The 144,179-nt window shown below is 33.1% G+C and overlaps 6 protein-coding genes and 1 long non-coding RNA gene across 10 annotated transcripts; 4 read left to right on the forward strand and 3 right to left on the reverse strand.

Annotated features, from left to right (window-relative positions):
- Window positions 1–8,407: 8,407 nt before the first annotated feature.
- On the forward strand, window positions 8,408–10,163 carry LOC105791981 (BOI-related E3 ubiquitin-protein ligase 1). Its single transcript, XM_012620324.2, has 3 exons — window positions 8,408–8,760; window positions 8,842–9,280; window positions 9,376–10,163. The coding sequence occupies exons 1-3, from the start codon at window positions 8,714–8,716 to the stop codon at window positions 9,898–9,900; spliced, it is 1,011 nt and encodes a 336-aa protein (XP_012475778.1). The 5' UTR covers window positions 8,408–8,713; the 3' UTR covers window positions 9,901–10,163.
- Window positions 10,164–24,903: 14,740 nt separating this feature from the next.
- LOC105791982 (uncharacterized) lies at window positions 24,904–25,502 on the forward strand. The gene is made up of 3 exons (XR_001133158.2): window positions 24,904–25,047; window positions 25,127–25,185; window positions 25,303–25,502. It is a non-coding gene; the product is annotated as an uncharacterized LOC105791982 (long non-coding RNA).
- Window positions 25,503–41,189: 15,687 nt separating this feature from the next.
- On the forward strand, window positions 41,190–42,288 carry LOC105791983 (FCS-Like Zinc finger 2). The gene is made up of 2 exons (XM_012620325.2): window positions 41,190–41,693; window positions 41,783–42,288. Exons 1-2 carry the CDS (start codon window positions 41,362–41,364, stop codon window positions 41,967–41,969), a joined length of 519 nt encoding a protein of 172 aa, XP_012475779.1. The 5' UTR covers window positions 41,190–41,361; the 3' UTR covers window positions 41,970–42,288.
- Window positions 42,289–52,079: 9,791 nt separating this feature from the next.
- Window positions 52,080–53,861, reverse strand: LOC128043067 (protein ALP1-like). Its single transcript, XM_052634874.1, has 4 exons — window positions 53,530–53,861; window positions 53,215–53,438; window positions 52,393–52,447; window positions 52,080–52,264 (listed from the first exon to the last, which is right to left on the reverse strand). The coding sequence occupies exons 1-4, from the start codon at window positions 53,654–53,656 to the stop codon at window positions 52,080–52,082; spliced, it is 591 nt and encodes a 196-aa protein (XP_052490834.1). The 5' UTR covers window positions 53,657–53,861.
- Window positions 53,862–66,876: 13,015 nt separating this feature from the next.
- On the forward strand, window positions 66,877–102,244 carry LOC105791984 (uncharacterized). Of its 4 annotated transcripts, XM_012620327.2 has the most exons (65): window positions 66,877–67,015; window positions 67,153–67,301; window positions 68,018–68,121; window positions 68,673–68,807; window positions 68,917–68,967; window positions 69,409–69,503; window positions 69,591–69,708; window positions 70,305–70,406; window positions 70,512–70,700; window positions 70,784–70,944; window positions 71,197–71,367; window positions 72,062–72,154; window positions 72,249–72,570; window positions 72,695–72,799; window positions 72,884–72,979; window positions 78,255–78,322; window positions 78,881–79,001; window positions 79,086–79,292; window positions 79,379–79,582; window positions 79,782–79,891; window positions 80,512–80,608; window positions 80,749–80,847; window positions 81,378–81,533; window positions 81,614–81,688; window positions 81,771–82,244; window positions 82,346–82,693; window positions 82,863–82,994; window positions 83,274–83,387; window positions 83,465–83,649; window positions 83,779–83,887; window positions 84,414–84,557; window positions 84,675–84,965; window positions 85,159–85,797; window positions 85,894–86,085; window positions 87,064–87,167; window positions 87,595–87,884; window positions 87,987–88,071; window positions 88,156–88,494; window positions 88,664–89,014; window positions 89,100–89,589; window positions 89,827–89,990; window positions 90,664–90,826; window positions 91,000–91,269; window positions 91,949–92,143; window positions 92,249–92,291; window positions 92,826–92,944; window positions 93,072–93,584; window positions 94,216–94,989; window positions 95,112–95,185; window positions 95,284–95,629; window positions 95,715–95,813; window positions 95,891–96,046; window positions 96,353–96,534; window positions 96,637–97,131; window positions 97,541–97,718; window positions 97,804–97,940; window positions 98,952–99,078; window positions 99,210–99,431; window positions 99,509–99,868; window positions 100,229–100,387; window positions 100,476–100,757; window positions 100,827–101,042; window positions 101,132–101,184; window positions 101,486–101,594; window positions 101,748–102,244. In XM_012620327.2, exons 2-65 carry the CDS (start codon window positions 67,205–67,207, stop codon window positions 102,090–102,092), a joined length of 13,044 nt encoding a protein of 4,347 aa, XP_012475781.1. In that variant the 5' UTR covers window positions 66,877–67,015; window positions 67,153–67,204; the 3' UTR covers window positions 102,093–102,244. The 4 variants fall into 4 exon arrangements, with proteins under 4 accessions (XP_012475781.1, XP_052490540.1, XP_012475780.1 ...); XM_012620326.2 differs by lacking the exon at window positions 66,877–67,015 and having other exon boundaries at window positions 67,044–67,301; XM_012620328.2 differs by lacking the exons at window positions 66,877–67,015; window positions 67,153–67,301; window positions 68,018–68,121 and having other exon boundaries at window positions 68,690–68,817.
- Window positions 102,245–102,910: 666 nt separating this feature from the next.
- Window positions 102,911–105,786, reverse strand: LOC105791986 (probable serine/threonine-protein kinase PBL19). The gene is made up of 4 exons (XM_012620329.2): window positions 104,755–105,786; window positions 104,266–104,523; window positions 103,923–104,045; window positions 102,911–103,674 (listed from the first exon to the last, which is right to left on the reverse strand). The coding sequence occupies exons 1-4, from the start codon at window positions 105,106–105,108 to the stop codon at window positions 103,240–103,242; spliced, it is 1,170 nt and encodes a 389-aa protein (XP_012475783.1). The 5' UTR covers window positions 105,109–105,786; the 3' UTR covers window positions 102,911–103,239.
- A 26,498-nt stretch (window positions 105,787–132,284) lies between these two features.
- LOC105791988 (novel plant SNARE 11) lies at window positions 132,285–136,406 on the reverse strand. Its single transcript, XM_012620332.2, has 10 exons — window positions 135,727–136,406; window positions 135,413–135,505; window positions 134,997–135,090; window positions 134,867–134,904; window positions 134,398–134,489; window positions 133,648–133,727; window positions 133,342–133,398; window positions 133,130–133,222; window positions 132,964–133,038; window positions 132,285–132,752 (listed from the first exon to the last, which is right to left on the reverse strand). Exons 1-10 carry the CDS (start codon window positions 135,801–135,803, stop codon window positions 132,663–132,665), a joined length of 789 nt encoding a protein of 262 aa, XP_012475786.1. The 5' UTR covers window positions 135,804–136,406; the 3' UTR covers window positions 132,285–132,662.
- Window positions 136,407–144,179: the final 7,773 nt, after the last annotated feature.

Genomic DNA, 144,179 nt, shown 5'->3' on the forward strand with positions numbered 1-144,179 from the left:
TTTCTTTGAGCATGATCCGATCTCCCAACCACAAAACGAATCTATAAAACAAAGGTAAACTTACTTGAATCAATTTTCTCAGATGTCATTAGCTCGTCATTTCAGAAATACAGAGTATCGCTCATTCGAGCTAGTTTCCAGAACATTGACCATTTCGCAACACTGTTCACACAAGTTGACGAGAATCTGCAACGTATACAGAACCTCAGCCATCACTACGGTCTATTTATCAGAACAGAACATTCAATCGTTTCATTGTTTCTCAATGCTGGTCACACAAGCTATCGAAAATTTGCAACTTATGTAGGATTCTCAGCCATCGGAACGGTCTATCTCATCATTGTAACAACCTAATTTTCAGAGGTGTCAGAAACAGTGGTTTGAGACCGCTAAATCTGACGAGTAAGTTTGAAATTTTTATTTTTTATTATTTAATACTTAAGTGTGGTTTTAGAAAGATTTTTGAATTGGTGATTTGTGTTCAAAAATTATTTATTAGGTAAAGTGGTTTCGAAAACGAGGTATTGGGACCTTGATTTCATAAAGCGAGTTGTAAATATTTTTATAAAAGTGTCATTGAGTTAGTATTAAAGTTTAGTTAAAAAATTTTAACATTTTGAAAGGACTAAATTGAAAAAGGTGCAAAACTTGCTAATTAAAGAAGTAGTGATTAAATAGTTTAAGTGGTAAATAATGAAAAACCAAAAAGGCAATTAAACACTTATTAGAAGGTTGAGACGAGGAGAAAAATCTTGAAATTTGAAGACTTAGGGGCAAAATGGTCGTTTGGGAATTAAGGTAAAAATTAAAACAAAGACTAAATTAAAAATCTAGACATTTCTTCATCAATCTTCAGCCAAAAACAACCATAGGAGAGCTTCTAAAGCTAGTTTTTCATATTTTTACATCATGTGAGTTCAATTCTTGCTTTTTTTCTTGAAATTTTTGTATTTTTAAGCCTTTTACAATTAGGCCAAACTATCTATTTCATTAGTTTCTTATTCTATGGGTAATTTTGAAAGTTACCATTGATGAGTGGTGGATGTTTATGATGAATTAACATGGATTTAGAACTTTAATTTTATTATATGATGATTTTATCAAGTGATTTCAATAGAAATTGATTTTAGGACCAATATGCAATAAAGGTTTCTTCAGCCCAAAACGACTTTAGTAAGTTAGCATTCGCTAACATACATCAAACTGTCTCCATGATCGTTCTGTTCATTTGTTGTACAACGCTGTTTTATTGTGAAATATGACGAACTATCAAGTGTCTTACGATTCCTTTTGACTTGCATAGTTTATTAAAATCATCATAACAGAATTCTAAGACATTCTCTTTGCAGAGGTGTTTTATTTATTATCTCGTCTATTTTTTAATCATAGTTTTCCAAGACTTAAATGCAGAAAACACATCGCTTTTCTACTTTAGGAAAAATGCCCAAACCTTTTTGAAAAAATCATCAAGTGTTAGCATATAATTAGCTCCACCTCTCGAAGGCACTCTAGATGACCCCCACAGATCAAAATGAATATATTCAAACGTTCTCTTCGTGTTATAGATTCTTCTGGTGAATCGAACTATCTTTTGCTTCCCAAAAATGCAGTGCTCACAAAACTTCAGTTTGTAAATTCCTTGCCCACCAAAAAGTTCTCTTTTGCTAAATTCTGCCATGTCATTCTCACTCATATGTGCCTAGGTGCATATGCCAAAGTCTAGTAACATCACCATTTGACAAAAAAGAGGAAGCAACAGCTGCATCACCAGTAACAGTAGAACCATGCAAAACATATAACTTGCTAGTCTTTTTCTACCCTTTCATCACAATAAGGAAACCTTTAGAAATCTTCAAAACCCCATTTTTAGCTGTGTATTTGTACCCTTTTGAATCAAGAGTACTTAACAAAATTAAATTTATCTTCAATTCTGGAACATGTTGCACGTCACTAAGTGTTTTGACAACTCCATCAAACATCTTAACTTTAATCGTTTCAACACCTACGATTTTACACGAAGTATTATTTCCTATAAAAAACACTGTTAGACACTATTCCGTAAGTTGTAAACTAATCCTGATTGAAGCTTATGTGGAAGGTACAGCCTGAATTAAAGATTCACTCCTCGCTCACTTTAGAATTGTTAACAGAAGTGACTAGAAGTTCACCATCACTGTAGTCTTCTACAACATCAGCTTCACCAGATTTTTCTGGTTGTTTTCCCTTTTGATTCACAGCCTTCCTTTTGATATTGTTCTGTAGCTTATAGCACTCAGGTTTAATGTGTCATTTCTTCTTGCAGAAATTACAAGTTTTACCTCTATTTGAAGACTTCGATCTAACATTAAATTTACTGTAAGGATTTTGTTCTTGTGTCCTTTCACGAACATTATCAGCATTCCGATCTTGTCTCCCACGAACAATGAGAACCTCTCCCTAAGAGTCAGGTTTAACCACAAGATGCTTCATCTTATCAAACGAGGTCAAAGAATCATAAACCTCATCAACTGTGAGAGACTTGCAACTATATAAAATCATGTATCTAAAGGTTGAATAAGATGGGGCAATGAACAAAGTAGAATCAACCCTAGATCTTCCTTATCATACTAAACCTCCATGGCTTCCAAGTTTGAGAGAATTTTTGTAAACATTGTTAAGTGTTTGTACACAGATAAACCTTCCTCTAAACGATGAGCATAAAAACACTATTTCATATGCAGCTTGCTGGTTAGAGTTTTCGATATACATATTTGTTTCGGCCTCTTTCATAATACAGCGACAATATTCTCTTTCATCACATCCTGCAAATATTTAGATAACTGTAGATGTAACTGTGTTAACGTCTTTCGATCTTTACGTCTCTTCTCTTTCTCTATCAATGTCGAAGGCATCTTATCTATCCCTAGCAGGGCATTCTCTAGATCCATTCGCGCAAGAACTGTCTGCATCTTAATCTATTACAACGTGAATCTAGTATTGCGATCCAACAGCGGAATTTCATACTTCAAAGACGTCATTACCGTGATCGAGATAAGTTACCCAGAAAGCTCTGATACCAATTTGAAAAAATAGAATGTTGATAATGACAATATATCGCAAAGAAAAGAGAAAAAAATAAAGAACACACAGATTTTACGTAGAAACCCTTTCAGGAAAAAACCACAGACAGAGGAAAAGATAATTCACTATGTTGAATTCGAATGAATACAAGATGAGTAGACTATGTCTATTTATAGTCTTGTAAAATCATATTCTAATAGGAGTATAGTAAGATTTAAACACCTTATTCTAATAGAATATATAGTAAGATTGAAACACCTTATTCTAATCAATATCAAATAGATGAAGTTTAATAAGGTTTAAAACCTTATTCTAAAATAAAATAAAAAAGTGTAGTTCTATATGGATTTTACTTTTATTTTATTTTACCACTGTATTTTATTTTAATAAGGATTCGAGTCACTCAATTCTGATAGTATCAAATTGACCAATCTATATCTATTAATAAAAGCCCAATGCATAAGATTAGTTTTTTTTTTAATTATGGCATTGTAGAATTTGTAAAAGGGAAATTTCTTTTAAGACAACAAAGTGGGGTTGCCCTAGAGTTGTCTTAGACTTCGATTATATTTTTATTATAAATGAGTTTAATAGTCGGACTCTGGACTTATCTTTTTCTGATCGCATTGTTGAGAAAGTCTTGGTCCTAAGTAAGTTGTTAGTCTCTATTCACTTTAGTTTTACCCGCTGTTCAACCAATCATGTTGCTCATGCTCTGGCACATTGGTTGATGGATGAGAATCACACTTTGGAGTTTGGTTTGGATTATTCGGATTTTATCCATCGGTTGGTGTTGGATAGCATTATTTGATTAATGCATTTTTGTCCTTTATGGCTCGTTTCCTTCAAACAAAAAAACACAAAGCATTATCTTAAAAAAAATTAAGGTTATGCCAATGAGGTCTTGGCTTTGTTGAGAAAGGTGGAGGCCTTATGTTTTAAGCACCTAGGTTTAAGATCCATAATGTGCAATTATACGCGTAGGTCTCTAAATACTATCATGTGAAGTTGTTATGTGTGGGATTTTGTGCAGTTAGTCCAATTTGTTGGCTTTAGTCTAGATTCTACTAGTTCTTAGTTTGTTTGTGCCATAATAGTTTGATTCTACTTTGTGATTACTTAAATAGTTCATGTTGTAATAGTTTATTACTTATGGTTATTCGAACATGTATTTGTACTTGTATTTTGCTTATATTGTACTTTCAATACTTTCAAAAAAATATTAAGGTTACTTTAGAAAAAAAAAACTAAAATTTAGTTAATTTACCTATCAAGTTTTAAGATTAAAAGAGTATTTAATAAAATTAAAATAATCTTACTTTTATATATACTTTACAATTATTTCTATATCGTATTAATATCCTGTTTGAATTCATTTTCATTTTTGTCATAATGATTCAATTTTAAAAATATTTCTACTTTTTTATATTTTGTGTTCATGTGATATATTGATGTATCATATTACATTTATGTTATTTTATTGAGCGGTTTTACATTTTTTAAATTAACTTTTTATATAAAGTCTTCTCTTCATATGGTGGCCAAAGGTTGTTCACCTATAGAATCCACTAAAGTTTAAACTTTTAAAGAATGAGTGATAGGCCTTTATTTTGGTAACATCCTTTATACGTATTGTGTGCATATGTGATGTGGTTATGTCCCTATCGTGGGTGCAGGAATAACTCATCTCTTCTCTCTTTTGAAGGTTTTTTTTTCTCTCTTAAGATGCCCATATATTAACCGACCTTTTTTCGGTCTTTGAATTTGGTATCTGAAAGCCACAAGAATATTGATTAAATTTTGAGTCAAGTTGGTAGGGCAAATGCAAAAGGGCAAGCAGCCCTGCCTCCCCCCTCCCCAATTGGAAAGTTACATTTCAACCCCATTAAAAAATCATTAAACTATAAATTTAGATATGGTAAAATTACACTTTGATCCTCCATAATGAAAAAGTTATTTAGTCCTTTAAAAAATGATGAAATCATAAATTATTACATGATAAAATTATATTATAATTCAATTTCGACCCTTCCTATAAATCCACCCCTAAAAGTCAGATTGTATCTCATTTCAAAGACATGATCAAATTTTTTTTTCCATTCACAAATCTTTATCTCAAAATTTTATTAAAAAAGATCAAATTTATTATCTCTTAATGCAACAATCATCGGTAATTAAACATCAATTCAAAGAATTCATAGAATATTTTGCTATTTGGAGTTTAATTTTTCAACTTTAGAATTTTTAGAAACATGGAACTTAATAATTGGTCACCTCATATTTGGATATCTAAAAAGAAAAACAATACCAACCATTGTTTAGACTTAATCTAGAAGCCCAACACTTTGATATCATAATATTTTTTTTAGAAAAAGAAGAGAAACTTTTTATTTTATTTGATTCTCATTTCAAGTCTTAAACCAAAACCCAACCATTTTTTTCCCTCAAAGATGCAAAAGAAAGTTAATCCATATTTTGCCCCCATCAACTTAAAATAAAACAAAGAGGGCACATGCATCACTTAAATTCAGCCCTTCATATGAGAAAGAGAGAGGGAATAGATTTTTAGGGAAGAATATGGAAGCAGCAGCATCTGTTTTTTGTTTTTAACTAATTTAATGATAAAGACAAAAAGGATCCAAACAAACATATGGGACTACAAACAATCCTACATTAAATGCACATAATTAATTTACTTTTACCTATATATATTCAGTAAAATTAATGTTATGTTTATCATTTTCCATTTAAAATTGTGAGGGATATCCAATGGATATTTTAATAATTTAGCAAATGACACAATTGAACAAAATCATTATATTAACATAGATGCTTGATTCTTAATTGGGATAATGTGGTTGGATTATAATTTTGGTCTATGTTTACTTTATGTTTTACATTATCTCTTCTCTTTATAAAAAAAAAAAAAAACTAGCCTTGCTAGCCATATTAGAAATAAGTACATCCCAAAGAAAAAGAAATTTGCTCATCTTTAGCGTCCAAAGAAAAGGTAACACATGGTATTGATTCCCTTCACTTGTTATTTAGGGTTTGGTCCCCCAACAAAGAAATACCATGATAGGATGGAAAAACCGAATCTAAACTCTACAAATTAATTTCTTGAGATCTTTCTTCTTACATTAGCATGCACCTTTTACCATTACTATTGAAACATATATTACCTTTTAAAATATTGATGTAATATCAATCAGATTTTATTGTTGAAACTGTTAATTTAACCATTAAATGGCATGTCAAAGCTTATCTGGCATAATTTGAAATGAAAATTTTCAAGAAAAGTAGAATGTCGCCGCTTAATTTTTAAAAGTTAAAACTAAAAATAAAGTAAGATTGAGAAGAAAAAAAAGAGAGTGAAAGATAAAGGCTTTTATAAAAGTTTCAGTCCATTTAAAAAAAATTAATGTTAAACTATATCACATAAGATTTGATATATTATTTAATGATTAAATTAACAATTTTAGTGATAGAAGGGTTTTATTAATGTAACCTTGATAGTTGCACAGCTCTTAAAAATTCATAATCTTTTTGAAAATTGCCTCTATTTCTTTCGACTATTTAAAAACTTAGTTGTTAGTAAATTTAATATAAAATAAATCATTGAAACCCATTAACTTTTTTTTTTATGAATTACAATAACAGGGAAAAGCTCGAACATAAAACGCGACTAACACAAATTGAACCCAAATCACACTTGGGACAACAAACACCATTGACCATCAAACCATCACATGAGATTTTAAAATTCATTAACTAAAATTTAATATAAAATATAATTAAATTGTTTGATAAATATAAAAATTTTAATTTATGAAATTTTTTATTTTACATTTTTATCTTTATTTTAAATATAAAGTATTTAGAGGATAATGTAATATTAAAAGAAATAAAATACAGATACAGATATTTTATATTAAGTGATAAATAACTTTTATTTATTTATCAGTTTTGAAATATTTTATAAAAAAAATTATCGGGGAATTTTTATTAAATCATTCAAATATTAATTTTCGGTTGATTTACTTCTTTTCAACAAATTATCAAACCATGCTTAACTTAATAAATACTTAACATGAATTAATGAATTAATTGTGGTTTATATTAATGTATTAAAATTGCACAGTAAAAATATTTTATTTAATTAAACCCCTCGCTACTATGTTTTATTTTTTTTTGTCAAAATCCTTGTGTTTTCCTATTGAATTTTTCTTCCACATTTTCCCCCTTACAAACCTTACAAGTCAAATTGTAAAAAAGAATAGATGCCATGGCCAAAGTATACTTTCAAGGCTCATAAATTATAACACCCATCCACCACCTCCTTCCTACTGCCAATTTGTCATAAATATTTATTCCTATACCTCTCTCCCTTTTTGCTCCATTATTTTCTTCATTTTTATAATTACTTGTTACCTCATCACCCATAATGAGTGTCAAACCTATACAATTTAGCTTGATTTTAGGTGTCAATTCATGACCAAAAAGATTTACACTTATTTGGTAGTTCATATAATGCCCATGCTCAATTATGTGATATTATACCATACATTGCATATTATATATTGAATGCTATAATTGTTGTGACAACTACGTGTAAGGTTAGCTTCAAACCCCCCCCCCCGGGGTTTTGCATGCTTTGATTAATGTTGGTGAAGTGATTTAGCAGATTAGGTGGGTTTTTAGCAGTTAGGATTTTAAGAGAGGGGGTTTGTGGGGTGGCAGTGATTTTGGTGTGAAGAAAGCAATAAGTAGAGTGGGTAAACTGTTAGGAAAGTGGTGTTGAGATTTAATTAAGGATTAGTTCATGAAAAAAGAAAAACAATATTTTTATTAAATGTTACAAAATAAACTTATTAATTTTTATGTTAAATGGATGGATTAGCATTAAAGAAATAAAGAGGAAACAGGTGAAGAAGAGTTGGCAATGGCATGAGTTGAACCCAATACCTCTCGGAATTGATGTCTCACATTTATCTCATCAAAACTCAAATGATATGATACTCACCGCTGGATTTATCGTATTTTTCAAAAAAAAAAATAGATATTAGATTTTTTAATAAAAGGTATATGGTAAACTGATTTGAAGTATTAATCTATACAAATAGATATAATTTGTTATTTGTTTAAGATCCAAAAGTATTCCAGGTTAAGAAGTTTCCTTGAATTAATTATTGGTGTCCTGAATATACTGTTATTATCGATGATTTATTTGGATTAATCCAGTTTTAAATTTGGATGAAAAGACCCAAATCATTTAAATTTGTGAAAGAAAATAAATCAGAATGTTTTAGAAAAATGAACTTCCTTATTTAAGGAATTACTTAACTGTGTTGGAGTTAGAATTAGGAGGAGTTATTGAGGAGGGTGTGATAACAAACACGAGACAGTCTCGTCCCACCCTGAAGAAAAGCCAATCCCACGCCAAGAGAAGAACCAAAACCAACAAATACAAAGCCAATTAAAAGACTCTCTCTACGACTCATTCTTCCCCCATATCTTTCTCTACCCCCTGTTTTCAATCTCTATATCTATACAAGCATGATTTGCTTTTTTATTGTTTTACACCCCATTTCAGTCTGTTGATCAACTTCTCCTTCACCCACCCTGCATCCCTTTTTATTTTTATTGCTTTCCAATGGCTGTTCAAGCTCAGTATCCTTCCAATGTGCTCTTCTTAAACAGGTTGGTCTTTGCTTCTTTGCCCCTCTCTCCCCTTTCTCTCTCTCTCTCTCTGCCTGTTTAATCATATTTGGTTTATTCCAGAGGTGGACAAGAGGAGCATGAATTTTCGTTGCAGCAACAAGCGGGAGGAGTTTTTCTTAATCAACCCCATATGTTATTCAACAATGGCACCAACAATAATATTAATCCAAGGAAAAGAGCAAGGGAAGTTACGGCAGGGGCGGCAATAACTACGCCCATGAATTCATATTCTTTGCAAATGCAACCGCCTCAGCTGATAGAGCTTTCCCAACTCCACCAACCGAATGTGGTTTCCACCGGCCTCCGATTATCTTTCGGCGGCGACCAACAACAATATCAGAATCAGAATCTTCAAAACCAACAACAACAACACCAACACCAACAACGGCAACAGAATCTTGTTCCCAGCTCCACTCTTTTTTTGTCCGTGGTATCCGATGAATTGGCTACCCAAATCAAACGCCAGAGAGAAGAATTGGACCAATTTCTTCAAGCCCAGGTACCGGTTTTCTCTTTCTTCATGTGGGTTATCGTCGATTTTTTTTGTTTGTTTGTTTGTTTGAAAAATGTAACGAGTTGGTATTTTTATTTTAGGGAAAGGAATTACGGCGAACGTTAGCGGAGAAAAGGAATAGGCACTACCATGCGCTGTTGGCGGCAGCGGAGGAATCCGTGGCGAGGAGGTTAAGAGAGAAAGAAGCGGAAGTGGAGAAAGCGAAGCGGCGGAACGCCGAGTTGGAGGCACGCGCAGCGCAACTAAGCGTAGAGGTTCAGGTCTGGCAAGCGAAAGCCAGGGCACAGGAGGCAACAGCGACTTCGTTACAAGCACAGCTCCAACAGGCTATGATTGGCTGTGGGGCTGCTGCGGTGACACAAGATAGTAGGAGAGGGGAGGAAGGGATAGAAGGACAGGCGGAGGACGCCGAGTCGGCTTACGTGGACCCTGAACGGATGGTTTCTTCGGGACCATCTTGCAAGGCGTGTCGGACACGCGTCGCCTCGGTGGTGCTGCTTCCGTGTCGGCATCTTTGCCTTTGTACAGAGTGTGACCGAGTGGCGCAAGCCTGCCCGCTTTGCCTCGCCGTTCGGAATTCTAGCGTTGAGGTTTTCCTTTCTTGAAAAAAAAAACAAAAATCACAATCAAAATAACCTTTGAGTACAATAAAAAATTTACATTTCTAAAAAATTTCTTTTGGGGGTCTGATGTTATTAGTTTTTTTACCAATGACCCAGAAATTTTACTTTTATTTTTCCTTTTACTTGGTTCCCAATGTACATGGCCACTTGGGTAGTGGCATTGTCTCTCTCCATCTTGTCTTCTTTTTAATTTATTTTTTAAAAACTTTAAATGAAATATATAAATTCTTTGATTACGGTTTTAATGTTTGAGATTCATTGTTATTAAATATGTTAATAATGTCGATTTACTTAATTGTTTTGACATGGTAAGTAGAAACAATGCAATTTGCTTTGCCACAAAGCTCTCACAACTCTCAACTCAATGTGAGACAAATATGCAAAATTGCAAATGTGGTCCTTTTAAAAACTTCGTCTCGTGTTTAGGTTTTTAGTTGTTGTAACTTCTTCTCAAAAATCCAGATTCGAGTTAGATCAATCCTTCAATTCGTCTACAAAACTCGAAATAGGTAACTTACCAGCAACTTTTGGCTTACACTTAAAATAAGCTTGTATGAGATGCAAAATAAAGAAGTTGTTTTAGGCTTTTAATGGGTGCAAAAACATGAATTGACAAATTGCCTAAGAATATGAGATTTAATCAAAAGAATGGCAACAGTTTTCGTGTTGGAAACTCTAAAAAACTTTCTGCTTTATTTTGGTCAGTTTTAGGCTAAGTTGGGGGCTCTAACATTTCTCTTCTGTCAATTGCAGCTATTCTTTCTTTTTCTTTGGTTTTATTTTTTTAAAATGGAACTTCTTAAAGCCAGATCAATAAATAATAAAACCCAAATGAGGTTTTATATGGTTCAAATCTGAAGCACCATCATATGATCCAAGTTGTGCAGAGATGCGCAATGTCTCCATTATAGACATCAACCACCACTATAATGGGTTCTTTTTTCTTTTTAATTATTGCCTTTTGGAGGCAAATCCCCCAAAAACATGTTTCCACATATTTCAAAAGACCATATAAGCATATATGAAACACCCAATACGAAAAGGTGTTTTGGTGCTTCAAGTTGAAGCCATTGCATATGCCACTGTTGGGTTTGGTCCCATAAGTTACTACTGAAGATGCTGAGACATTGCCTTTGGTCCCATAAAGGTATTGATCATATGTATATATGATCATTGGGAAGTTTGATTGTTATACAGGAGATGTAGGGTGCAATATCTAATCCAATAATTCAGCAAAAAAAGCTGAATCCCTGGTTGAATATATGACAAGATATGAGAAAATCACTTATAACAACAAAGAGATCAGAGATAGATCTAGTAGGCTACATAAATAAATATGGTAACAGCACATCATCAATATTTCCATTTCATTGGGTCAGTTTTATTTTTGCGACAAAATCCCATGGGATTGTACACATCTCTTTTCTTTGTATAACTCAATTATTCAATGTATATATACTATATACTCAATTTCTAATATGATAAATGGAGGAATTCCTCCCTTTTTTGCATTTGAAATTCTTTGTAATCTGCTCAACTTATAGTAGAAGCAAACTTTTGCATTTACGCCAAGCTGCTATACATATATATTACAATTTACAAATGGGTTACTTATATTGGGGCTGATTTTTTTTTTCAAGTTAAGCTTTGAATTAGCCAATTGTTCTCACATTTGGGTTGAATTTTTTTTTGTTCGAGTTAAGTCCTGAACTAGATAATTGTTCTTATATTGGGGCTTAAACTTTTTTTTATCCAAGTTAGGTCCTGAACTTTACAAATGCTCCCACATTGGGACTTGAATTTTTTCATGCAAGTTAGTCTTTGAAAACCCTAAAGATGAGGCTTCGATATGAGAACAATTACCAAATTTAAGCCCCAATATGAAAACAATTGCCGAATTCAAAAACTAACTTGGAAAAAAAATATTTAGGCCCAATGTGAGAAAATTACCTAATTCAGATCTAATTTTAATAAAAAAAATTCAAACAAAAAATCAAATTCAAACCCAAAAGTGATTTAACACTTTACAAATTCACGATGCAAATTGAATCTTGGAATTCAGCTAAAAAAGTTTCCTTGGGATCCAAGAGATAGATAGAGGCATTAAAATTGGCATCAAACATAGTTATGAATTCAAGCCTTTAGCTTTCAAGTTTCAATGTACATCTGTATTAAATGCAAATTCTGACACACAGAGAAGGATGAATTTATATAGGTGAAATTATGAGGGGGGTTAATTTTTATATCTAGAAGGTAAACCTAAGGTTTGAATATAATAAGGTGTATTTGATGTAAGATTGGATCAAAGGCAAGCATATAAAATTACAAGTAGAATTGTTTTTATGCAACTTTAACAGTGTTGCTAAACTTGCAGGTAAGCTAAGAATCTGATAGTGATCACATGACATGTCCATCACATTGCATTGTCCAATGCACACAGTTGGTTCATATCATAGCTCTCTCCCACATTGACAAACTCAAAATCAAAGCGACTGTAATATCATTTTTAACTGCGTTAAGTAGATAGTGACAAGGAGGTGGACAATACAGTATATAAAAGATTTCACAACAGTAGTGCCCCATGTTCTCGTGAATTGCTCTCTCCTATCCCATGCCTTGTTTGAAAAATAAATAGATGAGCCGACAGATGGTCTTATAAATGGTAATGTGAGTAAGTCATGGAAACACCACACCTCTGTTAAATGATAAAGATGAAAATGTTGAAGTGGAAGACAGACAATGTTGTCCTCCTCCATTGTTATTATTTCCTTATCAAAAAATGTTTGTGCATGACACCATTTGTCTGAAACTTCTTGTCATATGGCATAAACCACACTCATCTCTGTAATGGATGCCTACATCATACATAACTTCTTTTAATAACCTTGTTTTCATTGTAAATCTGCATTAAAAAAACACATGAAAAGCTTAATTAAGAACAACAATACAAGCTGTCTTTGCCAAGTAGCACAAGAGATAATGGTGAGAGAAAAAAGCATTGTAAAGGGGGGCCCTTGATATGATGCAGGAATATGATGTATGGGGGGGGGGGGGAGGGTTGACAAAACAAAGACATGAAAGGTCGAAGCTGGTGCATATATTTAGGTACTCTGTATTGCTAACATGCATGCCATTCAGTACAGATTTTGGACTTTCTCTTCAATTTTGTTAGGTGTGGGAAACCGAAACCCACCATTTCATTTTCCCCTGCCATCACACTTGTCAATCCATAATAATAATAACACCAACCATAGTGTGGTGGCAATTGACAGGTTTCTTTTTCTTCTTCAAACAATATTAGCTAAAGTGATAAAAACATAACAGTATTTGTAATTTTGTGTTTTCTTTTCTGTTTCATTTTCTGGTTATGAAGAAGAAGACCTTTGAGATTTGAGCCTGACATCATCAGTGGCTAAGTTACAAAAGGAACTGTAAAGGCTATAAAGGCCCTGATAATCTCATAGGTTCATAGGCATAGCTAAACCCCAAGTTAGAAAAGCTGGGTTTTTTTTTTTTTTTGCGAGGGACTAGGATGAGATTAAAAACATCATCCGACATGTTAGTTAAAGTGGTCAGTTTTTGCATCTCACAAATTAATAAAGGATCAATTTGCAAAAAAAGGAAAAAATTTGTTTAAAAAGGTTTTGATTAAATGATCAAATGTGTTATCCGTGAAGAAAGCATGAATTGTATATTATAAGATTGTTGATATCATTAATTCCATGTCCAACGTTTGAGTTTCAGTGGGTCATGCATGTCAAATGAATGAGTTGGAAGAACCCAACGAAAATGGCCAAGTTCATTAGGGTTCTTCACGGACCATTGGCCATAAGGAATCAATATCTTCTTTATTGTGGGTTCAAGGCATGAATATATATATGATCATAGCTTTGGTACAAGATCAATGTTTTAAGGAATTTTCATCTTCTTTTTTTTCCCTGCTTTTTTGTCAAGATTGAAATGGAATAAATGCATATATTAAAAGAAGCAAAAGCCAAAAAAAAAAAAAGTAAGACGTGGTGAAGCTGCTGTTATCCTTTTTTTTTTTACCCACAGAAAAAGCATTATGAAATGAAATTTGGACAAGAAAAAAGAAGGAAGCAATTATTAAAATGGCTTTTCTACATATTCAGAACTTGTTCTTCAAGCTTGTTCTACCTAGAGAGAATATGAAAATGATGCAAAAAGAAACCATTTATGCTTTTGATTTATTCCAATTAAGCCTTGCAGTGAAAGATATAAAATCATTAAAACTTGAGGGCTAGTTTGACATAAGAAACTACTAATTGAGAGTGTTTAAGTAAATTTGTGAATACCAGAAATGTTGAGTGATAGTTTGGCTTGGATTACAGGTCAAGCAATTTGTGTGGTACTTTTTTCTGATTTTGGTGCAATGCAATGGACTGATGATGATATTGTGTTCGGTATGAATGAAGAAGCAATACGTTTTTGGGTGGTTTGAAGCATTAAAAGTAGGGAACAACCAACAACATCAAACACTGAAAGTTGGGTCATCTATTCCTCCGTATATCACAAGGCCCTAGGAAGGCATCTCTCCCTTTCCCAAATGGTCAAATGCTTCCAGACTGGGATGGAGACCCACCTATGCGCTTTTAATAATTTTAGTCAAATTTATTTTTTAAACTTAAATATTCTTTTTACATTTATAATATTCGAATGCAAAATTGTATTATAGAATATTAGATTTTTTTATCTTTCACTCCAATGATTTAAAATAAAAATTTATTCCCCATTTTCCATTTTCACCACCATGATCACCAATATTTCACTTCAATTAAACTTCAGGCTCTATTTATATTAGAACTCGGATTGCATTTCTTTCATCTATTCAAAAAATAAATAAAATAATTTTTTTTATGTTAGATCAAAGAGTAAATTGATCTTTCCATGAAAAATTTCATTTATTTCTACCATTAAGTGACGACATGCCTAACGAAGCAAGTAGTTAGTATCATGTGGCATACCATGTATACCTCATTCTAACGTGACATCTAGCCATATTAGTAAATATTTAAAAAAATCCGAAAATTTCTAAAAAATGTGTTTTTAGTAATTATTTGAAAAACTATATCCAAGATTATAGGTACTTACGTGCTGTTGTCTACTTGCTCCGTCAATCACATTATCACTTAACGATAGAAATTGATGGAGCCTTTAACAAAAGGATTAATTTACTCTTTAATCTTAATAAAATTTTTTTATTTTTTTAATTAGAGGGCAAATGGAATCTAAATCATAATAAATTTTCATGTAAATGCAGCAGTCAATATGGGAAAGTTTTTTAAGACAGATTGAAAGGCATTGCAAGAGCCCAGTGTTGTGTTTGGGACCAATAGAGTGGCTTTTTGGTGGGTTTAAGGCTCATGAAATGGGTTGAATGAATCTAAGAGGTTTTGGGCTGCTCTTGATTTTTACGGTTTTGAGCTTTAAATCAGCCTACCACAAACACAAGCCTATTTCTTTTTTATTTATTTTTTAATCCAACCAAAGTTTTATTTCTTCCCTCTTTGTTGCGGCCCATGTACCAAAGTCCAAACAATAACTCTAACTCCAACATTTTAAAATATTCTTTTTTTAGAATACTATTGGACAAGGAATTTGAAAAAAATTAATTTTATTTTTCAAAATTACTTATTTTACTAAAAATAATGAAGAACTTTAAAATTTATAATAATTTCAAGAGAATATTTGAATAGTTCAATAATTTTTTTGTTGTTTTTAATTTCACCGATTTTTCAAAATTACGCTTTGCAATTAGTTGTTAGAATCAATAGGTCTTCAAATCATTTATTTGAAAAAATTGAAACATTTCTTATTGAATGATCATAATATTTCTCTCTCAAAGGTAGCAACAAATAGGCACCATAGAGCATTATCTTTCAACAAGTCGTGAGTTGCAGTGTCCACCTGCAGAGATGTGTGAAAGATGAATTGCTTACCACGCCAACGAAACAATTAGAAACACCACAATCAGTTAGCACTCATTATATCTTGTTTCGCCTCCATCGCCTCGACAACCACCATCGAAACTTCCTCGACCCAAAGCGATTCACGTTGTCGATAAGGCCATCTTTTGCTATCAAGTGCATCACTTTATTTATCGTTCTAGACACATGCACAAGCTTAACAACCCTAAAATTGGAAAGCATAGCTTTTATATTTGAAATAAAGGCTCTAATCCTTAAGTTGTCCTCCTTATTGCTTTTCTCTTCATTAATCACCCTAAGAGCATCTTTTCCGAGGGTTACTGACTGGAATCCTATATCCATACCAAATCGAGCATCTTGGAGACAAGCAATCACTTCTCTTATAAATGGATCAAGTATATAACAGTTCATTTGCACACAAGCCCCCAAAACCATACGCTCACAGTTTCTGATCACTACCCCACTACAAAATATTTTCTCGTTCATTTGGTAGGTTGTGTCAAAGTTAATCTTTACAAACGAAGCCTCTAGTGGACACAATTGTTCAAATAGATCCACCTTCTAAATTGGTAATTTTCGACCCCCTTCATCCAATTCCTTCAAATAGGAGAATATCACCATAGATATTTCCTATACTAATTGTAGTACACCATCGTGAATAATTCTATTCCTCACTCCTAGGCTGGCCATAAGCCACATATAAACACCCTACACTTACTAATTGACAATGTGGTAATTAAATAATAGAGTCATTGTTTAAAATCTATACTTTCATATTTTGTGGGCCAAGAAATACCCAGAATACTCCACAGATTCTAAACACACACAACCGCGAAACACATGGGCTAAAATTTCTCCATGATTACGATTTCTAGGGCATAGGACAGAATTTATAATGTGTTAGTTATATAAATTGGTAAAAGTAGGAAGAAAGTTGTTATAGGCTCTCCATATTTCCATAAATTGGTTCATCTTCATCAACTCCATTAATAGTTAAGTTCTCCTTCAAATTAACCAACAACACACAATACCAACTTCGAACAATATAATCGCATGACAGTTTACCACGCCATACCAATTTATCTAACTAAGAAGATCGTGACAATGGAATGCACATAATTCTGTCAACATCCACCTCCTCAAACTGTTCCATAAGCAAAGACAAATTCCAACATGGTGAGGTAGAATTGATCAACTCTAAAACTATTGAACCAGTTGCTCCAATTAAACTATTTATGTAACGACCCAAACTTTTGTGGTGTTAAAAATTACAATTTCGGGACCTCGTGTTCATAAATCGAGTCCGTAAATATTAATATATATTTACATGTATAATATATTCTTATATTGAAATGTGGATAGTTAATTTACTCGAAATTGTGTTGAATTAAGGCACAGAGACTAAATTGTAAAATTCAATCACTATGGATTTTTAATTAGTAAATGACTTGGGAATTTATTGTAATTAACCAAAGGTCTAAAATAGCAATTAAACCATATTCAATTATGTATTAGTGGGAGGCATGATGTGTGTTAATTAAATTAAGAAATTAAATATTAATGTTAGTTAATTAAGATTAAAACACATTAATTTAAGTATAAATACTATTTATAATGGAAAGGAAGAGAAGATGTTGCCATCTTCATCTTCAATTCGTAGGTTTACCAAGTTTCGACCATAAATTTAGCTAAAGACGACACAAGACCATCGAGAGGGAAAGAAAATGTGATAGCCAACGACGAGTGACTCGAGTTTTGGTTTGTATCTCTATGATCAGATATCAATCTAATTATTATATATCCATAGAATTACGCATTCTATAAAGTTTAGGTGAGTTGTACATTATAATGGAATGTAATGAATCATATAGTGGAGTGTACATTATAACATGTTGTTCGGCATTGGTATTGAATGATCTTTTTATTAAGTGTTTTTAATTGATTTAAGCTATATTATAATGTTTGATTATAGAAATACCACTAAGTTTATCACTCATCATACGTTTTTCTTTTCTGTGTGTAGGTTAGGCTTCAAGCGAGACCCCAAACATCGTCTTCAACATCTAGATAGAATCCCAGACTCAACAATGTTAGTGAATCCCTTTTTGTTTTGTTAGTTGGCATGTACTTAGTGGAGTCACCTTAATATTTTGTTATGTTTGGAATTATTGAATTGTAATTAGTAAATGATTATAAACATACTATGTTGGTAATTAAAGTTTGGTATAATTTGATTATATGTGGTAATGTTGATGTATGTGAGTTGATAGATGATATGTTAGGTATATATATTGAGCTTGGTAAGAATTTAAGCATTGAGAAAATGCTTAGTTTGATTAAATGGTATTATTTGTTTAATTGATAGAAATAGGATATAAGTATGTTATTGAATGTATATCAATGTGTTTGAGATCCTAATTGAAATGGTACAAGGATGAATTGTTGATGCATAGTTAAAGGTGGCATGTTTTGATATTGGTTAGAATGCATATAAGGCATATGAATTGGTATAGTTTGATAATTGATTGGAATAAGGTAGGCACCAAATGCAGAATTAAAAATTTTTTTGTGAGATATCGGTTGCTTGGGAAGGGTATCGATACTTTAGTAATTTTTCTTTAATTTTTCAAAACATCAAACTGTAAAATGGTATCAATATAGAGGGTAACGTATTAATACTTCGTAGAGGGTATCGATACTTTATGAAAGATATCGATACCTTCGATATTTGTTCAATTTTTCTAAACTTTGAAGCTAAAATTGGTATCGATACCAAGTAGGGGTATCGATACTTGATCTAAAATTTTGAAAAGATTGCAATTTGGTCCTTTTTTAATCTCGGGTTAACTTTAGAGCGTGCGTAGGCTCGTATAAGTTCTGATAAAGGTTGTATATCATGTTTATGAATTGAAATGCGTATGTTTGCATGAATTGTGCTATAATTTAAATGTTTTGTATTCGTAGTTGCTCAGACAATAAATGTAACATCTTGTAACTCAAACCTAATGATCAAGTCAGGTATCGGGGTGTTACAGGTTACTCTATTAACTGTATAGGTTTATACTTCAGTTTAGCCAATGATGCACTTATGTGTCAGTGTATTTGTTTCAGTACATATGTGATGCATCTATGTGCCAGCATTATTGTTTCAGTTTATCCGATGATGCACTTACGTACCAATATAATTGTTCTGGTTTGTCCAATGATGCACATCGTGTGCCAAAATAAGTACTTTGGCTTGCCCGATGATGCACTATATGTGTCAGTATCTTTCCTTAAGTATATTTCCTTCAGTATATCCAATGATGCATTGCGGTGCCAGATTGAGACACAGATTGACTAATCTATATATTTGTCTTGAAATCCAAGTCATGTTAATAGGGAATATAATTTGGGAATTAGTTAATTGATATTTGAAAATGAATTTGACATTATGAAATTGTATTATAGATACATATTTGCGATATAAAATTATTGATAGCTTATGGAAGATCATGCGAACCGATTGAATGGGCCTAAGGGCCATTACGAAATGATAATGGTAGATTTGATTTCAATTAGGAGATGATGTACGGGCTTGATTGAATGTAATAGATTGAAAAGTAATGTGAATGTTAAGTATATTGGTATGATATGTTAATTAGTTGTTAGTTAAGGTAGTATGTTAGTTGGTTCTTTTAGCATAAATAATGTATCTTGTAGCATATGTACAGTGTTATATATATTGAAGAATGGCATGAGTTATATATGAGTTAGTTGGTATTGAATTGGAAATTAATTGTATGCATTTGATTCAAAATTTGTATTAAATTGATTTGAGTCATGCAAATACCACAGAACTTTATTTCTCAGCGTACGATTTTATTTTCCGTGTGCTAGTTAGGTTTGTGACGAGGTCGCGAGCATCAACTTCAGCATACAGACAAAGATCATTGACTCAACAACATTTGTATAGTTTCTTTTGTTAATTATACGATTTGTACCTAGGTTGAGCTGAAATTGGTATTTTGATTTGGTTATATGCTAAATATATGGAATTGGAAATGTTATAACTTATAATTAAGCATGTTTCGTGGTATGATAATATCTAATTGGTTTTATGTTTATATACATATGTTTATAAGCGTAAGCTAGTTATGTGAAGGACTTGAATGAATTGGTTGTATAATCAAAGGAAAATGTTAAAATGATGATATCATGTATGTATAAATGTTCTTCAAGCATAATGGAATCCTACTAGGTATGTTGATTTGGTAGAAAATTATGCGTGTAGGAAAATTTGAAATGTTTTATGTGTTTACAAACAGATACCAAAACTTATTCTTTTGAAAATAAAATGTCACGTTGTGATGTCAAACAGTGGTTGTCGCGACGAGACTTGATTACCATGTCACGGTGCGACATCAGACCTTAGTCGCTATAATGAGGCTAGACAGTATGTTGCGTCGCGACCGAAGAACTCCTTGACATTACAATGTCAACCCGAAGTCTTGAAATTATTACAATTTGGTCCTAATTTGACCTCGGGTTAGCAATAGAGCTTTCGTAAGCTCGTATAAGACCCAAAAATGAACACAAAATGTTTTATATACCTGTTTAACTTAAACTGGGATGTTTTATGTCATAAATTGAACTACAAATTAATCATAGTTGCTTCGACAACGAATGTGACACATTGTAACTCAAACCTAGCGATTGGATCAGGTATGGGGTGTTACAAATTTTAACTTTATAATCTCTTGTACCAAGCAACCAAGCATCATTCCAAATGTCACACCCTTGTCACGTCCTTAGGATGACACTGGTTTGAGTAATCTTGGAACGGTCTTGATGCATTGACTAAATCCTAACTCGTCTCTCTATCGAGTAGTTCTGCACCTCGAAACATTTGCCTTGGCTTATGTCTCAGCCGTTAGAACTGTGCATAATTCGATTAACCTGATTTTTTTGGTTAACTGACCGAGTTCGGTTAATCTGTCGGTGAACCGAAAAATTTAGTCAGGGGTCGGTTAAATTTTTTTGTTTTTTTAGTTAACTGTTAAATCGATTCGAAACCGGTCGGTTAATCCAAAAAAATTGGGTAAATCAAATTTTGCAAGGTAGGGCCTCAACTAGGTCAAATTAAACCCGGCCCAATTTTTTCTCAGGCTCAGCACCGAACTTTTTCTCTATTCTCAGCAGTAGCCTACTTTCACTTTCACTTTCATAGTTTCACTTAACACTTAACAGTTAACACTTTACCCCTAGCCCTAAATCCCTAATATTTTCAATCTCCGTCGAATCGGGAAATCGGAAAACCCACTATTTTTCACACCTTTTTGGCTTTTGCTGTCTATTTCTCTTCTGCCGGAGTCAGACCACCACACCAATACCCAGACCCAGGGACAGGTTTGTTTTCTTCTAATTTCCTTTTCGTTTTTTTCCAATTTCTTGAATGAGTCTTTATTGAATCTGTAGTTGACTAGTTCTTGAATGGCACCTTGGAATCTTAAAGACTTCTCACTGATAAACTTGCCTAATCTTCCTCAGTAAACTAAACTAATTAGGAAACCAAAGTAACTAACTTTGAGGCTAGTAATTTGGGAAACAAACAGAAAAGTAAAAGGATTGCCTAATTTTACCTTTAGAAGCTTTTTAGCATAATCATATACGCCATCAGGTCTAAAAAACAGATCTAACCATTTGTAAAATTTCAAAAAAAAAAATCCTAGAAAGTAGAAACAGATCTAAAAAACAACATTTAAAAAAATTCAAAATTCATCACAAGTTCTAACCATTTGTAAAATTTCCAGAGAAACAAACAGAAACAAAAAAATACTAACAAAATCGTGATTGACGACGCCTTGACGAAGACGAAGAAGAAGAACAAAAATTGGAGAATCGAAAGCTCCATGAATTTGACTCCATTCTCTCGAGAAAACAAAGCAACTTCTTCTTTTTTGATCAAAATATTTATGAATCTTTTTCATCTCTCTTCATTTTGAAAATCTTTTGATAAATTTATTGAAATGAAATGTATAAAAGCTTTATAAAATTATCAAAATTATTTTCAAGATTAAAAAAATAAAATTAAACCCTAAAAAGAAGGAAGAAACAATCGGGGAAAAAAGAATAACAGAGAGAGAGTCTCTCCACAGAATTTCTGCTATCTTTTATGAAACGAATTGTTTTTTTTAATCTTTTTTGCCTTTCTTTTATTTTATTTGCATACTTTTCCCTGTAATTTTAGCCAAATTGTGAAAATGCCACTACTTTTACAATCAGTTGGCTGTGATTGCGTTACTGTGATTGTGAAAATACCACTACTTAATTTAATTACTTCTTTAATTTTCTAATTATTAAAAGTTTTGAAATTAATATACAATAGAGTTATACAAAAAAATTATTTTAAGGTTATGGGAAAAACAAAAAAGGAAGTTAATTGAATTGTCACTAAAAAATATTCTTAGCATGGGTTATTTATAAATATATGATAATTTTCTTTCAAAGTATTAAATTATTACAATCGGACTATCGAGTAATTATTAAGTAAAATCAAATCATTATAGTACAAATAACTGATTACTAATATAATTCATTTTGGACTTAATCATTAACTTCATTTTAAAAACTTTATATCATTTGGACTTAATCATTTAAATAATTTTCTATTTTGAATTTCATTTAACATTTTTATTAAATTTAAATTTTATAATTTTTTAAAAGATTAAATTCAAGATGAACCTATAGAAATAAAAGTTATTCTAGATATAGAAAGTTCAAGCAAATATGGTATTGGGAATAACACTTCAAAAATTGCTTCAAATTTTGATAGATCACTTTACCAAAATTATTCCAACTAGTCATTGCAAAATCGGACATCCCAAATATTAATTTAATTGATTAAGTTGAATACCGAAGGAATCTATATATATAATGTTTGCACTTGTGTGTTAATTTAAGTTGAAATTAACACACATATTAATTAACATTGCAAAATCATTTCACTAAGGGTGCGATGCATGTGTTCCATAATGATCTAAATAATATTGCATCAATTTTATTAAGTTTCGGATTTTGTAAATAATATTGTCCTTGACCCCAAGTTTGTCGTATTATTTTAATTTATTATATACTTTTTTTCTTGCAGAATGTCAACTGAACCAACATCTATTGAGGGTAGTGTTACACATCCTACTTCGATAGATTCTGAAAATTCGGGAGTTGGAGCTTCAATCCAAACAAAGGGGACTACCGGGAAAAGAAAAGCCACTCTTCAAAGGTCAGAATTTTGGTCTCACTTCACTAAGATTATTAATAGTGAGGGTGCAAGTAAGGCTAAATGTAATTATTGTCAAAAGGATTTTTGTTGTGATATGAAAAAAATGGTACAGGGTTATTGAAATATCATATTGGTTCATGTAAGAAAAATCCTAGTAATGTTGTTGACACTAGTCAAGGACAACTAGTTTTACCTAGAAAGAGAGTTGAAGGGGGGAAGGAAATCTTTCAACTTGGAGATTTGATCAAGAAGCATGTAGTAAAGGATTAGCACAAATGATTGTGATTGATGAATTACCTTTCAAATTTGTTGAAAGTGAAGGTTTTAAGAAATTTATGTTTGTGGCATGTCCTAGGTTTCATATTCCTTCACGAACTACTATGACTAGAGATGTTTATCAATTGTATTTAGATAAAAGGGTCAAGATAAAATAACTTTTGAGAAGTTCTTGTTCTAAAGTTTGCTTCACTACTGACACATGGACTTCTTTGCAAAGAGTTAATTATTTGTGTATCACTGCTCACTTTATTGATAACGATTGTAAATTGAATAAAAAGATTTTAAACTTTTGTCTAATTTCTAGTCATAAGGGTGAGTCCATTGGGATGGTGATTGAGAAATGCTTGTTGAAATGGGGGATTGATAAGTTAGTTGCTGTTACTGTTGATAATGCAAGTTCAAATGATGTTGCTATTGGTTATTTGAGAAAGAAATTTAACCCTCGATGGGGTTTAGTTTAAAATGGTAAATATCTTCATATGAGATGCATGGCACACATTGTGAATTTGATTGTTATTGAAGGCTTAAAGGAAATGAATAAATCTGTTGAACTTGTTAGGGGGCTGTTAGATATGTGAGACAATCTTCAGCTAGAGTACAAAAGTTTAACGAGTGTGTTGTGGTGGAAAAGATAGAGTGCAAGAAGATGTTGTGTCTTGATGTTTGTACTAGGTGGAACTCGATCTACTTAATGTTAGACACTGCTCAGAACTTTGAGAGAGCTTTTGAGAGATTTGAGGAGCAAGATACAAACTTTAGGGCTGAACTTGAAAGGGGAGAGGGTTGGCCTAATGTGGATGATTGGGATAATGTTAGAAACTTGAGGGATTTCTTGAAACACTTTTATGAAGTCACTTTACGTATATCTGGCACTTCATATGTCACGTCCAATAATTTTTTTGATGAGATTTCTGAAATTGATATTCTTTTACGAGATGCTCAGTTAAATAGTAAAATTGATTTCAATGTTATGGCCATCAAGATGAAAGAGAAGTACGATAAGTATTGGGGTGATATTGATAGGATGAATTTGCTTATGTTTGTTGCTTGTGTTTTAGATCCTAGACAAAAACTAAAGTATCTTGAATTTGCACTTAGTGAAATGTCTAGTTTTAAAAAAGCTTGTGAAATGATGCAAAAATTGAATGAATCTTTGTATGAATTGTTTGATGAGTATAAGCTTCCATTTCATAGTACTTGTAGCCAATCAGTGTACCAACACATATTTCTTTCGGTGAACCACAACAAAAAATGAAAAGGCGAATACAAGCTTTGTATAAAAAGAGTGAGTTGGAAATTTGTGGTGAGGATAAAACATCTGAGTTGGATAAATATCTAGCTGAGGCTAATGAGGAATTTGTTGAAGATTTTGATATTTTGTTGTGGTGGAAAGTGAACAGCCCTAGATTTCCCACTCTTTCAAAAATTGCTAGAGATGTGTTAGCTATACTAGGTTTCTCTGTTTGCTTGAGTCTGCATTTAGCACTTAGGGACGTGTGCTTGATCAATATAGGAGTTCTTTAACTCCTAAAATTGTACAAGCTCTTGTGTGTACTCAAGATTGGATTCGAAAATCATCATCACAAGAAGACATAAAAAAGATTGAAGAACAAATCCAAGAGCTTGACAATATTGAAAATGGTATGTTTATTGTTTTATTTTAATAGTTTCAATTTTTTTACCATATCACTCCTACTTATTTAATTGATTCAATGTTTAGACATTTCTTGGAATGCATTAGAGCCTACCCTAGATTCATGAGCTTTCGTGAGTTGAAGGGTATGCTTACTATCTTATTCTTGTTAATTTATAATCTATTCGTTTGTTTATATTATTTGATTTTTTTAAATGTGTATATTTCTATTATATGCTAAATTTTTGCACATGTTTTTTTAGGTTTAATGCAAATGGAGATATTTTGGAGAGATGAAAGGGATATAAATAGAGAATATTAAAGACTTACATTTCAATTATGTGTTAATTTCAAGACTTATGTAATATTTTTAATTATGTAGTGATTCAAAGACTTATGTAATATTTTTAATTATGTAGTGATTCAAAGATTTATGTAATGTTTTTAATTATGTTGTGATTCAATTCGGGTAATGCGTGTAATTCGGGTAATTTTTAACCAAAAATAAACAAACAACACATAATTTTCGGTTAATTCTGTTAACCGACCTAATTAACCGAAAAAATTTCGGTTCGGTTAATTTTTTTAAAAAAATCGGTTCGGTTAACGGTTAAAACTTTTGAAAGGTCGGTTAATTCGGTTATAGCAATTTCGAGTCGATTAACCGAATGAACACCCCTATCCGCCGTCGCCTAACACAAATTGTATTTATCACTTGTACATCTCGATAGTAAGAGGTTACTGCTTTTACTTGCCCCCATTGTGACTTGCCTTGATCGAAATTCTCTTAATCCACACGAAAAGACTTTGGCACACTTACATTGAACACCAGGTTTACCTTGAGTATTGCCTCTAACTCTGGTTTGTAAGCCCCTCGGCTTACTCGCTTTAAAACTCTGAAAGGGCCCTTGTGTCTTTGCAAAGCCAACAATAAGTCAAAATTTAAAACACTAGATAAGTGTTTGAAATGTACGTTACTCATAACTTTTACTCGATCCGACTGCCCATGTACTTGAATGACAATCTACATGTACTTGAAATATTGACTAAAATGTTCAACTTTTAAATATGGTAATTTGAATAACAATCCACATGTATTTCATGCTATTTAAAAAAAATTATGAACTTTTTATCATTTTTTAACATTTAAAATTATTTGTTAACATGACATATAAGACAAATAGTGTCATGTCAACTTAATAGTACATGTGAACTGCCATAGGGGTTGCCACACCATCATTGAAAATATTAATGTTTAAGTCAGTATTTTCGTTAAAAAGAATGATTTTACTCTTTTTTGAAATTTTGAGAGTCAATTTTAGCTCAATAAAAGAATAAGAGCCAAATTAACAAAATATATAAACGTTAAGGACCAAATTTGACATTATGCCTTAAATCTATCAACTATGAGTTTTATTGTATTTTTCTATTTAAGAACAATCCCTTATTTTAATTTTAAAAAATGCATTAACAATAAAATCAAGGGCGAAATTAGGGGGGCTAGCAAGGGCCTTGGCTCCCCCTAAAATGAAAAATTTTCATTTAAGCCTTTTTAAAAATTTTACTACTAAAAATGATAAAATTACATTTTACTAATAAAAAATATTCTAATTTCGCCCCTAATAAAATATTATAATGAAAAAACAAAGGAATTAAAAAGAAAAGAAAAAGCTTGGGAGTTGGGATGCTTACTTTAATGGAAGTACAAAAACATAGAAAACAAAGAAAAGAATTTTCTTTTGTAATGTATTAAACTAAATTAAATACCCAAAAAAATGAAAAGAAAAAGGAAATTAAAATAAAAAAATAAAAAAGTGGTCTCACGTTCTAGGACTTGCCGGTGCTAGGGAGACACACGCGGGACCATTTAATTGTTCCACGCGGCTGAAATGTATATCGTTGTTGGATGCCTTGTGGTTTTAGCAAGAATCTGTTCACAGACCTTAACCTTATTAATCTTATTTAATAATCACACGTCTAGCTTTAATTTGTTATCACAATCACAGATTAATTTATATTTATTTAAATAATTACATATATAATAAATATAAAATGTTCAATAACTACCCAAAATATCTTTTTTATTTTAATTATTCGATCTAAGCTATCTTAGAATATTTATGTCTAACTAATTTCTAATATTACAAGCATTGTGCATGGTTTTATGCCTTTAATATTTTAATTAATTTTTAAATATTATATTTATAATTATAATAATCAGCATAAAATAATATCTCTTATTTTAATTATTAAATATATTAACTTTTCAATTCAAATATTATAATAAATTTTTTAAATAATTAAAGTATTTTAATATATTCAACATTCAATATAGTTTTACTTTAAGTAATTAATTATGTAAAGTAACCTCATTCAAAATAATAATTAATTAACGTAATTAACTTTAATATTAATAAAGTGATAATTAAGATGGTTAGAAGTCTATTCAAATAACAACTCTATTTTAAAATTAGAACAACTTTTTAATTAATAATTATTTTTACATGTGTTATTATCACAACTTCTATTAAATTATACTTTTTTTAGAAGTGAATTTAGTAATATGATAGAACAAAAAGAGTGCTCTCGTCAATTTAAAAGTTTTTCCAAACTCGTACTTGTATATATATTATAGATTGTTGTAAGACTTGTTACTAATTATGTTCATCTCTTTCTATAATAACTACTATTTATAATACTCAAGTTTGCTATTTTTTATTTTTATTCTTTTAATAGTAACAACCACACTATTTAATAATCAAGTTTGTTGGAGTTTTTTACATTGTAAACAACAAGAAAGTATAGAACAAACATTTTACACAATGAATTTTAGTTAAGATATTAATTCAATGAGAATATTTAAATTTGATGTAAAAATAGCTAATCTAAATTAATATTGTAAAAAGTTAAACAAAGATTGTAAATTTAAGTAAAACAATGATGTTGAATAAAACCAAATGTCATTTTAATGCGCTTGCTTCTTTACTTTTATTCTTTTAGGTGCACTTAGAACAGCCGATTATATGGAGATAAGGCCTACTCGATTATATTACTTTGTATTGAGATACAATTATTTTATAATGTTTTGTTCTTTATTAAATTTATGAATTATATTCATTTGGATAAAATTTTGAATATTTTTATCATTTTAAAAATTTTGATGAGTTGATTGAATTTTTTTAGAATTTATAAATACAAACACAATATAATTGCATTATAAAGTATAATAAAATTAGTACAAAGCAAAAAGTATGAATAATTAAAATATAATCGGACAAAATTCATTCATAACAACTCTATACAATAAGATTCAAGATAAATACTTAGTCAATTTTGAATCTAACTATTTAAAAATTAGGGAGAAGTCGGAAAAAAATTTAGAGGAGGTCGAGTTAAATTGCCTATGTATTTATAAATAATGTATTTATAAATATTTGTAAAAAATACAATGAAGTTTTGGTTGAAATAGTAAAGTTGAGACTTTAAGGATCATAGTATTCTAAATTCAAACCCCACTTTGTGAGGGGTTTTTTTTTTTTTTTTTTAGAAAACGAAACATTCCTGTTTGTGACATCAAGTTAATTAGGTAGTTTATTTGCATTTTTCAATTTGAATTGATATTCGATTAATTTGTAACATCAATTTAATTAGGTATTTTATTTAGGACTGTTATTTGGTGCACTGCCAGTGTAAAGAAAAGATCCACGAGAAGGGGTTAAATAATGAGAAGTGTCCCTTAAATTATATTTGAAATCTAAAAAAATAAATAAATTGACACTTTTAATCATCTTAACTCTGCTTGTGAAATTTTTATCTTTTCACTGATGGTGTCCGGGTTTGTAGCTATCGTTTCCAACAATATTGTCTCAAAGATTTGAACTTGCATCTCCCCTTAAGACTGTGATGTGTCATACCATTACACTAACACTTATTGAAATAATCCTTTTATCTATAGTATAAATGTCCACAATCTTTTATCTCTACAAATGAGATTAAAAAATTGGTGAAAGATCCAATTAATTACTTTCTTATCTATTAATATCTAATATATTAATTATAATTCAAATGTTGAAAATTCATTCATTAATTGTAAAAATTTAATTTGTGAATCTATATTTTATTTAAACCTTTGATTGAGTTGGTGTCACGAGTCAATTAGACTTCAACTTAGTTAGGGAAATTAGTAAAACATTCTTTCATATTTAAAGTAAGTTGTATTATTTAAGGGTACTTTAGTCCTTTTAAACTAAAAATAAAATAAAATACGGTTATGATCCGGTTTGAATCCACATTAATCGTATCAATAAAGCTGTAAATTTACCACTTAACCAAAGTTTTACTTAAAATTTTAAATATATTTTATTTTTATTGTGCACATTTTATTAACTCTATCAATTGTATATCTATACTTCTATTTAAACCCTTGCTGAGTTCATGTCACAAGTCAATCGACCACCAACTCAATTAGAAAAATTGCTAAAATGTCTTTTTTATTTAAAATAAGTTATATTTTTTTTTCAAGTTGGTATCACAAATTAACTCAACACTAACTTAGAATATTAATAACAACACCCAGTGGTGAAGCCTAGTAGAAGCTCAGGAGGCCATGGCCCCCCAAGGTTTAAATTTTTTACAATTTAGCCCTTTATAGAGATACTATGGCCCTCCCAAAAATATAAGTAGGCCCTCTAAGGTTTAAGATTTTTGCAATTTTTCCCTTTCACTACACCAGAACAGGTCTTTAGCGGCGTTTTTTAGGCCTTTAGCGGCGCTTTTTAACGCCACTAAAGGTATTTGCGGCGCTTGTGGAAGCGCCACAAAAAAGGCCGCTAACGAAAACATCGCAAACGTTTGCAGCGTTTACAAACAAAAACGCCGCTAAAGACCATGTTCTTTAGCGGCTCTTAGTAGCGGCGCTTAGAAAAAAACGCCGCTAAAGACCATGTTCTTTAGCGGCGCTTAGAAAAAACGCCGCTAAAGTCCATGTTCTTTAGCGACGCTTAATAAAAAACGCCGCTAAATACCATGTTCTTTAGCGGCACTTAATAATAAACGCCGCTAAAGAACATGATCTTTAACAGCGTTTTTAGCTAAGCGCCTCTAAAGAACAAGGTCTTTAGCGGCGTTTTTTATTAAGCGCCGCTAAAGAACATGGACTTTAGCGGCGTTTTTTCTAAGCGCCGCTAAAGAACATGGTCTTTAGCGGCGTTTTTTTCTAAGCGCCGATAAAGAACATGATCTTTAGCGGCGTTTTTATACAAAAACGCCACTATTTTTGGGATTTTTTTATATTAAATTTTTCATTTTTTCAGCCCTCCTGTAACAACAAATCATATGCAACCAGATCTAAACCAGCCAAAAACAATAAATTTATATAATATTTCAAATTAAATAAATAAAATAATATTAATATCAAAAAATAAAAGTGAATTCATATTATTTTTGCAAAAATGTAAAATGTTAAAATGATAAAAATTATTTATGTAATACACTATGACGGCGGAAGTTGCGACTGAAACATCTTTATCATAGTCTGAAGCTGCTGCTGGAGTTCGTCGTACTTTTTGCTCTGCTCTGCTTCTCTTGCTGCAGCCTCTGCTTCTCTCATTGCGATCATTTGCTTCCCTCATTGCCGCCTCTGTTTTAAGTTGTAGTGGAGTTCTTCATATTTCCTTTGAACCTCAACTGGGCCGCTTGCATCCGAGCCATCTGGTCTTTTAACCTCGAACTTGACTTGAGCTGACTCCCGAAGCCATGTATTCTCATGAATGGATCCAAAATATTGGGTTGGGCTAATAAATGATCCTTGAAATCGAACCCGACTATACCTTTCAGGATCCAAAACTTTAGTAATAATCCGGTTATCAATGTCTTCAAGATGAACAGAACTATCACTAGAAGCAATCGCTCAGACTCATTTTTTATCCTTTAGTTTTTCCTAATAAATAAATCACATAGTTAGGAACGCAATACATATTAAAAAACATATGCAACATAACAATAGTCGCATTACAAGCAATGAATTAAACCATGTGAAAATAAACACTATAAATAACTAAAACAAGTCAAATCGTATTAAGTAAACGTACCATTACTTCACCAGCTTTAGGAGTCATGGGAGATCCATCTTTCTTCCTATGTGTAATTTCAAAAAGTTGAAGGCGTCCAACTTTTTGACCGGACGACAGTTCCTACAGTATAGTAGTAAAAATATTATTTAATGAAAAATTATACATATTTGACAATATTAAGAAATTAAAGATACCTCCGCCTCAGCTACACATGCAAAACTTCTCGACCCGGCTGTGTGAGTGAATTTTTGTTTCTGCCTGCTGCTTTTTCCAACTTGTTCACGATCCTACGTTATGAAATTTTTAGTACGTAAATAGTAAATACTATAAACCAAAACAATTACAATAGTTTGGAAGTATGTCATACCTCGCCTTTCTTCGAATGCTAAAATCTAACCGCATCTTCCTATTGGTACCTCAACATACCCGGCAGGACATTTTGCAATTTCTCATCGAGGGTTGTTTTTGTCTTATAATAATTTTTCTTCAAAGTACTTTTATTGTCTCTCCATCTTTTTCCCAATGCCTTCTTTACATAAGCATCGGAGACCTCTAAAGCAAACCTCGCCTACAAAAAACACAAGTTAATAAAGTAAATATAAATGAAACTATTTCCCAAGCATTACAAATGACATTAACATTTTGTTACCTTAATATTATCGAGTGCTTGGTTTTTGTTGCTATCGGGCATTTGATGCCATGATCGTAGTTGATAGGCAACATATTCGCATTTCGTGCTAAAATGCCCATGTATCCTGCTAAAAGTCGAGCTTCTGATCCAACAGGCTGACCAAAACTGTTTTGTCCAACTTTGACACGCTCGACTAGATCTAACTCGTACAACTCTCTAAGTAACGTACGTCCTCGACCTCTACGCGTCCCACCATTTTCAGCTACAAATAGTATATTATAATATAAGAATTTGAAAAATGAATCAATTATAAGACAACACGCATGTAAATTAAATGTAAAATTACTTTGAACTTCTGTAGGATCCTCAGGTGTAATCGAAACATTCGAAGATCCAATTGCTGTCTGTTGTTCAGTACTATTTGTTTCTGTCTAGTTTGGATCATTTTGAATAATGCTTCCCCTTAGAAATTTTCTTCTAGGCATTTTATCTGCAATACACATAAAATAGTTGAAAACTTAATAACTAATTACAACAATAACAACACATATAAAATAGTTGAAATATATAATAAGACCAAGATTTAAATTATGATATATAATTAAACAATCGTGAAATCTTACTACATCATTATTCGTAAATATCTTCATCCGTATCCTGACGAACCCATTGAAATTGTGCACTAGTACTAGGGATATTATCGTTTAAGTTTTGTTCTGGAAAGGGCAAAGTTTATGATCTGTCGTCGATGTTATCTCTACTTCCACTGCCCATGTCAAACAAGTCTCTAGAGATGTTACGGAGTACAACGTACCAACCCTCACCAGTTGGATCTTTTGAGTAAAAAACTTGTTTGACTTGAGATGAGAATACATACGGCTCATCTATCAGTTGTTGTCCTGTGTGAATCAATCGGTCAAAGTTCACCATTGTAAAACCAAATTGATCTTGCTTAATTCCACGAGTTGTATTAACATCGACCTAATCACCTCAAAATAAGACAACTTTCCATTTGCCGTAGTAATCCAACTCAATTATGTTAGTAAGATGTACGAAATATTCCACATTTCCCTCGACAGGATTATTGTCCATAGCACTAGCATAACTTGTAATTGCAGAATTAACAACTATTCCACAATTTTGCGTTCTCCTCAACCTCTCGCGATATTTTGTATGAAATCTGAAACCGTTGATGAGGAACGCACTATATCTTTTAACCACTCGATTTGGACCTTGGGAGAGCCATTTAACTTCGTTGTTTATGTTCTTCCCACTCCAAACCTATTGAATGGAAAGTAAACTGAGTAATAAAAAATGTTATGAGAAAACATTATTATTTGTAAGCGGAAGCTCCAACTGCATACCGTTTGGCTTAACCATTCATAAAAAGATTCTGTAAACAACTTATTGATATCTCGATGTTGTGTTCTTCAGGAGCGCGAACGAGATCTCAATATTTTTTTATACTCACTATGTTAAAAAAATGTTCACTTTGTTAGAAGATAAACAATTTTCAGTTTGATAAATATTTATCAAATTTGTAGAACTTACTTCCGTAAAGGTTCCATTGATTCGTGGTGAAACAGAACATATCGATGTGCTTGTACCGAGGATAAATGATCTAATTCTGCAATTTCAACTTTGCCGATTGGTTCTCCAAAACTTTGGAACAAATAAGTGTCGGCTAAGTTATGGTCCGTGAGTCCAGCATTCCTATTTGGTCTGTTCAACCTTGTTTCAACATCTTCCAAATATCTTGAGCAGAAGGTCATACATTCCTCTGCCAAGTAGCCTTCAGCAATCGATCCTTCTGGATATCACTTTAAAAAGATGACCATTTGCTCATATTGATGTTATATTTCCTTAATTAATCATATCTACTTTATGATGATGTTAACGGTTTTACTTATGTGAGTATAGTATTTACTTTATTTTTATTAATCATGTGTTTTAGTTATGTCGATTTAATGTTTTGAAAAAAAAAATTTACGAGTTCAATTTTCAATAATTAATTTACTAATACCCATAATAATTGCTGTAGTTAAATTGAAATCAAAATTTTACTATATTTAATAAAAAAATAAACAATGATTTTTCAGACCAAGATTGAGGAAACAAAAATAAGCAGACATAATAGTGTAGTAGGAAGTTCCATTTTCATGTTATTTCCATTACAGTACATGAATATAACCGCGTTGAAAATAAAAAGCCAAAAAACAAATATTCCTTTCACAATCTTAAATAATCTCTCTCTCTCTCTTCGTCTTCAATTAACTAGTAACCACATCCCACACCCATTTCTCGATCCACTCTTTTCCCAGAGTCCTTTATTAAACTCTTCTTTTCCTTCTTCTTTATATAATTCAACGATTTTTTTTATTAAAACAGCTCACTTTTTCCACCCTAAAAAAAATATACATTTTTTTATTTTATTTTCTCTTTGTTTATCTCAGTGTTTGATTCTTGTTCACCGATTAAAAAAATATGTAGTGTTATTATTATTATTATTATTATTTTAACAATGGGATCTGGAAATGGGTTTTTTCCAACTGAAGAGTTCAATTTAGATTCTAAATGCTTAAGTGATCCTCAACAGCTTCCTGTTGGTCCTAAAATTGGTGAAGGTGCTAATGCTAAAGTATATGAAGGAAGTTTCAATGTTATCCAAAGTTCAACACATCAATATGCATAACAACCGATGTTATCATCATGTAAGGCATAAATATCCTATTTCCTACTGCCAATTACCGAAAAAATGATTCTCAAGTAAATTAAGAAAATAGAAAAGAGCAGTGTACTAAATAAAGAAAATAGAAAGAATAGCAAACCAGAAAGAGCAGTGTACCGGTTTGAAGGGTTACTATTGCTGCAAACTAACAACACCCAATTACTTCATGCATTGTTTGGGGACGGTCGCAAAACAAGACAACATCAATGTAAGGTTACAACCAAGCAGACGAGGCATAAAGTAAAAAAAAATTATAATTTTTCCCACACTAAAAATATAACTTACCGGTGGTTGCAGGAGCAGAGCGACGGTGACGGTGACGGTGACGGTGATGCAGTAGATGAGACGGTGATGGTGATGAAGCTGGTCGGGTTTGGGGGGATTAGGGGCTGAGGAAGCTAGGGATTTCGGCTAAACAATTGGGGGTAAGTGATGAAGAAGAATCGGGTTTTGCCTGGTTAAAAGGGTTGGAAAGGAAACGACGTCGTTTCCACAGATAAATGAACCCACTGATAGCGGCGTTTGTAAATAAGCGCCACAAAATGTCCACAGAAACGAAGTCGTTTCAGGAACAGACAGTCAAATTTGTGGCGCTAAAACACCACTCACAACATTGAAAAACGACGACGTTTTCAATGACTAAACTAACAAATTTGCGGCGTTTCTAAATAAGCGCCACTAAACAAACCCGAAAATGATGACGTTTCCCAAACAGTTATGACAAAAGTAACCCATTTGAGGCGTTTATTCCAACGCGCCACAAAATAAAATTACAAACGATGTCGTTCCTCAGCCAGTTAGTCAAATTTGTGGCGTTTAGGCATAAGCGCCACTCAATTAACAGTGACTAAACGACTAACTTTGCGGCGTTTAGACAAAAGCGCCACTAAATTAACCGTCCAAACGATGTCGTTTTCCAAAAAGCTAGGACAAGTTTCTGGCGTTTTGCCACAAAACGCCACTAAGAACATCAAAAAACGACGACGTATTCATGGCTAAATGAACCTATTTGCGGCGTTTATAACCTTTCGCCACTAAGTAACCACCGAAACGACATCGTTTGCAACGAAATATAAACGAAACGCAGTCGTTTTACTGATAATTAGGATAATTTTGCGGCGTTTTTTCGTAAAACGCCACTAAGAACATGGAAATTTTTAAAAAATTAAGTTAATTATATCAATATTTTTTATATTTTTATTTTTAATAAACATAAATATTTATGTATATATGTCATATTAAATAAAAATTTGATGTTAATTTTATCAATAACATGTGTTAACATTTTACAAGCTCAGATCAAATTAAACTTCATGTATACAATTGAACATTTAATCATTATTCATATACGCTTTTGGGATTTAACCCATTTTGGTATATATTTATATTTTTAAATTGATAATTTATATATATCTTTTTAGATTCAGAAAATATAAAAAACTTAAATTAAACCTAAACCCTAAATTAACCATAATTAATCCTAAACCATATTTTCAGGAATTCGTGTTGCTAATGTTAGTGTGTAGTACAAAACATATATTTTAACCTTAAATTATAAACTGCAAACCATTAACCACAAGCATCAACCCCTAAAACACTAATTAACCTCTTAACATGACTAAAGCGGGATAAAACCCAAACCGTAAACTCTAAACTTCTAAACCCTATAAACCCAAAACACTAAAACCTACATCGTAAACCCTAAACTCAAAACTCTAATATTCACAAAATAATAAACATTATATAATGATTAAACCTAAAACCCTAAACTATATACAATATTAAACTTTTTAACTTATAATAATCACTGAACCTTAATCACCAAACTCTCAAACCCTAAACCAAAAACACTAAAACTACATCGTAAACCATAAACCCTAAACTATAATTCAAAAAAATAAACATTATATAATATAATAAACTACATTATATAATAAACTACATATATAATAAACTAAATATATAATAAACTACATTATATAATAATCTAGCGGCGCTTCCCACAACGCGCCGCTAATAATATGTTTTAGCGGCGTTTTACCATAAGCGCAACAACTGCTAGTATACATCAAGACCAAAGCACTGCGTTTTGGTTAATATTTTGCGGCGCTTTACAATACGCGCCGCTAATACTATGCTTTAGCGGCGTTTTCAAATAAGCGCCACTAATCCTAATGTACCTCAACACCAAACTCTGCGTTTCGGTTAAGAAAGATTGCAGCGCTTTTCAGTACTCGCCGCTAATACTATACTTTAGCGGCGTTTTAGCATAAGTGCCACTAATGCTACTATACATCAAGACCAAAGCGCAGCGTTTTGGTTAATATTTTGCAGCGTTTTCCAAATAAGCGCCACTAATCCTAATATACCGCAAGACCAAACTTTGTGTTTTGGTTAATATTTTGTGACACTTTACAATACGCGCCGCTAATACTATGCTTTAGCGGCGTTTTCATATAAGCGCCACTAATCGTAATGTACCTCAACACTAAACTCTGCGTTTTGGTTAAGAAAGATTGCGACGCTTTTAAGTACTCGCCGCTAATACTATACTTTAGCGGCGTTTTAGCATAAGCGCCACTAATGTTACTATACATTAAGACCAATGGGCAGCGTTTTGGTTAATATTTTGCGGCGTTTTCCAATAAGCGCCACTAATCCTAATATACCTTAAGACCAAACTCTGCGTTTTGGTTAAGAAATATTGCGGCGCTTTCCCTACTCGCCGCTAATACTATGCTTTCGCGGCGTTTTTGTATAAGCGCCACTAATGCTAGTGTACCTTAAGACCAAACTCTGCGTTTTCGTTAAGATGTATTGCGGTGCTTGGTAGTAAACGCAGCTAAAGATGTTCTTTTACGGCGTTTATTCGGAAAACGCCACTGTATGTCCGACTTTTAGCGGCGTTTTATTAGAATCGCCGCTAATGCTACATCTTCAGCGGCGTTTTATGGTTTGCGCCGCTAATGCTCAATTTTTAGGGGCGTTTGTAATCCAAACGCCACAATAGGTGCCGCTAAAAGTCTGTTTTGGTGTAGTGTTTGTATATATACTATAACCCTCCCAAAAATATAAGTAGGCCTCTCCAAAATTTTTGTAGTATTAAAAATAATATTAAAAAAATTGAAAAATCTTCTTGAAGAAGCTAAATTATTCATGATATAACTTTTGAATGATATTTTTGTTAAATAATAATTTAATATTTTACTTAAAATAATAATTTATAAGTAATATAATAATATATATAAAAAGAAAAGAAACGATGAACATATTCTTTAGAAACGATGAACATATTCTTTCTTTTTCATATTCATGCCTAGCAGGAAAAGAAGAAAAAATTTCTTCATCATTTTCCTCCAAATTTTAAGTATAAGGTATATTTTTCTTCAAATTTTTTATAGATTTTGAATCTTTGAAGCTTGTTTTAAATATATGTACTAATAGTTTTTTATTTTATTTTATCAAGCGTATTAAAAGTTGCCATTAAAAGATATTGATGGAAGCTTATAAAATTAAGTGAAATGTGTATGTTTTTGTATGGAAAATGATTAAGAAACAATTTTTACTTGTTAGAAGTGTAAATATCTTTTTAATCTGCTCTTGAAATTAAAATTGTTAGCATACCAACAATAAATAATATTTTTCTAGAAAACACGTATCTAATTTTATGAATAAGAAATTAAAAGTTAAACTTATTAATATGTTTGAATAATTTGTTATCAATATTCGGTAATTTATATAATTAATCAAAATTTAAAAAGTTTAGGTCAAATTCAATTACAGATCACTGCATTATAAGTTTTTTTTATTGCTTTAGTTTCTATACAATAATTTAATTATTTGTAGTACTTTTACTTTTTGAAATGTGTTTTTTAATCTTTATATCTATTTTTTATTGATTATATCAAATAATTAAGATTTTTTTACAGTCGGATAAATAGTTTTTTTTTCTGTTTTAAATATGTAAAAATGTTAAAATGTATAGGTCACAAGTTTAAAACAAATAATTAATGTCAAATTGAGGGAACTAATGGATAATAAGTTGGTGTAAGAATGAAATTATGCGTTTACAAATATACTAATTAAACTTTAAATGATAAAATTATAATATAAAACTAATTAATCCAGTCGAAGATGCACAATAAAGAGATGTTCTATAAGTTTTAATTTTAAAAAGTAATTAATATTTTAAATTTACTTTTTTACTGACATAATTTATAGTATTAAAACTAAAATTACATTTTCAATTACAAATTTACAATAGCATAAGAAATTACCAAATCTTGAAGACGGAAAAAAAAGGAAACAAACATGCATGCATGCTCATAAAAAAAAAAAGGGGGGGGGGCATATCAGCATATGTACGTGGTGCGATCACAACCGTTACTGTTAGCATTCTCAAAGCGACAAACAACAACTTGGCGTAAGGGATCATTGCTTATGTCCCTCAATTTTCATTCATTCAATACTGCTCTGTGTAACTCTGTAACGTAATTAAGTTATTTATTTATTTATTTTTGTCGCGTTTTGAGACGCCACGTGCATGGAAAACAGTACACCTAAGTGGAGCGGTGATGACAAGCTCTACACCACACGTGTACATCTACAGAATCACGGGCAGGTAGTGGTTTTAGAGGCGGTCTGACCGTGATTTTTTTGGGCAGCATCTGTGATTGGAGAAACCAAAACCTCGGAACAAGTACCGAGGCTCGAGTAATGACCACGTCATCCATTCTTGTCCTCTCTCTTCACTCCTTCACAAAAAAAATTTTGGTGAATTTTTTATTGCATATTTTGACAAAAAATTGTTGAATTATATTTTCCGATTTAAGCATTAAAAAAGCAATTCTAAATTTGATTGGGATTTCATCAGCCAATAAGTTTAGTTTGATCACATGGTCTCAACTCTCTTTCAAGACATTTTCTTTAGGGCTAAGGTTTGCTCATAAGTCGTGACTTTGAGATTCTGTTTCTTGGTATGCTTATGTCCCCCCTTCCTCCACCAATCGGAGATTATTCATTATTTAATTATTCAAATAACATTTTTCCTCTAATTTTGATTTTTTTAAAAAAAATCCATTTGTGATGCTAATTATTCACAGTCACGGTTCCTTAATTCATACTAATTAAATAATATTTTTAAAAGTATAACTTTATAATGAGATTATTCATTATTTTTTAAAGTTTGTTATGTGTTTTTCTATTTTTTTATTTTACTATATTCTTATATGACATTTGTCAATCATTGATTCTATTTGTAGAGTTTAAAACTCCACTAAAATACTTCTTAAAAGGTTAAAATATTTTATAGGTCCTCGTACTTTTCACAAATTTAAAATTTAGTTTCTATACTTTTCATTTTCAAGAATTTAGTCTCTATACTTTTAAGTTTTTAAAATCCAAGTCTTATTGTTAACACTATTAGTTTTTTCTTAAATTAGGAAAAATATAAAAATTATATATATATTTGATCTAATGTGTAATTTTGTACACCAACTTTCTTTTGGTGTAATTATATACATAGAACTTTAATTTTAATTCAATTTTCACATTTCACTAACACTGTTATTTGTGTTGCACTATTTTTTGTTATCTTATTTGAAAATTGCTAATGCAACCTTTTATTAAACTAAAATACAAAAGAGTAAATTTAAACTATTTTCATATAAATTAAAAAATACATGTTTTTATGATTATGGAAGTGACAAAATAATTTAAACTTACGTGAAAATGATTAAAATTATTTCAAAAGAAAATTTAAATTAATGTGGAAATATTAAAATTTACTCATTCTTAATAAAGAAAATAATGTCTCATAGAAAACAATGTTAGTGTTATGTGAAATTAAAATTTTATATATATAAAATTACATCAAATCGGAATTTGTGTATAGTATTACAGATTAATAACAATGTAATTAAAAAATAAAATTTGTAATAAATTTAAATTTAATAATCTTAATAACATTAATAGTTAAATTTAAATCTGAATTTCAAAAAAAATTAAAATCCTAAAACTAAAGTTATAAAATTTAAATTTCTAATTTACTATGAATATAGGTGGTACTCGTGGTGGTGGTGGTTAAAGAACCCAAAAATGAGTTAAACTGGTGTTTGGAGAGGTCCACCCACAATGTCGACGAAATTGGGTTAAACCAAACCGTCGTTGTAGGAAAAGATTGTGGCAGGTGCGGTCGTTACGTTAACGCGCACTGTACGAGCGTGGAGCCTGCGTCAAATTTTTACGTTAGAATACGGAGGCGTAGCCGTGGGCCTCGTTCTTTTTATGATTTAGTCCCAAATACGGGACTTCCCTTCCTAATTTTGGCCCCCTTCTTCTTTCCTAAACCACGAAATTGCCATTTCTTTTCTTAATTAACAATTAAATATTCGATGTTATTAAAAAACTTGATTTACAAATAACTATTGTCTTTTATCTTTTAATAATTGGTCTTATCTTTTTATTTTAAAAAAAGGTATCAACATATTTTATTTTTTAACACAATAATGGAATTTGTTTTGCTAAGTTTAAATGTAATTTGCTATGGTCTATGTTTTAAATTAAATGTAATTTTCATTTATTTTACCAAATGGCATAATGGTATTTTAAGTGTAAATGAATGGCAAAAAACACCCCAAAGGGCACGCAACTAATAACTGGAAGTAATTTCGAAGTTAGGGACGCAGGTATTTTTAAGCCAATGGATTGAATTGCACGGATTCTTGAAAGCTGCTGTTGTTTGCAATCTTTTTCTCAACAAAGAACAAAGCTTTCCCCTCCCTATAAAAATTCTAAACCATCATTTATTCTTTCACCCACTCATCTGCTTCACCATCTTCTCTTTACTCCTTCACTTTAATTCCCACAAAAAAGACCAGACCTTTGCTCAAAAATGGAGTCTTCTGGCCCTTCAAGGAGGCCTTGTTTTATTGAAGAAGATGATGGTTTGGCTTCTCTTGTAGACATGGAAGCTGGATATTCAGGAACCCATTACCAAAGTTGTAACCAAAATGGGTTTTTTTCAAGGCCTCTTTTGTGTTACTCAAGGAGGAGTAGTTTGAGGAATTTGGCTTCTTCTTCTTCTTCTTCGGTTTTCTCTCCGAGGTTTACTAGGTTTTATGATGCCAGATTTGAAGATCATCATTATCATCAACCCCATTTCTTGGATGCTTGTTTCCTTTGCAAGAAGCCTCTTGGGGGTAACCGTGACATCTTTATGTATAGGTTTGTCCATATTTTATCAAGTGCCTTAAATCTTTTTTGATTGGGTTTTTGTTTTGGGTACTAATTTGTTGTATGTTGAAATGTTGCAGAGGGGACACACCGTTCTGTAGTGAAGAGTGCAGACAAGAACAAATAGATATGGATGAAGCTTTGGAAAAGAACAGAAACCTTTCTTCTTCAATGAAAGCTCTGAGAAAGAAGGAGCAAAGGAAATCTAATTCTCCAAACAAAGCTCAAGATTACCCTTTCTATACAGGCACTGTTGCTGCTGCTTAAAATCACTTCACAGTGGTTATAATCCAACATATCTACCATACATGAATAGTGACATGGAGATCCGTGGAGAGTAGGGCCATGATAAAAGAACCTGTTCTGATGGGGTTTTTTTTTTTTTTCTTTTTTGAAGGGTGTTTTTTTTTCTCCTTTTTTCCTTGAAAAAAAATCATATATATACTAGATTTTAACTGTGAATGTTATATATAGACTGGATCTACTCTATGATGTGGCTCTTTTTTCTTCTTCTTCTGTTTTTGTTAATTAGATCGACTTTGTTCTTTCTTTTTGAATCAATGAAGAATGATAAGAAGTTTTCTTAGACTATTTCTGTAGTAAATTTCTTTTTCTCATTTCAGTATCACTGATGTTGATTGTTAAGTGAGAATGACTGACATAAATGGTACTTGCTCAAAAAAGCTGTTTTCTTTTGCGTTGTAGGTTCAACAACTCTGTTTTGTTGTGTTGATTATAATTACATACCAAGTTTAATGGTAATAACACTTAAAGAGTGACAAGTAAAGTGGGGGAATTCGGAAATTTCTTTTAAAAAAAGGGAATAAAAAAAAGTGGTTATATTAGGTTCTGAGATGAGGAATTTGTGGGTATCTGCGATAACTTTTGGACCAGGGAAACAATGACTGTTTGCCATGTTAGGGTTCATCATCAATCCTCCACGCAACTGTCTTGTAGTATTTCACAAGCTTGTTGCATTGACACTGACAGAGTTAAATGGGACAAGAATTATTATTATTCTCTCCTCCTTTTAAATGACTACTTTTTTCTTGGAATATTAAAGAAGAGGGAACTGGTTTGGGATGCTTTCAAACGTCTAGATCCATAGCAGCAAAAGATAGTGTTAATAAGAAATAAAAGCCCAGAAACTGGACAAGATTATAGAACACACTTCTAACTGAGCTAAAAGGACTAATTCCTGTTTCAACTAAAAGGTGGTTGGTGCCGTTGTTTTCAATAATAATAAAAAAAGGCACATATTTTTGGTCATAATCATTTGTATTCCTGTTGTTTCTAACTCCAGAAAGGGGGTGTACGGAGTTTGAATCTATCAACGTATGTATTTTGTTACTGCCCTTTATTTATTTATTTTGAAATATAATTTTGAATTATAAGAGGAGAGTAAGTCTGATCATCAAGCCAGCACACGGGTTTTTATTGCAATTTATTATTCAATTACAGGAACATCTTTCGTTAATGGAATCACTATATTAATGAAATCAAAGTTTAAACTTTGTTTAAGCATGTTTTAACTGTATAATTCACAGTTTATTGTATCCTGCAAGGCTTTGGACCTCAAAGATAAGGGGTGTTGTTGGGTTGAACTTGGACCAACTAATAAAATGGATTCCAATGAGAAATTCAATTTGCTAGTTCATGGGCCTGGTATTGTTGGGCATAGGATGATATACTTTTATGCCACGCGTCTTTTTGCAGTTCAACAATAAGTACTCGTGGTTTCAAGGAAAAATAATTAGCTTTTGTTATATCAAATTTTGTCATTACTATGTTGTATATTAATTGAATTAATTCGATTAAAACTCACATTATAATTATATGAAATTTAAAAATTTATGTATATAATTGTGTATTATAGATTTTAAATTTAGACATTCAAGGCTCGATGTTTTCATATTTGTCAATGATATCACAATTCTATTAGGTACCCAATTGCTAGCTTAATTTGTTGACCATTTAACAGAAGCGAATAACACCTCCAATAGATTTTGCTTTAAAAAATCAATATCATCTAGGATATTAGCTATTCTCCATTTTCAATCCCTGAAATTTATGGCAGTCACCAATAACCTCCTTTTGAGTCTAACTCAACAATCAACTCTATCGCCAGCTTTAGACCCTCTTTGACAGCATAGGCTTCACTTCAGCTCGTAAGGCACCATGAACATGCACCTTTTTGCCCCCATCACCTAGCATTTTACCATTAACGTCCATGGAAATAATACCAAGAGCCTTTTCTTTTGTTGCTACTTTGAAAGCTCCATCGCAGTTCGTCTTGACAAAACCTTCTTGTAGGGCCCTGGACTAATCAGCAGAACAGGAAACATTGTAGTGAATTTTATTCGTAAATTGAAAAGAACCTAACACTTCATTCACAGCGAAGTTAAGTTCATCAACTGTACCCTTATTATCCACTTTCTTTTTTTTCAATGACACGTCGTATCTGCCTTTCCATATATACCAAACAGTAAATGGCACCCATACTTTATCCTCCACCAACAGTTCTTTACAAGACAACACCTTAAAAAACCATTTATCAAATTTGCAAATTTTATCCCTTTCAATTTTGAGACCATTGAAACCAACAAACCCAACCTCACGAGTCCATTCACAGCCAAAACACATATGCTCAATAGACTCCTCCTCTTGCTGACATATTGGGCATAAAGAAACAACTCTTCTTTTAAACAGATTTACAAATGTAGCAATTGAATCAGTACACAGCTTCCACAAAAAATGCTTGATTTTACTTGGAACCTTCAAACTCCAAAGAAGCTTCCAATGGTTTTTGTTGATTTGTCTAGAAGAGGAAGGCTTCGAAGCTCCACCTTAAAGGGAAGATTTCTTCAACTCAGAATATTAGATTTAACAGATTAAGTTCCTGTATTTACATATGGACATACAAGTGAATTCTTTCCCTTTGACTGACAAATTGCGACTTCTTTAACTGCACACCTTGCCTCATAAAAAATCCAGTTACCAATGGGCTCATCATCCCATACCCTTTCCTCTTTATTCATCCATTCCACAACTTTTTTCTGGAAAGTACGTGCCCGCAACAGCTACAAGTTTAAGAAGCTTACCATTTAGTTTAGGCACCCAGTGGTCACTCCAAATAGACACCTCAATCCCTTCCTTAACCTGCCAAAGTAGTCTATCTTTTAAAATATCTCAACCAACCAATAAACTGCTCAAAATCATGACGCTCTTGAACCCCTCACAACATCAATGAACTCAAACATGAGGAAAATATAAGGCCTTCAAAACCCTAGCCCACAAGGCATTTAGTTTTTGAACCAATCTTCAGAATTGTTTGGCCAGTAATGCAACGTTGAAAGCTTCAAGATCCTTGAATCCAAGTCCCACGGCCATTTTATCCATTGTTAAGATTCCCAACTCCTCAAATGCACCCTCCTTTCATCCTTTCTTTGCCCCCCACCAAAACCGAGCCGTAGCATTATTGAGATCAAAACAAAGTTTCTTTGGCCATTTATAACATGCTATACTATAGGTTGGGACAACACATGCAACTGCTTTCAAAATAACTTCCTTACCACCCATTGATAAGATTTGTTGTTTCCAACATTGCACCTTGTTCAACACCCTACCTTTAATTTTAGCCCAAAACTTCACATCTGATTTTACCCAATAACGAGGGAACACCCAAATATTAATCTGGACATCTCGCTTTAGGAATTCCCAACACAGCGACAATTTCAGCTCTTATTCTTAGGGGTGTTCAGTCGGTTAACCGACCCGAAATTCTTGTAACCGAATTAACCGACCTCTTAAATTTTTTAACCGTTAACCGAACCGAATTTTTAAAAAAAAAAATTAACCGAACCGAAATTTTTTTCGGTTAATAAGGTCGGTTAACCGAATTAACCGAAAAATATATGTTGATCATTTTTGGTTAAAAATTACCCGAATTACCCGAATTACCTGACTTACCCGAATTACCCGAATTACCCGAAAATGACCCAAATTACCCGAATTACCCGAAAATTACCTAAATTACCCGAATTACCCGAAAATTACCCAAATTACCCGAATTACCCGAATTAAATCACTACATAATTAAAAACATTACATAAATCTTTGAATCACTACATAATTAAAAATATTAAATAAGTCTTTGAATCACTACATAATTAAAAATATTACATAAGTCTTGAATTAACACATAATTGAAATGTATGTTTTAACATTCTCCATTTATATCCATTTCATCTTTCCAAAATATAGCCATTTCATCTCTCCAAAATATATCCATTTCATCTCTCCAAAATATCTCCATTTGCATTAAACCTAAAAAAAACATGAGCAAAAATTTAGCATATAATAAAAATATATGCATTTAAAAAAACACAAATAATATAAACAAACGAATAGATTATAAATTAACAAGAATAAGATAGTAGTAAGCATACCCTTCAACTCACGAAAGCTCATGAATCTAGGGTAGGCTCTAATGCATTCCAAGAAATGTCTAAACATTGAATCAATTAAATAAGTAAGAGTGATATGGTAAAAAAATTGAAACTATTAAAATAAAACAATAAACATACAATTTTCAATCTTGTCAAGCTCTTGGATTTGTTCTTTAATCTTGTTTATGTCTTCTTGTGATGATGATCTTCTAATCCAATCTTGAGTACACACAAGAGCTTGTACAATTTTAGGAGTTAAAGAACTCCTATATTGATCAAGCACACGTCCCCCGGTGCTAAATGCAGACTCTGAAGCAACCGTAGAAACCGGTATAGCTAGCACATCTCTGGCAATTTTTGAAAGAGTGAGAAATCTAGGGCTGTTCACTTTCCACCACAATAAAATATCAAAATCTTCAACAAATTCTTCATTAGCCTCAGCTAGATATTTATCTAACTCAGATGTTTTATCCTCACCACAAATTTCCAACTCGCGCTTTTTATACAAAGCTTGCATTCGTCTTTTCATTTTTTGTTGTGGTTCACCAATAGAAACATGTGTCGACACACTCGAACTCGATTGACTACAAGTACTATGAAGTGGAGGCTTATACTCATCAAACAATTCATACAAAGATTCCTTCAACTTTTGCATCATTTCACAAGCTTTTTCAGAACTAGACATTTCACTAAGTGCAAATTCAAGATACTTTAGTTTTTGTCTAGGATCTAAAACACAAGCAACAAACATAAGCAAATTCATCTTATCAATATCACCCCAATACTTATCATACTTCTCTTTCATCTTGATGGCCATAACATTGAAATCAATATTACTATTTAACCGAGCATCTCGTAAAAGAATATCAATTTCGAAAGCTCGTCAAAAAATTATTGGACGTGACATATGAAGTGCCGGATATACATAAAGTGACTTCATAAAAGTGTTCCAAGAAATCCTCAATTTTCTAACATTATCCCAATCATCCACACTAGGCCAACCTCTCCCTTTCAAGTTCAGCCTTAAAGTTTGTATCTTGCTCCTCAAATCTCTCAAAAGCTCTCTCAAAGTTCTGAGCAGTGTCTAACATTAAGTAGGTCGAGTTCCACCTAGTACAAACATCAAGACACAACATCTTCTTGCACTCTATCTTTTCCACCACAACACACTCCTTAAACTTTTGTAATCTAGCTGGAGATTGTCTCACATATCTAACAGCCCCCCTAACACGTTCAACAGATTTATTCATTTCCTTTAAGCCTTCAACAACAATCAAATTCACAATGTGTGCCATGCATCTCATATGAAGATATTTACCATTTTGAACTAAACCCCCTCGAGGGTTAAATTTCTTTCTCAAATAACCAATAGCAACATCATTTGAACTTGCATTATCAATAGTAACAGTAAACAACTTATCAATCCCCCAATTCAACAAGCATTTCTCAATCAGCATCCCAATGGACTCACCTTTATGACTAGAAATTGGACAAAAGTTTAAAATCTTTTTATTCAATTTCCAATCGTTATCAATAAAGTGAGCAGTGATACACAAATAATTAACTCTTTGCAAAGATGTCCATGTGTCAGTAGTCAAGCAAACTCTAGAACAAGAACTTCTCAAAAGTTGTTTTATCTTGACCCTTTCATCTAGATACAATTGATAAACATCCCTAGTCATAGTAGTTTGTGAAGGAATATGAAACCTAGGACATGCCACAAACATAAATTTCTTAAAACCTTCACTTTCAACAAACTTGAAAGGTAATTCATCAATCAGAATCATTTGTGCTAATCCTTTCCTACATGCTTCTTGATCAAATCTCCAAGTTGAAAGATTCGCTTCCCCCCCTTCAACTCCCTTTCTAGGTAAAACTAGTTGTCCTTGACTAGTGTCAACAACATTACTAGGATTTTTCTTACATGAACCAATATGATATTTCAATGACCCCGTACCATTTTTTTTCATATCACAACAAAATTCTTTTTCACAATAATTACATTTAGCCTTACTTGCACCCTCACTATTAATAAACTTAGTGAAGTGAGACCAAACTTCTGACCTTTGAGGAGGAGCTTTTCATTTCCCGGTAGTCCCCTTTGTTTGGATTGAAGCTCCAACTCCCGAATTTTCAGAATCTATCGAAGTAGGAGGTGTAACACTACCCTCAATAGATGTTGGTTCGGTTGACATTCTGCAAGATCAAGAGCAACATATACAAGTTTAGTTTAACCCATTACAAAATTAGGGTTTGGATGAATAATCAAAGTATAAAACATATACAAGTTTAGTTAAGCTATCAAAACACTAAAATTGTTAAATTTATGTTATGGTTTCTAGATATATGTTGTTCGGCGTTCGCATCTACCAAGATCATGGTGCTGACTGCTGAAATTTCCAAACTTTCAATGCAAGAGTTTGTAAGAGTTTATGGATAGTTAATATGATTTTAGGATAGTTAGTTTTTTTATAAAAAAAAATTATAATTAGAAACCTTACCTAAAATTATATAAAAAATTATAATTAGAAACCTTACCTAAAATTACAAACAGAGCAGTTTATATATACATTAATTACAATATATTCAATATGTTGTTGTCAGCTAACAGATATATCTCATATGCTAATCAACACCATATATAAAATTTTTATATAAATAAAAATCTCAGTTTAATTAGTCAATATATATGTGGAAAAGTTTGGTCAATTGTTGAAACTTGAAAGATGTCATTTGACACTGAAAGCCCATTGAAAGTTTGGTCACTGGAAAATTCTGTCTTGGTTTATATAAAAAAAAATAGAGGTATTTAAGAATGATTAGATTGTCTCCAGCTTTACACAAAGAAAATTGCACAAATCTAATTAATATATAAAATTTTCCATGTGATGATGTGTAGGATACCTTTTAAGTCAATGTGCATTAAACAAGCCAACAACACTACAACAGCCAACTGATCATTTTTTTCTTACATTAATTACAACATACATTAATTACAATATATTCAATAATTTAAATTTTAATATTTATTTATTTTAGGATCATGATTCATGACTATTAAAAAAATGAACTCATTAATGATCAAAGAAAATTATATTTAGTGGCTTTTTCAATGTCCTTGAAAAGGAATGGCTTTCTAAGCTAAGTAATTAAAAGTTTAAAACAATTAGCTATATTTATTGGGTTAGAAAAAAAATCTGAAGGAATCTAATTATTCTTTAAAGATTCGATTTTTAAAATGTTAAGCACTTAAAACAAATGTTGAAGCCTGAAGGTTTTGGATTAGAAAAAAAATGCAGACTCTGGAGGTTTAATGGACAGCAACATTTGGTTATTTGCAAGAAAGGGTCAAGGTTCGTGGAGTTTTGGATTTCATGTACGTTCCATTTTACTGTTTAGGGTTTTTTTTACATACTTGCTTGTAAATGATTAATTACAAATATATATACTTCATATGTACAAAAGAAGACATCAATCATGGATAGCATTGATTAACATGAAGTGAAGAGGTAAGAAGTTAGAAGAAAGCAAACCTGGTACTCGGCGACTCCGGCGACTCCCGATTCTTCTGTTGAGTGTCGACTAAGATTGAAAATGTAGATATCAGGTGTTGGGTGTTGGGTGTTAAGACTGAGACTGAGATTTAGGGCAGCTACCGGTGTTGGGACTGTGTTTGTGTGTGTGAGTCGTGATAGTGTGAGTGACAGAGGGAGAGTGAAAGTGAAAGTGAAATTCTAAAATTAGGGAGGGCTGGAGGGGTGTTGACTGTTGTGAAATTTGCTGCTGAGAAATGGACCAAATGGAATGGTAAACTAATGGTCCTAATGGGCAGCAGGCTTCTACCATTCTAGGGCCAGGGGTGTTGTGAAAATTGGGCTGAATTTTTGTTGGGCTGGGTTTAAATTGGGAGGGAGTAGGCCTAGGGTGTAAATTCGGTTTACCCGAACTTTTTCGGTTAACCGACCCATATCGAACCGATTTAACCATTAACCGAACAAACCAAAAAAACTTAACCGACCCCCGACCGAATTTTTCCGGTTAACCGACCGATTAACCGAACTCGGTCGGTTAACTGAAAAAATTCAGTTTTAACCGACTAATGCACACCCCTACTTATTCTTATATCCATATTTGAGCTAAAGACAATATTGGATTTGGCTCGATTGACTGATTGCCCCGAAGCCTTCCAAACTGTTCAAGTAAAAGCACAAGCTCTTGAGAGTTTCTCATCTAAGCCTTCAAGAAAAATAGGGAATCATCTGCCAAAAAAACGAAAGAAAGAAAGATGGGAAACCACTGGACATAGACTGTTAAGTTTGACACTACTTAGATGATGTGCTTGTGTTTCAACAATAATCATTCTAGACAGAACATCCATGACAAACAAAAATAAATAGGGCAAGACAGGGTCCCCTGCCTAATACCTTTACTTGGAACAATCTTACCTGACGGTTTATCATCTACACACTCCATCACCCAGCCGACCCATTTAACATCAAAACCCAATCTCAATATCACTTCCTCGGAAACCCCATTCCACCCTATCATATGCCTTATTCATGTCTACTTTTACAACACGTTTGGTTCGCTATATTGGAATAGAGGCGTAATGGAATAGAGGTGTAATAACAAATCAATTGTTTGGTTGAATGTAATGGAATAGAGGCGTAATAGTATTCTTGTGTTTGGTTAAATGGAATAGAGATGTAATAGCATAATGGAAAAAACTAAAATGACTAGAATACCCTTAGCATAAATTTGTTTGGGCAAATGATTATTGTTATTTAAATTTTAATAAGATTATTAATATCAATAATAAATAATTTAATCATATTTTAACATAATAATTATTAAATATATTATAATTAAAATGTATAATTTAATAAAATTCTTAATAATCAATATTCTTATATGAATTTACTCAAATCATAATATATGATACTATAAAATATAATTTAACATAATTATTATTAAATATATTTTAATTAAAAATATAATTTAATAAAATTCTTAATAATCAATATTCTTATATGAATTTACTAAAATCATAATATATGATACTATAAAATATAATTTGAAATAATTAATATTAAATATATTTTAATTAAAATATATGATTTAATAAAATTTAAAATGATTATAAATAATAAATTTTCTTATATGAATTTGTATAATTTAAAATATTTATTATTAAATATAATTTAATAATAATATATAATTTTATAAAATTCTTGATAATAAATTTTCTTATATGAATTTATATAATTTAAAATAATTAATATTAAATATAATTTAATAATGGTATATAATTTCATAAAATTCTTGATAATAATTTTTCTTATATGAATTTATATAATTTAAAATAATTAATATTAAATATAATTTAATAATGATATATAATTTCATAAAATTCTTAATAATAAATGTTCTTATATGAATATACTAAAATCATAATATAACTTATATTAAGAAAATGTTAGATGAAAATGAAATTTTACATCATAATCCATATGTTATATAGTTTTACAACATCAAAAAGTTTGAACATTGATTTTTAATGGTCAGAAAGAAACATTCTGACCCATTCCAATCGCGCAGCAGAAAGTAAACTAAAGAAAACTAGCATTTGAGTTGAATGATCTGGAATTTTACTCAAAGCTCGATACCGCTCATCGTCGGTTAAACCTTCAATTTCCCATAAGGCTGAATATAAATTTGTAGCTTTCTCTTGGATGATCTAGAATTCTTCTGACTTCTGCTGAACTACCACATCGAAGGCAATACTCCTACTGATTTAATCGCCAATGGCCCGCATATTTTCGGCCAATAAAGTGGCAGCCTCATCAAATGAAGAATACATATTATCACGAGCATCAGATTTCTTCTTTCTCTTGTTTGAAGACAAGGAACCCCCTTGGTCTCTACCTCGTCACGGCTCCGCAGCAGAAGCATCCATGTCATCCAAAGAGACGTCAGCTTCGCAGTCATAGAATGAGTTTCTTTCTTCATCCATACCTGTAGTAGGTACTCCCTCAGCATTTATTTCTTCAAGAACATCAGCAGCTGTTTGAGTATCTTTCTCAGTTGCTCGATCTCTTGCGTATATGTAGTAAGCTGGTCGTAGTAAGGGAAAGTACGATGTCTGAATTGAGCGACTTCTTTGTGACTCTAAAAAAATGAGGAAATCATATTAGTTATAAGTTTGGTAAAAATAAGATAATAAAGACTTGAAATAATCTTACCTTTAAATAGGAGTCCCAAACCGCATCTTGACAGAACAACGAAGCTTATGCTCGTCTAACCAAAACCGCTATTGTTTTGGCCATTAAGCATGTCATAGACGATTGACCACTCCTTTTAGTAACCTAATCCTCGATTCAATATTAGGTTTCGCCTTCAACATTGCATTTGGTAAAACCTTTTGTAGCATTCTTTCCAACTCGTTTAAATAACCGGCTTTGAACCCGGTATCAGCATTAAATATTCCAACATTGTGCAAGTCCACCATGCAGGAAACCAATGCTGCATCTTCTTCTGGAACCCATTTTCTTTTGGTTCCTCGAGAAGCTTGAGAAGAAGCATTTGATTCTGGAACACCTAACATAATTATCTTAAGAAAAAAATAACAAATTATATTAATTACTAGTAATATCATGAATCAAAAGGTGAACACTTTATAAAATTATAATTAAGTTCAATATCATGAATCAAAAGCTCAATACTAAATTTTAAATTATAACACATGCTGAATGAAAAGAAATTAAATTATAATTCAACAAATTTAGTACAATACAAAAATCAATTCAAACACCAAAAAAGTTTCACAAACCTAACTAATTTCTAGATGCTTCCCATTCATTGAACATTTGGTTGGCTAGTTCCATCCTCCAAGTAGCCCAAGCATCCGATGGATGAATATTTGCGATATTCGGCTCATCGTCATCCACCACATTACTAGGTAATCCTTCTCCCACCTCCGCTTCAATGGGATCAATACTCATATGGGTTCGAATAAAATTATGGAGCAAACAACATGCAATAATAATTCTATTGTGCACCCTTACAGGATAGAACAATGGACTCATAAGTATTCCCCATCTAAGTTTTAATAACCCAAAGCATCTTTCAATAACATTACGTGCTGAGGCATGTTTCATATTAAAAAACTCTTCCGGAGAACTTGGCTGATAACCCTGATGCCACTCGTTCAAATGATATCGTTGTCCTCTAAAAGGTGCAAGAAATCCCTCACAATTTGTGTATCCAGCATCAACTAGATAATAACAACCTATAAAATAATTTTTTTTAAAATGATTAATTCAGCACAAAAAGTTTGATCTTAATGAACAATATCAAAGTCCTCTAACTATCCACTTTACCATGAGGAACTTTTAGTCCATGTCTTCTACTAATGGCATCTCGAAGAACCCGTCCATCAGCAACTGAACCTTCCCAACCAGGAAGAACATAAACAAATTGCATATCAGGTGTACAAACACCAAGCATATTTGTTGCTATGTCACCTTTTCGCGTTCGATATCTAGGTTTATCAACTGTTGGAACCCTAATCTTGATGTGGGTTCCATCAAGAGCTCCTAAGCAATTCTATATCACATGATATAAAACCTTGAGTTAGAATACTAATTTAAATCTAAATCAACTAAATGTTGTACAAGCTATATATAAAACTCAGTCCAATACCTTAAACCATTTCCACCTTGTGTCAGAAGAATCGGCTGTAATTGGCTCCGGCTTTTTAAGTAACACATCTTGTAAGCGTATGACAGCATTTAAAACACTATGAAATGCTCTGCTAACAGTTTTCCCGGACCTTCTAAAGTGATGCTTGATAACTCGATTTTTTAGGTGATGGGAGATGATATGTAAAAACATTGCTACTTACTCATCAACAAGCATGTTTCTTGACGACTTCAATCCCCCTATCGATTCTAACATCTCACATAGTTTAAAAAGGCAATTCTATTCATCCTAACTTGTTCAATACATGTATCGTCACTAGCATATACAAGCCTTTTCACATAATCCCGTTTTACATAAAAATCTAAGGTATAGGACCTAATACTTGGTCTATAAGTATGTAGGCTAAGGCTGTCACCCATTCTAAATAAGAACCAAATCGCAATTCTACAGATTTCCAACCACATTGTCAATGCAATACCAATTCTTTTACGCCTCACACTTTGTGCAATTAAAGGCAGACGAGCCATTACTGCAACATATTAAAATTAGAACACACTATCAAAGAATTGAAGTTGCAATTACACAATATCAAATAAAAATAAACAGCACAAATTTAGAACACACGAAGCAAAAAAGTATCTATTAAATGATATCGTTGCAACTTTAATTTCATTTCTTTATCAATCACCCAAACAATAATGAAAGAAAATATATTTAAATTCATTTTAAATATATTAAAATTTAAAGGTATATGTATAATTGACCTAAAATTAATTGTTGGTTGAATGTTAGATTATAACTAAACTCATTATAATTTAAAATTATAAAGCATGTTCAAAGTTTGAACATTGATTAGTTTATTTATTGATGATTAGTTTAATTAAGGTGACCTAATTTTAAAACAAATAAAATAAAGAATGAGGATTTGGTTTACTAATGAAATTGAAGTTTTAAAACTTTTATAACATTTTAAATTTACATTTCATTTCGTATAAATATATTGATTAGTTTATTAAAGCATGTTCAAAGTTTGAACATTGATTAGTTTGAACATTTAAATTTAAATTTAAATTTAAATTTAATTTCGTATAATGAAATTGAAGGTTTAATAAAGCATGTTCAAAGTTTGATCATTGATTAGTTTATTTATTGATGATTAGTTTAATTAAGGTTTTCTAATTTTAAAACAAATAAAATGAAGAATGAGGATTTGGTTTAATAATGAAATTGAAGTTTTAAAACTTTTATAACATTTTAAATTTAAATTTCATTTTGTAAAAATATAATGCGGAAACCCGGATCTAGACACAAGAGAAACACAAATTAGAAATAAAACGAGAATAAATAAAATTAGTTAAATAATAATAAATAAAAGAAAGGATAGATTTGCCCTATGGAACCCTTGGTTAACTTGTAACCAAAAACGCCAATGATTGAGCAGCTCCCTACGAAACCTCTAGAGAAGAACCTCTAGAAACACCGATGAACGGGAAAGAAATTTGAATATTTGTAACTCCGAAATACCCTCGAAAGTAACAAACTCCAAACTAAATAGCAAGAGAAGAATCACTCTACTCTCAAAAATTTGCCTCACATAAATTTGGAAGAAAACAAATACTCTCTTTTTATTCCCTCCCCCAATGTGTAGAAAGCAAGCCTATTTATAGGCAAATTGCAAGAGTAATTGAATCCTAATAAAACTCTTTCAAGAGTAATTGAATCCTAATAAAACTCTTTAAAATTATCTAAGAAAATAAATAAATAATAACCTAAATAAAATTACTTAACTCATAAGTGATGTGTCCCAACCAATGAGAATTAAGTAAATAATAATAATAAGATACATAAAAGATTAATCCACCAATTTATGGGCTTTCACTATTCCAAGATTGGTCCAGTGAATTGCATTCCTGTATTTGTCAACGTCACGAATATGATGAATTAAATTTGTAGCAACAAAGTCTTGGACAAAAGCATTAATCTTTGATTTTAATTGTCGTACCTTGCTTCGAGTGATTGGACCACTAGGAAAAACAACCCCTTGAGTGTCACCTCCTTGGCTCGTATCATTCTCCCCCTCTTCAAGAAGATTCGTCCTCGAATCTGAACCTACATCAAATTCAAAAGGAGAAAGATCAGAAACATTGAAAGTAGCACTAACACTATACTCACCAGGAAGATCAATGCGATAAGCATTGTCATTTATTTTCTCGAGTACTTGGAATGGTCCATCTCCTCTTGCATCAAGTTTATTCTTTCTTTTAGAAGGAAATCATTCCTTCCTCATATGCACCCATACCTAATCTCCAGGTTCAAACAAGACTTGCTTTCGCCCTTTATTAGCTCGATGTGCATTGGACTCATTCTTTTTCTCAATGGCTTTACGAGCCTTTTCATGGATCTCTTTCACTAAATCAGCTTTCCTTTCACCATCTAAATTAGCAATCTCATTCAAAGGTAAAGGGAGCAAATCTAAAACAGTAAGTGGATTAAAGCCATATACAATCTCAAAAGGAGTAAAACCTGTGGAAGAATGAACAGAACGATTATAAGCAAACTAAACATAGGGTATCCGTTCTTCCCAAGATTTAACATTCTTACCTATTATGGCTCTAAGCAAAGATCCCAAAACTCGATTTACTACCTCGGTTTGATCATCAGTTTGAGGGTGGCATGTAGTAGAGTAAAGTAGTTTAGTACCTAACTTACCCCATAACACCTTCCAAAAACGACTAAGAAATTTTGCATCTCTATCGAAAACGACAGTCCTTGGGATTCCATGTAATTTCACAACTTCACGGAAAAATAGATCAGCAACATGGGTTGCATCATCAGTCTTATGGCATGGAATGAAATGAGCCATTTTAGAAAATCGATCCACAACCATAAAGATGCTATCTTGTCCACGCTTTGTCCTTGGTAAACCTATTATAAAATCCATTGAAATGTCAGTCCAATGTGAACTAGGAACAGGAAGAGGAGTATATAGACCATGAGGCATCACAGTGGATTTAGCTTGTTTACAAGTAATGCAAGTAGAGCAAATTTTCTCAACAAGTTTTCGCATGTTAGGCCAATAAAAATGCTCATGTAAACATCATAAGTCTTAGTGACTCCAAAATGACCCATAAGACCACCACTATAAGCCTCTCGAACCAACAATTCTCGCATTGAACACTTTGGTAAGCATAGTCTATTATTTCGAAAAAGATAGCCATCCTGCTTATAAAATTTATGAAATGCACCATGTTCACATGCGTCATAAATGCTTGCAAAATAAGAATCAGTGGCATATAAATCTTTGAGATACTTAAAACCTAATAACTTAGTATGCAAAGTACTAAGTAAAGTGTACCCCATTGATAGAGCATCAGCCACAATATTATCTTTACCTTTCTTATACCTTATAACATAAGGAAAAGATTCAATAAATTCAACCCACCTCGCATGTCGCTTGTTCAACTTACCTTGTCCCTTTAAGTGCTTAAGTGATTCATGGTTAGTGTGAATCACAAACTCCTTTGGTAAAAGGTAATGTTGCCAAACTTCTAATGCCCTTACCAAGGCATACAACTCTTTATCATAGGTTGAATAGTTCAAATGTGCTCCACCAAGTTTCTCATTAAAGTAGGCTAGTGGTTTACTATCTTACATGAGGACGGCACCTATACCTACACCAGAAGCATCACATTCAATCTCAAAGGTCTTTTCAAAATTAGGTAAAACAAGAATAGGAGCATTACACAATTTATCTTTAAGTTCATTAAATGCTAATTATTGCTTATCTGTCCAATGAAAAGATACATCCTTTTTAATAAGTGCAGTCAAAGGCGAAACAATTGTGGAAAAGTTACGAACAAACCTGCGGTAGAAACCGGCTAACCCAAGGAAAAACCTTACCTCAGAAATAGTTTTAGGGATAGGCCATTCTTTAATTGCCTTTACCTTCTCCTCATCCACATGGATTCCTATAGAACTTATCACAAAACCCCAAAAAAACAAGCTTATCCATACAAAATGTGCATTTTTCAATATTAGCGAAGAGTCGTTTATGCCTTAACACATCCAATACTAATTTAACATGCCCAACATGATCATTCAAAGTTTTGCTATAAATCAGTATGTCATCAAAATACACAACGACAAATTTTCCTAAAAAAGGTCTAAGTATGTGGTTCATTAATCTCATGAATGTGCTAGGAGCATTAGTTAAGCCAAATGGCATGACTAACCACTCATATAGGCCATACTTAGTCTTAAAAGCAGTTTTTCATTCATCACATTGTTTCATTCTTATTTGATGGTAACCACTTTTTAAGTCAATTTTAGAGAAAATGCATGCACCATTAAGCTCATCCAACATATCATCTAATCGAGGAATTGGATATCGATACTTTACCGTAATCTTGTTGACAACACGACAATCAACACACATTCTCTAAGAATCATCTTTTTTTGGGACGAGAAGTACAGGGACCGCACAAGGGCCTAGACTCTCACGAATCAACCCTTTCTCTAAGAGATCTTCAAATTGCCTTTGCAACTCCTTAGTTTCTTCAGGATTGCTTCGATAGACTGGTCTATTCAGAATACTCGAACTAGGCACAAAGTCAATTTGATGTTCAATCCCTCGTAAAGGAGGTAATCCTTTAGGCATTTCAGAAGGAAATACATCCTCAAAATCCTGCAAAAGATCAACAAAACAACTAGGCAAATGTATATTAGGGTTAGTCAAAACAAAGTTTTCCCTAAACCTAATAATTACAAATGTTTGTTTTGTACAAAGAGCAAATTTAATATCTCGAAACCTAGCGAATAAACTCACTCTCTCATCTCGTGGCTTGTGTGTGCAATCACTCACCAATGTTAGGCCTTTAAGTTGGCTTTTAACACTAAGGGCCTCTTTACTCTCAGCCTTTTTCAATGATTTTACCTCACTTCCCTTACCCATCTCACTAGCAAGTTTGAGTTGATCATTGTAGACTTCTTGAGGAGGAAATGGAGCCAAAGTAAACTTCTTTCCAATGAACACAAATGTATATTGGTTAAGGAAACCATCATGATTTACTTGTCGATCAAACTGCCATGGCCGTCCAAGTAATATGTGTCCAGCTTGCATTGGAACAACATCACATAAAACTTTATCAGAGTATCTACCAATGGAAAATGAAACTAAGCATTGTTTAGATACTTTTACCTCTCCACTATCATTCAGCCATTGCAAGCGGTATGGCCTTGGATGCTTCACACAAGGTAGGCCAAGTTTCTCAACAAGGGAAGAGCTCACCATATTGGTGCAACTTCCACTATCGATGATCAATGAACTAGGTTGTCCACCAATCAAACATCTCGTGTGGAAAATGTTATCTCTTTGTTCGCGCCCTTCCTCTTTAAACTGGACATTTAAAGCCCTTCGAGCAACAAGTGTTTTTTCACCATACTCCAAGTATTCTTCATACTCATCATGAGTATGCACATCATCAGCATCTTTTAAAGGAGGCATCTCATCTTCGTTATCAGACTCAAAATCAACCTCGCCATCTTCTCGAATCACTAATGACTTTTTATTAGGGCATTCTTGAGCATAGTGACCCCTTCCTTGGCATTTGATACAGGAATTATCTTTTGGCTGCTTAATGGCATTAGGAGAAGTTGAAGAAGAAGATGGAGCTCGATTAGTAGAAGTAGAACCTTTAAATGAATTAGGCATACCTTTATCTTTGGAGTAAGTTCTAGGCTCATTTGGCTTGAACTGTGCATCTCTCCATTCCACAATCTATCATCTTGTTTTTGCCAATTTCCTCTCCAAGCAGGATTAGAAACTGAACTAGCACCCCTCGGTGTCCCTTTCTTTCGTAATTTCTTTTCAATAGTGAGTGCGGTTTGAAGCATCTCTTCAACATCCATGTAGTGTTGTAACTCAACTCGATTTGCAATCTCAGGCTTTAGGCCGGCAAGGAATCTAGCCATAGTCACCTCATCCTCTTCAACAAGATTGACTCTAATCTGAATAGTCTCCATCTCTTTATAGTAGTCATCCACAGATCTATCTCCTTGAACAAGAAGCTGGAGTCTTTGATGGAGTTCTCGATAATAGTATGGTGGAACAAACCGTTTTCGCAAGATGCGCTTCATTTCAACCCAAGTAGTAACAGGTTGCTCTCTATAAATAATCCTGCTTTTACATAATTGATTCCACCATGTTAGCGCATAATCAATGAACTCAGCGACAGCGTATGTTACCTTTTTCTCATTAGAGTAATTGTAACAAGCAAAGACTGCTTCCATCTTTTCCCCCCAATCAAGGTAAGCATCAGGATCATTCTTCCCTGAGAAAGAAGGAAATTTTGGTTTGGGGGTGTCATTGTTTCGTTCCAACCTTTCTCTAGGTACATACTCAGACTCAAAGTCATCATCAAAAACATGGTCCTCCCTTCGTTTAAAAGTTCGATCTCGCGAATTTGATCGGCTTATAAAGGCTTCGTTCAACTTCTTGTAATTATCGGCAATGTATCTCTCTTGAGTAGTAAGTTTTATATCAAGATACTCCCTTTGCTTTTGTAACATCTGGGTCATGTGATGTTCGAATTGAGTTTGCAACTTTTTCATCTCTTTTTGTAACAACTCGACCAAAGGATCGTTCTCTCTTTTTTGCTCATCCTCTTCATTTTTACTAGTTTGGGATCTAGTGAGCGGCATGGTATCTGTGAAAGATTAAACAAATAGGAACAAGAAAGAAAAAATAATAACATCACTCGTTAGCTCTCAAAAGAATAACTCTTTGAATGATTCAAAACTTGTAAATATGTTTGGAGAAGGTTACTAATCAAGATCAAATAACGGAGGTGCAAACTTCAAAGAAACAATGAAGACCCTAACTGCTCTAAGAGGCCAATAAACTTGACGAGGCAATTTGTAATGGAGGCTACACGGATGAAGGAATTGTGCGTGCCTTTAATATCTGCTAACACAAGAAGAAACAAAGTGTTAGAAATCGTAAAAGAAACAAAAAATGTATACCTGCAATGATCCCTAACTCTAGAGTCAAAGAAAAGCTTTAATAAGAAGAACACTTAAGAAAACTCTACCCAATTTAAAAACAAAAAAAACAAAAATCGGAAATGTTTGGTGTCTTAAGATTTTCAAAAATTGAAGCTTTAATTATACTTGAGTCAAGAAAAGAAGAAGGAAAAGAAATTCAATTTTGGGAAAAATAAAATAAAAATAATAACAATAATAGGAAAAGAAGAAACCTACGTATGAAAGGTAGGCAACTTTTTTTTGCGTTTTTTTTGCGCTTTTTGCTTTTTTTTTGCGCGTTTTGCTTTTTCTTTTTTTAAAGAATAAGAGGAGAAAAAGAAAGAATCGACGAAACCAATGAGAAGTGTTTTTGGTATTTTGACTCGTTTCGAATATGATTTTAGCTTCAAAAATAACACCGAATGGCCTGAAACTGATACCAACTGATGCGGAAACCCAGATCTAGACACAAGAGAAACACAAATTAGAAATAAAACGAGAATAAATAAAATTAGTTAAATAATAAATAAAAGAAATGATAGATTTGCCCTATGGAACCCTTGGTTAACTTGTAACCAAAAACGCCAATGATTGAGCGGCTCCATATGAAACCCCTAGAGAAGAACCTCTAGAAACACCGATGAACGGGAAAGAAATTTGAATATTTGTAACTCCGAAATACCCTCAAAATTAACAAACTCCAAACTAAATAGCAAGAGAAGAATCACTCTACTCTCAAAAATTTGCCTCACACAAATTTGGAAGAAAACAAATACTCTCTTTTTATTCCCTCCCCCAATGTGTAGAAAGCAAGCCTATTTATAGACAAATTATAAGAGTAATTGAATCCTAATAAAACTCTTTCAAGAGTAATTGAATCCTAATAAAACTCTTTAAAATTATCTAAGAAAATAAATAAATAATAACCTAAATAAAATTACCTAACTCATAAATGATGTGTCCCAACCAATGAGAATTAAGTAAATAATAATAATAATAAGATACATAAAAGATTAATCCACCAATTTATGGGCTTTCACTATTCCAAGATTGGTCCAGTGAATTGCATTCCCGTATTTGTCAACGTCACGAACATGATGAATTAAATTTGTAGCAACAAAGTCTTGGACAAAAGCATTCATCTTTGATTTTAATTGTCGTACCTTGCTTCGAGTGATTGGACCACTAGGAAAAACAACCCCTTGAGTGTCACCTCCTTGGCTCGTATCAAAATATATATAACTTTTATCTCATTTACATGTACAAATAATTATTAAAAAGTAGTATTGTATTTGCAATTATGATTGGAAAAGATTGAAATGTAGTATTGTATTTACATGTACAAATAATTGTGATTTAAGCCCATTATTTGTAGGCATAATGCTCTTTAAGATTGATTCTGGGAAGTGGGCTGTCTTAAATCAAGTACCTAATCTCACACATTCTACTAGACCATCAACTTCCAATATTAACCAAACTACATCGTCTTCAACTATTACCAACTCGGCTAAGACCACTACTAGCACTAAGAACCCAAGTAAATAAGAAAGGGATGAAAGGAGAAAAAACAAACTGTGTAAGTGGTATTATGAGTCAGGGTTAATTAAAAGCAGGTACAAATTCACTAAAAAAGGGTAGACTATCTATCCAACCACTTTACCACCAGCACCGTCCATCTTTCTTCTTTTCATCAATTCATCTATCATCTGTTGTTATTTTTCTTTTGTATCAAATTTCATTTTCAAACTCATTTTATTATTATTTGAATAATATCAATTAAAGGTTGAACATAATTATATATTAGTATCAAATTTGTATGTACTCTTTATATGTACTCTTTCACTAATAAATTATATATCAAATTTGTATCAAAATTTTTTATGTACACTTTCACTAATAAATTATATATTAGTAAAAAGTTGGTGCACTTGGTACACCAATAATTGAGTAATTTTATAGTATAATGGTTTACATGGAAAATATATTATTCAAACTATAATTATTTATTTTGTAATTTTAAAATATCAAATAAAAACATATAACCTATTTTAAATTCAAAATGTTTTCAACTTTAGATTTGAATACATACTACTTTCTTTAAAAAAACACTTTTAATATTTATTTTAATAACCCGAAATGAAAAATATCAATTAGACATATACTTAAAAAATTTTAATTACAAATATTGATACCTAATTATTCAGTCTTCTAAATTGACTTAAATTTGAACATTATATAAGCATCGAAATTGAAATTTGATTGTTTTTACATAATTTAAAAACAAAGAGCTTATTAACTAAAAAAATCCTTGTAAAATAATTCAATAATTATTTGAGTCTTTAATAGAAAACAACATAATTAACCCTTAATCGAATATAAATAATAGCTCAAGTAACTCGTTTACAGCATTTGATTTCAAAATCTAAATCATAACAAAACTATATCCTACTATACTTGCAATTTCCAGTTTCATTTTCTACTCACTAACAAATCAAGAACAATTTCCAGCAGACTATCAAAACAATTTCCAGAACAAATCAAGAACAATATCAAAACAAATGCAACAATTTCCAGTTTCATTGAAAATAGCAGACAATTTCCATTGCAACAATATCAAAAAACTGTCTGAATTGAAAACAGCAGACAATTTCCATTGCTCACTGTATCAATACGAATATTTTAGCAGAGAAAATGAAAATCAATAGAGAATATCATCTCAAAACAGAAGGAAAATTAGAGTGAAACCACATGTAAATGAAGAAACAATCAAGAGATAGAAAAAATATATCTAACAACAACTATTCAAGCGGAGCAAATGATATCAATAGAGATGTCTCGCTCACGAAAATGATTCCTCAGTTCATATCAGAAATCTTGGACCTCATGGTACTAATAATTCTTACATACAAAGCATCCCTATTGCACTATATTCATCATTTCAGCAAAGCCAATAGATAGATCAAATTCCATTTAAGTTCTAACAAAGGAAATCATTGAAAATAGCACTTAACATGGAAGTAAAGATGAAATAAAGCAGGGGAAGTCTTTTTCTCACCAGAGGCAGCAAGAATAACCAAACAGGGTAATCTAGTAATAAGCTGTATTGAAACTATTTTTTTCATTATTTGTTTGGTTGTATTATTTGCTGTTATCTAGTTGGCATTTTTAAATCGGGAGGGTAATAAATCCAAACATGCAAAACGAGCAACAAAAGCTGAACTTAATTTTTTTCGGATAAACGTTGCTTGTTTTATTTACCAACAAAACCATACAAACATGCAATAACCATAACCATACAAACAAAAGCTGTAATGAGCAATACAAACATACAAACAAAACCATACAAAGGAAACAACAAAAGTCTACTGACCATACAAACATGCAATCGGGAAAACATACAAACAAAACCATGAATACCAATGGAAAACTAACCTGTAATGAGCAAATCAGGGACGACTGCGATGAAGAAGTGTTGGAACAAAGAACCTGTAATGAGAAAAGGGAAATCGATTAAGTGTTGAAACAAAACCATAACCAGCAAATAATGCAACCAAACAAATAATGAAAAAAAAATCATAACCAGCAAGAAACCCTATACCGATTTACCAAGAAACTAACACCATGAACTGAAACAATCGCAATCGTATTTATAAAAAAAATTGCAATAACACCCATTAATGCATGCAGAGAGGAAAGATGCCAAGATGAGAAATGATGACCGGCTGGAGATTACTCACTTGCCGCTTCAAAGCCTCCGGAGATCTGAGACCGTGGAGTCGGCGAAATACGCGAAGATGGAAGTCGGGATCGGCTGGAGCTTTGGTTCGCTGGCAGCTTCTGTCGATGCTGGGAGGGAGAGGGTGGGTGGAGATCGATTTCAGTGATGACTGCTTGGGAGAGGCTTGGGAGGGTAAAAGAGGACCGATTAGGTAATCCTTTCTTTTGGAAGGGATTTGCAAATCAGCGCTGCATAAGGGAAAATGGGGAATCCGTCCGCAGCGTAATAGGCCCGTATTAGGGCAATACAACCAACCAAACAGGGTAATCGGTGGGGCCACAGATTAGGGGTGTAATGGCTAATCCATTACACCCAACCAAACATGGTGTTAGTGTCATTTCACCCTTCTTCCCCTTCTTCTTAATCTTAAAATAATGAAAAATTTCTCGAGCCACCACTATATTATCATGTATCTATTTGTTACCCACAAAAGCACTTCGATTATATGTCACAAGTTCTCCCAGAAAAGATTTCATTCTATTCACCAGCACCTTCGTTATTATCTTATAAACAAAATTATACAAACTTATGGGTCTAAATTGCAAGATCGTTTTAGGGACTTATACTTTAGGAATGAGAACTATATCTCTACAGTTCATCTCTCTAAAAAGTATACCACTATGAAAAAAACCTACCTACTGCTTTAATTACATCTTCCTTTACAACCTCCCAAAATTTTTGAAAGGAAAAACCATTGAAACCATCAAGCCTAGGAGCCTTGTAAGCACCCAACTGAAAAACCGCAGCTCTTATCTCTTCCTCAGGAACTCCCTTAACCAGCTACTCATTCATATAAACAGAAAACACTTTAGACACATAATTTATCGTATTTCTCCACTCCCTAACACATTGGTTCGAAAAAGACTATGGTAAACCCCCTGAACTTTTTAATAATATCAAACTTCTCATCAAGCCAAACACTAGATTCATATTTAATACGTAACACTTTATTGAATTGCCTCAAATACATTGTTGTTTGATGAAAGAATTTGGTGTTCTTATCACCAAACTCTAGCCATTTAACTCTAGAATACTGGAACCAGTATTTCTCCTCTAGACTCCAAACCCTTTTCAATTCAATTTTCAGTTCATACTCCTCTGAACAATCTCAATTTTCTCCAACAAATAATCAATAACAACCCTATTATTCCCAACAAACACTCTTGCTCTACTGCATTAAATGACATTTACACCTTTTAAGTTTCTGCAACAGATAAAAGCATGAGGTTTCATAAAAAACTGATCCCAACCCTCTTTTATAATTTCCCCACATTCATCGAGCTCTGCCCACATCAATTCAAACTTGAATCTCCTTGGAGCCTGTCTATCTTTACGACTAGTAGTCAAAACGATTGGCGAGTGATCCGAACCTACAACACAAAGATCAAACACCAACGAGTCTGAGAATATATCCAGCCAATCTTTATTAACCAGAACTCGATCAAGCCTCTCTCTAATCACCTGCCCCTCTATAGAGTTGAACCAAGTATAAAATTGACCTTTAGCGGGCAAATCAATAAGAGAACGACCTTCAATAAAATTCTGAAAACTTCTTAAACACCTATCTACTTTTATTTTGTTCCCATTCATCTCTTCTAATTCTTTTACATCATTAAAATCCCTTATACACATCCAAGGGCCTACAACGGTTCTAGGTTTTCGTATCAAAATATCCCAAACAATCTAACATATCCGAGAGCTTTGTCCCTTACCCATATCACAAACCAAAGTATCAATAATGTTTATATTAGCACCCATTATTTGAACTTTAAGACCTTTCTACCATAAAGCTAACCCTTCACTAAGACCATTAAGACCCACATATTCTCCATAATTAAACTTCAGCTGAATCCTTAATTTATTTACTTAACGATTTTAAAAATAACAAAATTTAATTTAATAATCTTAATAAGATGAAACCTAAAATTGAAAAAGTAAGAAATACATAAATTAAAATATAAAAACTAATACTAAGTAATAACAACTCAAGATCTTTCGAACAAAAAAAAGGGCAAGCAAAAATATATCCATTACTTCGATGTAGATGAGTTAACGGCAAACGTTTAACAAAGCTTAGGTGTCAAAATTTGCAAGGCAAAACGGCTGCGCGCCACCGCCTTTCTTAAAATGGCACAAAAGTAATATTGGGGGAGAATAGTACCCTTTATTCCAATCAGCTGAGCTGTAAATACCATAACTTTCGCATCACATATTTCAGAAACCAATAATGACTTGCCACTGATTAAAAAAGTCAAAGTCAAATAAACAAGATCTACATGAAGGACTTACCCATGAACTGCTCTGTAACTGTAACGACTCTCCCTACTCTAGTCTGTTCCAGTCAGTCACTACCTTCCATTCAAAAGGTGCTGGCGTGTTCTTTGAGAAAAACCCATACCCTTTTTCCATTTTTTTTTGTATAACCGCTATTTATTCAAGTTTTCTTCCTTCTTCCCTCAAAATTTTACAATGTTTTACATTTTAGATTCCTTTTTATGAACAGTATCTCGTATAGTTCAGATTGAAGATTCCAATAAAGAAAAAGAACAGGGAAGATGTTGGAGGATCAAGTGGCGTACCTCTTGCAGAGGTATTTGGGGAACTATGTCAGAGGTCTCAATAAAGAAGCTCTTAAGATCAGTGTTTGGAAAGGTTTGTGTCTTTTTTCATCACTTCGTTTTTTTACCTGTTGGGTTATTGTGTCTATTATCGATAATGTTCATTAAGGGTTTTTTTTTCATGTTTATGCTTCTTCTATTGTTTCTTACGTCTAACTTGAACGTTTTATTCTGTCATGTGATTTAATCGTGAGTGAGTGTTTTCGAAATTGGTTTGTTTTGGACTAATTATTTATCTACTTTCTGTTTTGCTTAATCTTTTATTGCGGATGGAAATGTTGATAGAATCAAGACCATTTTGGTATTGGTTCGAAGTGATAAACATGCTATCTAAGACTGTTAATTAATTTTTATTGAAGTTATAGGCATGGGGTTATGAGCATGTTTGCCACCATGATTTTAAGAGTTCACTTCTGCTTGGATGTCTATTATCTACTAACGTGAGTTCCATTTGATAAAAATTATTCTCCACCCAAATGTTTAGAAGAGGCAAAAACCTGAAAAAACTTTAGGACAGTGAGGGAAATCTAAGAAAGAATTTGAAATACTCGACAAACAACATTAGATTGAGGTTGCTTAAGATATGATTGGGAGATACAAGAAGGTTTTAAAGTTGATTGGTGAAAGTGGTATGGACTATGATGTTCAAGACTTATCTTTCAAAGATTGTGCAATTTATTTGTATGTTAGTTCCCTTGGATTCTGTTGCTTTCTTGATATCTTCACTTAACTTTCTCAAATTTAAAACAGGTGATGTTGAGCTAACTAACATGCAACTGAAGCCTGAGGCACTTAATGCATTAAAGCTGCCAGTGAAGGTCAAGGCAGGATTTCTTGGATCAGTTAAACTTAAGGTTTGTGGTGTAGCTATTGTTGTCACAAATTCTTATTATTAGGCCAGGCTCTATGTTCTTAATTTTTTAGACTTGCTTGCAGCTGTTTGATGAAATATAAAATACAAAATAGAGGGAGCAAATTATAATCCTAGATCCATGAGTGTGAAATTTATGAGGTTCAGAAACTAATTCTGGTATGAAGTTATTGTTAAAGATGGTTGACACGATGTTGGTGGTACAGTGACTGTGTGGGAGTGGTGGCTGGGTGGTAATATGCTACGCCAGACATGTTGAGGATGGAGTTGAAGTGTAATATAATAAAACTTCTAGTGTTGCATGGCATTTTTTTGTTTTTTTTTTTTTGTTTTTGGGGGCCGGGGGGGTTATGTGAGGAAGTCTGAGTGGGGAGATGAGATTTGAACCTTGGAAGTTAATCCTCCGGCTCCCAAAGAGGGGGCAGCAACTCTAGCTTAAGTGGTTGGTGCCAGTTTTGACATCATGCATATTATAGTTCTTCAAAAGTTTGTTGCATTCTTGTAAAGTTCCTATGTTTTACATGCTGACTTCAGGTCCCATGGAGTAGGCTCGGCCAGGATCCAGTTTTGGTTTACTTGGATCAAATTTTTCTATTAGCTGAACCTGCAACTTTTGTTGAAGGGTGTAGTGAGGATGCTATCCAAGAAGCTAAGAAAAACCGAGTACGGGTAAGACCGGGTGAGCAGTGTGTTTGTTAATGTTAAACGTAGAAGAATAAGATGTGGTTGAATATTGAATTTATATATTTACTGATTTAATCTTTGTTGGTGATGATAGGAAATGGAAATGAAGCTGTTGGAGAGAATGCATCATTTGAAGTCTGAAATGGTATTTTGATGAGATTGTCTATATAGTACTTTTGAAAATTGAAATAGTGATTGTCATTAGCTGGTCATGTTTCTTCACATGGTTATATGCTTGAACATTTAGGCTTTTTACCTTTTAAACTTTATTTTACCTTACATAAACTTTCTCCTTTATGATCCATGCGCTTTTATGGCCCTGATAAGGTTCAGTGTTTACAAATATTTCCAACCGTTAGAACTTACAGGTGCTATGAGGTAGGGTAGACTAAAAGCTATGTTTTATCTTCTGTATGCAGAGCTCAACTGTATTCCGCTTCCTTTTCCTTGATTCTGCATTTAGCTTCTGAAATTTGCCAATATTTATTGTGCACGAGTCAAAAAGTATTGGTGTTTCGAATCTTTTCTTCAGACAACTTTATATTTGGTAGCTAATTATGATAAAAATCCACCTTTGTGTTTGAAGAATAAATCATGGTTGGGATCCCTTATCAGCACAATAATTGGTAACTTGAAGCTCTCAATATCAAATATTCACATCAGATATGAGGATCTTGAGAGGTAAAGTAAAGCCTAATGGTTAATGTTCTATGTTTTTAACAATTCATGTGGAACTTACTGGTGCTTTCTTGCTCCTTCCCATTTTAGCAATCCTGGCCACCCTTTTGCTGCTGGCCTTACGTTGGAGAAACTCTCAGCTGTAACAGTTGATGACAGCGGGAAGGAGACTTTTGTTACTGGTGGTGCACTGGATCGTATACAGAAGGTTTCTCTTTTAGTGAAATATCAAACTTTATTTTTTATTGTTTGAATCACTTTTGATGGAGAGAAGTTAATTGCACAAAGATCATCGTAAAAAGAGTTGTGCCAGATTGTCATCATGAATACATTCTTTATAATTATAGAATTAAATTTGTTTGTTGTTGGATTGCTTGTTGATGCTGCACAATTTTAGCAAAATATATTGTTCATTTACTGGTTCGTCAGATTTAAAATTCTTTACCAACAACAGAACTATGACTTGCTTGATCCTAGGCTTGGCATTTGCCATTTTTTTTATTATTAACTTTTTAGTGTGTTATTACCAGTTAAATTGGATGTTGGTTGGGTCCCCTATGCAACTGTTTGATTCCATTGTCCTAACTGTCATGGCTGTTAATTGCTTCTGGAAAAGGCATTGTTAGTCATCACAATTAGTATCATCTCACCACCATAAAAACTGGAGATGTTTTCTGCTCACTACTGCTTTTCTGAGACTTTCTTATGCTTTTAATTTCATGCTCCCTGATATTCCTTTCCTTCCCAGTATTCTAGCTATTATCTATGATGACCTTTTTGTGTTTTTATTCCCCCTGTTTATAGTCAGTTGAACTGGATCGACTTGCTTTGTATCTGGACTCTGATATATTACCGTGGCATATCGATAAGCTGTGGGAGGATTTACTTCCTTCTGAGTGGATTCAGGTAGGCCTCTGTCACTCTTTGAATTTAACCTGTTTGTCCATGTCTGTTCATTCACACTTTCCTTGGTTCTCAACCTAGATTCTCCTTGTTTCCGTTGAACTGCAGGTTTTCAGATTCGGTACAAAAGATGGCAGACCAGCTGATCATCCTATAGAAGAGCACGCTTACATCCTACAACCTGTAACTGGGAATGCAAAGTATTCGAAGCTTCGACAAAATGGATCTTCTGACAGTGGTGAACCTCTCCAAAAAGGAGCAGTGAGCTTGGATGATGTGACCCTTTGTTTGTCAAAGGTTTTCCTGAGTGTTTCTATCTTGGAAGTTCTTTATTCTTTGACTGTAGGTTTTTAATGGTTTTATTCTCCTCTTTCATGCAGGATGGATACAGGGATATTCTGAAATTGGCTGACAACTTCACTGCCTTCAATCAGAGGCTAAAATATGCCCATTACCGTCCAACTGTCTCTTTGAAGTCAGATCCAAGGTCTTGGTGGAAGTATGCTTATAAAGCTGTTTCTGATCAGATGAAGAAGGCTAGGTGAACAAGTTAACTCTGTTTCTTGGCATCTTAGTTTTATTCTATTGTTTTTGGCATAAAATCCTATAATGTGATTAACCTATTGCAAATACCTCTAATCTCTATCATCTTGGAAGTCTTCAAAATTAGTACTGTTTTACCAAAGATTAAACATATATTGACTTCTGGCTTTTGTCTGAACATGATTTCAGTTTGACAACTTTTATTTTGGTTCTGGTTTTGCTTTGTCTAAGAATGTGGTTATTCTGGCAGTGGGAAACTGTCGTGGGAGCAAGTTTTGAGATATACAAGGCTGCAGAAGAAATACATATCCCTATATGCATCCCTACTTAAATCTGATGTGAATCGTCCAGTAGTTGATGATTGTAAAGAAATTGAGGAGCTTGATCGTGGACTTGATATTGAACTTATACTGCAGTGGAGGTACTGTATTTTGTTTAAATATGTCACTATTAGTCACTGGTATGACTTTTAGCTTTGGTTTTGGTCATATACTTTGTTATAATCTCTGAAAATGAATAGATATGGTTAACTAATTTACAATATTTGGCTCATCCCCCCCCTCCTTTGGCAAGTGTACAATTTATTCCCTCAGAGTGGTTTGCTCTTGGATTTAACTGCCGCCTGAGTAGAGTGCTACTCATCTACAAGAACCAAGGATTTCCCGCATCAAATTTGACAATAGCATTTGCTTTTTAACTGCATACCAAGCTTAATCCTTCTACTATATTATTAATCTCCTTAGCTTTGTGTCTAAACCCTGATCATTTTCTTTCCCAAATTCTTTTTGTATCCAACTTTAGTCTAATATACCAAATGAGAATAGATGGAGTAACTCACTATAGCTAAGACTAACTGAGTGTTGGATGGTAGCACTTCATACTCTCTATCATGTATAGTTCCTATAATAAGAGAGATCGGAGAGTGGAGAAGTTAGAAATTTGTGGACACCATGTAGGCACATGCATGAGTAGTCTGGGCTTGTTTGCTACAGTATATTTCAGTCCACATACAGATGTGCATATTGATTATAAATTTTGAAAACTTCACTACATTTTTGGTTCAGTGAAGTGGTTTTCTCTGTTGATAACTTTGATTTTATTCTGGCATTGTGCAGAATGTTGGCACACAAGTTCGTGCAGCGGTCAATAGAATCAGAAAACTACTTGAAGCAGCAGAAAGGTAAAAAATCATGGTGGTCGTTGGGATGGTAAGTGCTTGTACAGAGAAATCTTCTTTCAATTTAACTAGTCTCGTCTTATGCTGTAGACTTTACAACTTCAGTGAATCATTTGCAATTCCAGGGCCAGTCAATCTCTTAAAGATGACAGTGAATCATTCAGTTTCAGTGAAGAGGACTGGGAGAAATTAAACAAAATTATAGGGTATAAGGAAGATGATGATCAGTCACTTATGATTAATGCAAAACCTGATATTCTTAAGACTTCTCTGGAAATTCACATGAAACGTAATGCTTCAAAGCTTCTAGATGGGGCCCGTACATGTCTTGCTGACTTATCATGTGAAGGCCTCAATTGCTCCATTAAGCTTTATCCAGAGACAAAAGTATTTGACGTGAATCTGGGATCATATCAATTATCATCTCCCAATGGTCTTCTTGCTGAGGTTTAATTTCTTGCCATTCTTCAGAATTGCATTTTTTATTGGTTACAATGTTCTTGTTGCTGATTGGTTACTTTTCTTTTCTCATAGTAGTGGACCAACCTTAATTTTATATTTGTTCTTGCAGAGTGCAACTACATCTGACTCTTTAGTTGGTGTCTTCTGCTACAAGCCATTTGATACCAAAGTAGACTGGAGCTTGGTTGCTAAAGCCTCTCCATGTTATGCGACTGTACGCCATTATACCCAACTCTTGACTACTAAATCCTTTGGATTATATGCTGATTTTTTTTTTTAATTCAATGTCTTTTGGCAGTATCTCAAGGAATCCATTGACGAAGTTATCAATTTTTTTGAAAGCAATATAGCTGTCAGTCAGACCATGGCAGTGGAAACTGCAACAGCAGTACAGGTTTTGTTATGCTTATGCTATCTTTTTAACTCTATTGAGGAGTACTTCCGTTAGCCCAAGTCACTTGAAATGGCCTTTCTTAATTTTGTATATGATGAAATTAGAGAATACTCTTATATATTGAGGAAAAACTCACTCAATCATGTAAGGGAAGAATATCTTTAAAAATTAGCTATAATCCCTAAAGATTAGCCATTCAATGCTGTCAAATAAATCAAAGATTCTCAACATTCCCCCTTAAGTTGGTGCATAGATGTCTCGCATGCTCAACTTGCAAAAAAGATTATGATAAGTCTTATAGCTAAGCCCTTTTGTAAAAACATCAACCAACTATTTTTCGGATGCTAGATAAGATAGACTTAAGACACCATTGGATACTTTTTCCTTGATAAAATGGCGATCTATTTTGATGTGCTTGGTCCTATCGTGCCGCACTGGATTTTGAGCTATGTTGATGGTTGCTTTGTTGTCACAGTACAAGCTTGATCCATTTTCGTTCAACAACTTTAGCTCTACCAATACCTTTCGCAGTCATAAAAGTTCAGAAACACCTTGAGCCATGACCCTATATTCAGTCTTTGCACTTGATCGAGCAACAACACTTTGTTTCTTGCTCCTTCAAGTGATTAAGTTTCCTTCAACAATAGTACAATAACCCATTGTAGACCTTCTGTCATCAAGAGAGTTGGCCCAATCTGCATTTGTAAATACTTCTAGTTTGAGATGACTATTTTTGGAGAGGAGAATACCTTATCCGGTGTAGACTTCAAATAACGCAAAATTCGCAATACTGCCTACATATGAGCTTTGCGATGATCATGCATAAACTGGCTTACCAAACTAACTGCATAGGTTATATCAGGTTGAGTATGAGTGAGATAAATCAATCGTCCAACGAGTCTTTGATATCTCCCTTTATCCACCATTTCACCAATCCTTGTAACTTGTGATTACTCTCAATAGGTGATTTTCTAGTTTGCAACCTAACATGTTAGTCTCTGCCAGAATGTCTAAGTCATACTTTCTTTGGGAAATAAATATTCCCTCTTTCGATTTGGCTACTTCTATTCCGAGGAAATATTGTAACTTTCTCAAGTCTTTGATTTCGAATTCCTGAGCCAATTGTTTCTTAAGCCGGGCCATTTCTTCCCTGTTGTCTCCTGTCATAATTATGTCATTAACATAAACTATAATGAGAGTAATCTTACCCTTGTGATGTTTTATAAAGGGGGTATGGTCAACATTACTCTGTCGATTGCCAAATGACACCATGGCTTACTAAATCTGTCAACTCAGGTTCTGGGAGATTGCTTTAGTATATACACCTTCCCTTGAGTATCTTTATCCTCGAAGCCTGGAGGAGCTTTTATATACACTTCTTCCAAATCTCCATGTAAGAAAACATTTTTTACATCAAACTGTTGTAAGTCCTAGTCGAGATTTGCTTCACATGATAAAAGGATCTTAATCGTGTTCAATTTAGCAACCGGAGAAAATATTTCTTGATAATCCACTCTATATATCTGAGTGAATCCTTGCGTTACTAATCTGACTTTGAGTCTTTCAATTGAACCATTAGCTTTATACTTGATACTAAACACCCGTTTGTAGCCAACCATTTTCTGCCCTTTAGGAGGATTAACTAGTTCCCACGTCTCATTTTTTTCTAAAGCCCTTATTTCTTCTATCGTAGCCTTCTTCCATCTTGGATCAGTGATAGCTCCTCTCCAATCCTGTGAAACAGGCATAAAGAATAAGGACAAAACAAAAAATCTATAGGATGAGGATAAGGAATCATAAGAGACAAAGTCAGAGATAGGATAAAAAATGCAAGTTCTAACACCTTTTCGTTGGGCTATTGGTAATTCTAAATCAGTAGCAAATTTAGGTAAAGAAGACTCACGTGGCAGTGAAGAGTTAGGGAACATAATAGATTGTATGATGGCATTTTCTTTCTTACCTTTGTATGTCCTTAAATCAGATCTATCCGACAGCCGTCCACTAGTCTTCTCTTGAATCGAAGTCTCTACTGGAACTAAATTTTCCCTCGGAAGAGTAACAGAGTAAGGTGTCATCTCTTCATTTTCAGTAATCTTCCCCTGAAAAGATGGTTGTGATAAGGAAAAGTAAGGTTTATCCTCACGATGTTACTTCCATACATAATACTTTCTAAATGATAGATGATAACATTTGTAACCCTTCTGTGTGGGAGAGTATCCGATGAAAACTCATTTGACTACTCGAGGATTTAGTTTGCTCCTATGTCGAAGAGGGACAAAGAAAACACAACCAAATACCTTCAGTGAAATCGGGTAATCTGTCTTGCCTTGTAAGATTTCTGTGGGACTTTTAAAATTAAGGATTCGAAGAGGCATCTGATTAATGAGATAAGCAGCAACCAAAATCACATCCCCCAGTAAGGCTTTGGGAGGTTCATAGTGAACATAAGTGATCTAGCAACCTCCAAACGATGTCGATTTTTCCTTTCGACAACAACATTTTAAGTACTTGTACTGAGACAACTGGCTTGATGTAGAATCCCATATGATTCTAAATAATCATTAAAGTTATACTCGATTCCATTATCAATTCGCAAAATCTTAACCTTAGCATCAAACTGGGTAGTAATCAATTTATGAAAAGAACGAAAACACGAGAAAACATCACTTTTGGACTTCAATAAAAAACCAATGTCATCCTAGTGCAACAGTCAATAAATGTAACAAATCAACGATTACCAAATAAAAAAGTAAGGCGAGTAGGGCCCAAAACATCAGAATGAATAATCTCAAAAGAAACAATACTTTTATTATTACGTAAAGGATACTTGTTTCTTGTATGCTTAGCAAACTCACATGCATCACAAATTAAAGAATCCAACTAAATTCTTGAAAACAAAGTAGGAAACATCTTGGCAAAAACATTAAATGATGGATGTCCTAACCACCTATACTACTGAATTATCTCTCGGTTGACATCTTTATCCTCTCTAAATAAGGCTTGAGACATATTGGATGATCGATTCAGAAGATATAAGCCATCACATAATCTATCACTGCCAATCGTCTTCCCTGTCTGGAGGTTCTGAAAGGCACAATAATCGGGAAAGAATTCAAGTTTACAATTTAAGGCTTTAGTGATAGTATTAATAGATAAAAGGTTAACCGAAAATTTAGGGATATGGAGGATAGAGGATAAAGTGTTACTGGGAGTACAAACAACAGAACTTGTTCCAGAGACGGAGGTAAGAGGCATAAGCTATTTGCACGCTATCTTTAGATGGACAAGTAGTATAGTTAAATAAGTTTTTGTTTGATTCTGCCATATGTTTATTCGCAGCGGAATCAATAATCCAAGATTCAAAAGTAGATGAAGCATTTAAAACAGAACTTAATTTCGCATGATTAGACTTAGCACTCGAGGTAGAGTCCAATTGAGACGAGATGTCAGAGATTTTGAATCTCGTCCGAGGTAAAACTCCCAGCAGAAGTGGACTTGTCCTTTGTTGTCACAGAGTCTAACAAATTTGCCTGGGACCGAGAATTACCCCCTTCGTTTTCCACCACGACCTTGAGCAGGGTGACCGTGTAACTTCCAGCACGAATCTTTAGTGTGCCGAGGCTTACCACAGTAGTCACATGTCAAGTGACCATTGTCAAACTTACCACCCGATGGACCATCTTGGTTAGCAATGAAGCCAGCTTTCTCAGTAGGTGGATTATAAAGCATAACAGCATGCCAACTCTCTTGTTGTATATAAGAGTATGCCTTATGGAGAAGGGAACAGAGTTTTTTGAAGAACTTGAATCCGAATCTGATCATACCCAGTATTCAACTCAACCAAAAAATCAAAAACTCGCCCTTTTTCCATCTTCTTCTGAAATTTCTGGGCATCACTGGTACAAGTTGCCTAAAAATCTTGATAATAAGTTCTTGCCACAAGCCACTTAATTTAGCAAAATATTGAGAAATTGTTAGCTCCCCTGTTTTGTACCATGAACTTTATTAAGAATCTCAAAAATTTGTGCACCATTCCCAGTACGAGAGTAGGTGAGAGCAGCAACATTCCAAATCTTTTCCACTGTATCAAGGATCAAATAAGTTTTGGAAATATGGGGTTGCATAAAGTTGATAAGCCATGCTGTAACAAGAGGCTTTGCTGAATCCCATTGACTAAAAGTTGAATCAATGAGTTCAGGTTTTGACGTGGTACCGGTGATGTATCCCTGCAATCCACGAGCCTTGATAAACAACAAGCAGAACCTTGACCAAGCAAGATCATTATGTTCATCAAGCTTCACAAGACTAATTTGCAATGATGGATTATCGGTTGGAATCATGAGCTTCTTGTCCTTCGCCATAATGCTAAAAAAAACAACTAATACCCCAAAAGATCTGCTTGAAGTTTTTTTAACAAAAAACACATCCTACACAAAAAAACTTGGCTGAAATACACCACCAATCAAAGGAGAATGACTGAAAGGGAGCAGAGAGCACTGCGACGGCGTCGGAAAAACATGGCAGCAGCAAGAGAAGGCCATGCACAGCGCGTGAAACAAAGAGGCAAAACCTTGTGACAGCGCATGAGGCCCATGCACGGGTCTTCTGGTCACCATACTCTTGAGGTTTCGCCAATGAGTGGATTCTGACTCCAAGGGTAGGGGCGGTGAGAGAGAAAATAAAGGCTAAGATGGAAAGTTCCAATTTAGTGTTTTTAGGGTTTTTGGAACAAAACTTTGAAAATCTGAAAAGAATTATCCCAAAAAGCGAATAAAAAATCTGATACCATGATGAAATTAGAGATGAATACTCTAATATATTGAGGAAAGCTCACTCAAAAACTATATATTTCTCAGAAATATGTACAGATATATATACATACATGAAGCATTGAATCATGTAAGGAAGAATATCTCTAATTAGAATCTCTAAAAATCAGCTATAATCCCTAAAGGTAGCTGTTCAATGCTGTCAAATAAATCAAAGATTCTCAACCGTATCCTTGGTGTATCATTGTGTCTACATATAAGAAACTAAACAACAAAGTTAGTGTCTTAGTGTGAGAGTATTTATTTTCTTAGGAATTTAGTAAGGTGACTAGATGTTCCTGTTTTGAAGAATTCTAAGGCACATTCTTTAAATAAATTTACTGTTGAAGCACCAACAGTAAGTAGCAAGTTTATCTTGTTTTTTATTCTCTCTTCCTTCAGACAGTTACTACTAACATATTGTCAGTGTTGATTGGTTTGCTAATCGTGTATTAACTGATTATTAGATGACAATTGATGGAGTCAGACGGTCTGCTCAGCAACAAGTGAACAAGGCTTTGAAGGACCATGCCAGGTTTGCTTCTTTAGAGTCAAAGTTGCACTAGTGACTGTATTTTTGGCAGTCTGGAAAGAATTATATATCTTGAACAATTGCCTTCTGGACTCGGTGTTTTAAAATTTATCTCTGCAGCTTCTTAATACTTGCAATGGATGGTTTTATGTATATAGCTACATAATTTATGTCTATTGATGTCAGAACCATAATTGCCTCATGAGACCTTGACCAGAGGCTAATAGTACATAACTGTGAATTTGGAAGCTTCATTTGTTGTCTTGTTCTGCTTTGCTTTACCGTGTATAAATATCATGGTTTGATCAATTCTTTTTATATTTCCATTGTCTTATTTCATTAGAATTCACTTTTCTAGATACGTAAGCTATAATCTTCAGGTGTTGCTCTTTGGGTTGTATAACCTTGACCATGTTTGGCTCTTGTGTAGTTCTTACATATCATGTCTTGTTAACTCCTTTTGATTCATGTGATCAAATATTCTGCACATTAACTTTGAGAGCAAAATTATTTGGATAAGCTGTTAAAATGCAAAAGCGTTTATCTTTTACCTATTTGTAGGTTTCTGCTAGACTTGGATATTGCAGCTCCTAAGATTACGATTCCAACTGAATTTCGACCCAACAGCAAGCATTCAACAAAACTTCTTCTTGATTTGGGAAATTTGATCATCCGTTCACAGGTTAGAGGATGAAGATAAGCCCCACCTTAATTAGTTAATAATTTGAGATGTGTAATTTATATGGTATTTGCTGAATATTTACAGGATGACTATACACGTGCATCTTCAGAGGTTCTTGATTTGTATTTGCAGTTTGATTTGGTTTTAAGTGATGTTTCTGCTTTTCTGGTTGATGGTGATTACCATTGGAGTCAAACGTTTCCAAAGAAGTCTGCAGGTTCTACCAATGTTGATGTTGTTAGTTTCTTGCCTGTTATTGAAAAATGTGGGGTAATCTTGAAACTTCAGCAGGTAAAGTTGTAGACAGTTTCCCTCGAAACATTGTTGTAAGATTGTTGTGTGTTCTTTAATTTGAAGTCAATTATTTTTTCACACAGATTCGCTTAGAGAACCCATCATACCCATCAACAAGACTTGCTGTGCAGTTACCATCATTAGGTTTCCACTTCTCTCCTGCACGGTACCATAGATTGATGCAAGTAATTAAAATCTTTCGGGAGGAGGACAAAGACAATCCAGATATCTTTCGTCCTTGGAATCAAGCTGACTTTGAGGGTTGGTTGTTTGTTCTTAGTAGGAAGGTCTCTCTCCTGTCTCTCTTGTACTTACATATACATATACACATACACATGCACATGCACATGCACATGCACATGCACGTGCACATAGACACATACACATACACATACACATACATATATTGTCAGTTTCTGGTCCGTTTTTATTCTATTGACCTTTCTTCCTACTCCTGCCCCCTCCCCTTCTATTTTTATTTTATAGGGTGTGGGAAACAGGGAAGCTGTTTGGCAACGGAGATACTTGTGCTTAGTAGGGCCTTTTCTGTATGTACTTGAAACTCCCGGTTCTAAGTCATACAAACAGTATGTCAGGTTAGTAGCCAACTTCTCCAAATTGATTTTCCAATGGCATGATCATCTTATATAGATAAATGTGTATGTTGAAGATTGTATGAAAAAGTCAACTAGCATGATCATAAAAGATAACCGGATATGTATTTTAGGATTTAGGAGATATGAATGAACAACATTACATCTAACATGCATCACCACTACTTTAAAATTTAGTAGAATTAGATCTCTTTTTGAAGTCTTAAAGCTGAGCCTGCTTTTTTAATCTAATTTTCAAAAATTATGTTTTTGGAACTTGTAGCTACTGTAAGAGATTGCTTCACTAATGACTATTACATAGTAAAATCTCTTTTTAGTAGATTATATTAGAAACCTACTGTGAGAATTGTGGAGCATGGACGAAACTCCACCTCTTGTAATCTTGTTGGGCAGATATGAATTTGATGAGGATGGATGTACTCAAATGTGGCTGGATACACCAAAAAAGTTGCATTTTTTGATGGCTAAAGTCATCAACGGCTTCTTGCTTGTTTAGAGTTACACCAGCTAGTCTACTTTATGATATAGTCTTCCTGATTTATGTGATCTTCTCACTTGTACTTCAGTTTCTAAGTTTATGTCCTGGTTTACTTGCCCTGTAGTTTGAGAGGAAAACAAGTGTATCTAGTTCCAACAGAGTTGGCTGGTGATATGGAATCTGTGCTGGCTGTTTGTGATGCTGCACGGTCAAATAGCAAGGTTGTAAGATCATTTCAGTTATTAAAACAGTATTAACCAAGGAATGTAGTGAGATAGTAACTTAAATTCTTTTCTTGTTCAAATGTGGAACCCCCCCCCCCCCCTGAATATTGCTTTATTTGTGTTATTTTTCTTACTAGGTGATGGAAGATGTGAATGCACTAATATTGCAGTGTGATGGTGATGATTCAAGGAAAGCATGGCAAAGCCGCCTGCAGGGAGCTATATATCATGCTTCGGTAGGTCTTCCTGGTTTAATCTATCAAAAAGAGAGCAAGGGAATAGTAGTAGAAGAAGAAGTGATAGGAAACTTAGCTACAAATTCTCTTAGTAACCTGAATCTTTATTAGATATTAACTCCAACAAGTCTAACAATACATTGAGATATAAACAGGCATACTCGTTAGTTGGAGTAGGATCCTAAAACATTACTATTTTGAGAAACACGATTCCTACAAAATAAATCTACCAAAATAGTTCTCAGGCACTTGAGTTGTGAAAATGGTAATTCTCCCTTTGGACATAAAAATAGCTGGACTTTGTATGATGAAGTCCTAAATGCTAGTAAGGAAATTAGAAATTTAGAAGTGATAAAGTTTCTTCTAGCACACTTGCATCACATTCTTGAGGATAATGCTCTATAAAATCAAGGGGCGTCATCAAGAAGGGCAAGAGCATATTACTTGTTACGAAGGAATTATTTTTCATGGTTCACATAATATTTCTGATGCAAAGAAAGGAATAATTCTAAATAATATTCTCTCTGCAGGCTTCTGCACCTATTACTAGTCTATCTGAAACTTCATCAGACTCGGAAACAGAACCTAATGACAAGCATGATACAGTTGATTTAGCGAAGATAGAAAGTGTTTTTATAACTGGAGTTCTTGATGAGTTGAAGATCAGCTTTAGTTATAACCATGAGGTAAGCCTGGACTATATTGCCATGAAATTCAACTAAAGTCGAACTGCTTAGGAATTGATTTATTTGCCTATCTTTTCTAGCATGAGCGGAGTTTCATTAAGGTGCTTCTTGCTGAAGAGTATCCACTATTTGAATTCCGAGCAATAGGTGGTCAGGTAAGGTTCACATTATCACGTTTATGTCAATTCATATTTCTATTTGTTTTGATCTTATAAATTTTTACCTTTGTCAACACAGGTTGAACTTTCAATAAAAGGGAATGATATGTTTATTGGCACTATGCTGAAATCACTGGAAATCGAAGATATGATTTGCTGCAGTACTGTGTCTAAGCCTTGCTACTTGGCAAGATCTTTTATACGAAGTGCAGATGCACATTCAGTATTGGATGATGCTTCCATTGTGTTGTCCCCAAGTGAAGGAGACGAAAAATTTTATGAAGCCCCTGAAAATTTGGTTGATTCTGTTGAGAGCACAACACCCACACCTCGTAAAGCATCTGAATTAGTTAGTTTGCAAGGATTTCTCTCATCAGGGAAAACCTCGTTACCGACTCAGAGTTTTAGTCGTGTTACTGGTTTACTCCCTGATGGCAAACTTCTTCCAAGAACAGAGGATATTGAACTAAGTGATACATTAAATAGTTTTGTAAAGGCACAAATAGTTATTTATGACCAGAACTCTCCCCTATACGACAATATTGACATGAAGGTAGGTTCTTCTCTGGGTTGGAAATAGACTTCAATCATCTTCTCCTCATCTATTGTCTTGTTCTTTTATATTTCATTGAAGTAATAACAGGCTATTTTCAGGTCACTGTGACTCTGGCTACTTTGTCTTTTTTCTGTCGTAGACCAACAATCCTTGCTATTATGGAATTTGCTAGTTCTATCACCATTGAGGAAGAAAGCTGTGAGTCTTTTAGTGATAGTTCTTCTGCAGCTGGTGTGAAACGCGATATTTCTAGTGAAGATCCTACTGACAATTTACAGTCAACTAGCATTGAGGAGCCTGTGGTCAAAGGTCTGCTAGGAAAAGGGAAATCCAGAATTATTTTCAATTTAACATTAAATATGGCTCATGCTCAGACTTTGTTGATGAATGAAAATGAAACCAAGTTTGCTACTTTGTCGCAAGAAAATCTGCGTACTGATATAAAGGTCTGCCTCAGTTGTTTCGCAGTTTTACCCAATCTTGCCTTAGTTTTAATGTTTTATTCCTTCCCTTTTCTCATCTCAACAACTGCATTTTTTCTATTTGAAACTCAGTTACCTGTTTTTGAATTTGATGTTTATTGTTCTAATATTAAAACTTCTCTTTTGTTTAAAGGTGTTCCCATCTTCTTTTAGTATCAATGCAGCATTGGGAAACTTGAGAATAAGTGATGACAGCCTCCCTAGCAACCATATGTATTTCTGGATCTGTGATATGAGAGATCCTGGAGGCACATCATTTGTTGAGGTATTTAACTTTGCCATCTTCTACTAACCGTACAAAGAAAAAATATTTCATCTGTTAGATTTGTGGATTTGTTGCACAAGTTGTTTCAAGATCATTTTCTTTTCGAGTGTAACTGGTTTTGTTTGGAGTTCTTCGTAACGACAGAACCCTAATGTGTGTACTTGTCTGAATTTGTGGATCTCTGTACTTTTCATATTTTACTCATTGGTATATTTGTCTGAATTTAGTTTATAATGTTTGTAAATTTTAACCATTGTTTTCTTTCTGGATGTTGTGAAGCTGGTTTTCACTTCATTCAGCATTGATGATGAAGATTACGAAGGTTTTGAATATAGCCTGTTTGGCCAACTTTCTGAAGTACGCATTGTTTACTTGAATCGCTTTGTGCAGGAGGTAACATAACTTTTAATTATTAGCAATTACTTAGTGCCATTTTAGTTATCTCATGTATTTCAAACTTGGTAATGTAGGTTATCAGTTACTTTATGGGTCTTGTTCCCAAGGATTCAAAAAGTGTAGTCAAATTGAAAGATCAAGGTACGAACTCGGAGAAGTGGTTCACGACTAGTGAAATTGAAGGGTCACCTGCCTTAAGGTTGGATCTTTCACTTAGGAAACCTATAATTCTGATGCCTCGCAAGACAGACAGCCTCGAGTATGTTGATACTGGAATATAGCTTTATTGAATTTTAATTTTTAGTTGGTTTTCTGCCCATGTGAGCTATCTTTATATTTTTCATTATCATGACATGCTAATATTAACTGTTTTCATTTTCCGTGACAGTTATTTGAAGCTTGATGTTGTTCATATTACGGTGCAGAATACCTTCCATTGGTTCTGTGGCAGTAAAAGTGACTTGAATGCTGTCCATTTTGAAATAATGACAATTATGGTGAGGATCATGACTAGATTGCCAACTGATAGGCCAGCTTAGTAGATGTAAGAAATTGAAGTAAAAGTGGCATGAATGTGTTTATGATTTCTCCCATCTATAACTTAGATATGGTGAATCCTTCTTTAAGCTATCATTTCTTTGAGGCTTTTGTTGGTACTTTATTTGACTTTCTTATACCATAAATGTTCAACACTTTCTTCAGAAGTAGTGTATTTTTGTACATATCATTGTATAAAAAGGAATAATCAATCAGATTTGATTCTCTGTTGTTAACGTTGAGTAATAATACAAATTCCACCATCTTTTTTCCAAGCATACCCTTCTAGCCAGGGAAAAAATTATTGAATAAGTTCAAGTTTGGCCTATGAATTTCATAAATAAGATGTTTCAAGTTGGACCAAGTAATTATTCCACATCAGATGGGACAAATTTGTTCTGATGAATAATATATTTCAACTCTGAACTTTTCTAACTTAAACTTTCACATGCATTTTCCTCAGTCATTTTCTCTAATGGGATGCAGGTTGAGGACATCAATTTAAATGTTGGTACTGAATCAGACTTAAGTGAAAGTATTATTAAGGACGTCAAAGGTGTTTCTATTGTCATCCGGAGGTCCCTTCGAGACTTAATGCATCAAATACCAAGTATTGAAGCTGACATCAAGGTAATGGACTATGTGTTCATTGATGTACTGGTACATCAAGCAAAATCCTCTGTGGTCTTGTTGCCTTTTTTATGAAGAGAAATGTTGAGTTAAATGTTTCTTTGACATGATTTTCAGATAGAGGAATTGAAAGCAGAGTTGTCAAACAGGGAGTATATGATTATTACTGAGTGTGCACTGTCTAATATATCTGAGACGCCACATATTGTACCACCAATAGGCAGCGACTTTGTAACATCATCAGAGGATGTTGTAGAAGATGTTATTCCTCAGAATACTGCAGATGTTGAGCGTAGAACTCCAAATGATGAAACTTCGACTGCCATGAAAGTTTCAGTTGTCATCAATCTTGTTGAAATGGGCTTATATGTTGGGGAGGAATGGTGTTCACCTCTGGCCACTGTGCAGGTAAATTTTCATTTTGTACATTTGTTTCAGATTCTGTAGTTCTATCATCTCATTTGTTCTTTTTGATGAATCTTTATGAGGTATCATGTCTTTCAAGATGAAAGAGACTGCCCGGCTTTTAAGTTAATTGTTCATGGTATAGTAAATCGCATGCATGTCCAGGTCCTTATTTCTTTTTCTCTTTGTTATGCAGGCAAGTGGCACCTGGCTTCTCTACATGTCTAATACTTTAGGTGAAGGTTTTCTGTCTGCAAGTCTTAAGGGTTTCACTGTGATTGATAATCGTGTGGGAACTAAGGAAGAGTTCAAGTTGGCAATAGCGATGCCGAAAAACCCTGTAGTTTCTGTTGCTAATACCAATGGCCAGCTCATATCTAATGCAAATGTTACAAAAGGGAATAATATCAAACCATTTCCTACGATGCTACTTCTTGATGCAAAATTTGGTCAATCGACAACATCTGTCTCAGTTTGTGTCCAGAAGCCTCAGTTGCTTGTAGCACTAGATTTTCTGCTGGCACTAGTTGAGTTTTTTGTTCCAACAGTTGGCACTATGCTGACAGATGAAGAAGATAAGAAGTCCTTGCATATTGTAGATGCTATTATATTAGATAAATCAACATACACACAGCCATTGGCTCAGTTCTCACTCTCTCCTGTGAAACCCTTAATTGCTGATGATGAAAAGTTTGATCACTTTATATATGATGGTAATGGTGGAATATTGCATTTAAAAGATAGGGAGGGAATTGATCTTTGTGCTCCTAGTAATGAGGCTATGATTTATGTGGGGAATGGGAAAAAGTTGCAATTCAAGAATGTTCTTATCAAGGTATAAGTTTTAATCACATCTTATTTTGTTGACCTAATGAACCAACATCTTCTCCGAGAATGGGCCCTGTTCATAGCTACGGTTATCTTGGTGCAGAATGGGCATTATTTAGATTCGTGTATTTCCCTGGGAACAAACAGTGGCTACTCTGCTTCAAAGGATGATCTGGTCTACTTTGAGGGAGGAGAGGAAGATCCGCAAGTGGATACTGCAAGGGAAATTGCTAATCAGCTTGCACCCCAAAATGCTATTGTTGACAGATCTGCAGAGTTTATAGTTGAATTTCAGGTTGGTTGGTTGTTTCGTTGTTGTTGTTATTTCGGACTTTCTTTTGAGTTTATTATTATTTTTCATAAAGTTAGCTAGTTATTGAGGTGTGCTTCAGTCAGTGATTTGCTGGGAAACTGAAAGGATATTTGCATCAAGAATTGTAACAAGTAGGACAGCAATTCGAATCCCATGTTTCTATATAAAAAAATTGGGTGGTAGAAAAGCCAATTGTGTTCACTTTAGTGGTAAGGATGAAGTGGGATTTGGATAGAGATCCTAGGTTTGAAGCATGATGCTCTCTCTTTTTCCCGAAAGAGGGCGTGGTAGAAATAATTTGTGATACTGTTCTTGACATATTTCAGGATGCTGTCTGCCAACATTTCAAGAGTTACCAAATCAAATTGTTACAATGTTGGAGCCCCTAGGCTTTGTGTATAGTTTAACGAATATGATAAATTTGAGCTCTATTTTTTTAATCTTTTGAGAGTATTGGTAATCAATTTGTATTCTTACAATAGATTTTGTATTACAATTTATATAAAGTACTTAACAGTTCTTTTTCCTTTTAAGAAATTTAAATTCTGACACATCTACACATCTACCGGCACACTATTTCTATTCATATTTATGAAAGTTTCTTCACTAACTCGTATATATAAGTTTCTGAAATTGAAAAAAATGGAAGTGGAGAAAACCAGTATACCTGATTACATTTATTGTTTGATAATGCTTTTTCTTCATTTTTACTTCTTGCTGACTGACTTAGATACGTTATTGGGTATGAATCTTTGTAAATGCTGTCTTGCTGTTTGTATACACTATGTAATTGATGGCAAGACTTCCATTAAAGTGTGATAATATGTTATTGTGCCCCATGCTCACATATGCTTAACATGTTTTATTCTAAATGTGACAAAATTAATATCTGCTATGGTTGATTGAAAGTGACATATTTACACTTAAATAGATCTCCATGAACAATTTGTCCTTTTGCAGGCAATTGGTCCAGAACTGACCTTTTACAATGCATCAAAAGATGTAGGAGAATCTTCAGTCTTGTCCAACAAGCTTTTGCATGCTCAGTTGGATGCTTTTGGAAGGTGGTTCTTTTTTTTTTTTTTTTTTTTTGCTATTTTCATCATCAATTACAAACCTCATGTCACTTGTTTCTCAATGCCGACTACTTTTTGATACTCATAGATTTGCTCATATTCTAAACTATAGTGCATATTCAATTTTCTTTTTTGTTATACCATCTTTTTCATGTAAATTATGTTAAATTCCTTATTTCTCAAAACTTTCAGTTTATGAAATTTGCAGTAGTATAATTTCATGATCAAATCATTCTTGTATGCTTGCAAGCACTTCTTAAAGTGGTCAGATGTCAAAATAGAACTTTTTTTTTTTTTGTTTCCTTCAATGTCAAATTGTAGAGCTAGAGACATGTGGCCTAGGAATGGGGCTTATACTTGCAATGAACTTTTGACGATATGACAGTTGATATTTGATGCTGGCATGTAACTGCAGGCTTGTTCTGAAAGGTGATAATGTTGAGATGACTGCAAATGCCCTTGGCTTGACAATGGAGAGTAATGGAGTCAGAATTTTGGAGCCTTTTGACACCACCATTAAGTATTCTAATGCTTCTGGAAAGACAAATATACATTTGTCTGTTTCAGACATATTCATGAATTTCTCATTCAGCATCCTTAGACTGTTTTTAGCAGTTGAAGAAGATATTTTGGCTTTTTTAAGGAGAACATCAAGGGAAATGACTGTCAATTGTTCTCAGTTTGACACAGTTGGAACAATTAGAAGTATGCCTGATTATTTTTCTCCTTTTTTAAATCCAATATTGTTGGAGATGAATTTGTTTGAAGTTTCACATGGTTGACTTATAGCCCTAGCATGCTTTACAGATCCCGACAGTGACCAGATATATTCCTTTTGGAGAGCCTGTGCACCAGTTGGTTTTGCAGTTCTTGGTGACTGTTTGACACCATTGTCAGTGAACTCTTTACTATATATTGGTTTGAAAGTTATTCTGCTTCTTCCTGTGCTTTGATGCTCATGGTCTTCACTTGACAGGGACAAACCACCTACAAAAGGAGTTCTTGCTGTAAATACCAACTACGTGCCAGTCAAGAGACCGGTGTCTTTTAAACGAATTTGGCCACCTTTAGATTCTGGAGGTATCTCTGATGAATGTGAAGTTAATTCCAAGACATCGTCAAATGGTGTGCTTGGTGAGGGGGAAAGCTGCTGTTCTGTTTGGTTCCCAGAACCTCCTGAAGGTTATGTTGCATTAGGTTGTGTGGTTTCCCCTGGAAAGTTGCGACCATCATCATCTTCTACTTTCTGCATCTTAGATTCTTTTGTTTCTCCTTGTTCCCTCAGGGACTGCATCACCACCAGTGCTACCAACCGGTATGTATAATCATAAAGCTCCATCCTATTATGACTTTGGTTGTCCGTGTATTCTTGTGGGAAAATGTTTTTATCCTTCATGAGTTGCTAGTACTGTTATGTTAACAAAGTTTCTAATGACATTATTTGCTTCCAAAATGCTACTTGTGAATTGTGGATATCCATCCAGTCTGGCATTTTGGCGCGTGGACAATTCTCTTGGTACCTTCCTGCCAGCAGAACCCACTACTTTGAGGTTACTAGCTAGAGCATATGAATTACGTTATGGAATTCTTAGGTCTCCTGAATTTCATCCGAAAGCATCTAGAAGTTCAGATATCGAAGCTTCAGTATCTGGTCGCGTCAGCAATCAACAGTCAAATCGTTCAACAGTTGCAAATTCTGGCCGGCGTTTTGAAGCTGTTGCTAGTTTTAGGTTGGTTTGGTGGAATAGAGGTTCAAGCTCAAGGAAGCAACTATCCATATGGCGTCCAGAGGTCCCCCAAGGAATGGTGTATTTTGGTGATATTGCTGTTCAAGGGTATGTGATATTTAATAAATGGATTTTTTGGACATATCTTGTTTTATTCATAGACATTGATGATCTTTAATTTTCTGTGGGCCAGGTATGAGCCTCCAAATGCATGTATTGTTTTGCATGATGCTGAAGATGAAGAGCTTTTCAAAGCACCTTCAGGCTTTCAGCCAGTTGGACAGATTAAGAAACAGAGAGGAATGGAGAATATTTCTTTTTGGTTGCCTCAAGCTCCTCCCGGTTATGTTTCTTTAGGTTGCATTGCATGTAAGGGCCCACCAAAGCAACAAGATATTTGCACATTAAGATGCATTCGGAGTGATATGGTAACTGGTGATCAGTTTCTGGAAGAAAGTGTTTGGGACACAACAGATGCCAAGTTTGGCACTGTACCATTTAGCATCTGGGTTGTTGCTAATGAGTTGGGGACTTTTTTTGTCCGTGGTGGATCCAGAAAACCCCCAAGGAGGTTTGCTTTAAAGCTGGCTGATCCATATTTACACAGTGGTTCAGATGATACTGTCATTGATGCAGAAATAACAACCTTTTCTGCAGCCCTTTTTGATGACTATGGTGGCCTGGTATGTAATTTTATCTGAGTTTCTTCTATGGTTCTTGGGCAGATCATTGTTTTCTGTGGTCTATGGTTTTTCTCTTCGTCTTTAGTTCTGAAATATTCTAGTCTAAAACTTTCAGTTTTCAGTAAAAAAGGCTCTCAAGTTGTAATTGGATTTATCTTTTACAACTAGGAACCTTTATGATACTGGGTAAATTTTCTTTGGTTTAATTCAAACAGCTTTATGCTTGACTTTTTGCAGATGGTGCCATTGTTTAATATATCATTGAGTGGAATTGCATTCAGTTTACGGGGAAGACCTAATTATTCAAATTCTACTGTTAGCTTCTCTTTAGCTGCGAGGTCATATAATGATAAATATGAATCATGGGAGCCGATTGTTGAGCCAATGGATGGGTTTTTAAGGTAATCATCATATGATGCATCGAATTAAATGTAAAACATTAGTTGGCACCCCTCAGCTGTTTGGCGTGTGTAGTTTATTTATCCCAGATAAAAAAAAAATAAGTGTAGTTTTTGGATACTGTGCTCTCTTGTGATGAATAGGATTCCAACTGATAGTCCATTCTAGATTTAAGAAAATTTTATGCTTTATTAATTTCCTTTAATTTGAGTTTTATAATTTCGTTTGTTTTGCTTCACTAAGTTTAATAGTTGCATAAGCTTGGTTTATAATGCTGGTTTTGATCAAACTGATTACCCCAGTGGTATGTAAACTTTATAGAATGGTGTTGTAGTTTTGGCAGTTGATATTTGTCTTAAGAGTTAAGTTTGAAGACTGAAAGCTTGATATTTAAGCACTTATATTTTTCTAAGAATTTTTTCTTGGTAATCAAAATTCTTAAATTTCACATTTATTGGATGAGTTTGTAAATTTTCTTACTTTCTTCCTCTTCCTATTCACAGAAGATGTATGGTCCTTTACCTTGCTATGTTGTTATGAAATAAATTATCCTTAGCTTCTTTTAGCTTTGTCTTAGATTTCATCTGCTCTTATACTACTTTTTGTCTTCCTTGTATTTCATTGATGTCTTTTTTGCATTGACTTTCCTGGCCCAAATTTTATGATAATTTCCAGGTATCAGTATGATCCTAGTTCCCCTGGTGCAGCTACTCAGTTACGTTTCACCTCCACGAGAGATCTCAACTTGAATATCTCTGTGTCTAATGCTAATATGATTATTCAAGCTTATGCAAGCTGGAATAATCTTAGTGCTATTCATCAATATTATAAACGACCAGTAAGTTTTTGGAATTGCTTGATATGTTCTGGTAGTACTATTTGTTAGTGTTTGGTGTCTATATGGTGCTGATATGAATTCTCTTTTTCTTATCTTTTATCATTTTCAGTTCGGAAAATTTCCTTTTTGTCTTGATTTTTGGTGTTGAAAAGTTTCTTCTCTATGTTAAACAGGAAGCATGTTTTCCAACCTCTGCAACAAGATCAATTGTTAATGTCCACCAAAAGAGAAGTTATTATATCATCCCACAAAACAAACTTGGTCAGGACATTTTTGTTAGAGCCACCGAGAGGAGAGGGTTCTCAGATATTATTAAAATGCCAGCTGGCAACATGAAGCCTATAAATGTTCCTGTATCAAAAAGCATGTTGGACTCTCACTTGAAAGGAGAGCTGTGCAGGAAAATTAGAACAATGGTGACAATCATTATAGCAGATGCAGTGGTATAGTCTTTTAATCTCTTTAACTATATTGATGGAGGATATCACTTTCTTTGTCCTTTATTACAAGCTTTGTGATTTATTTATGCATTAATGTAAAGATGAAAAATGTTTAGAGATAGATCAGCGTTTTAAGTGAAATTTCATTTACCTATTATTTTGGTTCACTTTGTTGAGTAAGTTACTGGCGTGCTTTTGCTATTTCACCAACTTCTTTTGACATAGATTACAGAGTCAAAATAATGAAGGTTAAACTGAAAGAAAATAAAAATATACTTAGTTGTTTTTGAACTTATTTTAAAAGCTACAAAGGATAAAACTGATTTTTTTTTTCTTAAGCTCTACATTTTGGGTTATCATGGCAATTTATGGATTTGTAGAGAATTGTAATGTTGCTATGGTAGCCAGTCTTATTTTGGTTATTCGATTATTACCTTTTTAAGGCCTTGTCTCACTTAGAAATTGATGGAAACCACAGTGTCAGTGTAAAAATAGTTTCCAAATTAGTTACTAAACTGATTACCTTCTTGGTTGGTTTTTTCCCCCTCTTCAGTAAAAGTAGGAAGGAAATTGAAGTTGCGTGTGAAATGATTTTAAGTTCACTTATTTATGCTCTGTTTGACTCTAATGTGACAAATAGTTTGATCATTTTCATGGTCTGTTGGAATGCTTTTGATGGAAGTTACCCAGAGTTGAAGGGTTGAGTTCTCATCAATATACTGTGGCTGTTCGCCTTTCTCCAAGCCATAGCCTTCCAAGTGAATCACTGCTTCATCAACAAAGTGCACGGACATGTGGACGTATCTCAAGTATCATGTCTTCTGATTCTGAATTAGTTGACTGGAGTGAAATGTTTTTCTTTATAGTTGACTCCCCTGTACGTAAGAAAAATATTCATATTTCTTTAATGAACCTTGTGCATTTTTATGCCCGCGTTTCCCTTTTTTGCATGGTCCATTACTATGATTTTGAATTTGCACAGGACTCCTATACATTGGAGCTAATTGTTGCTGACGTGGGAAAAGGTACTAGATATTCATGCCAATCTATTCATTTCACAAGCAATGATTTACCTCCTGCATGTGTATATAACATTCCAAGTCATTAAGCTGTTGAACGCAACTCTTAAATAATTTTAATGTTGTTGTATTGTTGAGAAAACTATCGGAAATGTGGTTTGGCTGATCAAGGATTCCAGAATAGTGGTATATTTAATATGTATTCCAACAATGTTGATATTATACTTCTGGATAAAATATAACCTGTTTTTCTTAACCCAAGGAAGGTAATTGTGATTTTGAATCAATGCCACAACTCAATTTGAAAACAAATCTAATTAATTTAAACCTAAGACCTAAGCAACTCTTGTCATAGCTCCTTGTAATAATCTACTCTAAAACAATAAATAGGAACAGAAAAGCCTCAACAGTAACATTAAATTTCTGCATATGGTATTGATAACTTTATTACCACATGAATTCACAAGGGTGTAACTCTAGGAAGCAGATAACATCCTAATTTGCATACGTTCATTACTGAATCCACAATTTCTTTTACAGGTGACACCATTGGATTTTTTTCAGCTCCTTTGAACCAGATAGCTGTGTACATCCCAGATGATTCCCTTGATTACGCCAATAGCTTAATGTGGAGGGACTTATTCTTGCCACCTTCTATGGTAAATGTGATCCTCTTATTTTAGAGCTAGTTGAGATAACTTTTATTTATTTTTAAATTGATTTTGTAAGTGGAAATATTTTAAGCATTTTAACTGCTGTGATTCCTGAATGGATTATTTCTTGCAGAATATTACTCAAGCAGATAGGAGCAGCAAGAAGTCAAGTGGGAAATTAAGATGTGCTGTAATTTTGCCTCCAAAATTTAATGTTGATGAGACAAATGAACCTTTTGTCGGTGGCAGAAAATCTGGATTTATTCAGATAAGTCCTAGCATGGAGGGACCTTGGACTACTGTGCAACTCAACTATGCAGCACCCACTGCTAGTTGGCACTTAGGCAATGATATTGTAGCTGGTGAAGTTAGTGTAAAGGATGGCAACAGATATGTAAATATTAGGTCACTGGTATCCGTGCATAATAACACAGATTTTACACTTGATTTATGTCTTGTATCAAAAGCTTCCAGTGAGACGGAGCAGCCTACTGATGTAAGAATGCCTGAAGGCAGTCAACTTGATGGTAGCAGAATTCAGACAGATGAGTTCTTTGAAACTGAAAAGTATGATCCAAATATTGGGTGGATTGGCTGCAATGTTCAACTGAATCAAGATCAGCCCTATGGTGGAGGCTCCCAGCAGGTAAGAAATATAAGTAATTTCTTAGCTGTAAGTAGCAGTAACTCATTTTGGACCATAATTAATTTTCTTTGCTGCCTTCTCTAAATTCACATGTTAATGTGCTCATTGTTTTAAAGTGAAGGTTTTGCATAAACAAACCTCTATTTATGCTAGTATTTTGTATTATGGGCATTATGCCTCCTTCATCCTTTTCCTAAAACTTATCTACACTGAACATATTGTCCATTGTATTACACCAGGAATCTATCTTTTAAAAAATGATCACTTCATTTTTATTCATTTAATTTTACTTGTCTTGCTTTTGTCTCTAATTCCACAAACATGAGATTCATTTCTTTCTGAACCCCTTCCACTTTATATAAATTGTGCATTGATCCTGGATAATATGGTTACTAATTGCAATGGATAAACTTGTATACTTCATGCCACAGTATGTAAATATGTTTTCTGTTCAACTTTTTGATACTTGTATCTTTGTATTTATATTGTTGCACTTCTTTCATAATTACATGCTTTAAAGCCCATTCTTCCTCTAGGGCCTTGAAAATGTATTTTGAAATTTTAGGAACTACTTGAAATACTCTAAAGATGAGGTCTGATTTGGTTTTTTTATTCCTCTACAATCATGTAGGCAGCTTTTGGAGTTGAATTACCTTCGGGTTGGGATTGGCTAGATGATTGGCATCTGGATACACCATCTACTAGTACTGCTGGTGGATGGGTTCATGCTCCTGATGTAGAAAGCCTAAAATGGCCCGAGTCAGATGACTCCATAGCATCCTTGAGTTCTGTGAGGCAAAGGAGATGGATCAGGAATAGGAAACAAATATCACTTGATGCAAAGGAATTATTTGTGGCCGAATTGAAACGTGGTGATACAGTGCCTCTTCCCTTGTCAGCCTTGAGCAAGTCTAGATCATTTGTTTTCCAGTTGCGACCTTCAAATGTTGACGGTTCTAATAAGTATTCTTGGAGTTCGGTAGTTGGAAAGCCTGGTCAGCCGGAGGTTTCTGAAAAACCTAAGGGCACTTGTGAGATATATGTATCAGCTCTGACTGAGTCTGAGGAATTGCTATGCTGCACCCAGCTAGTCGAGAGCTCTTCTAATGCTTCTTCACCTAAACTGTGGTTTTGTTTGGGCATACAAGCAACGGAGATTTCAAAAGACATTCGTTCTGATCCTATCCTGGACTGGAGTCTTGTGATCAAATCCCCATTATCTATCACCAATTATCTTCCTCTTACAGCTGAATATTCTATCCTTGAGATGCGACCTAGTGGTCATTTCATTGCCTGCTCCAGAGGAATATTTCACCATGGAGGAACTGTAAATATTTACAATGCTGATATATGCAGGCCTTTATTCTTCTCACTACTTCCACAGAGAGGATGGCTACCATTACGAGTGAGATTTTAGGAAAATCCAGTAGTTTTTATATATAATGCTTATGAAAGTGCACATCAGATCTGGCTCTTTGTCATATTTCATTGTCTATTTTTCTCTCTTAACTTTTTACTGATTTACAGGAAGCTGTTCTGATATCTCATCCTCACGAAATTCCATCCAAAACAATAAGCTTAAAAAGTTCTATTTCTGGAAGGTTTATTATATTCTGGATTTTTAAAATTCGAATCTCTTGAACATGTTAAAGCTAAGTCTTCTCTGATCTAATACCCTTTATATTTATGGAATACGCAGGATAGTTCAACTCGTTATTGAACAGAATTATGACAAAGAACAAACAAATTTGTCAAAAACAATCAGAGTCTATGCTCCTTACTGGTTTTCAGTTTCCAGATGTCCATCACTTACATACAGGCTTGTTGATATCGGAGGGAAGAAAAGCACAAGGAAGATTAGGTTTCCACTTCGTGCCAAAAAGGAAAACGAAGGAATCGAGGAAATAACTGATGAGGAAATGTACAATGGTCACACAATTGCCTCTTCATTGAACTTTAATTTGTATGGCCTCTGTGTAGCAGTTACCGAGCCTAGCAACGAGCACTTTGGACCTGTTAAAGATCTTTCTCCCCTTAGTGACATGGTAGATCAAACATTAACAGTAACTTGAAGCCATATCTTATTAAAAGGATATTGTTGTTTAGCACTTACTTTTTCCTGATCAACAGGATGGCTCTGTGGATCTCTATGCTTATAATGCTGATGGCAGATGTATTCACCTTTTTGTTTCTGCAAAGCCCTGCCCTTATCAATCTGTTCCTACAAAGGTAGGAATATTTCTCAGTGCTCTACAAATTAGATGTTATCAGGAATGAAGGCGCTTCATTTGGTAAAATCTTTGTAGGTGATCACTGTCCGACCATACATGACCTTTACAAATAGAATTGGTCAGGACTTATACATTAAGTTAAGCAATGAAGATGAGCCCAATGTTCTCTGCGCATCTGATTCAAGAGTCTCCTTTGTACATTATAAGAATGATGGAATGGAGAAACTTCAGGTCAGTGGAGTGCTTTAAACCTTATATCCAATTTTGTAAACTATCTACTTCTCTTCTTTGTTTGCCTTGTTATTATGGGATAATACTTCTGCCTTTCTCACTTCATGTTTGCCTGCACTGGTTTTCTAGATTTAAACTGCACTTTTGTTTTGCCTTCTGATTCCTAAAATGATCTATAATTTTGCCAACTTGGTTTTTGAAACTATTTATTGTTATGGTTTTGGGGTTGTTGGCTTCTTCTTGTCTGCACTTTATGATGCATCAAATTTATCTTTTTTATTGAGTTGATTTATTTGAAATTTCTAGATAAGACTAGAAGATACAGAATGGTCATTTCCTGTTCAAATAGTAAAAGAGGATACTATCTCATTGGTTTTGAGGCGGCGTGATGCTACAAGGACTTTTTTGAATGTAGTAATACGTGGGTATGAAGAAGGATCACGTTTTATAGTTGTATTCCGCCTTGGATCAGCCAAAGGTCCTATCAGGCAAGTATACATTGTTTCCTAGATATTAAATATTGAGAGTTTGAGATGCGGTGCATGTTTATGTTGGTGTCTATTGACTTCTTAAAGCATATGAATAAACAGGATTGAGAACAGAACCACTGAAAAAACTATATGTATTCGCCAATCTGGATTTGGTGAGAACACATGGATAAGTTTAGGAGCTCTTTCAACTACAAATTTTTCCTGGGAAGATCCATATGGACAAAAGTTCATTGATGCTAAAATCTATGGAGATTGCGATAGCCAAATCTGGAAAATCGATTTGGAAAGGGCTGGGCAATTTTCTGAAGGTGAAGGAGAATTCGGAATGCAGTTGCATGTTTTTGAAATAGGTAATATCAAAGTTGTTAGATTCACAGATGATTGGACGTGGAAGTTAAGTTCACATGAAGATAGAAGGTCTCTGACAGCTGCTGGAGAGCCACAGATTGATGTCACACCAATAGAAATCATCATTGAGTTAGGAGTTGTTGGGGTTTCTGTTGTGGACCACATGCCAAGAGAGCTCTTTTACTTGTACCTGGACAGACTCTTCATTTCATATTCTACAGGCTATGATGGTGGAACAACCAGCAGGTAAGAGCTTCTAGGCATGATGTTGTAGTCTTCAGCTGTTTGGAAGTTTTTGTTCTTGGTTATTGTACAGTACTGCTGGTGACGCACAGAATTTAGACTATGTCCTCCTTTACATTTTTATCACTGATATTTGAGCTGGATTAGTTTTAAAATCTCTTGTTTTTCTCACTTCAAATGCCTATTCGTGTGCTGTACTCTTGTTTTATAAATAGGAACAGTCTGGTGTATTATATGATTTGACTTAAATTAACACCCCTTCCCCAGACTTTGCTATTTCATTCAGCCTTCATTGAAAACAATATTTTGCAAATATCTGCTAGGTCTTGGGACTTACACATCCATCTTCCATCGGTTATCTTTCTTGGAGCTTCAGATGAATAAGCTAATAAATTCTATTCCTTTTTGCTAGGTTCAAGCTCATATTGGGCTATTTGCAGATTGACAACCAGCTTCCTCTAACTTTAATGCCAGTGCTATTGGCACCTGAGCAGATGAGTGATATTCATCATCCTGTATTTAAGATGACTATCACAATGCGAAATGTGAACTCTGATGGGGTTCAAGTGTATCCATATGTCTATATACGGGTAATGCTCTATTTGTATGATGCTTAGCATTTTGGTACACTATGTTGTTTTAGATGATAATGTAATTGATCATATTCTATTATAGGTGACTGACAAGTCTTGGAGGCTTAATGTTCATGAGCCAATCATATGGGCAATAGTTGATTTCTATAACAATCTTCAGCTAGATCACATCCCCCAAAGTTCAAGTGTCACTCAAGTTGACCCAGAGATACGTGTTGAGTAAGACTAATATTTAACGTCTTTACAGTTAGGAATTTCTAATGTTAAAAATTCAGGAAGAGGGTTTCAGGACTATGCATGGAAGCCAACAATGTTGGCTAGGTTGATGCCTTAATAGAATTTACCTATATGACTATTCCTTGTTCATTATCACTGGAGAGGAAAATAGCATAAAGTTATTGACAGTTTTTCTGATGCATGACTCAGTTTCTATAACTCCTTTCCTATTGTACACCTTTTTATGTCTGTGGCTATATATTCTCCTGGATGATGCATGCAAGTGTATGTGCACACTAGACACATATATCTGCTAGTGCTACTTGCTGCTTTAATGCATACAATTAGTTTTCTATATCCAAGTTGACTTGACTTTGTTAAATACTTAAGTTATTCTCTTAGGGTCTATTTTCTTCATCATCCATGTTTTTGGAAGTGTAGACTATATTCTCATGTGTAATAGCTATGAAGTATTGTTCAACTTTAGCATGCGAATATAATTGCATCAAAGAAACTATTGTGCAGCAGTATATGGTTTTGATTATGATATGTGAGTGCTGTTGCATTCCTTCTTTCCATTTTATTGACTAAATGAACTTTGATAAGATTCTCTGAAATCTTTATAAGCAAAATAGCTGGAGATACATTGATAATGTGCTCAGCTAACCTTTAAAAGGAATTCACTTTTTTTTTTTCAATTTGACTATGACGCATCCAAGCCCAGCAGTAGTTTGTTTTAGAATGCCATTATGCTCAACTTGATTCACTCGAATTCCATGCACAAATATTGTACAAGGACAAACATTTTATCCAATGCTAGTTCTAGTATTACTAGATTTTCTCCTTCAATGAGAAGTGTTCAGATGCCACTGATTTCTTTTCTTTTTTTTCCTTTTTTCTGGTTGAGTGGGATTCATCTTCATCATCAAATATTCAACTTAGTTGAAGAAAATATCATTTAGGGATTTGAAAGCTAGCTGTAATGATGATCTTTCCCTCTTCTGATCTTTTCAGCCTCATAGATGTCTCAGAAGTAAGGTTGAAAGTTTCTTTGGAGACAGCACCAGCTCAGAGACCTCAAGGAGTTCTTGGTGTATGGAGTCCTATACTTTCTGCTATCGGAAATGCATTTAAAATTCAGGTCACTGATCATTACATTACTTAATATTGCAATGTTTCTGCCTGCTAAAACAGCATGTAGTGCACTGAGTAGGAGGCAGTCTACAGACATTGTAAATATCAGGCTACTGACCATTGAGCCTTTTATTATAGGTGCATCTGAGGAGGGTGATGAGGAAAGACAGATTCATGCGGAGAAGTTCCATACTTCCTGCAATTGAAAACCGTATTTGGAGAGACTTGATTCATAACCCTCTTCATTTGTTATTTTCAGTAGATGTACTTGGTATGACTAGTTCAACCTTGGCTTCTCTGAGTAAAGGATTTGCAGAGCTTTCAACCGATGGACAGTTTCTGCAATTGCGCTCAAAGCAGGTAAGTCATTCTTTTTCATTTTGTAAATAATTGGCATTGAAAATAATTGAGAATTGAACTCTAACCCCAGATTTTAGGTAACGTCAAGGAGAATCACTGGAGTAGGTGATGGAATTATTCAAGGAACAGAAGCTCTTGCACAGGGTGTTGCTTTTGGGGTGTCTGGAATTGTGAGGAAACCAGTGGAAAGTACCAGACAGAATGGTTTCATGGGACTTGCTCATGGAATTGGGCGTGCTTGCCTAGGATTCATCGTTCAACCTGTCAGTGGAGCATTAGATTTCTTCTCATTGACCGTCGGTGGAATTGAAGCTAGTTGTTCCAAGTGTTTGGAGGCTTTGAATAACAGAAGCACCTTCCAGAGAATTAGAAACCCCCGAGCTATTCATTCTGATGGTATTCTTAGAGAGTACTCTGAGAAAGAAGCTGCTGGTCAGGTACCTTATAACCTTTTCGAGATGAAAATCATTGTTACTCAGATGTTTCTGCTTAGAGCAAACAATCGTTTTGCATTTTGTTGCTGTTTTTAGTTATGAATGAAATGTGTAACCATTGACCATCCAATCCAACATTCATTGAAGCTGATGATTTTCCAACCTAAAAGAAATTGGTAGAATATGGAAAGACCCAGTTGAGTCACTATAAACTGTTATTTAACGGATGTGGGATAACACCACTGCTCTCACATGCCAGGCAAATACTACCAACAAAAGCAGATAGGTCTCGTCCATGGACAAGAAACAATAGAAAATCTGTGAATTGACTATTTTCTTTTTCTTTTTTTTTTTCGGGGGCAGATGGTCCTTTATCTGGCAGAAGCAAGTCGACGTTTTGGCTGTACTGAAATTTTTAAAGAGCCTTCTAAATTTGCTTGGTCTGATTATTATGAAGAGCATTTTATTGTACCATACCAAAAGATACTTTTGGTGACCAATAAGCGAGTTACGCTATTGCAGGTGAGTGAAGGGTGCTTGAGCTACGACACTACCCGCATAAAAAAAAATCAGCTGATTTTCTTATGCCATCGTTTCTTGTTGTTTGCAGTGTTCATCTCTCGACAAGATGGATAAAAAACCTTGCAAGATCATATGGGATGTGCCATGGGAGGAGCTAATGGCACTGGAGTTGGCAAAAGCAGGCAGTCATCTGCCTTCTTGCCTGCTCCTGCATCTTAAGAATTTTAGGAGATCAGAAGCTTTTGTTCGAGTTATAAAATGTAATGTTGAAGAAGTTGAGGGAACAGAACCGCAAGCTGTTCAGATCTGTTCAGTAGTGCGTAAGATGTGGAGAATGCATCAATCTGACCTGAAGAGCATTGTGCCAAAGGTTGGTACTTCGTATAGATCTTTATACTTTCAAGATGTCATGTAAACAAACAAGATTTTGATTGTGCAGGTTTCTTCAAGCCATAGGCATCTACATTTCTCTTGGAGTGAGACTGATAAGAAAGCACCACATGCCATGAAGAAATCCATCATTAAATCAGGAGAGTTCTCTTCATCAAGTTCTGCATCTGATGGAATAAAAATTATCAAACACAGTATGAACTTTTTGAAGATATGGAGCAGCGAGAGAGAATTGAAAGGTCGATGTACATTATGTAGAAAACAGGTGCTTTATTCTATGTCATGCATTTCTTGTTTCACTGTAGATCACTTCATTACTTTATTTTAGCTTAAATAGTTTATTTTGTCTATTAGGTAGCAGATGATGGTGGAGTATGTAGCATTTGGAGGCCCATTTGTCCGGACGGGTAATTACAAAGTTCTTTGTGCTCTTTTCTGACTTGTCTTAGATTTGAACATATGACAGCTTAAAAGCTAAAAACTAGTCATTGAAATTATAAATCCAGCTATCAGAAACTTAGTTGTAACAAGATCACTCAATAACAACATAAAAAATAATATCTATTTATTTTTATTTATATTAAGAAATATGGACTACTGAACCGACCTTGGATCTCAAACTTTTCATCCTAATCATCACCTTAAATTGCCAAATACAGTTATTTTTACATAAATCTTGGAGTGGGATCATGCTTTTCTTTCCTTCAGGTATGTGTCCATTGGTGACATAGCTCGTGTAGGGAGTCATCCTCCTAATGTTGCTGCTGTTTACCGAAACACTGACAAGCTATTTGCACTTCCAGTAGGTTATGACCTGGTAAGACAGAGCAAAGTCATTACGAAATTTAATATTTACACTAGCTTTGTGTTTTAGGGCTTGGAGTTGATAAATATCTTAATCTTTTTTGTCTGGAAGATATTTATGCCAGTGTAGTATTTTGAAAATGGAGTTAATATTGAGTCTCTGCAGGTATGGAGGAATTGTCTAGATGACTACACCACTCCGGTCTCTATTTGGTATCCGCGAGCACCTGATGGATTCTTCTCCCTGGGATGTGTAGCTGTGGCGGGTTTTGAAGAGCCAGAAGCTGATTTGGTACGTTGTGTGGCTGAAACAGTTGCAGAGGAGACAACATTTGAGGAGCAGAAGGTATGGTGTGCTCCAGAATCATATCCGTGGGGTTGTCATGTATACCAAGTCCAAAGTGACGCACTTCATTTTGTTGCTCTAAGAGAAACTAAGGAAGAATCCAACTGGAAACCCTCAAGGGTTCGTGATGATTTCCAGTCTCCACGATCATCAGAATCTCAGTGAAGTTTGGTATTGGTCGAAAACAGAATGTGAAGAAACTTTTTTGATGTGCTATGATTTTGTATCATTATAGAGTGAAATATTCATTTACCTTTTTAGGTTTTTGAAAACATTAGAATCTAAAATTTTGGAAAATAGCTCATTTTGTTGGTCAACTGTACCATCTAAACTAGAATTGCCTTTTTCTTATCCATCCATGAACTCCGCAAATAAACCCTACATATAGAGATGCCAACTTCTTGAAATTACTTCAACACTATTAGATAACTCCAAATTAGAAGTTTTAAACTAATAAAATAGCCTTAATCCATTGTTTGGGTTGAACTTAGCAACACATCGGGGTTCTGAACTTTTTTTTTTATCTAATTAATCTTGGAATTAGACAATTGTTTTCACATTAAAGCTTGAACTGTTTTTTTGTCTAAATTAGCTCAACTTTGTCGAGGAAATATGAAGACTAAATTAGACCAAAAAAAAGGTTCAAGCTTTAATCTAGGAAATTGATAAGTTCAAAGATTAATTTAAACATACGAAATATTCAAGTCCCAAGGTGAAAATAATTTTCAAGTTCGGGGACTAACTTGGATAAAAATAGTCGAGCATAAAAATTATCGCCAAGTTTAGCCCAAAAATGTGAAATATTGATTTTATCGCATATTAATTTATAGTCTTTTTCATTTATAAAGAGATTAAATAGAATTTTTTTTATTTTTAGGGGCCAAAGTTAATCTTCCCTTATATTAATTTATAAGAACTAAAACTGTAACTTTCGGGGCAAGGCCCTGCTTATATGGACAAGTATATAATAGTATTTATATATCTTTAAAAGTTAATGATATGGTACTATTTTTATTAGTATCTAAAAATCGTATGGCAATTCAATTCATAACAACTTTAACAATCGCTATTGTTATAATTTACAAACCAATAATTCTAGATCCTATAAATCTCGCCATTTTAGGTACCGCCTCTTCCATGTTGTATCCACAAATTATATACTAGCGGTAAAAAAATATGTATGCAAAGAAGCCTCATCCTTCAACTCATCTCTGGATTAAAATCCTTTAAGCTGCGCATCTCATGCTAAACACGGGTATATCCACCATTTCAAACCAGTCCAACCAAATCAAATACACGTTCTATACCAACCTTATTTGGATCTTCGCCTTGTGCCATTCCTAGATGAAGATGGACCGGCAGAGTTGTTGACCGAGGAGGAGCTTGCCTCTTCTAATTCTTGTATCACTTGCTTCAAGCTCTCTACCACTTGACTCATCGCCGGTCTTTCTTTCGCGTTTTTGTTTAGGCAGCTATTAGCTAACTTCCCCACTTTTTGAGCCGCATTGAGAGAATAATTGTTCCTAAGTCGAGGGTCTATTATCATGCTGAATCGTTTACTGTCAGGAGGGAACTGTTTCACCCAGTCTAGAAGCTTCTGTTCCGATGTCGGGAGGTTTCTTTCCACTGTTCGTCTCCCTGTGAGGATCTCATAAAGTACCACTCCGAATGTCCATATATCGCTTTGGATTGTGAGGTGGCCGGTTTCAACGTACTCTGGGGCAGCATAGCCATAAGTTCCATACACCTTTTATGAAAAAGCAAACGAGACTTAATGTCAAACACCTTAATTCAACAAATGTATGAAATGCAACATGCTTCTCAAATCAAAACTATTGAAAATGCAACTCCGACCAAATGAGGAAACAAATGCAGCTGGAATATAAGTGGATATAGTGCAACAGTTTAAGATGCTGAAGGTCAGCAGATAGTGGAGGGTAGAGCCAACCAACATGGCTGCAATGCATGAAATACTGTACTCTGATATGTTCTTACCCCTGTTGATACATGAGTACGATCGCCCGTCGGCCCTTCCCTTGCAAGACCAAAATCTGAGAGCTTTGGCCTAAAATTTTCATCCAACAGCACATTCGAAGATTTGAAATCTCGATATATCACCTGTTCAAATAACACAAAAAGATAAAGAGTATGATCCTTAAACAAAGAAATAACCAATGCCAGTCATTAGTTGTAACAGATATTGTAGCAAATTCTTCAAATCTTCCCTTTCCTACCTACCTCTGCTCAAATTCTTACATTTTTCTCTCTCCTACCAAACAAGTCTTAATGTCATAATTTTCCATGTTTTTTTTATCATTTGAATAAAAGAAGATTGTACCTTGACTTCCAATCCCTCATGTAGATAAGCCAGTCCTTCAGCTACACCAAGCATAATCTCTAATCTCATTTTCCAAGGCAACGTGGATGTACTATTAAAAAGATGATCTTCCAAACTCCGATTAGGCATGTATTCGTACACCAACATCCTCTGTATCCCTCGTTCGCCATCTACCGAACAATACCCTATAAGTTTTACTAGGTTCGGATGACTAACCACACCAAGAAATTGAATCTCCGCAAGCCATTCCTTGTGACCCTAAAAAGTTCATGACAATATCATAAGATTCATAAACTAGTTCTACAAATAAATTCCAAAGATTTCAGTATAACCAGCCAATATTAAACAGTGCACAATATATCGCAACCTTAAATAATCCCTTTCTATGTTGTAGCAGGGGTCAATTCTTCAAACATTCAGGAAAGAAAGGTCATATTGTAAAAGGCAACTTATAGGGTATAAACGAAGAAATAGGTGTAGAGTAAGTACCTGCAAACCATGGGCGTTGAGCTTCTTAACAGCAACAACAATAGGATCACCTCGACCACTGAGAGACTTAATTGTTCCCTTATAAACACTCCCAAAACCACCCTCTCCGATCTTTAACTTCCTGTTGAAACAGTTAGTTGCGTCCCTCAACTCGTCTAAAGAGAAAACTCTCAAATTATGCTTTTTCTCTTTATACAACTCCGGTATAGTCCTTGGAGATGGCAAAGATTTCGTTGTTCGACTCAGTGCTGGGTTATCCGATGATTCACTTTGGTTCCTCAACTCAGGAGCAGATCTTGTTTCTCTTTTCTTGCTCTTTGATTTGTCTTTGCCGAATATTGAAAAACACTTCATTTCTATCTTTTAAAAAAAAAAATACCCAAAACGAAAAATTCTCCTCAAAATCGTCGCATAAAACTGCAGTCTTTTCCTCACATCCAGATAGAAAAATATGAACTTTGAACAAGGAAAATAAGACCCTTACGAGCAACAAGAGAAAGGGAAAAAAATCGAAGCAACGGAAGAATGACGAAGGAAAAGTAAAATATATATAAGTGATGAAGCAACGAAGAAGACAATTGAATAGCTGGAGTGAAACAAAAGCAGAACCCAGCTAAAAAGACTGAAATTTTAACCAAAACAGGGGTACAGAGCAATGAAAAATGCCAAAACCCAGACAAGAAACGGTAAAAAAGAACACAGATGGGAAAAATACTGTTGTACGACACCTGACCAGACACCTCCCTTGGAATAAGGGTAGAAAAATGGGCGTGTTTTAAACGATGAAAATCAAGGCAATGAAAAGGATGGGAGATGAGAAACGAGACCCAGTTTGACAAAACAAAACAATAGACGGTAGTAAAATTATAAACAAACAGACGTATCCTCAATCTATATTTTTCTGCATTCACATTGACGACAGTCCCTTGTTGGATACCGCGAAGTTGTTTTGATTGGAAATAATCTTATTGACATTTTCCTGTTTTTGTTTTTGTGTGGCATTGCAGCAATCCCACGCATAAAGGTGTGTGCACACCAAACATAGGCAAAATGGTTTTTGTAGAAAAAGAAAGCAAAATGGTCTACGTTGTTGTTAGTGAAGACAACTGGATAATGCAAAGGGCAGAAATTTCACACTCGAGTAGTTCCCTTTCACATGGGACAACTTTATGCTAGCTTTTCTATAACATGACGTCACCTTCATTAAATTGAAGTTGGGAAAATAGACTCTGATAAATAAAAAAACCATTCTTTAAATGAAACTTAAATGGGACAAGAGTGGGGCAGAGGATGAGAAGAACAAGTGCTCAACGGGTAAAGGAGAGTTGAAAATAAAATTTCCTTTTCTATTATTTGGGAGGATATTAAAGGGAGCTCGTGCTAGTGTTATGTGACAAGTCGTTACAAAAGGGTTATCATTAAAGAGCACTTGTAGAATGTGTTGGACATGCACTATGATATAAGGCCGTTACATTTAGGTGAGATTCAATGGTCTTCACACGTGTGTTAATGCTTAAGGAATGTTAACACATAAAAAGTAATTGTCTATAAAAGCATTTGCCAAGTGGATGGACTACCTAAGTTTTTCAGAGGGAAGCGAGTGGTCCTAGTTCATTGTTGAGAATAAGGTCCAGTCACTAAAACGTCTAAGCGGAGTTTTTGAATGTCTTATTATATTGACACATGTCTAAGTCTAGAGATGATATAACAATATTTTTTAATAATTTAAAAATTTATTAAATTAGATAGCTTCAAATTATATATATATATTAAAATTCTAAAATGAATGAATAATTAAGTGGACTTTTATATAATTTTTTTCTTTCATTTACAACATGAGTATCACATATATAAATACCACATAATCTAGTATACTATAACAAAGTAAGCTTACATTTTAAGACCACTTTAGTCCGCATGCCTCTCAAAACTTGTAAACAAACCATTTTAATATTATTATTTAAAATGGAAGAAGTGTATGAATGTCCTTTAAAGAGGTGGGTTTACATTTCACAATTCTAAACAAACCCTCCTATTATTCTTTTTATAAAATAAAAATAAAACTAAAAGAGTATAGAGTTTGAATCAAATAATACATTTAATTATGTAATTTATTTAATTGAAATTTATAATTTTATTGTTTAATTAATATAATATTGTTATGAATATTTTATTGAGCAAGATAAGTTTTGATGTATTTTAAATTAAAATAGATATTTACTTCATTTATATTTCTTATGTTTATAAAATACGTTTTTTTCTTACTCTCTTTCTATTTATTTTACAACAAATACAGAATTATTAAATTATTCTTATTATAAAATTTATACAATACATTTAATTGGGATATATTGATACAAAATTGGGGTTATTAGGAACATTACAATGCTCAACAATCGAGGAAGCCTCAAGATCTTCCTTTGTTCATTAATCACTTTTATTACCAAAAAAATATTCATGTAGATTCTAAATTAGAGAGTATATAAATCTTATGAAAATGATTAACATTGGAAACAGTACTAAAATGAAAAAGTGATTATATAACTTCACTTACACTTGTTACAACTTTATAATTATGATGATCACATTCTTCTCACATTCATAATATGCTTAATTAACATATTTTTGCTCTTTATTCTAGATATGGATGCTACTAAATTTAATGTTTATTTGTCTATTTTTATGTAGGTGCAATACATGTCAAAGAGATTTTAGATTTTAGGATCATTGTATGTTAAAATTATTTTTATTTATATTAAAACATTATTTATGAATATATCTTATTAGGAGTTTAATTATTGTTAGTCTTTTTTTTAATTAGATAACTACTTAATTTTATTTAAAAGATATTAACTAGTGTTAGTAAAATGGGGTTTGATTCAGCTTTATAGCTGAGAAGCAAGGACCCAGGGGGACTTCTGATTTAGGGGGAATTCCTTTTCTTACGTTTCGTTGGTGGACTTCTCCACCATAGTTTATTTTCTTTTCAACATTCAATAGAAGCTTTCTTCTCTTTCTTTTTCTTTACCAAAGCTTCTTCTTCTTCTTCTTTAATTCAACTCGTAATTGTTGTTTTATTTTACTAAACAACAAATTGGCTTGTGGATGTAATTAGGTGACATAAAATGAATTAGTGATCTAGTTTAAATGGATCACGCGATTGAATTCATTGACTTAAATTGGGTTTTTTTTACTCATAAAGTTGTTGAAGAGTTAAATTGTAGGAGCTGATCTCAAGGTTGCTCATTTGACAAGAGTCAATTGTCAGGCTATTTTAATTAAATACTATGGAAGAATTTGAGGTTCGAGGTTGTTCCTCTGCTGTAATAATCGGCTTATCATCAAATGGAGTAGGATATATAATTTGTAATCAAATTCGAACCAAAACTGAAGTTGTGTCAAAGACTAAAGCTCTTGTTTTATTGGTTAAATCTACTTTTATTTTGAACTTTCTTATTATGTTTTAGTTTTATTTTATTTAAATTCTTATTATTCAATTATGTTAAAACCCCTCTTTGTTTCTGTAAGTTTGAAAAAGTTATGGGTAATTTTACACTCTAGTTGTAAAAAATATCAAAATTAGTTAGATGGATCTTTGGGATTGATCCCCTATGAGTTTTAATTTTGTTCAAGGATGATCCAGAAATAAAGAATACCATACATGCCTTGAGAAAAAAGGAAAAATTGAAAAAAAAATTGAATCGCCTCCTACTCCTCCGATAGAAAAGGAAATCTATTGAAGAGAAAAAAAAAGGTGAAATTGAAAAAAAAAACAAATCGAATAATGTATAATGGATTATTGGGCTAGTAAGAACTAGTAGAAAGGAAGGACTCACATACATGAGAGTTGGCATCGAAAGCCCAATATAATGCAAATTGATACATTTTCCCCTGCATGCGAGAATATGCAAAAGCTTGTATAACACCCCTAACCCATCTCCGATGCTAGAATAGAGTTACGAAGCATTACAATGCAAAACAAAACCTTAAACATCGCAGTGTGGACCAACAAGCAGTTCACATTTTTATAATTGATAACATAATTTAATATGATATAAACACTTTTACGGGCCTTAAATGAGGCTTAAGTGGCCCTAAAAATAGTTTGGGAACAGGGACTTATTCGAATCAAAATAAAAATTTCAGGACAGAATTGAACATTTGCAAAAATAGGGCTCACACGGCCATTTGTCTAGGCCGTGTGGCTTAACCCAGGCTGTGTGGACATTTGAACTAAGGGACGCACGGCTGTGTCCCAGCCCATGTCTTAAACCGTGTAACTCACTGACTTATGTCACACGATCGTGTCGTAAGCTGTGTGTTAAATCGTGTGTGTATTCGAAATATGGTCACACGGCCCGCGACATGACCAAGTGAAACATGCACCTAACTTTAAAAGACACACGTCCGTGTGAGGTGACTGCGTGTGGCACACGGCCGTGTGACAGCCCGTGTATTAGGCCGTGTGCAGCATGTGTTGCCCCTAAAACAAGTTATTTCAAACACAAACCTTGCACACCAAAATACACTAATTCAACCATCTTTCATATGTTTAAAACATACATCAAACATCTAAAAATATACCAATTTCATGCTTATCCAATATCTAACCAAGGTGTTATTCTTATGGCACCTTAATCACAACATATTCAATTCATTCAAACATACATTATAACCTAAACAAACATCTTTATATTCACACATACCATTGAACCATTTCCACCACATATAAACTTGTCTCAAGCCACATATTTACATAATACTTAAAGTTACCGAAAGATACAAACATGCCAAAACATTACGAGTCCAATCAAACACATATACACAAAAGGGCATAACCATACCAAGTTGACTAAATAACATAATAAAAAACTCCCTTTATAACAAACCCTATACATGCCATCTATAACCTGGAAATTATATACTAAAAATCTACCAAAACAAGGTTTGAATAGTATGATCATGTTTCGATGAGATTCCAATCGATCGAGCTTTCCGATGACCTACAGGAATAAAGAAAATCAACTACATAAGCAACTAATGCTTAGTAAGCTCGTATAATAGAACTTAAACTTACCATATACATTAGATAAAATAAGTAAAGATAGATTTATTTCCTTATGACCCAAATGCCTTTCCTATACACAACAATTCATAGAGTTTGTTGGTGAAACATTGCACTTATAAACTTCACTAAAGTATGGCATAAAACATATCAAGGTTTTAACTTCCTCAACCATATTCATCATATACTATGCACTTGCATTTACATTATATTTCACACTTCATCTTCATATAATTCATTTCGTAATAGCATAGCTAAATATATATTTTCTGCTTCAACCTTAAATACTTGTTAAACCAAATGAAATAACTTTGGTTACTCAAAAATACTCATATCACCATTTAATTATCTAACGACTACAATCATAACTAGAAAACATATTTATAGACATACGATACATATAATCACACCATAGTATTAATATTCATTATCAAATCATACTAATCAAAATGTTCGTCTCATATTTAAACTTATAATAAATTTCACACAGAAACATGTTGCCTGAATAACGACTGGTTGAAAAATATTTTGATACCTACCAAATGCGATTGAGGACGACACATTATCCCAAGCCATGCTTAAAGTTTTGGAGAGGGTTACTGGGCACCATTCTGGTTCTGGGAACCGTGGGTCGGTAACTGAACGACTCTGGTCCAATGGCACTGAGTTGTTTAGAGGTGTCACTAGAGTCGCCCCGACTGTGGCCGAATATTGGTTGGAGGCCGTAGAGAGAATTATGAATGACATTGACTGCACCCCTGAGTAAAAATTGAAAGGTACAGTATCTCTACTTCGCGATGAGGCGTATCAGTGGTAGTTAACAATTGAGGAGGGTACTCAATCAAATTAGATTACTTGGGATCAATTTAAGAGCACCTTTCAGAGTAAATATATAGGGGCGAGTTATGTGGATGCTCGTAGACGCGAGTTTGTGAACCTTACCCAAGGGGATAGGACTGTGACCGAGTATGAGGCTGAATTTTTTATACTGAGCCATTATATTCGTGGGATGGTGTCAATTGAGTATGAGAAGTGTATTCGCTTCGAGGAAGGATTAAGGGATAGTTTGAGGGTTTTGATAGCTCCACAGAGGAAGCGGGAATTCACCATCTTGGTAAACAAGACGAAGATCGCTGAGGAGGTTAAGCGCGTTGAGCGCAAAAATAGGAAGCGTAAGAGGGGTAAAAAAGAGAGATTCGGAGCTTTCTAGTTCTGCTCAGATGCCTAAGAAACGAGCCAGATCTGATAGGCCTTTGAGGATTGGGGTTCAAGTTGCTCCTACTATGACTCAACCGTGTGGAGATTGTGGTAGACGTCATCTGAGCGAATGCTAGAAGAGTTTAGAAGCATGTTTGTGATGTGGGTCGATGGAGCACCATATCTGAGATTGCCTATAGTGTTTTGATCAGATGTAAGCTCTAGCTCCGGGATTTGTTCAGCCTCAGCAGGCAGTTCAGCAATTGCCTAGGAGGCGTGGTCCGGTCAGGAATGGTAATGGTATGGGCAGAGGTCAGAGAGCATCGGCAGAGGTCCTAATCAGACTGAGGTGAGGCAGTCTATATTGGTTTATGCTACTAGACGTCGTGAGGACAGAGACGTCGCTGATGTTATTATCGGTACATTCTTTATTCATAATGCTATTTATTTTGTATTGATAGATATAGGGTCAACACATTCCTATATAGCTAGCTCTGTTTTTATAAGCTTGGGGATTTCTGTTGAGAGCACCTTCGAAGAGATTATTGTTCTTAGTTAGTTGGGTCAATTAGTTTGGGTTAATAGATTGTATAGGAATGTACCGTTGAAGATACAAGGGATTCTGTTTCTGGCTAATCTGATGGAGCTACCATTTAGGGAATTCGATCTGATTTTCAGAATAAATTGTCTCGTAGAGCATTGGGTCAGTTTGGACTATGCTCCTAAGAGGGTAGTTCTAAGATCGGAGAGTGATGTGGAGGTGGTTATGATCAGCGAGCGTCGGGATTACTTATCCAATATGATCTTTGCTCTTGTGGCCGAAAAGTTAGTTCGTAAAGGATGTGAAGTGTATCTAGCTTTTGTGAGTGACTCAGCTTTTGTGGGTTTTTCTATTGGGGATATTCAAATAGTTAAAGAGTTTCTAGATATTTTTCCCGATTAGTTACCAGATTTGCCTCTGAGTTGGGAGGTTGAGTTTGGTATTGAACTTTTACCTAGTACAACCACAGCGTCCATTGCTTCTTACCGTATGACATCGAAGGAGCTGGTGAAGTTAAAGGCTCAGTTTCAAGAACTCCTTGATCAAGGGTTTATCAGTCCTAGTGTGTCTCCTTAAGTGCACCAATTTTATTTGTAAAGAAAAAAATGGTACCATGAGAATGTGTATCAAATACCGTCAGTTGAATAAGTTAACGGTGAAGAATAAATACCCACTTTCGAAGACCGATAATTAGTTTGATAAGTTTCGTGGGGCTTCTATGTTTTCCAATATAGATCTTCGTTCTGGATACCATCAACTTAAGGTTAAGAAGGCGGATGTTCATAAGACTACTTTTAGGACTCATTATAGGGATTACGAGTTCCTAATCATGCCCTTTAGTTTGACGAATGTTCTGATTACATTCATGGATCTTATTAACAGGGTTTTCTACCCATACTTAAATCAGTTTGTCATGGTATTCGTCAACGACATTCTGGTATACTCTAAGACCGAAGATAATCATGATGAACATCTTAGAGTGGTTTTTTAGATACTCCGAGAGAAATAGCTCTACGCTAAGTTGAGCAAATGTGAATTCTAGTTGAGGAATATGACTATTCTGGGCCATGTTGTTTCTGTAGAGGGGATTCGTATTAATCTTAGGAAAATTGAGGTTGTGCTTGAGTGGAAACAGGTTAGGAATATTTTTGAGATCTGTAGTTTTCTTGGGCTTGCGGGTTATTATCGGAGATTTATCAAAGGGTTTTCATTAATTGCAGTGCCACTGACTAAACTGTTGCGTAAGAATACCCTATTTGTCTAGATTGTTAAGCAGCAATTGAGCTTTGAAAAGCTCAAATCTGTTTGGACTCAAGCTCCTGTTTTGATATAGTCTGAATCTAGAAAGAAATTCATGGTTTACAGTGATGCGTCACACATTAGTTTGGGATGTGTTCTGATGCAAGACAGTAAGGTTGTGGCTTATGTGTCCCGACAGCCTAAGTCAAACAAACGTAGTTACCCTACATATAATCTTGAGTTAGCTGCAGTTGTCTTTGCCTTAAAAATTTTGAGGCATTATCTATATGGTAAGAGGTGTATCATTTACACACAAGAGCCTCAAGTATCTCTTTACCCAAAAGGAGTTAAACCTTAGGTAACGTAGATGGATTGAACTGCTTAAGGATTACGACTGCACTATTGAGTATCATCTTGGTAAGGCCAATGTGGTGGTCGATGCTTTTAGTCGTAGGACAATGACTAATTTGAGGGCGATGTTTGTTCATCTAAGTCTATTTGATAATGAGAGTCTATTAGTCGAGTTGCAAGTTAAGTCGACTTGGATTGGTCAGATTCGAGATAAAAAATTGAGGAATGATTATTTGGTTCTGTAGTTCCGTTAGGTGGAGAATGGTAGCACGTCTGATTTTAGGTTGAATAATGATGAGGTTTTGTGTTTTCATGGACGAGTTTGTGTACCTAATGATTCTGATTTGAGGTAGTCCATTCTGCGGGCAGTGCATAGTAGCCCTTATGCTATGCATCCTGATGGAAATAAGATGTATCGGGATCTTCGTAAATTGTACTGGTGGCCTAGTTTGAAATGTAAGGTAACAGATTTTGTTTCTCGATGTTCGATGTACCAGCAAGTTAAGGTTAAGCACCAGTTGCCTTCAAGTTTACTTCAACCCATTAAGATTCCCTTATGAGAATAAGAATGTGTGACCATGGACTTCGTTAGTGAGTTGCCCTTAACACCTACTAAGAAGGATTTCGTATGGGTCATCGTAGATCAGTTGACCAAGTCTACCCACTTCATTTATGTTCAGACAGATTACTCCCTTTAGAAGTTGGCCAAGTTATATGTTTCGGAGATCGTGAGACTTCATGGAGTTTCAGTCTCGATTATTTCTGATAGTGACCATCGCTTCATTTTTCGATTTTGAAAGAAACTTCATAAGGCTCTAGGTTTGAGGTTGGACTTCAGTACTGTATTCCATCCTCAGACAGATGATCAATTTGATAAGGAGACTCAGATACTAGAAGATGTGCTTTGGAGTTGTGTGATTGATTTTTGAAGTAGTTGGGGGATTTTCTACCGTTAGCCAAGTTCGCTTACAATAACAGCTTCCAACCCAATATTCAGATGGCATCTCATGAGGCTTTGTATGGTCATAAGTGTATTGCTTTGTTGTGTTGGACTGAGTTGGGTGAGCAACGCGTTTTAGGTCTTGAGTTGGTTTCTGAGACTGAGGATAATGTTAGACTGATTCTGGATCGTCTTAAGGCAGCTTCTGACAGACAAAAGTCTTATGCAAATCTGAAAAGGAGAGACATTAAGTACTCTGTGGGTGATTATGTGTTCCTTAAAGTGTCTCCATGGTAGAAAGTTCTACGATTTAGACATAAAGGCAAATTGAGCCCTAGGTTCATTAGGCCGTATCGAATTTTGAAACGTATTGGACTGATCGCTTATCAGTTGAAGCTACCTCTAGAGTTAGACCGTATTCATGATGTATTCTATGTCTCTATGTTGAGGCAGTACTGATCTAACCCATCTCATATTGTTTCTGTTAAGGAGATTGAAGTTAGACCGGATTTGACATTTGAGGAGGAGTTGGTTCGAATTCTAGATCGAGATGTTAAGGTCTTGAGGAGGAAGTCCATTCCATTAGTTAAGCTTCTGTAGCGGAATCATGGCACAGAGGAAGCCACATGGGAATCTGAAGACTCGGTTCGACAGTAATATTCATATCTATTTGAGTTAGGTAAATTTTGGGGTCAAAATTTCTTTTAGGGGGTAGAGTTGTAACATCCCAAAAATATGAATTTTGGTTTGTTAAATTATGTCATAAAATAAGAATTTGCTTCAGTGGCCTAGTGCTTTGATTGTGTCTTTCAGGTTTTGGGTTCGAATTGTTTTTGCGAGCAAGTGGGAATATCATATGTTTTGTCAAATTAAGGATGGGTTTAAATTTAATTTAAATTCCTTAGTCAATATCTAATTAGTTGTGGGTATAGATAGCTGACCTTGTTTTCAGGAATGTATCTTGGTAGTTATCTTTTTATTTCAAAAGCAAATAATATTTTAATTTAATATTTTTTCCCACGTTCCCTTTCTTTTTTATTTTTTATTATTTTGATTTGGTTCCTTCATTTTCTCAATTGCGTCGTCTTTCTACCCTTCTATTGATTTCAATTTGGCTTTTGCCTTGCTTTTCTTCTGTTGTTCCTACTCTTTAGTTTTTCCATCATCGTTGGGCTGCCATTTAATTTTTATTCTTAATTTTGGTTTATTCCCTTATTGCGATCCTGTTTTTTACTCTCTTACTAGTTGATCGTCAGGTAATTTGGTGTTCTATCTTTAATAGGTTTGAGTTTTGTATGTGGCATTAAAATTGCGATGTGCAATTGACTTTTAGAATTGACTATAATTGTATGCTCTTCTTTTGTAGGTGGTAAGTGGAGATTCGTGAGACGATTGGTGTTCTTCCGACAGATTAATTTTTGTCGTGTTGTTGTTCGTTAAGTGGTAAGGTGTTATTACATTCTTGAATTTTAAATGGTTCGTTTGGTATTATTTTTAAGATGTAATTGAGGGGTTTTTTTAACTCTCTTAGGTATGTCACTGATCTGGGTTCTAATGGATGCGTATAGGTTCGGAAAGTCTTGTGAGTGTTTTCGCATTAGAATCACCGAAGGTATGTAATGAAAACCCAAAAAACAAAGAACGGAGAAAGCCGATATTGGGCGCTGTCGACGCCACATGGTCGTGTGCCAAGTTGTATAGTAGTACACAGCCGTGTGCTAGGCTGTTTGGTAGCACACAACCGTGTGCCAGGCTGTTTGGTAGCACACGGTCATGTGACAGATTGTGTGCTGGACCGTGGGTGACACATACTCTGGGCTATTTGGGCCGTGAAGGCCATACAGGCGTGTGGGTCTAAAATTCAGGATTTTACCCTAGGGTCATACACATCATCTCGAACGATCGTAGGCCTTCCATAGGGTTTATATGAGACTAAGTACATTATAAGACATGAAATCTAGACTTATGTTTATACAAATTATGTTATCCGTAAGAGTAATAAAAACGTCAAATGAGTAATAAATTTATATATGTATGGTAGGTATGTGGTTCATATTTGTTATGTTGTGCATGTAAATCTATGTCACGTTTAATTTCTGCTTTGGATATATATGATAATTTATGTATTATATTTTTGTATCTAGGTTGGGTTGTAAATAACATGTGGATGAAGTGATTCTGTAAAAGGAGATAAATCGCCTATTGATCCGGCAGCTCAGCTGCAACTATTCTGTAAAGTGTCCTATGGACACTAAGTGGTGTGTAGGGATGGATGGGTGTTTTATACCCATATGGTGTGTTGGTGTAACACCCCAAAATTCGGCCTAGAAGTTTAAACCGAATTCTGGAAGTTATATTGGCCACCAAATCTGGCAGAAACAAAAACTTTAATTCAAAACAAGAAAACCTTTTTGTTCATTATGTTTGAAACAATATTAAACCGACGTCAAACATTCGGAAATAAAATCCACTGTTTCTAAAGTTCAGTCCAAATAACACCTTACGAAAGTCCACCATAAAAACTTGTACCACAGTTTATATAATCGTTTTACAAACCGACTTAAAATTAACCGTATAAAAATTATGAGATTTTACTTAAACTGAATCAAACCATATCTTTTTGAGACCTCCGGTATGCCGAGTCTAGCTCCAAAACACGGAATGTAACTGAAAGGAAAAACATTATAAAAATGAGCTATATGAGCTCAGTGTGAGTCCAAAACATGAACAGATTGCAAAAGACGGAGTGACATAATAAATACTTCAGACAAGCATATGTATAAAAATATCACTTACGAAATTCTCAATCGGTATGTCAAATACAATATCAAACCACAAAAATGATATTCCAATCATACGCAATAATCAGAACATATTTCATGACATTAACTATATTGTCAATAACCAAAAGTTCCCACAAACAGATAAAATGTTCTGACAAACAGACATATATTCAAATGCGAACGGATACACAAGTCAAAATCCCACCCCACCAACCAAACACCACTTTGTCCATCCAGCACACCATATAAGAGCTATGGTAGGCCCGTCCACCTTGCACACCACATAGAACCATAATAAGTTCATCCACCCTACACATCACAATGTGGAACTATGCCACTTAAGTAACTATATAAAGCTGAGCTGATATACGTATAGAATAGTGCGGTAAACCGTTATACAAAAGTATCGTAGTTAAAACTGCTAAGTCTTTCCTTCTCTTCATAACCAGGTCCCAAAATTTTCATGCTATGCAACAATGCACACATTATGCAGACAACATACAAAAACAGACATTAACATTTCCAGTTGAACAGATTCAGATTTGGTTACACTTGTATTTTAATATTCAGTGACGACAATAATAATAAACTCATACTTATTTATCACATAAACGAGCAATAAAATTAAAGCCCGTAAACGTACATATATACATGAACCAAACTAAATCAAGTCCTAAACACATTTACTGAGGCTTGACTAAGGGTCGGATTACACAGAAACATAAAACAGACAGTTTATGACTCAAAATAAAAATTTTGTAAAATAGGGCCACATGGCCATGTGCCCTGACCATGTGGAAGTGTCTAGGCCATGTGGAGGCCTACACGCCCATATGGAGGAGACACACATCCGTGTGACCAAGTTATACGTCTGTGTGACCAAGTTACACGGCCGTGTGACCAAGTTACACGACCGTGTGAGTAGCCCGTGTAACTCACTGTCCAAAAGTGCCAAAAATGAAGAGTAGATAAGACACGACCATGTGGAGATCTCATACGCCCGTGTGGCCAGGCCATGTGGAATTAAAAACCATCAAAAACCCTAATTTCCCAATTGCACATGGCCGTGTGGGCCGTTCGTGTGTAGTACATGCCCGTATGGCCACCCGTGTGGTCACGAAACCACACCGAAATAGACTAAAATTCAAGTTTTTGACACCGAAATGGTCCTCATCCTTTGGCAACCTAGAAATATACCAAAATCTGCAGAATATCATGAAATCCATCAATAACTCAACACTTAAAATCAACAGCTTCGGAGCAACACCTTAAATCAGAATTGCAAAAAACAAGGATTAATCGTTTCGCCTCCACAAGACTATTCTGACTCACATCCGACTACATGAAACACACTGTAACACTCCTAACCCGTATTCGTCGCCGAATTAGGGTTACGAAGCATTACCTAACAAACACAACCATTTTATAATCAAACTGATCACAAACATAGAAATTAAACCATTTTCGCATGACTATTTATATATTTTACAATCCAAATCTAACCAAAATATACTCAAACCTATACATGCCATAAGATCGAGTTCAAATTTTTAACAAAATACCAAAAGAAGTCGATAGTGTGACAGACTATGCTGATAATCCCCGAGCTCGTAACGCGTCTCCAAAATCTATAAAACAAATGAACAAGAACAATCAAAGTAAGCTTTTATAGCTTAGTAAGTTTATAGCATATCTAAAATACATATAAATGAACATATGAAAAATCATTATATGCTTATAATCAAGTTACGTACACAATCATTAATTGCCTATACAAATTCCAAATATACTTATCATTTTCATTTCATGAATGCATATCTATGATCTTCCAAATACATATGTCAAAAGCTTATATTTTTACTTATCAACTACATGAATCAAATGCACATTTATACTTCTAATCCACATGTGCCAATTTCATACATGTATATTCAACAATTTCATAGCAACCAATATATGTACTTACTCACTAAACACATAGATCCAAACATTTATAAGCTCATCGAATACATATAAATAAGTATTCATATATTTATTTATTATATATATAACCCAAAATCATTTATATATATATATATATATCACATGCATATAATCACTTAATTTAACATATTCACCGGCACTTAGCCTGCTAGGCTTATAGCCTGATTCAGATCACCGGCACGTAGCCTGCTAGGTTTATAACCTGATTCAGATCACCGGCACGTAGCCTGCTAGGTTTATAACCTGATTCAGATCACCGGCACGTAGCCTGCTAGACTTAAAGTCTGAATTAATTCACTGGCACTACATCCGCTAAGCATCGAGCCTGAATACCACGAGTATGAAATTGGTCTTTCACAAAATTCTTTATAAGAAAATCTAGATATTCTTTATATCTCATATAAATCTTTTCAATAATTGTATCTCAAAGAAGAATCAATTATTATTCCAATCTTCGTAGCAAACATACATTTGAATAACATCTCTATAGTTCATATCATTAAATTCGGTTCATAGAACTCAATACCGCATTCAATATTATACATATTTTCTTCTATATTATAAGCTTCAACTTATAAAACTCAAAGCAAACATTAACTACATACATATAATTCATGTGATTAATTTCAACTTATCGAGTTCAATACATACATTCGCTAACATACATGTAATCTATTAAATTTCATCCAACTTATAAAATTCAGCATATATATATATATATATATATATATATATATTCGCTAAATATATATATATAAATAGAATCTATGCAATTTATTTTAACTTATAAAACTCAAATATACATTAACTAATACATATATATATATACAATTCATACATTATATTTTAACTCATATACTTACACTTATACTGAAATAACTATATATGTATATTATTACCTATTCGATATTTCCATATATATAAATATACTTAACATTTAAACCTTGAAATATGTTCGAACTTATTCAAAATATACATGTATATTCTTCAATTCCTACAGAGACATTCATTCAAAATTATTAAAGTATATACAATATATACCCTTAATCAAACTCAAAGATTATACTTATTTATACATATACATATTCGAAAATTAACACATATATATACATATAATTTCTTACTTATACTCAATATATATAAGTATTTATTCATATATATACATGCTTATTCAATCCAACTTATACCAATATTTGATACACATACATATATATATCTTTATATATCTATTCGAACATCATGTAAACATATATAACAAACAACATTAACTAAATTCAAACTTTATTCACATATATACATACCTATGTTCAATACATCACATACCTATATATTTAGTTCCATATCTAAATTATTTACAAGGGCATTGATGTATATATATTTGTTTATTCATACTCATTTGAACTTAACACATATATATATACATAATTTTCATACTTTCCATTCGATTTATATACATTTAAATTTTAACTCAACATAAATACATTTGATATTCATACATATAAACTAATTTAATAAAAATTAAATAGCTAATAGACTTACCTCGGACGATGGAAAATCGAAGTCGGACGATTATTCGACTAATTTGGCTTTTCCCCGATCTAACTCTAATTTCTTTGGTTCTCGATCTAAATATATTCAAAATAAGATAATTTATTTATTAACACATTCAATTTAATCCAAAAACACATAATTTGGAAAATTACTATTTTGCCCCTAATATTTTCACTTTTTGCAATTTACTCCCTATTGCATAAAACACAATTTATACAAAATTTGCCCATACCACACAAGAGTCGAATATTCATGGTTCTCATACAAGTCCACACATTCCATTTATTTCTCATTTTAGTCCCCCAAAAATTTAATTTCACAATTTAGCCCTATTTACTCAATTTCACTAAAAATTCCAATACAAAACATATTAATCTATCACATATCTTTCATTTTTCATCATCAACTATCACAAAGTCTAAGCATTCATCAATGGCACATTTCAAAATCATCAACAATTCACAAAATTAAAACATGGGTTTTGAAGAACACAAAGCAACGATCTCTAAAACATAAAAATCATCAAAAACCGAACAAAATCCATACCTTAATCAAAGCTTGAAAGTGCCGAATGAAATAAGCTTTAAACCCTTTTATTTTCTCTCCAATTCGCCAAAAGATGAAGAACATGGCATTTTAATTTGTTATATTATACATATATTAACCTTATTGTTAATTTACTATATTAACCTTTACTAATATATATATAAAACATATATAATAAGGTTACATTAGTCCTTTGCCATCCACTAACTTACATAGTGGGCTAATTGCATAATAAAACCTCTAAATTATAAAGACAACAACAATTAGGCACTTTCATATTTAACCACTACATTTTTATTTTACGCAATTTAATCCTTTTATTTAATCAGACACTCAAACGGCGAAATTAAAGCACGAAATTTTCACACTAGTAAATTCACACATAATAAACATAGACAAAATATATAAAAATATTTTTCTAATTCGGATTTGTGGTCTCGAAACCACTATTCAGATTAGGGTCAAAACCGGGTTGTTACACACACAAAAGCAATCACTTTTGATGAAAAATAGATAACAAGTGCGTAAAACAGAAGAAGCAAGAAACAGACGAAATTAAAATTTGGAAAGAATAGAAAAAGAGGAACAATGGGGAAGAAAAAAGAAAAATGAAGAAGAACGTGAAACTTTTTTTTTTATTTTAAAAAATAAATTCCCCTTTTAAAATAACATCAAAAACATAAACATCAAAAACACTCACAGTGATTTGAACACGAGACCCAGAGATAAGTCAACACACTCACAACCACTAAACCAGTAGGCTCATTCTAACATTAAAACGCAAAACTGAACCCAAACGTTCAACCCACTCACTGACCCTAACCACAAACCTCAAAAATTTTAATCCCAGATTCTGAGATGTTGTAGTTGGAATGGACGGAGTTTGGTGTGTAGCAGCGGGGGGTAGGATTATGTGTTGTATCTACTCTGCTCTGCTATAAATCTATTTTTGACATATCTGTCTGATATGTATTTTACTGTGTTAAGTTTATCGTTATACACTGAGTTTCAAGACTCACTCTCGATTTTACTAGTATTTTGATTCTTTAACTATTTTAAATCGGATTAAGTGTTTTGTAAAACTTAGACTGTTAGGACATTTTTGGATTGTCTCGGTTTTGGATTTTATTCTAGATTTTTGCATGACAATTGATAAAATGATTTACCGAAAATGATTATTTTTCTACAACCAACTATTTTCGAGAAAACAAACTTGGTTTTCCAAAATATAATGATCTAAGAATCTTTGTTACAAAGTATTTGATTTATTTAGAAAATGTAAACAAACAACGTTTTTAATTAAATAATTATGTTAAACATGTTTTCAAAAAAACCAGGCTTTTAAGTAACAAAAGTTCACGATGTTTTTTTTCAATAAACGAAAGCCAAATTTACAACTGTTTTGCATAACATCTCCAGATCTAGCCATAACGTCCAGGTCGGGTTTAGGGTGTTACACCAAAAGTCGCTACAATTATGAAAGTAGTGAAAATCGAGATCTTTCCCTCAATAAAGTCAAATAAAGGGAAAATAAGGAAATAAAAGTTATAAAAATGGGGAGAAGTTGAGTTATATCAATTAAAAATTTGATTAAGAAGTATATTATGATGTATTTATTCAAGTAAAGACTAAATTGTAAATGTGAGAAAATTTTTGTGACTCAAGAATAAATACTCAGAATTTAAGGGTTTTAAAGTATAAATATGGAAAATTTGAAGGCTTAATAGTGTAAATATTTTAAGGGTAGAAGGATCTAGAAACTAAAGAAAATGGATGAATTAGAACCAAATTAAGTAAGTGGAAAAAGTTTGAGGGGTTAAATCATAATTTTACTAAAATAGGTGATGATTCAATGGAGGAATTTTGAAGGACCATAAGGGGAAGAATGGTCATTGGCAAGAAAGATAATTTTGAAGAGTAATGATGATGTTGGTGATATTTTAATTAATTAATTAGATAAAAAGTTATTTAATTAATATTTTATTAAGATTTTTAGTATTATTTTATTATTAAATGATTAATATAAAAGGGAGGAAAGATGAAGAGAACTTTTCATCTTTTCATGCCTCCAACGTGAGAAGAAAAAGAAAGAAATTTTTTTTCTTTACAATTTGGTCCTTTCACCAAAAATCCACCATTTTCACTTAGAAATCAAAAAAAATTCCATAGCCACCAAGAGAGAAAATTGATAAGGAGGCTATGGGGAGATAGAATATTAAGTTAGATTTAAGAAAATAGAAGTTGGAGGAGAGAGAAAGTCAAGTTAAAGTTTGGTTTCAAGAGAATAAGGTATGAATGTTAAGGTTTTATGTTATTTTCAAGTTTAGTAGTGATAGGAAAAGCATAAATATGTTGTTAAAGTAAAGATTCCTCATGAGGAAATATTGTGTTTTTAACATGTTGATGAAGAGAGAAGTTGAGAAAGTGAATCAAGTGGTAGGAGAAGAGAAAACAAGAGATTTTGATAGAAAATAGGTAAGTACCCATGAACTTCCTTGTTATTTAAGAATTAAAATGTGAAATTTGTAAACTAGGAGGTAATTAAGTAAAATATAGAGTGGAATAATTTAGTATGTGAAGTAGGAAATTATTATAAAAGCATAATAGTTGAGTTAGGTGATAGTGAAAATACAAAAGTATTGAATAAGTGAAATTATGGAAAATATAAAATTTTATGTAACTATGGACTAAATTGAAAGACTTGAGAAAAATATGTGGGGAAATAATACAAGTAAAATACATAGAATTTTGATGTTTAAACAAGATAGTGGGATTAATTATGTGAATTAAGTGAGATGAGAAAGAAAATTTATTTAATAGTGAATAGAGGACTTTGACGTCAAAAAGTGATTAAATTGGAAAGTTAAAAAGTTTACAAGAAAATATTGAAAATATATGAATATATGAATATTGTAGTCCAAACTACAATTATTTTATAAGTTGTGAAAATTGAGGCTATATCGTAAATTTGGGAAATTTATGTTAGAAATAGTAAATGTGAAGTGCATAACACTCAATATGTGAAAATAGATATTGTGATAAATTATGAAAATATTAATAAGTGTTGAGATATGTTATATGCATTATTGAAAGGAAAAGATATTTTTACATAAAATATTGTGATAAGGACTAAATTGTAAAGTATGTAAAAGTGTTAAGTGAAATGTATAATAAGAATTATTAGTGAGTTATGAAAGATTATTAAGTATGGAGACAAGTTAAATGTGTTATTAAGAGTGGAAGATATAATTATACTAAATAGTGTTACGAGGAATAAATTATGAAAAGTGTAAAAGTAATATGTGTGAATGATATAATTTGCCAAAGTAGACGAGATTAGAACTATTGGGATATAGATGGCATGCCATTAAAGAAATTTTAGCGCGCTTATCATCTTGCGCTTTAGCACTTACTGTTTCGTACTTTGGTGCTTATCGTTCTGCACTTCGATGCCTACTATTTTGGACTTCGATCCTTAGTGATTTGCACTTCGGTGCATATTGTTTTATTAGTGCACCTCTATATCAATTACATATATCCTAAGTGTTCTATTTAGTCTATTGGGCCTCTATTAAAAAGGTAAACGATTTTCGCTATAGGTAAAAGTTTATCTCTGACTATTGATTAAAATATTTAATCATAAAAGTGAAGACATAAGTAAATTGAATGTATTTGAGGGAGTATAAGAAAGAAAAGGACTAGTAAGTTAAATGTGTAAAGATAATTTGTGAATGAAATGATAAAGATTAGTGATGAAATTATGAAAATTACATGTATTAAAAAGAGTAGTAAGTTCTATGAATTGAATTGAGAACTTAAAGGCTAAATTGTGAAATAAGTAAAAGTGGCAAATGAGTATGATAATAAGAAATTGAGATGTAATATGATAAATTAACAAAGAAATTAAATATTAGGAATTAAAGAATTTAATAGATTTTGAATATTATGGGTACATACTAAGTCTTCACAAACTTAACACGTTGTTTTCTCACACGTAGGTATAAGATAGATAGCAAGCATTGGATTGGAAAATCGACCTCAGTACATCTCATCACATCCACCAAGCTCGTAAAAGAGTAAGATACAATTATTTTGGTTTAGATGTGGCACGTACATAGGCTTAATAAGCTATGAATAAAGTTTTAAGTGTTGGAAGAACTAGAATGTAAGATTTTACAAACTCTGTTGGTTCTATGAACTTATTAGAAATTAAAGCATGCTCAAGCTAAGCTAGATAAAGACTTATATTCAAGTTAATTGGTATACTTAAGTGATGAATTTTAATGAGTTTGAGGTGAACTGAACTGGTTTTGAATCAATGCAAGAGGTTTTAAGCAAATTTTCCAAATGCTTTTAAGCAAAAATTGTTCAAAGTATCGATACCAGTGGATCAGGTATTGATACCTATATTTACACCGAAGTAAATAGAAAGTCAGAATGCATTTTTGGTATTGATAACATTTTTTATATCGATAGTGAAGACAAGTGTAATACCCCAAAAAATTTTACAGTAAGATATTATCTTTGATATAATAAATAAGGAAATAAAGTGAAAAAAAAGGGGGAAATTTTGGAGCTATGTCAACATTGGGAAGTGTATTATGACATATTAGTTCAAGAAAGGATTAAATCGCAAAAGTGATAAAAGTTTTGTTGCCCAAAAGTAAATACTCAAAATTTGAGGGGTTAAAGTGTAAATATGAAAAAGTTAAAGGACCAATGGTGTAAATATTTTAAGAGTGGAATGATCTAGAAACTAAGTAAAATGGATGGATTAGGACCAAATTGAAAAAAGGTGAAAAATTTTGAGGGACTAAATTACAATTTTACCAAATAAAATGATGGCTCAAGGAGGGAATTTTAAAAGATTATAAAGGGCAAAATGGTCAATTAGAGAGAGAGAATTCTAGAAGGTAATGATATGTTGGTGATATTTTTAATTAATTAATTAGATAAATGTTATTTAATTAATATTTTATTAAGATTTTTAGTATTATTTTATTATTAAATGATTAAAATAAAAGGGAGGAAAGATGAAAAGAATTCTCAACGTGAGAAGAAGATAGAAAGAAAGTTTTCTTTTCTTTACAATTTGGTCCTTTTTACCAAAAATCCACCATTTTCACTTAGAATTCAAAGAAGTTTCCATAACCACCAAGAGAGAAAATTGATAAGGAGACTATGGGGAGGTAGAATATCAAGTTAGATTCAAGAAATAGAGGCTGGAGGAGAGAGAAAATCAAGCTAAAGATTGAAATCAATAGAGCAAGGTAAGAACATCAAGATTTCAATATATTTTTGAGTTTGATATTATTGAAAAAGTATGAAATTGATGTTAATGTAGGATTTTATTATATAAGGTTCTATGTTCTTGATATGTTAGTGAAGAAAAATAAGAGAAAGTGATGGGAAATACTATAGAGAAAGGGAATAAGGGTGTTATAAATTTAGTAATCAACATTTTGCACTGAAACAGTTTTAGACAGCAACACTAGGTTAACTTTGAAAACTCACCATAAATCATTGAAATCTAATTATAAGATGATAAAAATATTGAATTAAAGCTTATTGAGTCTAGTTTCTCATAGAAGAAACGGTGTAAGTAATGGAATTGTAAATCATGAGATATAATGAATTTTGTGAGACAATGTCAGAATGAATTCGGGTTCCCCTGTTCTGACTTTGGAAAATCATCAAAAATTTCAGAAAAATAATTATGGGTTAAAATTTACATGATTAAAATCCTTAATGAGTCTATTTTTAATAGAAACAAACGAGAACATCATCTAAATCCTGTATGATGAGATAATTAATTTTTAGTGAAGAAGGGTCGAAACTGTCAGACAGCAGAACAGGGATGACTTTAAAGAATAAACTGTATTTATTGGATAAACTAAAAATTCTAAAAATTTTATGATAATAAGACATGTGAGTCTAGTTTTGGGAAAAATTATCGGATCTTAATTTGGAGTTCCGTAGCTCAAGATATGAATAATTTAGTGATTATTACTCAAGTGGACAGCTTTGAATGAATATATAAATAAATGGTGAAATTATAGATAATGTTACATATAAGCATGTTATATACATTAAGGATGTGGAATGGAGAAGAGGAGGAGGAAAATATATGATTATTCAACTAGCATGAGTTTTCATTAAAAATGACCAATTTACCTGTTTTAGTTTCAGGGACTAAATTGAACAAATGTGAAACTTTAAGGGTAAATTTGTAAAATGTCAAAAAGTGACCAAATTGCATGAAATGAATTGTTTTATTATTTAAATTATTAAATTGAATGAAATATTAATTTAGATCAAGATTGGGTGGAAATTGAGAAAATAAAATTTTCCAAAATGTCCTCAATTTTTCTATTTCGTAATTTAGCCCGTAAGTTCGTATGAACTATATTTTGTATAATTTTAATAGAAGTGAATGCTATTTGGTAATGAATATTATATATATGTGTGTTTTATTATTGGAATTGAATTATTATTTGTAATAGGTATAATTATTATATGTTTTGAAATGATTATCGGAAGCTCGATTGGATTGGAAGCTTGTTGGAGATATATCACATTATCCATTGGTTCTATTGGTAATTTTGGATGATTTGATTCTGGTTATAATGACTTGTATAAGTTAAATTGGTTAATGATAGCTCATAAATGTTTTGATTTTGATTGGTTATAAATATGAATGCTTGATGAAATGAAATGTCTGAAAATTAATTTGTAAACTCCGGTAATGCTCTATAACCCTATTTTGGAGAAGGATACAGGTTAGGGGTGTTACAACAAGGTATTGATACCTCATGTTTTAGTATCAATACTTTACTCCTATATTGATAAAAAAAAGTCGTATTTAATTCATTTTTGAACATACTCAGTTAACCAGTAATATCCCTAAACTTCTAAAATAATATTATTTGGTTGATTAAATGAAAATTTCATCGTTTAATGTTCAAACTACCTAGTGATTAGTCAAGACTGCTTTGACACTAAATGTAATATTCCTATATCAGGTTCTGAGGATCGAATCGACCGGTATAGGGGTGTTACAATTAATTGATAAAAGGCTTGAGAACTTGATTAGCAATTAACCAAAGGGACAAAATGGTTATTAGACTATTTCTAAATAAGAATTAGTGGAAAATAATGGCATATCCCACTAGTTGTGATTAAGTATTAGTTTTACTAGTTAATCCATAATTAATTAACTAAACTAGGTTAATTAACAGTTAAATAAAGTATAAAAGCTAAACTAAGTGGAAATTCATTATCATTTTCCTTATTTCAACTGTCCATATAGGGCTAAGTCAAAAATTTTGGGGTCGAAATTAAATTGTATAATTTTACGACAAGAAATACGCTTTTATCATTTTAATAGCCTATGTCTTTATGTTTTTAAATAATTAAATTAAATTTTTATCAGTTTAGGGAACAAACGGTAATTTTATCATTACTAATTTAAAATTTTATAAACTTAAAAGGGCCTAAATAAAAATATTTTTATTTTAGGGGTGGCCACGGTTGCTGAATTTGCCATTACGTCCATCATAGAAAAACATTGAAGAAAAACTTCCAAACTTGGAAACATTTAGCCAACTAATAGGTAGGCAAATTAATTTTTTTTTCATTTTTTCATTTTTAAAATTTTTACCTTTACTAATTAAAAAAATTTAAGGGCCTAAATGAAAATTTTCAAGGGAAAACAAAATTCACTTAAAAAGTCGATTGAGTATTAGTTCGATTGACATGGGAATTATTATTATGGATTCAAGTGCGCTGATGCGCATTATCTTGCGAGTTTGGGAGGGGCTATAAATAGTTCTACCAATTGTGTTAAAAAAAAGATATGATCAAAAATTATTCACTTAAAAATCCCCAAAGAAAAGAAAAGAAAAAGGAGCTCATGTTTCCGCTATTCAAATAAATAATTATATATTTGTTGGGAAAATGACTTAATAACACCTCTTTAACTCGCATTAATTTAATAACCTCAAATAAGTGTAAGAATTAATATGGAATATTTATTCCTAAAAAAATAATATGGAATATTTATCACATTGTTTTGAAGTTGAGATTTAATTATTTATTGGAGTAGTAGTTAGATTTATTATTTTTAAAATATAATTGTTTTTATTTAATAATTAATAATTAAATATCTTTTACTGTCATTATATTTTTTACTAAATTTTTAAACATCATGGTATAGTATATTTAATTTTTCGTATGATATAAATTGCATAATAAATCAAATAAATAAAAAATAATATATTATAAACTTAAAAATAGTTCAAGCAGGCCAAACTCGGGCTTCAAATTAAACAGGCCCAAATTTGTTGTCCAAGCCTATTTTTCAGATTTGATACTTTTGTTTATATCTTTTAAATTTCGAACAGATCTTTGAATTTGAATAGATAACTCAACTCTTAAACAAGTTTACCTTAATATTATTTTGATAAAAACAATATATTATATTTCACATCATTATACTAAGGGTTAATATACTATTTGGTACCTAAATTTGGCCTTAATGTTTTGGTAGTTGAGTTTTTTAAATTTAATACTTGAGTTTTTTGTCTCATTCAAGTACCGAGTTTGACTTTAATATTCAATTTGGTACTTGAGCTTTATTTTTATTTTTGTCTCAATTAAGTACTTGCTTTTTTTACTACAGTACATGTGTCAAATATTCATTGAATTGTTTAATCTAGATACCAAATTAAATATTAAAGCCAAACTTAGATATCGATAATATATTAACCCTTATACCAAGATTTTTCTCTCCTGAAATATTTAAATTTGTCAAATAACCTTAATTATCCTAGTCAAATTCTAATATTAGATATTGTACCTTGTGTAAGTTGTAGATTTAGTACATATATTTTAATTTGGTTATTTTCAGTCCTTATACTTTTAGAATTTGAAAATTTTAGTCCTAACCAAATGATAATTATTAAATTTATTAAATTAAATTCTATTATTTTTTACATTTGATGTGTTAAATATATTATCACATGTGTAATGCTATTTATGTTTGTTATTTTAACATATTACTCACAAAATGTTATTTAATAGATTTAAGGACTAATGTTTTCATTAAGACTAAAATTTTGAAATTAAAAAAATATAGCCACTAAGTAGGCCCGACCTTGGGGGTTGTTTGAGAGGGTAGCCGTCCAAGGCCCAAGGCTGGATGGGGCCCAAATTTTATTTTAGTTTTTAGTTTTTAATGTGGGGAAAAAATCTAAGCTAAAATAAATTAATTAAATGCCTATGACGTTCATTTTCTTCACCATAAATGTTTCATCTCTTAAGGCCCCAAAAAAAGGGCCTAATTTATTGTTTCGCCTAAGGCCCTAAAAATATCAATAAGAGGCCTACCATTAAAAATGATCTAATTGGTAAACATAGATTAAATCTGTAACTTTATGCATAATATAGGACTAATGACATAATTTAACCAAATAGATTTAACTGTGATAATTGGATCAGAACTAAAATTTCAAAATTTGAAAAGTATAAGAACAAAAATTAATCAAATTAAAATAAATGTACTAAGTCTATAATTTACAGAAAGTACAAGGTCTAATAACATAATTTTACCTAATTATCCAACTCCCCACAAGTTAAAGTTTGCTACCTACCTCTTGAATTCTTAATAAATGTAACCTTTTTCCCACTTTTGTTGGAATCAGCTGAAGTAAAAGTCAAATTCAACCAAATAACACAAAATCATAATATGAAACCATTAGTGATTATAAACTTTGTAGGGTTGATTTAATTTGAATTATGTATTTGATAAAATGTTAAAATTTATATTTAATTTAATCTTTTATTTTATTTTAAATATGTTTAAATTTATCAGATTGATGTTTAATTATTTTTTTCTAAAATTGGATGGCTCCACAAAATCAAATATGCAAATATTTAAAATGTTTAATTTCTTTGATCGATTTTGGAATTTTGTACGACTTTTCTGTTGTTTAATTCTTTTTTAAGAGATTTCATAATTGATTTGACACGTTGCTAACAATATAATATTATTATTTTCAAAACAAACAATAAGAAATATTATCCCATGACGATAACTAGAAAGCATTTTAAAGATTTAATTATGAATTTCAATTCTCATACTTTACAAGAAATCACTTCAATTAATTAACACTATTAAATCATCTCCTTAAGTCTCTAACTAGAAAAATACTAATCCAATCAATTTATATGCAATAAATTAATCAAATCTAACCATTATATCATTAATTTTGTTTGTAGAATTTAATTTTTTATCATTTGTATATCAAATAATAATCTTTTATAAAATATAAAAATACAAAATTTAATAAATTAAAATAGTGCTCTTATGAAACAAAGATGAAATTCATAATTAAATTCATGCGAAATTTATAATAAAACACTTCCTATTCACGCACCAATGTTACACTTTTAAGAGAAAAAAAATCAAATTTAAAGACCATAATTACAAATTTTCAATTTTAATGCTTTTTTATTTATAATTGACAATGGAGCAGAACAAGGAGGGATAGATGTTACTAAATCTAACACATACGTTTTGCTTCACCACCCGCCTCACTTCACCGCGGATGTATAATCTTCAAATTTATTACCATCTCTATGGATGTTAGATGCATCTATCCCTACTTTACCTTGCTCCCTTTCAATTTAATTTTTGTTAATTATTTTAAATATTTTCAATATTTTAAAGTCAAATAAATATTTCAACATAATTCTTCAGAAAAATATTTGAACATAAAATATATAAATTTTTTTCTATAATACATTATTACATTTTTACGTTTTTAATTGTTATATATATAAGAATAATATGATAATATTATATAACAGAGCAATGCAAGACGAGGCGAGGCAAGTAATTACCATAGTTGCTCCATACTCACTGTTTTAAAAAAAAAAAATCAATCACGTTCCACTCCACATCCACTTTTCAAAAAAAAATTCCACTCCATATGTAACCACTCGATTCAAAATCCATAGACGATTCAGGTTTTCCATCCATAACTAACTCCAATTTGAAGACCTCAATGTGAGTCAGCTATCTCGGACTCCTAATTGCACTAACATCGTTTGACAAGACATGATATTACCAAAGGCTCAAAACCTGTGACTTGGACTAATTAAAATTTGAAGAACCCCATACATCTATTCAAATATTTATATGGCTACGGGAATATAAACCTTAAAATATATAAAAGAAAAAGTTAAAAATTTGAGCATACCTGTTTTGAATATACCGTATCCAAGACTCACCTCACAAGTCCGTCCTAGTATCGGAACAATTGAGAAAGAAAAAAAAAAGAATCATGCAGGTGTTATATTATACAAAGTATGATAGGAACCAATACACTCTCAAAGTACATGATATTCCCTTTCGTCTATGGGGACAAAATATCTTCAGTCTGGAACAATAAAACGGAATCGTACAGATCTCATCATGCTAATGCTATTCAATGAAAAGATAACTAGTGGCAGGTTAGCACATGGGAAGCTCTGAAAAACTCTTAATGGATGCACCAGAACTATCCTAACATAAAAATCCAACTGCAGGACCATACCAGTTCTCCAACAAGGGTAGCCCACCGGGCCCCGAGGTATAAGTAGTAGGGACTCTTCAATTCATGGTGGCTGCAAATTGTCCTGAAATATCATCAGGTGGTTCATTCAAATTCTTCAATTAGGAGTCCAAAGTAGCCGCCTGTTCATTGCAGGTGGTGCTAAACCTGGAATATCTCGAATGTCCTTGTTGTTTGGATTCACCAGCTGAAAAAGAAAACCCGGTCATTGAGCATAGGTATAGACACCATGTGCAACTAACAAGAAACGAATGATTAACATAGACAGCTTTCAACATGGAATTGTGGCACTTAGAATCCAGAGAAAATACTTTTAATAGGCAGTCAGTTAAACACAATCGAGTCAGATGTTAATTCAGTGGTCAGTGTTGGAGCAAGGTTGAGAAATACAGTGGTACCTTCACGATTATGATGGCTATGACACCAATGACAATAAGAAACAACAAGGCCATAATGCACTTATCAGTAGCAACCTATGCACAAAAAGAAAATAAAATTAGTAAATACAATATAACACTAGACAGATCATATGAATGAAAGGGAGTGGATGTTTCGGAGATTGACCTGCCTACCAATTTCTTTGACCAGTTTAGATGCTTTCTTGATTGAGAAATGGATAGAATCCAGCTCATTAACTATCCTGCTCATTTGTTCAGTCTAGATATGACAGAAATAACATATTTTAGTGTGAATATCAATGTAGAATCTCAAAAGATTAATACAATCAAAGTGCAAAACACTTAGTTGCTGTGATGTTGATACTTCTTAATGCTCACCTGAGCCTTGAGAGCTGCAGCAGTTTCTGTTCCAACATCAACAGTATCTTGAACGACCTGGTATAAAAAGGGTCAGGTAAAATTGGTCTCTTTCTTTTTCAATAGCCCTAGAAATCAGGAAGAATTAATGACAGAGGAATTAAGCCAAAACGATTCATCCCAAGACTTTTTGGGTTTTGTGGGTTTGAAGTTTAATATCAAAAGAAAATTTCAAGATTCAAAGATCTCAATATACAACCAATTTTTCTCGGTATGGATGGAGGAGGTGTTACAAAACTAGATGCAGCAAAAGATTGAACACCAAACCTTCTTAGCCCTGTCAATGGCTTGATCAGTCTCATTCATCATATGGTTTCCTCTATCTATTAGCTGTTGATTTGTCATAGCTGCAGAACAGGCAGGCAGTCTCAGAAGTTAAAATTGAAGAAAATATGACACCTACAAATTATTTCCAGTACATTCCAACATCACCCTAAGTATGAATGTAATGGAGTCAGAACCAATATGAAGAGTGCATTGACTAACTCAGGCAAAACGGTAGAACACAGTTTCATGGTTAGATTACATCTAGATAAAGCTCTGATGAGCACTTGAATAGATATTTATATAGAAAAGTTTACACTTTTCCTTTCCAGTTTGACAAAACACAAAAGTACAATAACAAACAGCTCAACTTTATTTATAAGGAGAAAAATAATGTTGAATCAAGTGATCAGAGTTCTTTGTCAAGCTTCTCATCCCTTGTCAGATTAAGTGTGACAACTTATTTTCTAGCAATACCACAAAATTACAGGCACATCTTACAGCCAATACTGTTAGATAATCACTCTAAAGTAAACGAGAAATTGAGACTTGTAATGGCATGCTTTAAAGTAAAAAGATAAATAAAAGAGACAAACAATATTTGGTGCAAATGAGTTAATGCATCTGTCTATATTGTCAATTCTAGGAAAGAACACGGATATGCAAAGGGCAAGGTCCACCTATTTAACTATTTATATACAAATTTTCAACCTGAACTCCACTTCAGCTAAAATCAGAAGCGGATATACTTACATGAAGCTAGCAAGACATTTTCTTCCCCAAAGCCTTCACTAGGCCCATCAAAGAGATCAACTCGTTTGTTGTTCTCAAGATTGCTTTGATGTCTGTAACACAACAAAAATATCAAACCAGGTCAAATTACATATCATAAAATGGAACACAATGTTTAACAAAAAATAGCGCTTATGATAACAATGAAATTATTATTGCATGGTATCTATAGTGATTTCCGTAACAAATCACCAATTTTCGATCAAAAACAACTTCAGTTTGCTGGACCAGATCACAAGTTTGACCAAAAGAAAAGCTTAAAAGGAAAAGAAGAGAGAATTTAGAAATGGGGGATGGGGTCTGTGATCCTGTAAAAGGGATATACTCAATCAATACGCATTATAATTATTTACAACTAGCAAGAGCATGAACATGCATGAAATTATCTCTTCATTCCACAAGAAAACTTCTAATAGTGGTATAAACTTACTGCTTCTTAAGGGCAACATATGAATTCAACTCCTTGACCTGCAAGAGAATCCCATAAGGTTGAGAAGCTTTGAAAATAAGTTAGAGTATCTAAATGAAACAAAAGCAAAAACAAACTAGTTATAAAGCACCATTGACTGCTTCTTTTCGTTTAGCATTTTGTGGGTGTTTGCATCAGTTCTACGCTCTGTTTCCTTCACTTCCCTATCAAACTCTTTGATGAGCCTGAAAAGAATAAGTAGAAACTACTTTATTCCAAATGATGGAAAAACAGTTTTAAATAATCACACAACAAAAGTATAGTGCACCTATTTCTTACAAGTTACAACCTTAATTCCTTAGTGTAGAAATCAACAAAGGAAATGCTTTACTTGAGATGCCTTTTCTTCATAAAGTGAATAACCAAAGCTTTATTATTAAGATTCATTCAAACTTGTAAAATTAACCTTTCATAAGCATAACGAGAAAGGTGTCATCGTTTACTTCTTCACCTTGCAATAATTCAGGAAAACTAAAAGGATAAATTTCAAGGATGAATCTGCAATACCTCTTACACTCTCGCATCTTGTCAGTAAGCTCTTCCAATTGCCTACTCTGCCTATTAACGTCCTTAATCTTCTCCAGTTTCTGGAATCCATTTCTGCAATGAAAACACAACAGCAATTTAAACAATGTAGAAAAAAAATCGAAATCCATATGAAATCAGTAATGCCTAAGCTGAAGTAACTTCAAATAGAGTCATAAATGATGATAACATATACATCCTTGAGAAAATATTCAAATATTTAACGCTATGAAACAAACAATCTGATTGGAATCTACATCGCATAAACAAAGAAGAATAAGAAATTAAATTCTTACGATAAAGCTCGAAAAATGTCGGCGACTTGTCCGTCGATCTCCGCTAGCTCTTCGCTGACCGCAGCTAAAGGATCCATCTTAAAACCTTAGAGGTAACAGGCTAACTTCTCTCTCAAATTTTAATTCAATCTTCAAGCATTAAATGAATTCACAGAGAACAAATAAAGGAAAATTTAAATCCTTTGTGCTACTTATTGACAGCAATGACGAATCAAAGAGTCGATCGCCAAAACAGCAGATTCAGAACTTCCGGATCAGATCAGATCCGCACGGTTTACTGTAACTAAAATTCGAAATGTGTACAATGTCGAGCCAGCGAAAGCGAAAATTTGAGGCGAATCTTTAATTTCCAGATCCAAAAAGCCAAAAAAACTTCGGTATTTGAAAAAGGAACCAATTCGAAAGGCAAGAAAGGAATTACGAGATTAAGACATTGATTTGGTGCGGTGTGAAGACTTCTTCATTACGAATGAAAAAAAGGAAGGTAAGGTTGTTTAAACGTTGGACACCATTGCCTCCCTTCCCGATCTAAAACAGCTTACAATATACACAGGTCTTCTCGTGATTTACAGGCAATTTTGTATTTTTTTTAATATAATTATTTATCTAAGTTGTTTAAAAAAAAGGTTTTGGCTTCGTTGGTCGTTTTGGGTTGGGAGGGAGGTTGTCCGCTGGTTCGGAGGGAGAATTTTTCTTTAAAAATCTTCGCAATAATTTAGGCGTTTAAACCGGAAATTAGGGACTAAGCAGTGGGGCCGCCACTCGTGTTTTCTTACTGCGTGATATTTTTTTCTTACTGCTAAAAAAATCGCATCAGATTCGGTAAAATGACTGGGATTTCATCAAAGTATCGATTTAAAGAAAGGAGTTAAATCTGATCGGTAATTTATTTAGCAGTGATTGAATTTTTTTTATTTTTATAAATTTTTAATAACTTATTTAATTAATTCGGACAAACCAATCCAATTAAAAACTTTTGATATGATCAATTTTAAAACTTTTTATTGAATATATCCATTTTCCCTTTTCGATAACTTTTCTTTTTGTCATTTTTGGTACTTAAAACTATCATTTTCATTCTTGTTTACTCTAAAAGAAACTGTTGATAAGAATGTAAAACATAAAACATTCTTTTGGACCGAGGTAATTTTTTAGGTAAAATAATAATTTAAGTAAACTGAGACAAAAAATGTATCAAAGTGGGAAAATAAGTACAATTTAGAGACCAAATTGTGACTTGAGGTTCTTTTTAAGTTAAACAGAATTACAATTATAATGCATTAAGTTTAAATATCAATGTGAGAAAATAGGTATAGTTTAATGATCAAATCTTGACAATAAATTTATTTACTAAAGTTAAATGGATCTATAATTAAAAAACATTTAGATTTACTCGTGGCTAGCATCTAGCCTTTAATGGGCCTATAGAATGCGGAAGATTAGTTACTGGGTTCACTCTGGTAGAGACCTTGAAAAATTTTAAAAACATTTAAATTTGGATAAAATTTACGTATCAATAGTGGATCTTGACACTAAATTTTGGAAATAAATTTTGGATAAAACTTTTAGAGGGCTTAACAAGACTTTCCCAAAAAAAATTGAGGTCTAATTAAAAAATTTAAAACTTTTGAGGGATTTAATAAAAGTTTTAAAAAATTAAGAAGATTAGACCTGTATCGTATAAGGATCCGCCTCTACCCACAATAATACTAAAACTTAAATATAAGATCTTTTATCATTAATTCAAATCTTCATTCACAATTAAAAGCCAAATACACTAATAATCATTAAACTATAAAAGCTTAAAATAATCACTAATTTATCGATTTTATCTTTTCCAGTCACCCATCATTAAGGGCCAGTTTTTTATTGCTTAAAAAAAACACTTCTGACTTTAAAAGCACTTTTGAAAGAAAAGCTGTGAAGAACAAGTTGTTTTTGGCTGAAATTTCTAGCTTTTCAAAAGCACTTCTGAAAAGGAGCTGAAAAGGAGAAGCTAACAATTTTAGTTTTTCCTCTTCCAAAAGCACTTTTGGTGCTTAATTACTTTTTCACCCCTCCAATAACATAGTATTTTTTTTTCTTGGTGCTTAATTACAATTGTGTTAAAATTATTAATTAAAAATAAAAAATATTTTTTAAAATATTAATTACAAATATTTAATGGTTATATTTAAATATTTAGAATATAGTTTATATATTCTAATTAAATTTTATAAATAATTAATATTTATTAATTAAAAATATTTACAATTTATATTTTATATATTAAAATATTAACAACAAGTTATAATAATTTTTTATATTATTACTAAAATATAATAATATTAACTAATTTAAATATTATTTAAATACCTATTTGTTACTTGATAATAACATGTCTAAAATGGATATTTTATTTCTCAAAAGCACTTTTTGACAGCAATGCTAAACATTCAAATTTTAAACCAAACTTTTTAAAATTATTTCTCAAAATCACTTTTCTACAGCACTTTTCAAAAGCAACAAATTACTAGCCCTAACTCAAGAACAGAAAAATGAAATGACTAATTATATAGCAAGCTATATAGGGAGAAGACTCCTCAATACTTGGGCAGTGGCTTTGATGGCCAATTATATGTGTATACATATAAAAGAGAAGAAAATACAGAGTTGTATAAAACCTTCGAGGTTTTTTAGTATGAACCTCTTAACCTTCATATACATATATTACATAAAAATTTATTAGCAACGTAACCCGTAACCCCTAGGGCAGGGCAAAACCAGAAAATTATTTTAGAGGGATAAAATTAAATTATAATTTTACGATAAAAATATAATTTCACCATTTTAATAGATTACATATTTATAATTTTTAAAGGATTAAATCAAATTTTTATATTTTTAGGGAGCTAAAGAGAAATTTTACATTTACTAATTTAATATTTTAAAATTTTTAAAGGAACCATACGAAAGTTTTTTTTCATTTTAGAGGAGATCAGGCCCCTGTCAACCCCCATTAATTTTGCCACTGCCTGAGGGGTTTAGCCCGTCGGCATTTGGGAAGTTGAAAATCCCCCATCTACAAGTGAATAATATATATATATATATATATATATATATATATATAGGGGAGTTTGGTAAATAGAATTTTGGGCTATTTTAGTTTATTTGGGTACAAATAGAAAATTGGATAGTTAAATCCTCTAATTGTAATGTTTGGTTAATGGAAAGTTTGCAACAGCTTTTTGAGCTAAAATCTCCAAAAGAAAAAATGATAGGATAGGTAACTTTTTTCACAACTGATTGGAAATGAGATATGTAGAATGACATATCTGACCATACTTGCTTAAGAATTACTCCTCTTGCAAAAATTACTCCATTTGTCACATATATCTATTTCTTGAATATTTATGTACGTTTAATTTATTTTCAATTTATTTGTGTAAAATTATTTCTTATACAACTTTATATTAATTGAAATATGTTAATTAACAAATTTATTCAAAGTGTGACCTAATTATCACCAATTTATATACTAAGAACATGACATAATTATCACTAAGAATATAGTTTACAATTATATTGATGCACTATTAATATTTATCAATTTCCACAATGTTAATATTTGCAAATAAAGAACTTAAGAAATTTGTTTATTTAAATTTTCAAAATATTCACTAATTAATCTTCATAATGGATGTTTTAGTTCTTTGATAATAGTGTTTTATTTCAATAAGTTCAATCAATAAAAATTAAAGCATTATAAACAAATAAATACTTAACAATAAAATCATCATGTCATTATTTATTATTTTACAAATATCAACTTTCAGCTATCAGCTAAGTTTTACCAAACACTTTTAAATAAACAATTAATAAAATCAATTGGTCAAATCAGTTAATAGAATCAGTTGATTAAACCAATCACTACAATTAACAATAAACTATCAACCAATTTTCAAACATTTCCAAAATATATTATCATAAGCCCGAAGGGTATAACCCCTCAGCAAGTCCATATGTATCCATATATTATATATAAAAATAAAAATAATTAAAATTTGTTAATTGCACTTTTTACGAGCTGTGGCATTCTCTCGTCAGTTGCTTGCTGTATTTGGGAAAATAAAAGGAAAACTTGTTATAACCCTAAGTAGATATTTTAAAAAGGCTGCTCCTTAAGATTAATAATAGAAACATTTAGCAAAAAATTAATATTTTTAAAAGTAGACATCCAAGTGGAAACTGTTCACTTGCACCACGTTTGGTTCACTAGAATGGAATAAAACTATAATGAAATAGAGTTGTAATCAATAATTCAATTGTTTGGTTAAATGGAATAGAATTATAATAGTATTTTTGTGTTTGGTTAAATGAAATAAAAGTTGTAATAGCACAGGAAAAAAGTTAAAACGACCAGAACACCCTTAACAGAATTTTTTTTAAGTAGATGATTATTTTTATTGTTATTAAATTTTAATAGGATTATTATTAAATATAATTTAATAACATTCTTAACTTAATTTTGTTTTTATTTTTGTAAAGATATTAAAAAAAATGTTAAATGCTGAAATGACAAATATACTCTTTTAATTAAATTTAGTGACTATTTTATAATTTTTTGAATTTGAATGACTAAAATATAAACTTACTAATAATTTAATGACAGTGAATGTAATTTACCCATAAAAACCCACCAAATACCCAAGCCCACTCGCCCACCAAACTCCCAAAACCCACCAGCCATCATCACTTTCTTTCCCATTTTCAGTTCACGATAATTCTTTTCCTTTCACCCAAATTTCCCATCAACAATTGTTCTTCAAATTGCTCCATTCCAACATTTTTATTTTATCTAAAATGATAAAATATTTATCCTTCAATAAAATATTTATCCTTCAATTCTTATCTACTTGTTATGCTTAGAAATTTTAGATTCCAAAATTCATAAAGAGCAACTAAGCCATGATTTTCTTTTTTGCCTTAAAGACCAAACAATAACAAAAATGAAGAAAGATGCAAGGTACTTAAAAAATTAAGCAGATTCGGTTCCTTAGGTGTTCCTATAGATGGGTTGTTGTTTCTTTCCTTCGTATTTTGTTAGATTGTGTAACAACCCGATCTTCAGTGGTGTCAGAAACAGTGGTTTCAAGACCATAATTCCGACAAAATACTTCGTGAATATTATTTAATTAGTATATTTATGAGGTCTATGGAGTCATATTAAATTTTGGTTGAAAAATTTATTTGTTTGGATAGTTTAATAAGTAAAAAAGATTGAATTGCAAAAACTGTAAAGGTTGAGTACTTAAATTAAAGGGACTAGGTGGACAATTTAACCATGAAAAATTAGTTAGTGGGATTTGATGAGATTATGTTTAATAAAGTAACTTAATTAGGTTTAATTAATGATTTATTAAAGCTTAATTAAGAAAGTTGAAGTATTTACAAAACGTCATAAGTATATATATATTAAATTAAACCTAAATTTAAAGAAAAATTTTCATTATTCCTCATCTTCTTCACGGCAAAGAAAGGAAAAAGCTAGGATTTTCCAACTTTTATTTTAAACTTTGATTTGGTAGGTGTATTGATGCTCGTTTTTAGTAATTTTTATGTTTTGAGTTCGTATCAGTTTAGTCTATCTAAATCGAGGACCAAATTGTGAAACTGTTAAATGTTATAAAAGTTGTCATTGATGAATGATGTTATTTCTTAAATTTTATGATGAAATATGGAGCTTTGTTGATAGATTAGAATATTTTGAAAAGTGATTTTTGATGATTTTGATGTTTAGGGATTAAATTGATTAAATGATAATTTTTTTGTACTTGAGGTGAAATTATTGCAAATAGGGATTTATATGAAGTTATAGAATATTTGGGTATCATGGGTGTTAAGGAAAAATGAGTAAATTGCATGATTAGGGCCAAAGGACTGAATTGAATAAAATGGAATTTAAGAGGCAAATAGGCAAATTTCCAAAAAGGACTTAGTTGCATGAAAGGATCAAATTGTGTTGTTATCCTTATTGATGGAATGAAATTATTATTTTTAGATCAAGAACGTGCTAATAATCATGGAAAATGGAAAACTGTAGAATAGTCCCTATACTTTAGAATCTGCTGAAAATCAGTCTAGTAAGTTCGTATGTTTATTTATACTCCTAAAATGCTTAAATTCTTGTTAATATGCTCTTAATTAATGTTGTTTCATATATTGAAAGTACACTCTATCGAGCCAAATCTTATTGTTATACTGAATGAAACTCAATCGAGCAAATCATACTGATATATTGAATGGAGCTTAACTGAGCAAATCTTACCGTTATACTGAATGATGTTTAATCGAGAAAATTCTACTGTTATACTGGGTGAATTTCAAATGAGTAGAAGTCTACGGATATACTAATGAAAAACTCAATCGAGCAATGCCTACTAAGTATACTGAACTACTGAATTGGTTGTAACTATTGTTATAAGTTGTGTATAATGGGAATCTCTATGATTAATGTTGATTAAATCTATGTTTAATTGGAAAGGTTTATAAATTTCTAAACGAATACCTATAATTTGTTCATTTTGTAGGTCAGATTTTGAAGGCTAAGAAGATCGGGTCAACGTTAGGAATCACACTATCCAGGAATCTGGGTAGACTTAATTTCTCGATTTTGGTATATGGCATTTACTAGGACCCTATGTATTGTTATGTGAAATGCCTAGCTTCTGAGTAATATATTGTGATATGTTGTACACTTGAAAAACTTGTGATCTCCTACTTGTTACTTAAATGTGTTTGATAGGTCATAGTATGAAATGATATGCTATGAGTTAACTTGAGCTTGAAATGAAATGGATGTTTGTTTATAAAGAATAATGTGTTTGTGGCTACAAGTTGGGAATGAATTGTGATGAAACACATCGAGGTGTCAAGGTTGATAAATGTTTGATACATAGAATGAATTTATGATTATGTTAGGTGTGTTTGAAGTTGAATTTCACCTTCCATTTGTGTATTTGAAGTGTGTGGGTACCTATGCAATAAGGGAGTGAAATTGAGCAAGAAATGAATCATTTTGGGTTCATACGGCCTGAGACACGGGCGTGTGACTCAGCCGTGTGAGGCACACGACCTTACGACACGGTCGTGTGTCATCTGAGGGTCTTTTATATGTAAGTCAGTGAGTTACACGACCTAGCACACGGCATGTGACATGGCAGTGCGACCCTACTCAGAAAGTTACATGGGTGAGGACACGAGCTGGGACACGGCCGTGTGTCCCTTGTTTGAAAGTTTCACAGTCTGGGAGGTTCCACACGGCCGTGTGTCCCCTGCTTTCAAATTTTGCTTCTTTTTTCCTGAATTTTCAATTTTGTTTTGATTTAGTCTCGAATTGCTCCCAAGCTATTTTTAGGGTCTCGAAGGCTCAGTTTAGGGATGAAATGTATGAGAATGAATGGTTATGATATTTTTCTTGAATTTATTGAATGTTATGATGTTTAAAGGTTCTAATTGATCAGTAATACTTTGTAACCTTAATCCGATGACGGATATGGGTTAAGGGTGTTACGGAGTGTTTGAGGTTGAGATGATTGACTCTTTTTTTAAAGATAAATGTTATAAAATTTTGTTTTTTTTTTGCCATGGTTTACTTGCTGCAATGTTTAGATTAAAGTGTTGTTGTGTTGGATGATCGCTTGGGATATGTTAATCGATTTTCTTTATTTAATTTTGGAGTTTTAGATTATTTTCTGCATGGGTAAATTAGGTAAAAAAAGAAATCTATTCCGGGAATCACCGAATAACCCATTCAAAGGTGGGTGTGTTGAATGGTGATTACGAGACTGTCGCTTAGTCCCAGATTAGGCCATTCGATTGAATATGTAACACCCCTAATCCATATCCGTCGCCGGAACAGGGTTACGAAACATTACCGAAGTTTACTGATCAATTATAATTATTTCATACAATTTACTATTCATATCCGAAATTAAACGTATTCAATCATAAAGTCCCTTATATGGGCCCTCGAGACCCAATTTATGCGTTAGAAACCAGTCGGGACTAAATCGGGAACTCAAAGAATTTTTCACAAAATTTTAATTTTTTTTCTTAGGTGCAGGGGACACATGCCCGTGTGGCTCACACGGCCAAGTGACACGCTCGTGTCCTAGGCTGTATGGGCATTCGATGTGAGGCACACAGCCGTGTCCCAACCCGTGTCCATACCTGTGTAACTCTCTGACGTGTGCCTATGTGGCTGGCCGTGTGGACAATTTAATTTTCGAAAATTAGGTACAGGGGACATATGGCCAAACCACACCCCCATGTGCATGGCCGTGTGTCACACACGGCTGAGACACACGCCCGCGTCACTGCTCATGTGGACATAATAAGGCCATTTCCAAGCCTATTTCTTACCTAAACTTGTCTTCCACCTACATAAACCCTTAAATACATTTATCAACCAT

Source organism: Gossypium raimondii, chromosome 8, assembly GCF_025698545.1.
Source record: "Gossypium raimondii isolate GPD5lz chromosome 8, ASM2569854v1, whole genome shotgun sequence".
Classification (NCBI taxonomy): domain Eukaryota; kingdom Viridiplantae; phylum Streptophyta; class Magnoliopsida; order Malvales; family Malvaceae; genus Gossypium; species Gossypium raimondii.

Coding starts and splice junctions, on each gene's coding strand:
- LOC105791988 (XM_012620332.2), bottom strand. CDS start 135,803: ATGGATCCTTTAGCTGCGGTCAGCGAAGAGCTAGCGGAGATCGACGGA. Junction 133,728..134,397: donor AAATGTCTTGCTAGCTTCAT/GTAAGTATATCC, acceptor CCTGTTCTGCAG/CTATGACAAATCAACAGCTA. Junction 133,223..133,341: donor CTGCAGCTCTCAAGGCTCAG/GTGAGCATTAAG, acceptor TGTCATATCTAG/ACTGAACAAATGAGCAGGAT.
- LOC105791981 (XM_012620324.2), top strand. CDS start 8,714: ATGGCTGTTCAAGCTCAGTATCCTTCCAATGTGCTCTTCTTAAACAG. Junction 8,761..8,841: donor AATGTGCTCTTCTTAAACAG/GTTGGTCTTTGC, acceptor GGTTTATTCCAG/AGGTGGACAAGAGGAGCATG. Junction 9,281..9,375: donor ACCAATTTCTTCAAGCCCAG/GTACCGGTTTTC, acceptor TTTTTATTTTAG/GGAAAGGAATTACGGCGAAC.
- LOC105791983 (XM_012620325.2), top strand. CDS start 41,362: ATGGAGTCTTCTGGCCCTTCAAGGAGGCCTTGTTTTATTGAAGAAGAT. Junction 41,694..41,782: donor CGTGACATCTTTATGTATAG/GTTTGTCCATAT, acceptor GAAATGTTGCAG/AGGGGACACACCGTTCTGTA.
- LOC105791984 (XM_012620327.2), top strand. CDS start 67,205: ATGTTGGAGGATCAAGTGGCGTACCTCTTGCAGAGGTATTTGGGGAAC. Junction 86,086..87,063: donor AGTTTATAGTTGAATTTCAG/GTTGGTTGGTTG, acceptor GTCCTTTTGCAG/GCAATTGGTCCAGAACTGAC. Junction 99,079..99,209: donor GAAATGCATTTAAAATTCAG/GTCACTGATCAT, acceptor CTTTTATTATAG/GTGCATCTGAGGAGGGTGAT.
- LOC105791986 (XM_012620329.2), bottom strand. CDS start 105,108: ATGAAGTGTTTTTCAATATTCGGCAAAGACAAATCAAAGAGCAAGAAA. Junction 104,524..104,754: donor TCAACGCCCATGGTTTGCAG/GTACTTACTCTA, acceptor TGAACTTTTTAG/GGTCACAAGGAATGGCTTGC. Junction 104,046..104,265: donor ATGAGGGATTGGAAGTCAAG/GTACAATCTTCT, acceptor TTATTTGAACAG/GTGATATATCGAGATTTCAA.
- LOC128043067 (XM_052634874.1), bottom strand. CDS start 53,656: ATGCTTGGTGTTTGTACACCTGATATGCAATTTGTTTATGTTCTTCCT. Junction 53,439..53,529: donor TGGACTAAAAGTTCCTCATG/GTAAAGTGGATA, acceptor ATTATTTTATAG/GTTGTTATTATCTAGTTGAT. Junction 52,448..53,214: donor TGAGTCCATTGTTCTATCCT/GTAAGGGTGCAC, acceptor GGTTTTGGTTAG/ACGAGCATAAGCTTCGTTGT.